The sequence below is a fragment of the Saccostrea echinata genome, unplaced genomic scaffold, assembly GCF_033153115.1.
Source record: "Saccostrea echinata isolate AGI-Se365-2 ecotype Australia unplaced genomic scaffold, CSIRO_AGI_Sech_v1 ptg000016l, whole genome shotgun sequence".
NCBI lineage: Eukaryota > Metazoa > Mollusca > Bivalvia > Ostreida > Ostreidae > Saccostrea > Saccostrea echinata.
The window spans coordinates 29,592,780-29,722,620 of NW_026889765.1; the positions used below are offsets into that span (position 1 = coordinate 29,592,780).

General features: G+C 33.9%; 8 protein-coding genes and 1 long non-coding RNA gene across 10 annotated transcripts; 3 read left to right on the plus strand and 6 right to left on the minus strand.

Moving 5' to 3' along the window:
• Positions 1-5,043: 5,043 nt before the first annotated feature.
• Positions 5,044-21,037, plus strand: LOC133188652 (uncharacterized). Its single transcript, XM_061324158.1, has 18 exons — positions 5,044-5,139; positions 5,785-5,889; positions 6,125-6,190; positions 6,362-6,567; positions 7,328-8,611; positions 8,977-9,070; positions 9,338-9,504; positions 9,757-9,928; positions 12,516-12,965; positions 13,223-13,443; positions 15,099-15,140; positions 15,234-15,310; positions 16,988-17,162; positions 17,416-17,645; positions 18,676-18,792; positions 19,042-19,187; positions 19,580-19,723; positions 20,581-21,037. The coding sequence occupies exons 1-18, from the start codon at positions 5,052-5,054 to the stop codon at positions 20,811-20,813; spliced, it is 4,017 nt and encodes a 1,338-aa protein (XP_061180142.1). The 5' UTR covers positions 5,044-5,051; the 3' UTR covers positions 20,814-21,037.
• A 3,801-nt stretch (positions 21,038-24,838) lies between these two features.
• Positions 24,839-119,110, minus strand: LOC133189114 (uncharacterized). Its single transcript, XM_061324541.1, has 8 exons — positions 119,099-119,110; positions 35,833-35,849; positions 31,178-31,321; positions 30,834-30,937; positions 30,419-30,530; positions 29,901-30,066; positions 28,244-28,441; positions 24,839-25,636 (listed from the first exon to the last, which is right to left on the minus strand). The coding sequence occupies exons 2-8, from the start codon at positions 35,842-35,844 to the stop codon at positions 25,404-25,406; spliced, it is 969 nt and encodes a 322-aa protein (XP_061180525.1). The 5' UTR covers positions 35,845-35,849; positions 119,099-119,110; the 3' UTR covers positions 24,839-25,403.
• LOC133189110 (uncharacterized) lies at positions 42,530-51,608 on the plus strand. The gene is made up of 9 exons (XM_061324539.1): positions 42,530-42,733; positions 44,782-44,876; positions 45,007-45,079; positions 48,684-48,814; positions 49,256-49,319; positions 49,402-49,499; positions 49,634-49,738; positions 51,044-51,190; positions 51,321-51,608. Exons 1-9 carry the CDS (start codon positions 42,646-42,648, stop codon positions 51,393-51,395), a joined length of 876 nt encoding a protein of 291 aa, XP_061180523.1. The 5' UTR covers positions 42,530-42,645; the 3' UTR covers positions 51,396-51,608.
• LOC133188653 (calpain-5-like) lies at positions 56,682-76,040 on the minus strand. The gene is made up of 13 exons (XM_061324159.1): positions 75,967-76,040; positions 73,179-73,353; positions 72,028-72,159; positions 70,922-71,130; positions 65,705-65,897; positions 64,987-65,183; positions 64,513-64,590; positions 62,799-62,979; positions 62,476-62,589; positions 61,123-61,325; positions 59,713-59,849; positions 59,448-59,584; positions 56,682-59,125 (listed from the first exon to the last, which is right to left on the minus strand). Exons 2-13 carry the CDS (start codon positions 73,347-73,349, stop codon positions 58,946-58,948), a joined length of 1,932 nt encoding a protein of 643 aa, XP_061180143.1. The 5' UTR covers positions 73,350-73,353; positions 75,967-76,040; the 3' UTR covers positions 56,682-58,945.
• Positions 79,421-92,506, minus strand: LOC133189111 (solute carrier family 23 member 2-like). Its single transcript, XM_061324540.1, has 11 exons — positions 92,369-92,506; positions 90,208-90,365; positions 89,745-89,845; positions 86,451-86,503; positions 86,129-86,310; positions 83,980-84,100; positions 83,584-83,740; positions 83,179-83,432; positions 82,623-82,896; positions 81,911-82,006; positions 79,421-79,800 (listed from the first exon to the last, which is right to left on the minus strand). The coding sequence occupies exons 1-11, from the start codon at positions 92,477-92,479 to the stop codon at positions 79,556-79,558; spliced, it is 1,752 nt and encodes a 583-aa protein (XP_061180524.1). The 5' UTR covers positions 92,480-92,506; the 3' UTR covers positions 79,421-79,555.
• Positions 99,402-111,738, plus strand: LOC133188654 (solute carrier family 23 member 2-like). 2 transcript variants are annotated; one of them, XM_061324161.1, is made up of 12 exons: positions 99,402-99,417; positions 102,268-102,400; positions 104,347-104,504; positions 106,059-106,162; positions 106,483-106,544; positions 107,143-107,324; positions 107,615-107,735; positions 107,909-108,077; positions 108,305-108,558; positions 109,060-109,333; positions 110,691-110,786; positions 110,894-111,738. In XM_061324161.1, the coding sequence occupies exons 2-12, from the start codon at positions 102,275-102,277 to the stop codon at positions 111,169-111,171; spliced, it is 1,824 nt and encodes a 607-aa protein (XP_061180145.1). In that variant the 5' UTR covers positions 99,402-99,417; positions 102,268-102,274; the 3' UTR covers positions 111,172-111,738. The 2 variants fall into 2 exon arrangements, with proteins under 2 accessions (XP_061180145.1, XP_061180144.1); XM_061324160.1 differs by lacking the exon at positions 99,402-99,417 and adding an exon at positions 100,775-100,842.
• Positions 113,274-113,779, minus strand: LOC133189112 (uncharacterized). The gene is made up of 3 exons (XR_009721408.1): positions 113,704-113,779; positions 113,438-113,542; positions 113,274-113,320 (listed from the first exon to the last, which is right to left on the minus strand). It is a non-coding gene; the product is annotated as an uncharacterized LOC133189112 (long non-coding RNA).
• Positions 113,814-118,327, minus strand: LOC133188309 (spindle assembly abnormal protein 6 homolog). The gene is made up of 9 exons (XM_061323680.1): positions 118,277-118,327; positions 117,823-117,897; positions 117,505-117,593; positions 117,323-117,368; positions 117,105-117,182; positions 116,794-116,882; positions 115,666-115,744; positions 113,974-115,482; positions 113,814-113,867 (listed from the first exon to the last, which is right to left on the minus strand). The coding sequence occupies exons 1-9, from the start codon at positions 118,325-118,327 to the stop codon at positions 113,814-113,816; spliced, it is 2,070 nt and encodes a 689-aa protein (XP_061179664.1).
• A 5,206-nt stretch (positions 119,111-124,316) lies between the features above and the next one.
• On the minus strand, positions 124,317-127,165 carry LOC133188310 (transmembrane protein 128-like; the record flags this gene model as incomplete). The annotated part of the gene is made up of 3 exons (XM_061323681.1): positions 124,317-125,322; positions 126,359-126,526; positions 126,949-127,165. Coding segments are annotated over 3 exons (491 nt in total), but the record flags the coding sequence as incomplete, so codon positions are not given.
• Between the last annotated feature and the right edge of the window lie 2,676 nt (positions 127,166-129,841).

Genomic DNA, 129,841 nt, shown 5'->3' on the forward strand with positions numbered 1-129,841 from the left:
ATTAAACCTCATTATCATTAGTGGTAATTTACTTCTTAGAAGGTACTAGTGTACCAAATTTGATGTCTGTATTAAAACCAATGGATCTCAAGATACTGAACTGACAATATCTTCTGTGGTCTAGTACGTATCAATGTTGTGTGACCTTTAACCTTGTGACCAAAATTTAACAAGGGTCATCTGCTCCCCAGGGGGAGCCAGTGTACCCCCTAAAAAACTTCAGTTTATATTGTAATATCATATATACACAATGATGACATCCACTTACCTATCAATTCAAAAATCATTTTAAAAGAAAATGATCTTTTTAATTTATTTTTTTCACTTTTGTTAAGTTTGAAAAATGCATATTACAACAATTAATTTAGGAATGTCAAAACACTGTTTTCACTAAATTGTGTAAATTATTGCTATGAAAATCCAAGTCAGCCACCTTAAATTTGTTAAACAAATGATGTGTCCATTCTTAGTCTTGCATCACTTTTACTTGGCTTAAGACCAAAAAATGCAAAAGTAACACTTAAATTGTTTAAATTTATTCATTTTCAATAAATGAGGAAGGTTTTGTATGCATATGGAAGCAAATGATAGTTTAAAAGATAATGGACTGGCAATAATTTAACTGTGGAGTAATCATACTTTTCCATGCATCATCACACATATTTATAAACTTTGTAAAGCATCACAAGGACCTAGATTATGTAATGTTATGACAGCATACATCAATATAAAGTTTGGTGTTGTAAATGCATGAAAAGAATGGCTTCCAAATGTTGTACACATTTAGAACCTGATCTTGTTAATGAAGCATTTGGTCAATTAAGAGTCTTTGGTGGCATTAACAGGTTGGGCACTTATCACCAAATGTGATTGAACCCCTGTTTGGTGGTCAATCGCCCATATCGGAGTCAGATTTTACTGATCAAGTGGTCTTTTTTATTCTAATCCAATTTTTATTAAAATAACGCAAAGGCGCATTGACATAGTGTAACATCTTTTCTTTATTTTCTTTTAGGATGAAGGTACAATTTCTGTGCAAACCTTAGTGGATTATTATGCATATTTACGATGAATCTATTCTATTTATTCAATGGCTTTGAATAAAGATTTACAAAGTGATAGTTGCAATTATTTTTCTTTTTATTCCAATAACATCATTTTGAAGCAATAATTTTATCATGATCTCGCTGTATATCCTATTTTTATAAAGAATAAAGCCATTGCATACAATATAAAATGAAATAAAAGTGACCTCTCATCTTTCCTTTTACCGGTATTTCCCAATTGAAAATTGACACTATTATGTGCCTCCGTAGCCTTAAATCAGTCTTTTGAGAGGTTCAGAAGAGATCATCATTTTTTATTGCTGGAAATAATTTAATTGGTTGCCCGGATTATAGAAATGGAAAGTAAGAAACATGATCAAGAGTTACAACAAAGTTTGGGAAGGAGGGATTTTTTTTTAAGTAAAAACACAGAAACATAGGTGACCATTTTGTCAAATATTTGAAAGACACTGCTCCCCCCCACCCCACCCCCCCAAAAAAAACACTGTGTTGAATTTCCAATTTTATTTCGTTCAGAGCATTGATAAATATCTATATTTTATTCCCCACAAATTAAAATTATGCGTCATTAGGAATTTCATGCCATTCCACAGAAATGAACGATTTTTCTTCTCCCAAATGGTCAGTAAATACTGACTCCGATATTAGGGCTGTGCATTGAGCAAAATATTTCGATATGATACAATACAGGTAACACTCATTCAATACCTCGAAGTCCACGGAACCGAGGAAAAACTTTGAGAGATCAAGAGTTAGAGTTTTCAAGAGTCCGGATTTTCCGGGTTGGTTGACAGGTTTTTAAAATTAGTTTTACCGGATGTAATGATTTTCCTTCATTTCCATGCAGTGCTAACCTTTTACACGTGTTATTTTTATAAAACAACGATGTTATTTCGCATTTTTTGGTGAATATTTTATTAAACTGAGTAAAGCAAAAAATGTATATCGTCATTTCACGTATATTTAGACTATGTAATACGAACATCATACTACACATTTGCTAAATGAAAACAACATTTTACAGCTTCGTACATAGCATTGACTTTTTGTACATGTTGATACCAAACATGATCTATAAGTATTTGTCCAGCAATAGTCGTAATATTGAGATTGAGGCTGTTATGCAGTTTCCAACTTTTCATTTTTTCAATAAAAATAAAATTAGTGTCTCATTTTGTAATCTATTTTTCGCTGCGTCTCTAAATTATCGTAAGACATTTGATGTTAATTATCTTTATAGCAGATAGGCAAAATATGATTAATTATTTAAATCAATTATCACCTTGCAGTATAAGCGTCACCTGAAAAAAACATCCCGTTCCTTGAGTACCGCGTCTTCTGCCTGGGGCCACTTAAATGTCCAGGTTAAGGTGTTAATTATGTAACCTTGTGTACACATAGCCACTTCAAGGTATTGAGGGTAAATTCCAATAGAAAATACATAGAGGGACTGCATTTTGACTTAGAGGGATCAAGGGTTTCGAGAGATCAAGAGTTCGAGAAATCAAGAGTAAATTTGCTTACATGTAGTTATACAGGGGAAAAATTTGGGACCTGAGACTCACTTCGAGCGATCAAGAACTTCGAGAGATCGATGTTCGAGCCATCAAGAGTTACCTGTATTTTATACAGCGATATGCAATATATTGGATTCTTTAACAAGTCTATCAAAAAAGTCTTGTAAATCACTAGGTGTTTTATTAATTACCAAACTGGAAGTTCATGTCTCACTGTCTTTACAAAGTACACTTCAAATTCAAACTTTTAAAGACTGTAAAACTAACATGTTAAAATATAGTTGTCTTTGTATTTTTTTTGATAAGGTAGTTATTTAAGATGTGCTATCTCCTTAATCATGTTAATGTGTATTTCATTACTGATCAGTTTTAATTCAAAACAGTTAAAAATAACCTTTGGTGACTGAAATTATCAATTTTTTCACAAAATTAAAACAAAAACTTCCTGCCCAATACGTATTGGAAGTTATTCTCTCGATACGATACATTCCAGAGTATCGATACGTATTGATTAATCAATATATTGACACAGCCCTATCCTGTATGGGTGATTGACCACCAAACGGGGGTTAAATCACCCTTTGGTGTAGCTAGAATGTTCTATCATTAAAATGATATTTTCCTACGGACCGGGTTTAAAGATAACTCAAACTCAGTGCATTTACAGCGTGTAAATTTGAAGCGAGAAAAAACGTTGAGAAAATGAGTTGAATTTTCATCTTTATATGGATTATTTTTTAGGTTAAAAGGCAAATACAATCTCAAAAAGGTTTGTTATGAATAATTTGGTAGTTATTTTCAGTGCAACTCCTTTTGTATACTTCAAAATCATTTCAGAGCGGATCCACTTCAATTTGCTACATTGCAAGTATATGGGACATATTTTAACTGTGATCAGGGCTTGTCCCGAGACACAGATAGATTATTCTAACTACCTTTGGAGGTGTGTGCCCAACCTGATTAAGAGCAACTTTTGAAAAGGTTAAGTACGTTTTAATCAGGGACATATATACTAACAGGATAGACAAATCCTTCAGTACCATGTTTATTTGCCTCAAATGGCACACACAAAACTCCAACTCATTTTCAACTACATTTATCCCCAGTAAACAGGTCTGGTACAATGGTTACTCAAACAAGGGAAATAATCTTTTCCTTAAAAGTGTTCAAACGCAGAAATTTTAAAACTATCTCTGCTTTAGATTGCTTTTAAAATAATCCCTAGTATAAAGTAGTAGTCATTTACTTGCAATTTTTTAAATAAAAATCTAAATTAAAAATTTTTTAAATAAAAAGCAAAATTGTGAATAGTTGCCTTGAAATAGCTAAATAAAGCTACCTGAGATAGGTAAATAAAGCTACGGTAGGTAATTTTAGCTACGTAGCTAAATGTACTGATTGTACTGGACCTGGTAAACAGTAAATGTAATTTGTTCTTTTGTTTACTGGAATGGATTTTTACTAAATTTTAAGCACACACTGTAAAATAATTAAAATTTATAGCAAACAACCATCAAATTTGGCATTTTCCTGTCTTCAAATATGACAGATAACTAACGAACCTACCTTTATGATCTATGGTTTTTGCGTTTTACTTCGCTGACTCAGCTGAGCTGTGACTGTTGACGAAAATATCACTTCCGGTTGGATATCGGTAATATCGAGTCCGAGCAGTGACATATATCAACCAAGTCAAAGGGCTAGTTTTAAAATTTTAAAATGTTTTAACTTAACTTGTTTTACGTGTTCAGTAAAGTATACAGATAGCATGTACCTTGGAATACAGGATTAGTTCTTTACTTCAAATATGCTTTTGAACCCGAGATCGGAGATAGGCTGGAAACACTGAAGGAGTCACGTGATTTATATTTCCGGTGTCAAGACTTCGAAAAGGAAGGTAAACCTTTAGACAATACGTCGTCAGAAACGAACTGCAATATAATTATTGTCATTAAAACGGTTAATTGTAATTATTCTCGTGCATTTCTCTAACGTAAATGTGTTTTCAGCGATTTCAACTCGAATTTCCTCTGTCGCATAATTTCACTTTCATTATATGCCAACATATTGAAAGTTTCCGAGAAAAATGTTATAGATAGTGATATTTTCTCAAAACTGAAATGTAAAATTGTCCTGATTGCATTGTTTTAACATGGTATAAATAGCCCAGAGGGATAGCTAAAATTAGGCCTTCAACCACCTTGCATGAAAACAAAAGCTGCATTTCTTTCTGGCATTCTTACAGAGACATTAAGTCCAGGTGCTTTAACATCTTAGAGAAACATCCTGGGTCTCATGACCTGTAATTTCCTATGATGAAACAGGATTGTATTGTTGAATTCATGGAAATATGTTGATTTTTTCATAATGCTGATGAAGAAACAGGCCAGAATATTAATAAATATTTTGTACATTTGAGTATCAACCACTGTAGCACCATTGTTTTCTAGGAACCTGAAGACTATACATGTGCATATGTGAACCAAAGAGAAAGCTGAAAAGAAACTATTCAGCAATGGAAAATTCCGAGTCTGCTACTATAGCCCACACTGAAGGTTTGGGTCTATTTATATCACATACTCATACTTAAAACAAAAAGAGAGTTTTACAGAGATTTATTAAAAAGATTCCACTATTTGGAAAAAAAATGTCTGATTCTCATGATCAGATGATGAAAGAAATACAGTTGAACTTCAGTATATTTTAAACATTGATATCTTGAATACATTGGATATTTCAAAGTGAGCTGGAAGTCCCAATCACTTTTTCTTTATGTGTTTTAGCCTAAATTGATATCTCGAATCCTTTTAAGTCTAGATGTTTTTTCTTGGCTCCATTGACTGTATCTAGAATATTTAGATATTATAATCACATTTTACTAATTTACACAATCCCTATTTTTTCATATATCTTAAGAATCATTTATTTGTAATGCTGCTTGTCATCTGTATTAAGTTGAATGTTTGTTTGTCATGCTAAGCAAATGATCCTTATGAATTTTTATCAAAAGTCAAAGGTCAAAGGTTTGTTTTATTGAACTATTTATTATACGTGTGGTCAGTATCTCGGGAGTCTTGTTGACCTCATCAAAAAATTCATACGGAAATGGATAATTTACAGAACACAGTAATATAGATATATGTTTAAAAAACTTTCCTAACGTTGTTAGATTGACCTACATTTTCATTTGATTTTGCTAGAAATGGAGGATTCGGGGGAGAGTGCGGCCGCGGCAGCTGGATCTTCAATGGAGGTGGCACCCAGCTCTATCATTGTACCCTCCTACTATTCTAAAGATGTCACCGGTTAGTTAATGTACATCAAAACAATGTAAAATGATAAAAAAATTATATAATTCCCAATTTTCAGATTCATTTGTTAAGATCAAGTCCTAAAATATAACATTTTGGGCCATATAATTGTTGGGACTAGTTTCCATTTAAATCTGTTTTGCTGTTATGTGTAGTGAAGAAATAACTTGATCTTTATTTGTTAGTCATTCTTTCCTTATTCAATCACGTTGCATGTTTTCATTTTTAGATCCCTATGCTATCCCAGGACAATGTGGACTGTACAACCTAGGAAACACCTGTTTCATGAATGCAGGTACAAGACAGTGCTGAGTCTCATACAATTCTTAACCATTGTTTCTGGCACTCTGGTTATAAAACTTTTCAATATATTATTAGGGACATTGTTGAATCTCTCAAATTGTACTTAACCAGTACTCTGATGTTTGTATGTTTTTAAAAGATGTCTGGCATTTCTTCGATTAAGGCTTACAAAGTCTGCTGTCCACCACACCACTCCTGAAGTTTTTCCTGGAGCAGTTTACACTTGAAGATTGTTCTCAGGACACACTGATCACTAATTTTCATCAACTGGTCTGCAAAATCTGGAGTGGGCGTTATACTATAGTATATCCTAGGGACTTCAAGAATGCCCTTGCCCTTTTTCATGTCCAGTTTCAGGATTACAGACAGGTATGTTGTGTGGAGCATACCAACATTTGGGTACTAGAAATAATCCTGTTACATTGTTACATAATCATAGAATAAAGTAAGCAGAATCTATAATTGGACAGTTCTTGGGTGTTCATTTTTATTATAACCCCCCCCCCCCTTGAAGTTTTTGGGGGTGTATATAGAAATCACCTTGACTGCCTGTCTTTAATTCTTTATGTGCATCCATCTGTCAATGCTATCATGTCTAGATAATAAATTTTCAATGGAGACAAACTGGAAGCTCATACTTTACACACATACATGTACTGCTAATGACCTTATGGTGCAATAAGACCTTAAACCAAGGTCATTTTTGCAAGTGTAAGACCACTGGCAGAAAAAATACTATGTGTCCAGTCCATAAGTTTTAGGCCACTTTTTCATTTATTATCAGCATAATGCCATGGAAAGCAGTACCTTATTTAAAATTGTATATCAAGTGTAAGTTGTCACTTGCTATTTTTTGAAAGACAATCATATCATGTAAGTCAGAGGGGGGAAAATTTACACTTTTTAGTTTACTTAGATACATGTATTTGAGGATTTTGCTGATAATTCTTTAATCCATACCAAAATCAAAAAGAATATGTGCATATTTGGGATTTTGCAATAATGCAATTTGAAAATACCAGTATTTCCATTTATTGATTTAGAAAAATGCTTTGTTGATATCAAGCCCACTGCTTCATCTAATATCAGTTTTGTACATGTAAATGTTGTTTAATGAATGTTGTTTCAGCATGACTGTCAGGAGTTTTTGGCCCTGTTTTTGGACACACTGCACCAGCAGCTAAAGAGTAAAGAAGAGGCAGCTCAAAACAATCTTCAGAATGTGTCTGCATTGGCAGAAAAAGACCAGCTCAATAACTCTGTCAGTGCCAAGAGTGTGAGTGATGATGAAAGTATGGTTACCCAAGATGCATCATCAGGATCCCTTCCTGTTCCTTTGTATGAGGACAGTGCCAATGTCAGCTACGTCATCCAGTCAGAACTTCCCTCACTTTTAAGGTCTGTTGTCAGAACAGATTCTAGTGGTGACTTAGAAAAATCTCAGTCAGATATGAATGAACTAGAACCAATTTTAAACAATGCCTCAAATCTGAAGCAACGAATTCCCAAAATTGAGGAGTTTTATGCCAAAGATACAAAAACTTTAAACACTAATGTTTTATCTGAGGATTTTGAAAAAGAAGACCTAGCAACAGATTCAGAAAAGTTTCCCAAACAGGAGCTAAATAACCATGCCGATAATGAGCTAGTCATGCATGCCCCTGTCGAGGCAGTGGCGATATCACCCAACAAGGAGGAAGCCACAAGAAAGGGACCCAAAAATACAAACATCCAAGCTGAGAAAATCAACAAGATGCAAAAAACTTGTGAAATGGATGCCGAAGGGGATGGTATTATAAAGAAAATGAAGTTTGAATGTACTGAGAAAAATTTTCAGTACAAAGCTTTGAGTAAGATTAACAAAGACTTTGAAATTAATGAACAGAACTTGAAACTGGCTAGTTTTGGAAAGGAGGGGGTAAATCTTATAAAAGACTTAGGAATTCTGGGTAGTTTGGACAAAGACATGTGTGACAGTATTATGAGGAGGACTCACCTGCTTGTAGAAGACACCTGTCCACCATGTGCTGCTCCAGATGGGGACCATCTCAGAACAGCTGGAGAAATGAAGCAGAAAAACAGTGAGGACTTTGTGCAGAGTATGGATGTACAAGTCTCCAAAAATGTGAAGACAAAGAAAACTCAGCTGTCTGAAAACAGCTGTAAAAAAATTAAATGTGAAATTAAACATGAAGGTAGCCCAGCTGATTCCATTTTATCAACTGATAACGAAGAAGATAAAGAGGAGGGAGGATTTCAGAATAGTGAGGCTACAGAGGTGGATCTACTGGAGCGTGATGAGGAAGTACAAGTTGATCCTGAGGAAGAAGCAGCAGAGAAAGCTTGGGAGAATTATATCAGGGACAATCACAGTATCATTGTCAGCACATTCCAAGGGCAGTTCAAGTCCACAGTAAGTACAGTCACAGTATCATTGTCAGCACATTCCAAGGGCAGTTCAAGTCCACAGTAAGTACAATCACAGTATCATTGTCAGCACATTCCAAGGGCAGTTCAAGTCCACAGTAAGTACAATCACAGTTATATTGTCAGAGCATGTAAGTCCACATGCAAGTCAACAGTAAGTACATCTATAATCAGAGTATTATTGCCGGAACTTTCCAAGGACAATTCAAGTCCACAATAATTTTGTTAAATGTAAAAGATAATAGAATTTACAATGACAGTAGCATCCACCAGCAAGCATTCTTATTAGAGTTCCTGTCATAATATTTAATTTTTTTCTTTGATATTAGTGATTTTTTTTTTTAATTACAGGTGGTTTGCTCTGAGTGTAACCATGTATCAGTGACCTTTGAACCCTTCATGTATCTCTCTGTACCATTGCCACATGCATCTGACAGGCAGTTATGTATGTACAAAATTTTGAACATTGCACATATACAAATTGATTCTAAGATTTACAAGCAAACCTTCAATTATGTTTATATGATCATAAGCATAGATCACAAAATTTGTCAGCACATGTTAAAGCTGTGAAGAAGTATCACCGATTCACTGTGCAAAACACCATAAGACAATGCTGGTTATTTTGCCTTTAACACAACCTACCACAAATGCTGGCTCACAGTACATTTTGATTTAATTTTCATTGAACATTTTAAATTAATTTTGACAGGTGTTCTTTATGTCCCTCTGGAAGGATCTCCAATGCGATACCTTATAACTCTACAAAAGTCTGACAAAATAAACAAAGTGAAGGAAGAACTGAAGACACTGATTGGTCGTCCTACTAGTGACATCATCATGGCGGAGACACTGGATCATCACATCTCAAGAATTCTGGTACATAATAATTAAATAACTGATTTAGTTATACCTGGTGCTCCTCATACATGCATGTTTTAGTTGTTGTTGCTGTTTGATTATATGGAATACTATGTTTGATATGTCCGAGGACAATGTATATATTTTTGTTTTCCTGTCTGATTATAATAGAAGATTATGTTTGCTAACCAGGAGGACAGTTTTATGATACAGTAACTGTATGTTGTTTTTGCTGTTTGATTATAATGGAAGTGTATGTTTCCTATGCAGGAGGACAGTGTTATGATACAGTATGTAAATGATGCCTCCCGAGTGGTGTATGCCTATGAAATGCCTCCCTGCCCCGTCATCACAACTGATGTACAGGATCCATCCCAATGTCTGGATTTCTCCTCTTTACAAGACCAACCTAAAGAATACAGTGTTACACACACTGTTACAGGTGATATGTAGTCACTGATTCTACATCAATTCAGAGTTCATGTACTGTAGACATATCTTATTTCATTGGGAAAAAAATTCTTTCTTTTTTTTTATTCAAAGCAATTTCATGTGGATCAATTTTCTTTGTTTTTTATCACTTAAAAAATAATAATTATTTCAGATTTTGCATATCAAGTCAGATAATAGTGCAGTAGTTTAAGGATGCCTGTTGGTATTAATATCTGTTTACCAACAAATCCACATTTGGTGAAACTAATTTGGCTTGGGTCTTCATTAAATCGTAAATTCTCTCTGTTGTTCAAAACTCAATTATATAAAGTTATAGAATTTCTCCAACAATTAGCATTGATTACTCTCTTTATAACATCCCAAATAAAGCCTTCAGTAGTCAAATGTAGGGTAACTTGTATGTTTATGAGGCAAACATTAAATTGTTACATAATCAAGCAGACAAGTTGTACAAAACAATTTGAGCAGATTAGTGTTTTATACAGTTAGAAATATTCTCAGGTGTCGTATTTAATGGAGCTTAAAGGACTTATCGCATGATTTTTCAAAAATCTTAATTTTATGAAAAAGATTATCTACAACCTTGTTCATTAAAATTCTGAATACAATAAACGTTGTTGAAAGCATATTTTAAGAGATATTGAGAGTTGAAATTCAAATACGGCAATATGCATATTTCAGTCGGATTTCGGCGAAATACTGCTCTGACGTCATAGGCGACAATTCAGTAATAGAGAGATGAAAAGTTGCACACTATTTACGAAGTTATCAACGACAAATGCAGCTTAATTATGAAAAATGATGAAAAAATTAATTCCTAACGTGATTTTCAATTACTATAGAAACATTAACTAGTTCTAAGGTATAAGAATTTTGAGATATTTTCGTTTTTTATTCCAAACATTTAGAATCTGTAGGTCTGATTACCGTAATTACGGTAATGTTTCGTGATCGGAAAATTATTTTTCAAGATCGCCATCCTTTACAAAACATTGAAAGCATACTTGCATAAATTAATATTATGTTAAAAACGAAGAATAACAAAGTTATGTTATATTAAATTTGTGAATCAAATAAGTTAATGCATGTGATAAAATGACAAATCAAATTGTATAATTGTGATGGCGAGTTTCTTCGTCTTCGCCGCGTCTCCCTCGCTATCGTCGCTGCTATTTTTACAATGTTAACGCATTTTTCAGATTATTTCTTGCTGACAATTCTAAAATATAAGGTTGGATATTAAATTTCATATCGATAAAATCAGTGATTTGGTCGTCCAAAACACAGAAAATTCAGGTTGTATCGCGTATATTTTAGTAAGATTTACGTGAAGAGCTGATCAGCCATTGTCGCCTTTGACGTCACAGGGTCACGTGATCGCTATCTAATTAACTTAGATTTTTAATTCAGGGGTTTTCATTTGAGTCAATAATTGGTTAATTACCGCGGTTTATCCTCAGTAAAAACACAAAATTTATAAACTGTGGTCATAAGGAACGTTTTACGCTTTTAATTTCAAATAATTTAGAAACATGCGATAAGTCCTTTAACTAATCCTTTTGATGGTGTACTGAGGGTGTAATTCACGAGATAATCAAGCCACATTGAATATACAAGCAGTAATTTCAATTTCTACACAAGATCCAAGTTTTGTAGGGCATGGGACAGGTTAACAACTATCCTTCTAGTCTTAACGATTGGTAGACTGTCTGCATGAGTGACCATGATCCACTGATAGACATGGGTTGATATCAACATCTATATCGTAAAATGAACATTTGTTAAAAAGTGCAAATGTATTTTATTTCACCTGTGTATATTTTTCCTAATTAATGATAAAAAAATCACATGTTTAAGAACAGCTTTATATTTATATGTACAAAGTATGATGGTACATGTACTGATAAAATTTGTAATTTAAAAAGGATTACGGATAACAAAATAATATATATTTTTAACTTTATTAAATCATGAGTTTCTGAAATAAAATAATTCATTTTGGAATTAATTTCTTTTACCAGACATGACAATAATGAAATTTAATCAGAAATGAAATATTCTACAGGATATGTACTTCTGATGAAGATTCACTATAGTACTAGATACCTTAATTTTTAGCTCAGTTGATCAAATGTCAAGGTCAAAATGTCAAGTTTATTGATTATAAATTAACGTACTGAAAAAATGTCTTATATAATGACTATATTTACTGAGCAGAAATGTAATAATAGTTGAACTATCGATAGGAAAGTATACTTGTGTACATAAAATGAAAAGGTGAAATAAGCATGTATTATTATTCCTTTACACACACATACATGTACGTTAAATTGCAATTTTCACAGATTAAGTTATTATAAAAAATAAAATTAATAATCACTACAATTTTCAACTCAGTCACAAAGGGGGAAACAGAGTTTTATTGTGAGAAATTTTTCTGCATATTTAATGTCATGTTGTATCTGTTTAATATTCAAGAAATCCACTTTCACTTATAACAATTTGTAATAACTGTGATTTTAGAACTTTTTTTATAATCTCTTTTTTGATTACTTCTGATATATTTTATATCACAGAGGGTGACATCTTTAGCAGCATGGGCACATTCTCAAAGCGGGATGTCAGTGATATAAATAGATACATGCAGTCATCGGATACAACTGGAAAGTTTAAGGATGCTCCTGAAAGTGAGTCTCACCTCAGGGGGTCAGAGTCTTGGGGTGCTTCCACGGGAGGTGACTTTGAGAGTACCACAGCTCTAGGAGAGTGGACTGATTCCAAAATTTCAGACAACTGGGGCAGTAGCCAAGGAGTAAGTAAATGGACACAGTCTGATTCTGATGACCTTCGGAAGAGCCTTAATGAGGTCATGGTGGATGTGCCAGGAGCTGGAATGTGGAACCAGAATTTTTCGGCAGGTCATAGTTCCCCGGTTCACAATACCAGCTGGTTGGACGGAAGTTGTGAGGTGGATGGGACATCTAACACAGCTTCTGGTTGGGATCTCACCCACACACTGCCAGTTGGTAAGACAATATTTACTTTGAAACTGGTAATTGATTGGCAGAATTTCTAGAACACATCAAAAATTCATATAATTATGTGAGTACTTTGCAGTCAAGCCATACCATCATGAGTGATGTCTTGTTGATATCTTAACCTTAAATTTTAGTTTGGGTTTGATTCCAGATTCATTGATTATTGTATTGAATGATATCATTTTGACACAGGTGACAGAAAGAATGCATTAGATATCTTAATAAGAATGATTCTTTTCCTGAAGATGACACCTTGATGAAAAGTGACCAGTTACCAGAGAGTGTTACTTGGGATTCCGGTGAAAACATGTCAGGTGCAGGTTGGGACTCCGGTGCAATACCAGCACAAGCTACTGTGGTGGCAGACAAATGGAAGTCCTGTGCAATTTGTTTAGAGGAGCTAGAGGACAGTGAACTTCTGTCTCACACAGGCTGTGGAGGGACGTTCTGTCAAATCTGTCTAGAGGTTAGTTGTCACATGGGGGGGGGGGGGGGGCGTTCTGTCAAATCCGTTAAGAGATTAGTTGTCACATGATCTGTGGAGAACATTCTGTCAAATCTATCTAGAGATTAGTTGTCAAACGGGCTGGGGGGTAGGAGGAACACATTCTGTCAAATCTATCTGGAGGTTAGTTGTCACATGGTCTGTGGGGGACATTCTGTCAAATCTATATAGAGGTTAGTTCTTTCAGATCAAGTTTAAGAGAGTAGGAGGTGAGGTACTTTATTTGTCACCTAGAGGCAGTGTCCATAGCAACTCTGATCTGAGCTGATCTGTCTGTTGGAATACTGGAATCAGGACTATAGCTTTTCAGACTTAGGAACTACATAAACACTGATAATGTTAATTTCTCCACCATGTGCATCACACATTCAGTGTTTTAAAGTTTTCATAGCAAACTAAAACAACTCTTACAAGGATATCTCTAGGGCTACTGATGCATTAATACATGTATATACAGGTCTAAAAATAATATTTGAATTGGACATTTTGGTCACCTCAGTTCACATACTAGTCATTTTGCCATTCCAATTCATTTTAATGCCTCATTTGGGCCATCCCAATTTAATTTTACTGGTAAGTAAAGCCATCTCAATTTAATTTGACTATTAAATCAGTTAGGCCAGGTTAACTTGTAAGTTTATTTCAAGTTATCTCCATCTCATTTATGTTAACTGTTCACTTGGGCCATCCCAATTCAATTTTGAGGGTCAGTTGGGCCATCCCAATTCAATTTTATTGGTCAGTTGGGCCATCTCAATTCAATTTTATTGGTCAGTTAGGCCATCTCAATTCAGTTTGACTGATCATTTTGGATATTCAAATTTAGTTTTTCTGGTCACTGAATTTCATAAGTCCAGATGACCTGTTGATATTGAAGTTTTAACAACCATTGGTCCAAAAGACATGTATGTTTCTAGGCCAGTATTGATGAAACTTACATGTATACATGTATGAAAGGCATATTGTGCTCTACATGTTTATATACATTATGACTTCATTAGAATAAAGCCACATTCAAGGTATATATTTTAACAGATGAACATTTAAAATGCCAGAAAAAAATTAGTTAATCCAAATCATTCAGACAGATTAGAATTCTGATATATTTTTAAAGCTGGAACTTTACACTGGTTCATTTTTTGTGAACTGTTGTAAAAGAACTAATGAAATTGATGCAATCAAAATTATTGAAGTAAGACAGATACATATAGGATCTCCAATGATTTGTAGTTGGATATGATTTTTATCCAACGAGTTGTGTGTTTTTTATCCCCGAACCTTGTCAAGGGGATAAAAACACACGAGTTGGATAAAAGTCATATCCAACTACAAATCATGGGAGATTCTTTTTATCCCATGTTTAATACTTCACAAACAATGTTTTACACTGTTTTATATAGGACTCCACTTTATTTTACTTCATCACGCTAACGCAAAAACCATTGTGACGTCACAACTGCACTTAACTGTGGGATATGAAAAAAATATCCAATGAGACATATCCACGGGATAAAGGGGTAAACATGGGATAAAATCATGTACATTAAAACAGAGATATTACTAATGCTGTGAATGACATGTTATCACTGACTGACTGTGTGATTCTTTATTAACAGATGTCTATTAAGCACTATGGGGAGGAGAGTTATGTTTGTCCGGTAAGTCTCCAACTTTACTTCAGCTTACAATAATCCATTGAAATTTAAATAAAGTCCATAGTGTTTTAACGGTAGCCTTTTTATATGTACTAGGTGTGTTCTACTGCTGCTGTTCTGACTAAAGACTTCTGTCCTGTGGATGGAGGATCATCTTCAACACAAAATTTACGGTCAGTTTGAGAGTGTTTGTACTGTCAGTGGAATGTTTGTCAGTGTGAAGTATGTGTACTGTCTGTGGAATGTGTGACAGTGTGAAGTATGTGTACTGTCTGTGGAATGTGTGACAGTGTGAAGTATGTGTACTGTCAGTGGAATGTGACACAGTGTGAAGTATGTGTACTGTCAATGGAATGTGTGACATATGTGTACTGTCAGTGGATTGTGTGTGAAGTATGTGTACTGTCAGTGGAATGTGTGTCAGTGTGAAGTATGTGTTCTGTCAGTGGAATGTGTGTCAGTGTGAAGTATGTGTTCTGTCAGTGGATTGTGTGTCAGTGTGAAGTATGTGTTCTGTCAGTGGAATGTGTGTCAGTGTGAAGTATGTGTACTGTCAGTGGAATGTGTGACAGTGTGAAGTATGTGTACTCTCAATGGAATGTATGTTAGTGTGAAGTATGTGAACTGTCAGTGGAATGTGTGTCAGTGTGAAGTATGTTTACTCTCAGTGGAATGTGTGTCAGTGTGAAGTATGTGTTCTGTCAGTGGATTGTGTGTCAGTGTGAAGTATGTGTTCTGTCAGTGGATTGTGTGTCAGTGTGAAGTATGTGTTCTGTCAGTGGAATGTGTGTCAGTGTGAAGTATGTGTACTCTCAGTGGAATGTGTGTCAGTGTGAAGTATGTGTTCAGTCAGTGGAATGTGTGACAGTGTGAAGTATGTGTACTGTCAGTGGAATGTGTGACAGTGTGAAGTATGTGTATTGGCAGTGGAATGTGTGTTAGTGTGAAGTTTGTGTACTGTCAGTGAAATGTGTGTGAATTATGTGTACTGTCAGTGGAATATGTTTTAGTGTGAAGTATGTGTACTGTCAGTGGAATGTGTGTGAAGTATGTGTTCTATCAGTGGAATGTGTGTCAGTGTGAAGTATGTGGACTGTCAGTGAAATGTTTGTCTGTATGAAGTATGCATACTGTCAGTGGAATGTGTGTCAGTGAGAAGTATGTGTACTCTCAGTGTGAAGTATGTGTACTGTCAGTGGAATGTGTGTTAGTATGAAGTATGTGTACTGTCAGTGGAATGTGTGTTAGTGTGAAGTATATGTACTGTCAGTAAAGTGAGTGATGAAGGATGTGTAAATCTCAAATTGATGTCATTGTAAACTTTGTCAAGGTTCAGTGGAATTAATGTTAGTGTTAACTATGGATTGAGTATCCATGAAAGAATGTCCAGTGGAATTGACAGAGTGAGGTGTGTCTAAAGTTAGGTGAAGGAAAATCAATTTATAGTACTAGAATGTATAAGGTCAGAGGAATGGAGAAGATATCAGGTTCATTACTGCCTTTTTTATTCCCAGTGCCAATAATGCTATGGATTTTTAAGGAGTGGATTTTTTTGGTAATATTATTTAACATTTTTTTTAAAGAAAAAATGATTCATTGATTTTATGTTAGATTAACCTTGATTTAACAAGGTGCCATTGTAAGTGTTGACTGTGTTGATCTTTATGTCTAGGATCACTATTATTTGACATGGGTCCTTTCAAGCAAATGTCAACATAGAAGTTCACAATTGTATGATATTTATTAAAGTGGTATGAGGTTTAATGTTTGTCTCTACTCCTTGGAAAGTTGGAATGAAAAAAATATCTACAGTTGATCCATTCTAATTTGCTGCTGCTACTTATTTTCAGGCTGTTGGCTGTTCCCGTCTCCCTAAGAGATGAAGTTGGTTCTTGTGCTAAATTAGTAGGACATCCTAGACTTGTTTACTTATACAACACAATGAGCGGTGCTCAGTTGTATGAGTGTATACTCAACTTGTTTCCGGTGTTGGCTCAGTGTACTATTGTGTTAACAGATGGACAGGTAGGATTAAAAAATTTGACTTAAATTGTTTTTCAATTGAACTCAAAAAGAAAGCAATTTTGAAGATAGAAAAGTTTTTTTTTCATTCTAGATAAAGCAATAAGACCTTATAGAATGTAACAGTTTGAATTTGTATAGTATAGTGATTTTGTAAAAGAAGAGATTCTTATTATTACTAAGTTTCTGTTAATACAGTATGTTATACTGTGTGTAATACGGACCCCTCAAAATGGCTATTTGTCTGACTTAACAGGGATTGCGCTGTTCACGGTGCCAGTATTCTGACCAATGTCAGGGGTGCCCCATCTCCAGGGATTCCCAGATACACCTGCGCCCAGGTGATTGTCTGTCTGTGTGTCTGAGTGGACTATCACAGACCTGTATAAATGACCTGGAGGGCTTTCTGGACCATGAAACAATGGAAAACCTGCGACCAGAAAAATCTCTTTCGATTTACGATTGTCTACAAGCTTTCACTGACAGGTAAATCTCTTGTTTTTCTTAATTAGTATACTTGTGAAAGATCAGAAGTGTTATAGTGAGTCCCATGGTAACACCATCATCACTTTTTGCATTATATCTCTAAGTATTAAATACCTGAGATTTCAAACTAGATTCCATCATTAGATCTTTTTTCCCCCAAACTTTCTGCATTGGTAGGAACCCTTGAGTTCAACTAGTATACATGTACTGATACAACAGAAAATTCAAAGTCTGAAGGGATTTAAAGTTACAAGAAGGATCAGCACCTGGGAAAGGGATTCATTTCTCATTGCTTGCCATCAACAGTACCACAGTACAAATTCGAATCAAATTATGTTACACTCAGATAATCTATGGAAATAATAACTCCCTTGTATACCTGACAGCAATGGCTGAAATATATATATGTAAATTTCTGTAGACTGAAAAATTGTGTCATGCATGTTTGTATCTAATCTGTCTAAAACTCAACTGTAATGTTTAATGATATTTTCATTTGAAGCAAGTGAAAATTTATTTGATATTATAATATTTAAAATGTTTTGGAAGCACTCACATTGGACAAACTATAATCTTGTCCATTTGTCTATCTGTAAAACTTGCAGGTAAAAAACAGCCAGGCTGCAGTGTGTATTTTATATCAATCATCCATTTATATGCTGTAGATTGAATTTGTTGAAAAATTGCTTTAAGTTTATAGGAGTTTTAAAATTATTTTCCATGAACAAGAATGTGACTTAAGCACAGCTTATAAGAATTTAAAAAAAAATAGAAATAGTACAATCCCACATTAACCTTTCTTTAGCTATGTCAGGTCCAAACCAGTGGATTTCTGATTTATCAATGAATCAAGATATTTGTAAACCTTGTGTTTTAGTTTACATGCAGTGCATGATTTGAAAGTAATGATGTGGCCCACTGGACATTTATTAAATGTTTCTGTTGTAATGTCTGACTTGATCAAGGTCTGTCTATTTGTAAGAATTCATGACAAACAATGAAAATTGAAACAACTTCTTGTGTTATGCAGTGAAGATCTGGATGAACACAACCCTTGGTATTGTCCTCGATGCCAAAGGAACCAGTGTGCAAAGAAAACTATAACCGTCTGGCAGTACCCAGACACACTCATTCTACACCTTAAAAGGTAATTCTTGTATGTCATAAGTGCAATCATGGGAAAGAAATGACCAGAGACAATTTGATACAAATTTAGACAACATGTACCTCAAAATTTGTAAATCTTATTCTTATTTTTGAAAAAGTGTGGCCATGATTAAAGTTGCTGCTGTCACCAGAAATAAGGGAAAAAAGAAATGATTTTAAAAAGTTAAAGTTAACATATTTCTCAACAACTCATGGGCTTGTAAGTGATTCTGATTTTTTTTTTTTTCAGGTTTGTGTATCATGACTTATCAAGTAACAAAGTAGATGCAGAGGTTATATTCCCCCTGGAGGACCTCAATCTATCCCAGTATACATCAGGACCTGACTCAGGAAGTTTGACCTATGACCTCTACAGCATTGTCTGCCATTTTGGGGGTAAGCTGAATTTCACTAGGACAAGAGACAGATAATTTTTCTCCCATGTAAAGTTGTTTGAATTTTAACTATGTAATATGCACCAGTGATTGTCAAATCTCAGACATGGACTTAAGAATGATTCAAGATACTATATGTTAAAGTTGAAGTTGCAGATTTAAACTTCTTAATACATGTACATTCGTCTGTAGTAACACTGTAGACACACCATCTTGCTTTGGTTTTAACATTTCAGTGTTCACAAGACCAAAGTTTGTCTACAGCTCCCAGAAATTTTCATTTGACTTTAAGTTAGCATGTATAGATATTTCTAATTAACAGTAAACTATGTTGAGTTTTGTTGTATGATTAAATTAAAAATGTCACAATGACACAATTCATTGTTTTAACAGGTGCCAATGCAGGTCACTATACCACTTTTGCTAAGCATCCTTTGAATGGTCAGTGGTTTTATTACAACGACGAATCTGTATCCCACCAGACACCCAAAAAGGAGGATTATAAAAACGCCTACATATTGTTTTATAACAGACAAGGTGAGGATTATAAAAACGCCTACATATTGCTTTATAACAGACAAGATGAGGATTATAAGAATGCCTACATATTGTTTTACAATAGACAAGGTGAGGATTATATAAACGCCTACATATTGCTTTATAACAGACAAGGTGAGGATTATATAAACGCCTACATATTGCTTTATAACAGACAAGGTGAGGATTATAAAAACGCCTACATATTGCTTTATAACAGACAAGATGAGGATTATAAGAATGCCTACATATTGTTTTACAATAGACAAGGTGAGGATTATAAAAACGCCTACATATTGTTTTATAACAGACAAGGTGAGGATTATAAAAACGCCTACATATTGCTTTATAACAGACAAGATGAGGATTATAAGAATGCCTACATATTGTTTTACAATAGACAAGGTGAGGATTATAAAAACGCCTAAATATTGTTTTACAATAGACAAGGTGAGGATTATATAAACGCCTACATATTGTTTTACAATAGACAAGGTGAGGATTATAAAAACGCCTACATATTGTTTTACAATAGACAAGGTGAGGATTATAAAAACGCCTACATATTGTTTTACAATAGACAAGGTGAGGATTATAAAAATGCCTACATATTGTTTTACAACAGATAAGGTATGCTGTTCAAGCTGCTACAAATTGATATGTGGATTGTAACAAAAAATGATGTATGCTTCAAGTTCTGTAGATAATATAGGACTCATTGCAGAAAATTATTAGTGAAATGCTCTTTGTTTACAGTCAGTGCATGGAGTCTTATAATTTTAGGTAAAATTTCTACTTTAACAGTATTATCATGACATTAACTTAGATAAAGTGTAATCTGACTTACTGATTTACAGGTACAGATGTTAAGTTTGATTTGCCTAAAATTCCAATGGACCAATCAAGTTTACTGAGAGAAACTCAGAACAACAGATCTCGACCAGCAGCAACATCCATTCCATTGAATTCAGGGCAGCCATTAGTTTATGGACCGTTAAATATTGATCAAATATCTGATGATCTCAAGAACCAAACTGACTATGATGAACTGGAATACTCTTCTCCAGACGAGAAGAAAATGATGGAGTAGAGCTGTCCAGTTTTTAAATTCTTCTTTGTTATTTGTTTTGTTTATGCATGTATTGTCTATTTGTGTGCCAGCAGTTGAACACAGTTTTCCTTTAACAATTTATTTTCCTGGCAAAGCATTTGTTACATGACAGTGCTTCAGGTTAAAAAGAAAAGGCTGACTATGAACTGTGACCTCAATATTTATGTTGTTGAACAATGTAATAAAGAGATTATTGACTTGAAGATATGATAAAAAAAAAATCTGTGTACATTATTACTGTGTAATGCAGATTACAGAAACTTCATAAGCAGTTTTCTTAAGAACAGAATCATGAGTTTGGTACTATATGTCCTTCATTTTAGCAACCACACTACTTGAATAATTGTGGTAAAGGTTTTCATTTGATCAAAAAATTTTAAAACTTACATTTAAATCTGGCTATTGAGAAGGAAATTAGATGTTACCAGTCGTGCTCCCTGTGATTTTATTGTGGAAGGTTACTGGAGGAATATGTGTACTAAATAAATAAATATACACTTATAAAATGCATTCAGGTATGTAACTTAACACTTTTCAAGTACACACCTATTCAGTTTTCAAGGAGAATAAAACGAACTTATAAAAAAAACAAACTCTTAGCTCACCAGGGGCTCCTTCTTTAAATTGGTCTGAGTAAAATTTTTTTATCATCATCAGTTGTTCTTATTTAAAGCTGAATCTACCTTGTGTGAATTTTAATGATTTATTTTCAGTTTTGAAAGAGGTAACATTTTTATTTCTGTTTGGACAGTGGACGTTTTTCTGTTGATGAAATCAGTGTTGTATTTACTAACAGTGTCTTGCATAACACCAAGCTGTTTTACCGTTAGTATACAGTTAAAGTATATCATTGAGAGAGTCGGCAAGATTTCAGTTACCCAAGAGCAAGCCTATTTCCCGGGGTGAAGCCGTGGAAAGTTGGCTTCCTCAAGGGGAACTGGAATCTTGCAGACTCCCTCTATGGTATACTTTAACTGTTTTATTATATTGATACAAAAATTAGACCAGTTAACTCGTAAAGTTTTGCAATTTTATTATATACGCAGTGCGATTATAAGTTGTGCAGTGGAATTATCGGTTACCCAGAATGTAGATAAAATAAATGAATAAATTCAATAGAAAGGCATTGTATTTAAATACATGGTCTATAGAATGCATGAATCTACAAGCAAAATTCTGTTTATTAGGCCCCACCTCCTTGTAGGTAATTTTAACTGAGCAGCATTAATTTATGAATATTCATGATTTTATTTGGAGCATATTGGAACTTTTCATATGATTAAAAGAAATTTTGAGTTGTTCCAAATAGGTGTATACGAGTTCATCAAACTGATGCACCTTTTTTGCAGGGAAACATTTTTTTTTTTGGTGATTTTCAGGGAATCAGCAAATATCAATTTACTCTTATTAAGTGAAAAATCAGTAGAGGTATAATTATATTAATACTTCTCTTTACCACTCAAATAGGAAAACAAGAATATAACCTATCATCACTCATTTACCCACAGTAAATTTGTTAAGATTATTTCCTGAATGTTTTACAGTAATACAAATAATGAATGTATCAGGAAAAACAAAATTTAGCTACAGTGTATTGCCATTTGAGTTGACTCTGGTATATAAAACACATTTATCTCTTCCCGATTAAAGAATTAGAATGAGTTGTATTTAATACAATGATCAAGCTGAGCTTGAGCTTTGACTTTCTAGAATTTAATAAATGAAACATGTTTACCTATGAAGTAAGTGACATATTCTTATCAACATTCAGAACTCATTGACAACATGTAGGTGGATTGAGGATATGGTTATAGGGGCCAGGTGTTATACAAAATACCTCATAACATCTTCATATTTCTGAGTGTATTGTGGTACTGTTTCCTGTGCATAAAAACCATGGTGTGGATTACCAATGGGGGAATATTCACCAAATCATTTGTGTGCTTCAAAAATGTAGAGTATGTCCTGATTAGTTCATATTATAAGCATCCCAGCATGCATTGTGGGATATGTAATTATGAAGCATGCAGTGAGGATGTGTTATCATGAAGCAGGCAGGAGGGTAATATCAAGTTTCTACAATGTCCATACATAAACTTGCTTCTTTCATTGTCTTGCTTTTAACTGTGATATTTCTTAATATTCAAAGCTGTATTTAAATCTGGGAAATATATCCCATGAGGTAATATTTTTATCACTGTGTTTGAGATTTTATTTTCTGGGTCTATAGAATGAGTTTTTTTTTAACACATTTTAAACAATATCATGTTAAATATTTTGGTCAATAAATGTTTTTATTAGAATTTGTTTACTTTGTAACGATAAATTTTGACAAGCATATTTTTTTGTTTGAACTCCTGAAGAAAAAGGTGTTTTTTTTCCTATGTGCTCAATAGAGGTACAGCTTTACAAGCTATTGCTGTTGATGTGACTGTAGACAATTAAAAAAAATGACTTTTAGAAGTCTTCTAACTACTTTATTTTGCAATAATGTTACATACAATAACAGTACTCTTTATAAAGCAGGGTCTGAATTTCCAGGTTAAGATGATTGGAATAGATCAACTTTTACAGTAAAACAATTGTGTAGTATAAAAGTTGTCAGGGAAAATAAAACCAATACTGTTACATGAATATTGAAAATAATTAAAGATAGCAGAGTTCAGAATATACTGTTAAACAATTACATGTATGTTACCTTTATTTATTTAACATGTGGAACTATCAGATTTCAAATAAATTCCAAGAATTTATCACTTTGTGACCAGTAAATAATAGTGTAAAAGCAGAAAGTTTCTGAGGGTAAAATTTACCTGATTGTGTTCCAAAAGATTTTGTGAGCTGGAACTTAATTTCCTTGTTGTAATAATAACCTTAAAAGATTATAACATAAAAAATTTTATGATAAAATTTATCCCCAGTGAATATTTCTGATTTTACAGTATGTGACCTGATTATACTTCTATATTTGTCTGCAATCAAAGAAGTTAAGAAACTACAACCCTCACCTGAGACACATGTACATCTCTGTTATTTGCTCCAAGTGTGACACCTCAGGCCTGTTCAACAGAGCGAACTTTCGCGAGCGCTCGCGAACATTTCTGTTGGAAAAATAAGGAATTTAAGAGAGCGCTCGCGAACGTTCGCTCTGTTGAACAGGCCTCTCAACAGTACATAGGATTGACTATTGACATATTGGTATTCTTGTAATGCTAATTCACTGCAATACTATACCAAAATATTGAATTTGAAGCTACAGACATTTCCCCATGTTCTGAAGTGAAAATTTTGACCGGTAGCAACTACAAATGATTGAATTCCATTAATGGTATTATACAGTGTATTACATTTAGTGGATGCCTTACACAGAAAATTATTTCAACAAAATATTATTCCATGGTAAAAAGAAATGAGAATGCAGTGTTAATTAGTGTAGGAATTTGATAATTATCTCCTCACACAACAAACTGCAGAGGGAATATAGCTTCAGGAATGTGTACTGGGGGTGTGTGTCCATGTACAAGCTTGTGGGCAAGATTGAAACACTAGCATTTAGGATCATCCTACTTTGCATACATTTTTACAAATGTAATAGGTCAAAGCCTGTTTAATTTCAAGGATATTTGCAAACAAGTTAACATAATTATTGAATTCAGTCTTTGAGTACATTATAATTAATGTACATCAAGGTATCGCTATAACTCAAATTTGATTTGCTAGTAAAACATTGGAAGTGAGTGACATTTTATTAACATCAGTGACCAGTCATCCTTATTCTGTTCAATTTTACAAAATGACTCATTATATTCTAAAAATATTTTCTGTAGCAGTGAATGTTCCGCATGGTGGTGCTCTTGTTAAAGATTTGATACTGCCATGAAAATGAATTTTTATTTACATATAGAAATCTGAAGGTATTCTGGTACTACATTGTATAATTTTTTTTCCTTTAGAAGTATTTGTCAGATATAAAAAGTTCAAAGTATGTGAAAATAAAAAATGAATAGTAAAATAATTAGGCTTTTAAAATGTTTATTACATATAACATATTACAATAGAAAATCCCCCAAGATCATGTGTATCCACATACTGGACTTTACTCATTGTAATGTCCTGTAAAAAGTTATGAATTCTCCAGGAGAACTTGAACACAGATAATAAAACACTATTAAAAAGGTTCTTTTTGGAATGTACCTGAGTATAATTACTCGGAGAGAACATCTGGGTATGGCTTCTCAAAGAGAGCCTGTGCACACTAGTAGATAAGTAAATGTGTTAAATTCTCGGGAAGTTTGAGTTGTCCATAGTGGCATACATAAAAAAGTAAAATTAATATAACTATGGTAACACAAATTCTCCAAAGCATACACCCATATTTCCCTGGGAGATAACAATGACTAGTAAATTCACATTTATTCACAAGATCTTGTGTAGATTAAATGTTATGTGAATCCAGATGTTTCAGGAACAGCACAGACTGAATGACACTTGTACAATGTAAACTAGTTCTAAACTAGTGCTTAAAACATTTTCCAGAATGAGATCACTGAATGGTACAGTCTGTTGTCATTAATAACCTGTATAGGAATAGCTTTGTTGTGAAGAATCGTAATACCCTGCTCCATACTGACTCGGGGGTGCCTGACCATACAGAGAACTAGGGTATCGGGACCGCCCAGGCCCTGAAACAGCACCTGATCTGTGTCTTTGTTCTTGCTGTGCAATTGGTAAACCTCCTTCCTGTACAAGTTTCTTCAAAGCAGTGAAGTGCATTTTGGTCATAATCTGTAAATCTTCTAACACTGCAAAGAAATGATTGCCAAATTTAAATGATTGCATGAATTTCATTCACCATCAGCATTAAACACACTGACATATTTAAATCTTCAACTTGGCAGAACTTTAATTTTGGTTAAAAAAAAAAATTCCTTCAATAAAAAAACTTCATCCATGGGCCACATCACTCACCTGAGCACATTGGCTAGGAAAAAGCAGAAATAAGTTCAGTACTGAAAAGTTTAATACATAAGTGGTCAAAAATTAACACCCTGAAAGGGGGGGGGGGGGAGAGAGAGAGAGAGAGAGAAAGGGGACATGATTTGTATAAACTTGAATCTACATTTACTGAAGATGCTTCAATATTTCTTTGACTAATCATGGCTTTAGAAGAATTTTGAAGAATTTTCCCTATATGTTTGATCTTTTACTGTGGCCCCGCCCTACCTCCCATGGACATGATTGAACAGATTTAAATGTACACCATGGCCGTAGGAACTGGGGGGGCCCCCCCCCCAATAATTTTGCCGATATACAGATTACTATAGATTACTATAGTAAACAGTAAACTTAGATACTATATGCTTGTGCCCCCTCAATAGAAACGTCTGATGACCTTTTTTTCTGGGTTTTTTTTTTTGCTATTTTTTTTTCTTTGCTTGTCAGGAAATTTTTGGTAGTGCCCCCTCTACTGTCAACTGAAAATGTATGACTGTGCCCCCCCCCCCAAACTGAATTTGCTTCCTATGGGCCTGTACACTACCTGAGGATACATCTGAATTTATATGACTGATCATGGCTTTGCTGTTCTTGAGAAGACGACTTAGATTTTTCTATATATTCCATTGTATAACTTTGATCCCCTGTTGGGCCCCTCTCTACTCTCGAGGGTCATGATTTGAATAAATTTGAATCTACACTATCTGAGGATGCTTCAATATTAATATGACCAATCATGGCTTTGTTGTTCTTGAGAAGAATTTTTTAAAGATCTTTCCTATGTATTCTTATGTAAAACTTTAATCCCCCGTTGTGTCCCCACCCTACACCCAGGATTCATGATTTGAAAAAAAAACAACTTGAATTTACACTATCTGAGGGTGCTTCCAGTTAAGTTTAATATTTTCTGGCCCTTTGGTTCTTGAGAAGGTCTTTTAAAATACGCCATTAATTTTTCACAAATTCATAATTATCTCCCCTTTGAAGAAGGCATGGCTCTTTATTTGAAAAACTTGAATCCACTTTACCCAAGGATACTTTGTGGCAAGTTTGGTTGACATTGGCCAAGCGGTTCTTGAGAAGAAGTTGAAAATGTGAAAAGTTTACAGAGGGACGCCGGAAAAAATGTGATAAGAAAACCTCACTTGAGCCTTTGGCTCAGGTGACCTAAAAAACCTTGACATTTTCAACAAATAATGAAATTCAGCACAATAAATTTTACCAAACCATTGTCAAATTTTGAAATTTTAAAAACTTTGAACTGTTTATCATTTTTGAATTTTGTAAGTCATAACAAGGTAATTACTATTGCTGGGACATGTTCAGCCCCTAGGATCTGAGTTGTACTATGGTGCATACATACTCAAGAATAAAAGTTGGTATTACCAGAGGTTCACAGAAGATAGGGGAATCCTTACCTATCCTGTGTAAGGCCTGTCATCTGAGATACTGAGGAATATTTACTTACCGTAACCTGTATAAGGCCTGTCATCTGATTTACTGAGGAATATTTACTTACTGTAACCTGTATAAGGCCTGTCATCTGATTTACTGAGGAATATTTACTTACGGTAACCTTTATAAGGCCTGTCATCTGATTTACTGAGGAATATTTACTTCCCGTAACCTGTATAAGGCCTGTCATCTGAGGTACTGAGGAATATTTACTTACCGTAACCTGTATAAGGCCTGTCATCTGAGGTACTAACTAAAGGAATAATTACTTACTGTAACCTGTATAAGGCCTGTCATCTGAGGTGCTGAGGAATATTTACTTATCGTAACCTGTATAAGGCCTGTCATCTGAGATGCTGAGGAATATATACTTACCGTAACCTGTGTAAGGCCTGTCATCTGAGATACTGAGGAATATTTACTTACGGTAAATACCGTGACCTGTATAAGGCCTGTCATTTGAGGTACTGAGGGATATTTACTTACCGTAACCTGTATAAAGCCTATCATCTGAGGTACTAAGGAATAATTACTTACCGTAACCTGTATAAGGCCTGTCATCTGAGGTACTGAGGAATATTTACTTACCGTAACCTGTATAAGGCCTGTCATCTGAGGTACTGAGGAATATTTACTTACCGTAACCTGTATAAGGCCTGTCATCTGAGGTACTAACTAAAGGAATAATTACTTACTGTAACCTGTATAAGGCCTGTCATCTGAGGTGCTGAGGAATATTTACTTATCGTAACCTGTATAAGGCCTGTCATCTGAGGTGCTGAGGAATATTTACTTACCGTAACCTGTATAAGGCCTGTCATCTGATTTACTGAGGAATATCTACTTACGGTAAATACCGTGACCTGTATAAGGCCTGTCATTTGAGGTACTGAGGGATATTTACTTACCGTAACCTGTATAAGGCCTGTCATCTGAGGTACTAAGGAATAATTACTTACCGTAACCTGTATAAGGCCTGTCATCTGAGGTACTGAGGAATATTTTCTTAAGTGTTTGTACCATGGCCCCTGTCTCCAGCACTTGCTCTGATAAAGGTAAAGAGGAGAAATACTCCATGTCCAGTTCAAATGGATTCTGTGGAGCAGGGTAGGTATTCAGCTTGACTAGTTCTGACACAATGTCATACAGGCTAACATCTGCAGTTAAACACAACATCATTATACACTGGAATTATCAGAGGTGCCAGAAAGAGAATATGCCTGAGGGCCACAATGAGTACCTGACTTGCAAAAACATTCAGTACCTTATAAATCTTTCACATGTATCTTTCACATGAACTCAGAAATTTAATATTTCAAAGAACCAGAAGTCTATGAAAAGACAGTTGCTCTAATGGTCTGTACTTAAAACAAAGGAAAAGAAAAGAAGCACTTGGACTTGAAACTTTGCAACAGCAATAAATAGAATAATGATCCTTGGTTTAGTCTCTTTTTGAGGCAAGTTTAATATGTAATCATACTAAAACTGTAGGAGGAGTCCCTTTTGATAGAATTTCACAAATATTTCTTTATTTTAGTTATGGCAAAACCATAATCCATATGTCGAAATCAAAAAAACAATAAACAGAAATTTGTACCTTAGTGTAGTCTATCTGTGTAGAAAGATTTATTGACATCCGACAAAAACTGTAGGAGGAGTTGAAAGAAATTGAGTTTTGAAAGAAATTTTTCAGTATGATTTATTCTTAATTCAAAACATTTCCAAGTTGGATTTTTTTGTGTGGGAAATACATGCCCTCCCCAGGAGAAAAAAAAATACCTAGACCTACCTTTGATTTTATTAACTCGATTGTAGGTTTGCATCTTACAGTGTTAGGCATGTGTTACTTATACTGAGCCAATGAAAATTATTTCACTGATATACATATAAATACGTTAGCAATCACACAGCAGCACATACATGTATTGTGATGTAGCTGCTTTTCTGAGGCATGCATGGCACTGGTTGCTGGAGTCTCTTATTAAAATGATTTTATTTTTTTTAAATTAAGAAAACCTAACTTCTCTTGAACCCACAGCACACTGTTCTCTGGAATCTATCATTATTTAAAATAATTTTTTTTTTTTTATTTAAGAAAACATTAATTTCATTGGTGGATGAAAAACATTCATGGATAATTAAAATAATTGTGCTCATCATTCAGTAAATTTGATAATTAACTAAAGTTGTCTTGAATTTTGGTTGAGTCTTGGGTTGCCTTAGGGGCAAGCTTTCCTGATTCCAACCTCTCTATTAGAGTATTAGTAGTAAGAATATGTGTTTATACGTGAAATATTTAATTAAATATAATGTTAACACTCTTATAGATAAGTAGATCTTTTAATGATATTATGTTATTTTCAAATCTTTCTAATTGTAAAGGTGTCTTCCTTCTATCCCTTAATTTGAAAAAAAAAAACCTCAAAATCCCTTCACCTGAAGATACCTTAGAGCATGTTTAGTTGAAATTGTCTCAGTGTTTCTGGAGAAAAGGCAAAACAAGAACAAGTCATCCTTGATAGAAAAAAAAACCAAACAGATGGCAGAATTCACCTTGATAATCTAAGAACTGAAATGAAAGAGGGGATAACATTATTACAGGAAGTCAGCTCTTACTAGTGTCTTTCCATGAGGCAGTGGTTTTCAGACGGAGAGGACTGTCTTTCTCCGACTCGGTGTCACCCATCAGATTAATAAGTCGCTGGTGGTTGGATCGAATCCACACATAAGGACAGCTGTACCGAGCATATCCGGCTATCAGGAATAAAGTTGATGCTTCATCCTAAAAAAATAAATAATAAAAACATAAATTATAAACCAACAAAATGTGCATTTCAATCAATTTGAAGCAAGCCATGTATTCATTCTGTAAATTCCAACATCACAAGCACATTATTTAACCTCAAAAGGGATATGTTCAGGAAAGGTTTTTATTATCTTCATTACAGAAATCAAGATAGACAATGGATCTTTTGCACCAGGCAAGAAAAGGTACTCATCAGAGTTGTTTCCCGTTACTTTTTGTAACAGTAAAATTTTCATCAGAAATCACATGTAACACTCTTTAATCATTCTTTTACAGATTAATCTTTATCCAAAAAAAAGTTATTAGAAAAAAGGACATGAAAGTGTACCCCTGGTTGAGTTTCTGAGTCACTTGGTGAAGCCGGTGGTAAGCCCACACCTTTGGGGACTGCTGCTGTAGTCAAATTCATCTGTGATCGCATGGATATTAACAGGGACCTCCTACAGGTACATAAACACCCAGGTAACAATATTACAGGGATACATTGTTGTTTAAATAATAAATTGGTAGAACCAAAATCCATCCAAAAACAAAAACAGAACAGTCAAAGCAAATTTGTGTCCTCATTTCAATATTTGTTTACCGGTATATATTTATTTTGTATTTTTATGCATATTTATATACATGTATATGTAAGAAGTAAATAAATGAATCGAAAAAAGGTGAAAAATACAAAACAAATTGTAAAATAAACTTTTAAATAATACAATTTTTGTTGTTTAAATTTTTACTCCCACACTTACTTATCATAAGGCAGATTATTGGATGTTAAGCTTCCACTCCTGTTAGGATCTTTGAAACCCGGGGCCGTACTCTTGGTCTCCAGCGTGTGGCTGTAAGGTGAGGACTGAAACAAAGCAATGTTGGGTCAAACAGGAGATTTTTTATGGAGCTTGTGCAATGAATGCACCTGTACCATGAATATTTGAGCAATAAAAACAGTCATTTGACAAGCTTTGTGTCTGATGACCAAATTTCTGTATGGACATAAACTTCAAATTACAAAATTTTACATGAAGTTCCACATATAAATACATAATCAAATGAAACCAAGAAATAGCTTCTGCTTCTCTGGGAATATACATACTTTTGGTTCATTTAGAACACTAATAACCAATTCTTCTCGTCCCCTTAGGTACATGGCAAAGTTTTTGAATCCCTTGATGGTCCCAAATTTTAGCATTTCTGCAAGGAAAGCTTGTAGCCTCTTTTTCAGAATGTTTTCTTGTCTCTGAAAATAGAAACATGCATAATTTAGTTACGCAATTCCGAGTCAGTACATATATAATCATTACAAGACACTGATGTTTCATTTTTTGATGGATGATTAAAAACCCCTGTGGACTAGTAAAAGTAAAAAGCAGTACTAGTCCATCTGGACTACCGGTAATGCCCAGAAAAGTTAGTGTCAAACCCTGTATACACTGTTTGTTTATGAATCTATTACTTGTACTATGAAATTTGAAAATTGTCAATAATAATATTAATATTTTTTTTTATATAAGTTACGCAGTTAACTTAGTTATGATTACAATTGTTTTTACTGTTTAAAATGAGGTTTTAAAAGACCCACAGGTAATACTCATGGACTTCCTCTGTATAATATTACCTTATTATTAGTTACATAGTCATACAGCTAGTGTTCATGGACGGGAAGATATCAGGTTAGTAAATTTCACACCCAGCAAGGCAAAGCTTCACTGGGTATGAAATTTTCTAACCAGGTATCATCCCATCCATGAACACTATGACTATGTAACAAATTTACCCATTCAGGTGTCTATGGTTTGTATAATGAATCAGTTGTTTCTTTTTTCCTATTTTGTCACATCAGAGACTTACCCCTTTTCGCATTATTTTACCACTTCTGTTTACAAAAGAACTTTAACTTGAACTTTCGATGGTATATTAGTGTTTCAAAAGAACAAAAACTTCGTAGTGACATGTATTGATTTTCCAGTGACCACCTATAAATATTACACTCCCCTCACATGATATACAACAACCAATCACAAGCCAGGATTTCATCAAATTATTATCAGAGGTGTGGTAAGGAGATCACCTTTCTGCATAATAATAATCATCATTGCCTCGGGTAGCATATAAGAGTAAGTCCCTCTCCTTACCTGGAAAAACTCAGTTAAAAATCTCGGCCTTTAAAGTGTTTGAACCATACTTTCAAAACTCATATTTAGCTCAAGCAAACATTTAACAGGTTGGGACCAATCGCCCAAATGGGATATAATAGCCCATTTGGGATATAATATCCCATATGGGATATAAATTTACAATGCAAAAAATGAAAATGTTTATCTTGGCTATAAATATCATATATGCGCATCAAGATACTTATAAAGGAATAATTTTTGGATAACAAGTTTTTCTGTATGACCACTGTTTAAGAGATTGATCCCTCAGAAGTTTGTAAACTTCTTGGGGATCAATCTAACAAGGTTTGCAGAAAAACTTGCTTGCCAAAAATTATTCCTTTTAAAGAATTTTGATGCGGATTTATATTTATAGCCAAAATAAAAATTTTCATTTTTTTGCACTGTAAATTTATATCCCATTTGGGATATTATATCCAAGATGGGCTATTATATCCCATTTGGGTGATTGTTCCCAACCTGTTTAAAAACAATGCGAAAACCCAACAGTTTATCAGGTCTGGTACAATCACTAGATTTAGCTATGTAGCTTGAATTACCTACATAGCTTTATTTACCTACCTGAAGTAGCTTAATTTATTTAGCTACTAAATCAAACTTGCACTTTGATGCAGTGATAATTTTCAACTTTGAACTCATCTGAAAACAATTCATGAAATAAAGTGCCCCGCCACAGCATGATACGCCTGTCAAATATTGTTCAATTGTCATAAACAGTTTACCAGTAGAGTGCAAGAAAATCATGTCAACCTTGATACAAGGATTTCAAGGATTTTTCCATTCCTTATAATATTTGTTTATACATCTCCTGTGGTGTATGCATTAATTATAACAAATATTACATTATAGATCCTCAACTGGTTGTGTTAGAGCTTGACTGGTTGTGTTAGAGCTTGACAAATGCCCATCTGTAGCCCCCCCCCCCCTTTCAGATTTGTGAGACATGGTGCTCTGAATTAGTTGATATTTTCAAAAAATTAAATAAAAATATCATATTAAACAATATCAATTTAATCTTAAGAACTTAATCTATATAAAATTAATATTAAAAATAAAAGGCTGGCTATCAAATGACATATGCTATAAACTGACAAGCAGTTCTTCTGTCTAATTCCCAAAGGATACAGATAAGAGCTGCTTGATCAGAGATCCTCTAAAAGAAATGATTGAGACAGCTAGCCTTCCTACACTGAACTCATTAATTAATCTTTAACTGCATGGATGCATCTCCACTCATTACTCCCAATGGATGAATGGATCTATACATACTATCTGCTTTGTAGTGCAATAAAAATGCATATTTATGTCATTCTGAAATTAAATTTGAAAACAAAGATTTTTTTTTTTAATTTGTTACAAAGATTTATCAAAAGAAACAAAAAACTTGTGTAATCTTGATGCAACATTTTTAATAAGGTTCCTGCATTACTCTTAGATTTGTAGGGACTATCTACCATAATTAAAAGATTTTTTTTAAATACTTGATTTTTTTAGATTTAATGTCAGACTGGTTTTAAGCTGCAATTCATACGGACAATGGGCATGCTGATTCCAATATCACCCCCCCCCCCTCCCAAGTATCATTAGTTTTAATTATATTATACAATATAAAATTAGTTTATTATACAATATCAAATTAATTTATTATACAATATCAAATAAGTTTTAATTACTTTTCACCAAATTCAGTTTAAAAGGCTAGCCAACTATTTAATCCAACATGAATGATTCTTTTTGCCCAGTTCCCAAGAGATATAGATAACACCTGCTTGATCAGAGATGCTCTACCAGTTAGCTCCTCACACTAAGCTCATTAATTTCTCTCTAATTTGACATGCAATTTTCTATTATCAAATTCTCCTTGACCAGTGCTTGATAATTACACCCAAGGGAGAGGTGGAATTTCTCTTGTAACATTACATTTGTTATAGATTGTTGTAAAGTATATAATGAAAAAAATAAGTATTTTCTTGATTCAACATTTTTTTAGTAAGGATACTGTAACACTCTTGCATTTTTTGGGATTGTGTAATCTAATAGTAAAAAAAAAACCAGGTTTTTTTTAAATTTTCACTTAAATTAAAGGTCACAGTGACCTTGAAATAGGTCGCAACACACCTTCTACCTAAGATGCATAAATTGGCCAAGTTTGATGATTCAAAGTCCAATAGTTTTCTAGTTATGAGCCGGACAGGATTTTTCCATATTTGGCCATAGCATCTTAATTAAAGGTCAGAGTGACCTACTTCAAATGTGCGACACAGCTTCTACCCAAGAAGTATCAGCTGACACAGTTTGATAATCCTAGGCCTAATAGTATTAAAGTTATGAGCCGGACACGAAAAAAGCTAACAGACGGACGGACAGATGGACATGAACACCATAACATAATACATCCCGTCTAAAGACGGGCGTATAAAAATCACTCTTGGAGATGCGTCTTTTTCTGCGCAATTGCAATCAAAGTTCTAAAAGTTTTGGGGCTATATACAACAGTTAATTTGTGACCTAACAGTTACTTCTTGAGTGAAATAACAAAGAAAACCAGTTTTGGTCAACATGAGCATAATGTGAAGTAATCATACTTATCCACACCTCATTGCAAACAAGGTGGTGTACAGATACTCAAACAATGAAAATACACATTTTCCTTAAAAGTGTTCAAAGGCAGCAATGTTAAAACTATCTCTGCTTCAGATTGCTTTTTAAATAATATCTAGAATAAATATTAGTAGACATTTACAAGCGACTTTTTGTCTTTTTAAAATAAAAAGCAAAATTGTGAAAAGTTGCCTTGAAATAGCTAAATAAAGCTACCTGAGATTAGTCCGAAATATCTGACGTTTTCCTAGCTTTTTTCACGATTTTGATATTTTACGTGCCAGGAAAACATCAGAACCGGCGCCATAACCGAAACTGGAAATTTCGCCGTCTCCAACCGGAGCTGATTTTCGATACTTGTGAACTGAATTAAATGCCGAACTTACAATTTATCAATAGCACAATGCTTCTAATACTCACCAATATCGATGAAAAGAAAATATCACTCTACATTTCAATACAGGTCTTGCAAGTTTTTAAAATGCAAGAATTGAAAACAAAACTCGAAGGTCTGATAAAATGTTTTCACCGGACTGTATATTTTACAAACAAACCATAAAAACGATGTTGATGGGTACTAAAGGCATTGTTCTATTGATAAGTTGTGAATTCAGCATTTAATTCGGTTCACTAGTATCGAAAATCAACCCGAGAATTTCCAGTTTTCGTAATGGCGCCGGTTCTGACGTTTTCCTGGCACGTAAAATATCGAAATCGTGAAAAAAGCCAGGAAAACGTCAGATATTTCGGACTACCTGAGATAGGTAAATAAAGCTACGGTATGTAATTTTAGCTACGTAGCTAAATATACTGATTGTACTGGACCTGTTTATGTTCTTAAATCAGTTATCATTTAAATCCTTGATATTGTCTGAAGGAAACGAAATTCGCCTTTATCACTAGAGAAAAATATTCATTTTAATAAAATTAGAAACAGACTCTGAAGATTGGGGAAGCAACAATTCTTTCTTACCGCAGCATCCATTGTTTCTACTTTCTGTAACCGGAAATTTTTACTGAATACGTATATTAAAATTAAAACGGACCAACCTACTAAAATCCGGAAAAATGAATTGATATTCAAAATAAAGTTCCTTACTTCCATCTTTTGACAAGAATAGATATGGGTTACCCCATATCCAAGATATTCGACTTTTAATTTATTCGAATTTTCATTGTGTTCAGATGATTTCTAATAAAAAACAAGTATTTACTGACAAAACGTCAGAGATACCCAAGCTGTAGAAAGTCAACTATAAAAGTGCCATATACATAAATATCCTAAAATGACATAATATTTAGACTACTGAGTTTCAACATCTTTTGTTGAGTAAAATATGCATATAGTAGGAAACAAACTGCATGTACATATATAACGTTACATGCATGTAGTGACTTTATCACAAAGTTGCACATGCATAAAAATAGTTTTAATTTCACATAGAACATAAACTAAATATAATTAATCGTATAATTTTAAAAATGTATTTAACGCCTCACTCATTTTCAGGAATATTTAATCCAAATAGCATGTTACAGGCCTATAGCAACGTTTTCAAAGTGATGGGGGGGGGGGGGACTGCCAAAAAATCCCGCGTACTATGGGCCTGTGCTACATGTGTACCATCTAACTTTCCAATGATAGAATCTTCTGTAAAAGAAAAAATTCAAAACAAGTCCAAGCCGTTATGGATTATCAAAGATAGCCCATTTTTATAAATAGCAAAACTATAGATCTATCAAGGATAGATTTTAATTTATTTTTTAATTTTGTGCTATTAAAAAGTACTATCACTCAAAGTATAGGCAGATGTTAAAGATGGTCCAACCTCTCACCTTTTAGAGTAATCAATGAACTCGTCCAGTGATGCATTGACGGCCGTTGTTAAACGCAAAGGAAAGCGCGAGATCGGTTGCGGCTATGGAGCATCACTGAATATTCCTCCACCATATACTGATTTTGAATATACAGACGTTTTGAAGATAAACTTCATTTTTGTTTCTAGAAATGTTTTTATTTACAAAAATAGTACATTTTCGTGTAAGATCGATGACCATAACTCAGCCCCTCTAGCCCAGTATAAGGCTTCACCTTGAGTAAATAACCTGCACTTGTTATGAAACTGGTGTATAGTTCTAAACTTCTTTATGTCCGTAGCAAGTACTGATACCCAGTCTACTGATCTAAGCGTCACTAGGGAACGGTGCACACACCTATTCTTGCAAGACCAAATAGCCTAGGTCTACACACGTGCGAAGATCTTTCCGAGCTCGGAAAATCACGTTGCTTTGCCGAGAAGTGTTTAACCATAATAACCATTCCGTTATTTAAAAAAAGAGAGAAAAAAACACACACACAGTAATGATTAACATTCTTACTCAAAAGAAAATATACGGCAATTAACGAACAATAATCATGACAATCATGACATGTAATATAATTGGTGAAAAGATTTATCATTATCAATCGAAGTGTGACCTATATATTTTCGTGAAAAAGACTGAGGAGGCAGCGAGCGTAGGAATATGAAAACTTTTTATTTGCTTTTCTGGGGAAAAAGTGATTTTCTTAAAATCTTTTAACGTTAATTTTGTTTTCTTTAACGTATTAAATATACATGATTATTCTTAATATTTGTTGTAATGTTTTATCTACTGATCATGAATGGAACTATTTTCTTCGGAGCAATTGTGTGAAGAGTACCTGACTTTAGTAATATATCTTGAATAGATAATATGCACTGATCGAATATATTAAAAACAAAAACTGATTTATCGGATAAAGGGATATATAAAATAAAAGGATTCTTGTGTGGTGTTTTTTGATTTCTATTTCAATAGCCCTTGGTTTCGTAAATTATATAATACAAATATTTCTGGTATTTCAGTATGATAATTCTATATTTACATTATGTGTTCAGTTGTTACTTACGTAAAACTCCTTTATTATAGTAGTCTTTAAAACTTTTTTATAAGTTAGACCATGGGTTGACATTCCACAAATTTTACTTTAAGGTCCATTGATACTCTGAAAAGCGAGATAACTGTAATTGGGTAAATGTCTATTATTCCTTTATAAAATTTTCAAGTAGAAATATCTTTTCTGACCAATTTTTCCCCTCAAGCTATGCCAAAATTGTTTGCATTTTATTTGTAAAATACACTTCTTTTGGAATATAATAAGCATAAAACCATGATTTTATAGGAGTGAACAGAGGGATTACGAACCTAAAACACGAAGAGTCGTGGACGTATAGGTTTTCCGTAGTACTTTTGACAGATGTGTTCTGATTGGTTAAGTTAGCCATCGGATCTTTGATATTTATTGGCTTTTATTTTTGGGCCTGGCTAGGGTATTTAAGCCGTGTTCGAACATCTTTCTTCACTTGGGTTGGGAATTTAACCACGTGGTGAGTTTTTAGTTACGCGTTTTTCCCCTTTCTAGTACAATGTAATAGACTAGGATGTACTAGTTTTGAATTATAGAGTTAAGTTTTCCTTTTCTAAGTCCATCCTGGTGTAGGAATATGTAGATAACAGGTGTATATTTTAGAACCACTATTTGTCATTTATTATTCATATCCTTTACATTTTTGGTGTTCCTTATTTTCTGGGAAGGTTATTATTAAAGCCCACACATTATTTTTCATAGTTCAACTCTAGAGTGTTGCTAGTAGGGTTCATATTGGGTGATGTAGCTCATTTTCCTCATATTTTCCAGGTCACTGACATATATAGTAGTGTTTATTTATAGAGTTTTTCACATGTATGGAGGCCCAGTAGGGACATAGATATTTTTAGTCTGTCATATGTCTCATAGGCTTCCCACATTCCTACATTTTTTTTCATAAACTTCTTAATTATCAATTGAGATTTTTGTTATCCACTCACCAAATTTAATAAAATTTTTAATAAGTATTTATTCCTGTGCAAATTTGAGAGACTTTACTCTCTCGTTAAATTTTGATAATTGTTTACTATTTATTGTCATTTACAAAGGTTAATTCTCACTTCAATAATTTATAAAACTTTAAACAGTATTTTCATTTACCGTTAATCATTGTTCAGAAATCCCCTTGCTTAGGTTGATCATTGATAAATTGGCTGGTAACTTTGTTACTAGTATTTTATTTACAACAGAGTTCTATTTCCGGTTACACTTGCAAGGCAGGAGCTTTCGGGGCTTGATTTCTGTTTCCACAGACCTTAAATTGATCTTAATTTTATTAATCATAACATCGGCACTTGTTTCTGTATCTTTTTTTACCTGGTAGTATAATAACACAAGATATATAACTCCGAATTACATCTAGCATCCCCTTTCCCCCGAATCGCAGTCATTTAAATGCTTTCAGAGAAAACGCACTGGCAAACTGTTTATAACCATTCTCTTCTACGAAAATTTACAAAACCATATGTGGCATGATTGTCTTTATTTCCTTTTGTCTCCATAAACAGCATCCAAACTCTGCTTGCCGACTGGAGAATTCGTTTCATACCACGAAGTACTATGTACTCATCTCGGGCAGAGAATCTAGTTGGATTTTAATTGGCTAAAAGACTGTTTCGGAAAAATATCGTAATATATTTTTGGCAAATAAAATGAATGGATTTATTAACTGCAATATTTAAACACTGGGATTGAATTTTTAAACCCACTGATTTTTATGCCCCCGTAATCGAAGAAACCTGTTTAACCCGACATGCATTGGGCGACCAATTTTGAGATGGAATAGACATGATGTTGGATTGCACAGTGTAAAAACATGGAAAATAGTAAAATGGACATAAAAATAAAGGTCGGACTTCACAGTGAAACAGATTGTACAGGTGTCGGTTTAGACAGTTTTCACTGTAGTATTTGTTCTTCCCGTCCGTCTGTCTGTCTTTTTTCCTCTTTGACCGCAAAAACTTTAACCTTGCCCATAACTTTTAACCGGTTAGAGCTAGGGCTTTCATATTTTACATGTGTATTCCTTCGGACAAGACCTTTCTTTGGATACTGTCTTTCCACAAATTTTATTTAAAAATAAACTTTGTTGTAATGACTACTTTAAACTAGTCATAATAACAAAGTATATTTTTAAATAAAATTTGTGGAAAGAAAGTACTAACATATTTAACCTCTTGACCTTGGAGTTTGACACACTTTTGCAAAATTTTACCAAACTTTAACCTTGGCCATCACTTTTGAACGGTTGGAGCTAGGGCTTTCATACTTCACATGTGTATTCCTTGTGACAAGACCTTGGGTACAAATATTACAAATCTCTTTTCTACTTAAACTTTCAGTAAGGCGTGACATTCTCGGCGATACATAATTAGCGTCTCTCAAATAGTGACCTAGATTCTCACGCCTTACTGAAAGATTAAGCAGAAAAGAGATTTGTACTATTTTTTGATCTTTTGACCATGACCTTGGAGTTTGACTTACATTTGAAAAACTTATCCTTGGCCATAAGTCTTGAATGGTTGATGCTAGGGCTTTTATATTTCACACCACTGTGTTTTCTTTGTGACAAGAACTTTCTTTGGGTTCCAACAATTTTGACTTGACCTTGGAGTTTGACCTACTTTTGAAAATCTTTAACATTGTCCATAACTTTTAATCAGTTGGAGCTAGGGCTTTCATATTTCACCAGTGTATTCCTTTCAACAATACTTTCCCTCGGGTACCAACAATTTTGACCTTTTTATTACCTTAACCTTGGACTTTGACCTACTTCTGAAATACTTTAACCTGAGCCATAAATTTTGAATGGTTGGTTCTAGGGATTTAATACTTCGCATATGTTTTCCTTGACAAAAACTTTCTTTGGGTACAAACGATTGACCTTGACCTTGGAGTTTCACCATAATTTCTGAATGGTTGATGCAAGGGCTCTCATATTTCACATGTGTATTGTTTGTGACAGACCGTTCTTTGGATACCAACAATTTTGACTTTTTGACCTTGAACTTGGAATTTGACTTGCATTTGAAAAACTTAAACCTTCGCCATGAGCTGCCATACGGGAGCATCAGTGTTTTATAAACACATCTTGTTTAATTTTGCTTTCTGTCTTAGATTAGTAACATTCATAAAACGGGGGAAAATCTGAACCCTAACTGTAGGGTGACAATATGTCCCATGAGGGTAGGCACATATCGTCGCCGACGACAATATTGTACATGTATAATTTGACTGCAATATGTGACGATGGCCGACAATATGTGCACTGAGGTTAGGTTCATATTGTCACCAAAGACAATTTGCACAGGACGACCGTGACAGTATGTACCTTCACAGAGCGTCGTGGCTAACTGGAATCTTGTAATTTATTCGGCTTTTTTTAATGCAGGAATTTACTTCGAGAGACAATTGTTTTATAAAGAGATAAAGCTGTCTTACGGTATAGACCGTAAGCGAGACTTTTCCAGACTTTCAATCCCGTGGGTCTTCCCTTTTATACTTCTTATCATGTCCACTTTAGAATGATTGAATTATTGATTTGATCACTTGTGTTGCTAGATTTAACGCCGGAGATGATTTTCAAGATGGTTGTGTTCAAACGTTTGAATTACATGATCTACAAGTCGACGGTTCTTGTCTATAGCGGTATTGTCTTTTGGAATGGTTTCAGATATATCTAAGTAATGGCTTTGATCATTATAATATACAAATTGCTGGGAGAACAAAGTGTCCTTTATTTTTGCTGTGTAACTAGAGTTGAAGAGGTCCAATATTGAAATTGGCGTAACCACCCACCGAGTATAAAAATAACTTTAATGTTGATTTATATTTATTCAATTGCCTACATATTTTTAAAAAAAAATAGGACACGGGGGTCTCTCTAAATATTGATTGGTTTTTTTAATATAATAATTAAGTTGAATAAGAAATAGCTCTAAAATATAATTTCTTCAAACTCACTCTGTAGTTATCAATGGTGAAATGGGCAATGGGGGGGGGGGGGGGCTCTGGTCCACCTGCATCTGTAACCACGGTTGTTAGGAGCTGGCTCTATTTTGTTGCATGGAAAATGACCACCTAACGGTATGTTTTAAGATTTTGTGAACAATCCTAATTCAGTCATTTTTTTTTTAAATCTTCAAATCATCTTTTTATCATAATTTATTTTCTGTTCTTGCATCTATTTAAAAAATGAATCAGTCATGTTTTCATGTTTTTTCTACAATTCCTCATATGTAAGGAACTGTAAAACTATTGACTGTATATTCCGACTCAGTAGATATAACTTAGTGCAAAGACATTTAAAATCCTTTGATAATCATCACACTCTTATGCGAAACAATAGGGTGTTAACACGACTAAGGAATATCTTGTATCTCTTTAATATATATACGATGAACTGTTGACAGATTTGGATTTTGAAGATAATACCACAAAATCTGATAAACCAAAAGATTCAGATAGAGAAATATTTCTGTATAGTTAAGGGAATATGATGGAATGGATCTTCCATAAAAGGCCTTTATTTCATTATTTTAAAATTTGAATTTGCAATTTTGTTGCTAAATCTTAATTTCTAATCGATGCTTTTTAAATGAGCATGCTTGTTTAACCAGTCCAGGTACAGAGAATGTACGGAATCAGTCAGTGGTAACTAAGAATAAAGCCCCGTTATCGTTTTTGACAGATAACCGATCAATCTAGAGATCCCCGTGGGTCTTTAGTAACTATTCACACTACACAAACACAAACGGACACTTTGTCTCTATCTCTGGCGGCGGGTAGGCCGTGCTTTTGGGGGATGAAGAAGTGATTTAGTTCAATATCATCAACATGATGATGGAAACGAAGACTCCGGATACAGCCAGGAGTTTCACGATTACATATACCCCCCGCGTGGCCAAAACCGGAGGGATCCTGGGTATGATGCTATATTTACTATACTTCTTTAACATTGTACAGTAAGGGATTACATCTGGCGCGGAGTATACATGTACATAATTTTATTTGAGCATATGCAGTATCAGTTTTCATTTTTTTTTCTTAAAAAATAAATAAATGGTAAAGAGAAAAAACTTTCAGAAGAAAAGTTAGGAAAGGAAATTCTTAATGTGATAAATTGTAATATAAAGGAAATCAAATGGAAATGGGTCTGGGGGTGGGGGGTACAGCAAGGTATATAGATTTTAGATTTTTTAAGTTTTTTTTTTTTGTATGGTAATTATGAATCTAATGGAAGAATCAGTTTAACAGAAATTTGTCTTAGAGAGAGAGAGATAAAATGTTTCCTTTTGCTTGAATAAGAGGTGGAACATATCTTTGTCAATCAATGTTTATTCAGACATACAGATATTAGAATGTTTCTGATTGATGAAGACATTTTATGGGTTTTACAGAACTGATTACTTTTGTAAGTAAATGAAATGAAACCTAAAATAAATGTAGATCTTATCTTTAGCTAGATACTTTGTTATATATATATATTTTTAAATGTAATGAATTTAATGTTGGCTTGGTGACATATTCTCTCTCTCTCTCTCTCTCTCAATATTCATTGTAAAGACATATACACCTAGAGTTGTACAGAATTGTTCTTTGCATATAAATATAGAAAATTTAAAAAAAGTATTTGTTTACTTTGCACTCGTACTGTGCCAAGCAACTTGACTTGCTGACTTTAGGGAAGTCTCTGTACACACTTCTTCAGTTTACTGCCATGTTTCTAAGTACAATACAAAATACAAATACAGAATAAAATATTTCAGATAGTCAATTTCTGGAAGTGTTCTTGTCAACTTTCTTTTAAATGACAACCCTCGCACCCTGCGCCTTGTATTTATATTCAACATGGATATTTACGTGTATGTACATGAACGTCAAACCATTTGGAAGTAAATTAGGGGAATGTCCCAAAATTGATATATTCAAAGGCTTAGAATTATTACAATATCATGTGGATTAATATAATATCATGTGAATTACAAATTTAATACAATATTCTATGAATTAATAGTAATATCATGTAAATTTATACAATATCATACATGTACATGTAAATTAATACAATATCACGTGAATTACTAGTAAAAAAAAACCAACATAGAATAAGGATGACAAGAGGAACATTTCAGTTTCAATAATTTTCGTCATTGTCTGTATGGTGGAGTATTTTTGCTACATAAGACGTTGATTTCAGTGATATTCAGGCGCAACTGCACAAGGACACAAGAAAAAAATACTTTTAAATTAACTTAATTTGTTAGTATTGTATAGTATTTGTTAGTAGATATAAAAAAAATATCTACTAGCAAACTGGGTTTCAAAGTTAAGTTTGCTACTCGATTTTAAAAAAAATTTCTCTTTTGAGATGAATTAAATATATTCAAACTTTACATGTATACTACTAACTAGTAATCAGTTGGATAAGAGAGGGGCTGTGAACCGTCTTTTATTAGTGTAGCGAAATACGTGAGCGTATCAAACATCAACATGCAGTTGTGTCTGGTTTCTTGTATTTTGTGACTGAGAAAATAGTGAGAATATTTTCATAGAGCACCTGTCATTCTCCATGTAAGAAAAATGTTCAAAGACCATGCACAAAGTTTTGATAAACAGAAATCACTGTTGCATACCTTTGGTGTGGAAAACACACGCAAAGAAACACACGCAAAAAAAGTATTCAATTAATTCAACTTGATCTAATATAAGAATGCCTGAATTGATTAATAACTATATTTACTATAACTCCTTAGATTTCTAAATCAAAGGGCAGATCACTCAAACTGCTTAACCTTTGGAACTAGAATTCTTCAACGTGCAGGGTACAGAGGGTCCTTAACAAAAATCAGATTCTGCCCCAAAAGTAAATCCGACTCCTATAGGCTGTCTATGCTGTGGATATCTTTATATTTGTCAGAAAATTTCTTTTAATTCATGATATTTTATTAGTATTTTATTCTCCATATATAGCTCAGTTGTGCATTAGATGTGGAGGATACAGCGCATCTAACCATGACTACTGCATCCAGTGTGTAGAAAGTCTGAAAAAGACCTGTTGTCATAACGTGAGTAATACATTGTTTATACATTCACAGACTGTTTGATGTTGAAGTTTTTTAAAAATTTAATTTTACAGGAAGAATAAATTATTATTATTTTTTTATTATGACGGTACATGTATATGAACTGTTTCAGAGACACTACGACATCAAGCGGAAACCAGAAAAAAAGAAAGAAATGAAGAAAGATGACAAAAGAGAACGTAAAAGTACGGAAATTTATGAAAATTAAGGATTTTTGTGTGTAATAGTGATATCGTATGATGTTTACTTATGCTTGAGACACTTTGTACGTTGGTATGTTGTTATCTTATGATTAACGCTCCTATTGTTTTGGTATGATGTTTACATGATTTAGGCACCTTCTGTGTTGGTATGATGTTAACATGATTTAGGCACCTTCTCTGTTGGTTTGATGTTTACATGATTTAGGCACCCTCTATGTTGATATGATGTTTACATGATTTATGAACCTTCTGTGTTGGTTTGACGTTTACATGATTTAGGCACCCTCTATGTTGGTATGATGTTTACATGATTTAGGCACCTTCTGTGTTGGTTTGACGTTTACATGATTTAGGCACCCTCTATGTTGGTATGATGTTTACATGATTTAGGCACCTTCTGTGTTGGTTTGATGTTCACATGATTTAGCACCTTCTGTGTTGGTATGATGTTTACATGATTTAGGCACCTTCTGTGTTGGTATGATGTTTACATGATTTAGCACCTTCTGTGTTGGTTTGATGTTCACATGATTTAGCACCTTCTGTGTTGGTATGATGTTTACATGATTTAGGCACCTTCTGTGTTGGTATGATGTTTACATGATTTAGGCACCTTCTGTTTTGGTATGATGTTTACATGATTTAGGCACCTTGCGTGTTGGTATGATGTTTACATGATTTAGGCACCTTCTGTGTTGGTATGATGTTTACATGATTTAGGCACCTTCTCTGTTGGTATGATGTTTACATGATTTAGGCACCTTCTGTTTTGGTATGATGTTCACATGATTTAGGCACCTTCTTTGTTGGTATGATGTTTACATGATTTAGGCACCTTCTGTGTTGGTATGATGCTTACATGATTTAGGCACCTTCTGTTTTGGTATGATGATTACATGATTTTGGCACCTTCTGTTTTGGTATGATGTTTACATGATTTAGGCACCTTGCGTGTTGGTTTGATGTTCACATGATTTAGGCACCCTCTATGTTGGTATGATGTTTACATGATTTAGGCACCTTCTGTTTTGGTATGATGTTTACATGATTTAGGCACCTTGCGTGTTGGTTTGATGTTCACATGATTTAGGCACCCTCTATGTTGGTATGATGTTTACATGATTTAGGCACCTTCTGTGTTGGTATGATGTTTACATGATTTAGGCACCTTCTCTGTTGGTTTGATGTTAACATGATTTAGGCACCTTCTGTGTTGGTATGATGTTTGCATGATTTAGGCACCTTCTCTGTTGGTTTGATGTTTAGATGATTTAGGCACCTTCTGTTTTGGTATGATGTTTAAATGATTTAGGCACCTTCTGCGTTGGTATGATGTTTACATGATTTAGGCACCTTCTGTGTTGGTATGGTGTTTACGTATGGTTTGGACACCTTTTGTATGGGTAACTATGATGTTTACTTTTGATATCGACATCTTTTGTGTTGGTATGATGCTTACTTTTGATTTTGGCACCTTTTGTATTGGTATGATGACTTTTGATATAGGCAACTTCTGGGGCGCGTTTTATAAGAGAACTTACAACTAAGACCAAAAAGTTAGGTTGATTGTAAAATTTTGTAAAATGAATGATTCTGTTAAAAACTGCTTGCATATAAATATCTTTTTAAATTCTTTATATAAAAGATTAAAGCCATTTTCAAATAAATGTAAATTAGAAAGTTATTCACAAAATTACATTTTGGTCTTAGTCGTAAGTTCTTTTGTAAAACGGGGCCCTTTGTTGTACGATGTTTACATGATTTGGGCATCATCTGTGTTGGTATAAAGTTTATGCTTTTGGTACCTACTGTGTTTGTATGATGTTTATGATTTTGGCATCTTCTGTGTTGGTATGATTACCACGGTACTTCTGATTTTAAGGCATCTTTTGTATTTGTATGCTGTTTACTTATGATTTGGGTACGGTCAGCACTGGTATGTGTTTATACTTATGATCTAGACAACTTCTGTGTTTGGTATGATGTTTACTTCAGAGTAGGCACCTTAGTATGATGTTTACCAATGACTAAGGCACCTTCTGAGAGGTACTAGTATATGCTATTAATTTATGATTTAAACACATTCTGTATTGGAACTTAAGTCTTATCACTTAAGCACCTTCTGTGTTGATTTGAAGTTTACTCACTATTTAAGTACCCTCAGCGTTGATATGATGTTTTTATATGATTTAGGCAATATTAATGTTGGTATGTATGTTTACATGATATAGACACCTTCTGTAATGGTATGTTGTTTACGTATGATTTAGGCACTTTCTGTGTTGGTATGTTGTGCGCTATACATTTTAACGATGATTTAGGCACCTTATGTGTTGGTCTGAAGGTTACATGATTTTAGGCATCTTCTGTGTTGGTATGATGTTTACGAGATTTAGGCACCTTCTGTGTTGGTATGATGTTTACGTGAGTTAGACATCTTCTGTGATGGTATGATGTTTACGTGATTTAGACACCTTCTGTGTTGGTATGATGTTTACGTGATTTAGACATCTTCTATGTTGGTATGATGTTTACGTGATTTAGACACCTTCTGTGTTGGTATGATGTTTACGTGATTTATATAGGCACCTTCTGTGCTGGTATGATTTTTTTAACATCTATGTTGGTATGGTGTTTGCATGATTTAGGCACCTTCTGTGTTGGTATGATGTTTATTCAGGATTTTGGCATCTTCTATGTTGGTATGATGTTTACATGAATTAGGCACCTTCTGTGTTGATATGATGGTTACATGAATTAGGCACCTTCTGTGTTAGTATGATGTTTATATATGATTTTAGGCACCTTCTGTGTTGGTATGATGTTTATATATGATTTTAGGCACCTTCTGTGTTGGTAAGATGTTTTTATATGATTTAGGCACCTTCTGTGTTGGTATGATGTTTACGTGATTTAGGCACCTTTTGTGTTGGTATGATGTATATATATATGATTTTAGACACCTTCTGTGTTGGTATGATATTTACTTTTGATTTAGGCACCTTCTGTATTGGTTTGATGCTTTTCTCTGATTTAGGCACCTTCTGTGTTGGTATGATGATTACATGATTTAGGCACCTTCTGTATTGGTATGATGTTTACATGATTTAGGCACCTTGCGTGTTGGTATGATGATTACATGATTTAGGCACCTTCTGTATTGGTATGATGCTTTTCTCTGATTTAGGCAGTTTTGTTGGTATGATCTTTACCTATATGGATTGGACATCTTCTGTTGATATAATGTGTACTTACGATTTAGATACCTTCTGTTTTGGTACATTTACTTACGATTTAGATACCTTCTGTTTTGGTATATTTACTTACGATTTAGATACCTTCTGTATTGGTAAATTTACTTACGATTTAGATACCTTCTGTTTTGGTATATTTACTTACGATTTAGATACCTTCTGTATTGGTATATTTACTTACGAATTAGATACCTTCTGTTTTGGTATATTTACTTACGATTTAGATACCTTCTGTTTTGGTATATTTACTTACGATTTAGATACCTTCTGTTTTGGTATATTTACTTACGATTTAGATACCTTCTGTTTTGGCATATTTACTTACGATTTAGATACCTTCTGTATCGGATGTAAGATGTCTGACGTAGGGACGGCGGGAACCCTATGTCTTATCTGCGTGGCCAAGAGGCGGGAAAAGGAGAGACAAAAGAATATACATAGATATGATTACAAGGACCATTATGTAAGTTTAATTCGTTATAAATAATTTTCAGTGTAAACTTTCCAAAGGACGACAAATCTCAAAATTTGTCAAATTCAATGAAACCATTTACTTAACTAATTATAATTTTCGTTTTTCATTCTCCCTCTGTAGATTAATTCTTGAATTCGTTGAGGTCACTAGCGTAAAGATTTTTTTCTGTAAAAAGGGTACACCCAATTTTTATATGCTGGTAAAGACCATTCTACAAAATATCTAAATGAAGTAAAAGAATTTAACACTTTGTACGCAACAATCAACGAGTTACCCAATTACAAAATTTTGTTTACCTTCGAATGTTGACCCCCACGAATTAAAATGATTCTACAGTAAAAATTTATACTTTTGATTGCAATTTTATTTATGATTTTATCTTACAAAGTAATTAAGATAATATTTAAAAAAAAAAAAATTATAATTCAGTTTGGTTCAGGGGATCTCATCAAGGCCTACTCAGCACCCCCAAAGGACGATTCATGGAAGAAAGGTTAGCCATCTTTGTTTAAATCAAATAGTATGCTGAGAATGTTTAATTAAAGCGTGCCTTTTTATTGTCAAACTGTTCACAGATTGGCGATGCAGGGTGTGCCTCCAGAGGGTACGACCAGAGAAAAAACCAACTTGTTACGGCTGTGAAATCAAACAGATGCTTTTAGCCAGGAGAAAGGTTGAAATTTAACTTATCAGATATAACTTTGAATAAATTTCTAACAAAAACGAATAACCACCCCACCCCTTGATGTTTTTGTTATAATATGTTCTATGCATATTTTTTACAATTATATTTCATACTTTTCTAAGCATATAGTAGACGTGGAGAAAGACTTAGATAAGTACAAACAAGAAGCTATTGGAGTCAAAGATGAATTTTTGTCGTCAGAGCCGAAGGATGGCGTCACCAAATGGGTAAGATTGCTTTCCCGATAAAGCTGTGATATTATTTCGGGGATCGGGTGGAAGTGGAAGGCTGGTTATTCTATTCTCTTTCAAGTTTACCTTTGCCAAAGACTAAAGTGATCTATCCAGTGTCAATGTGTTCTATAATTGTCTTTCATAAACTTGTCGGTTTTTCAACTTCTTTTCGAGAACCACAGGGTCAGTTTCATCCCAATTGTTACGAAGCATCCTTAGTTAAAGGGGATTATACATATAGTCTTAGCTTTCAAATAAAGGGTGAAACATTTTTCGAGGAAGTAAGCTAGGAAATACTATTAGCTGAAATAGGGTCGGGTCAATTGAAAATCTCCTAAAAAATTTGAAAGCTTTCTTAATGAGTGAAGATCCAGTTGTTTTTTCCCAAATCAAAGCCCCCACCACCAAAGAAAGTACGAAACTGTATTTTCCCAATGTAGTATAGATGGAGTCTTGCATAAATTGTCTATAGAGGCACAATTGTTGGGTTAAAAGTTTTACATGGGAATAACTATGAAAAAATTCTTGAAGAATGTTCTTCACAAGACTGCAGATATATTTAGTATTTCGGTGTAGTATAGGTGTATAAAGTTTGTTCAAATATGGACTTAGGCGAGATCATGATAGGGAATCTCATCATTTTAAAAAAAATCTTTTAAAAAAGGGCAGGATCACAGTAAGATCAAATCAGTACTTGCCTGTAGGAAGCATTTTCAGTCTTAGTTTTGTTTTTTGTTTTGATTTGGGGGGGGGGGGGGGGTAATAGAAATTCTACACAAGCAAAAAGTTAAAAAGGGGGCAGAACTACAAATTAGCTTTGTTTTCTAATGTATAGTATATACTGGCCACGTTATATTGAAAACGTGCGGGGGCTGGAAATTAACATCGTTTTCTATAGTGAGGTATATATTGTTAAAATAATTCGGGGGGGAGGGGGGGGGGCGGTCTACGGGCCTGTCAGTAGGGAAACATCCAATGTAGTCAAGATTAAAAATTTTACATATTCTTATTTACTTGTAGTGTAGATTCAACATTGTTCAAATAATTTCAAAATCTAAATATTTTTATGTGTGGATTCACATTCAAAACATTGTCTTGAACAAATATGCAAACCTCTGCCATAAGGCCACAATCTTGAAATCGAGCCTCAATATACTGTAAATTGAAATCAGAGACTTGATGTTTTTTTTTAATATATACATTTGTCAGGCGAAAAAGGCGACTCGTATAATCTTTTTGGTCCATGAGCCTTTTGTTTACACTGGTTATCAATATTAATATTTCATATATAATTCAAAGGAAATGTCGTATGAAGTAAGAAAAAAGTCTTTGGAGGAAATAAAGAATTCAGTGGGTCGTCTAAATACCTCCAAAAAACAAGACGTAGACAAACAGAAAGAAGTAATGCAATATATTGATGGACTTATTACGGCATGTAAGATCCATGTAAGTTTCCCAAATCTGTTGCAGTTTCTATTTATTTTTCTATGTATTATTCATTACAACCTCAATATATACATTCTAAAAAGTCGTATTCAAAATTCTCTGTGCACCAATGGATGAACATGTATTACAGTTTGAGAGCAGAAAAGAAAGATCCCAGGAAGATCCACCAGCTACACAGGATGGACAAAATCATACTGAACATTGAACTCTTCACAATGGAGTCTAGTTGTGATTGTCTTTTTTACTATGTTCATACTGTAGGCCTGTATTTAATCTATATAATGATGTTTGTACAAAAATGTTATATGAGTTTTATATTTTACATGGACATTTTCCGTAAGTGCACTTTTTGAAAATGTGCATCAAATAAAACAATTGGATTTGAATTTACTCATTTGTTCTAGATATACAGAAATTAAAAAAATGAAAATTCTATATATCCTTGTTCTGTTGATTTCAAGAATGTACGGACAAACAAACAAATAAAAAGATGCAATTTATATTTTCCTCTAGGACTCCTTGGTTTTTCCCCCCTGCTTAATAAGGTTAGTAAATCAGTAATGGTCCTCTAAAATGCAAATGTTTAAGTAAAACATTTTCTTCTCCGTCTGCAGATCATGGAACTCAAATGTATGATTACAAATTACAGTCGAAGTTTTAGTTTTATTCCCCAATGTCAACTCTAGACAGGGCTGCATTCATGTCATAACGATTGTAATAACAAGTGGCTTAATTGAATTCTGCAGAAATTATCCAATAACGTATCCATTCCCGAGGAGGGGGGGGGGGGGAGGTGTTCCATACCAACTAAAAAAGCTGTCGCAGAATATTTTTGACAGCCAAAACGGGATCTAACCAATGATTGGGAGAAGAGACGTGAGGAAACTTCTCACGGACTTTTTGTGGCGGAGGTCACCTTTTGGAAGGGGGGGGGGGTACTACTTTACTATAGAAACTTGGCAAGTGAGAGGGAGTTCTGGATTTTTGACAAGAGAAATTTTTGACAAGAGAAAAAAGAAAGGAAAACTAACCAAACATGTAAATTCTATTCCGTTAATGGGGGGGGGGGGGTCAGATCAGAAAGTTCTCAAGACAATAAGAAGCTTTATTTCATTTACATGTATAATCTTGCTAACTTTACAATGGAGTCTTGTGTCCAGTGTGTGTGTGTGTGTGGGGGGGGGGGGGTGTTCAAAATCACAATCTGTATTCTACCATATAAAAGGTATAGTCTCCTTTCCCTGTATTTCGCGTACTACCATGTTGAAATGGAAAGTACCTATTTACTGTTTATAATAAACGTATATGTGTTTACAATAATATTATATCTTTGACTAATTTGGCTCAAATTTAGGAAACCAACTTATGAAATGAAATCGCGGAACTGCAAATATAAAATTTATGCTTTAAGCACACAAATTCATGGAAAAAACTTAAACGATGCATAGGAGATCCTGTTTACTTCACAACCAGTCTTTATGCATATATCATTTCATTATTTCAATTATGAATGTATTTTTAATATTTTACAGAATTATTTATCCCCTTCACTAGATACGCGGCACCTCTAGACCTAGTCTAGAGGTGTTAAACTCCTCTCATATAAGTGATAGTGAATAACAAAACAGTGGTTAAATAAAAAAATTTATTACAAAAGCAAATTAAAAAATATTAAAAATATACCCTGCATGCATAGCAACACCTCCAAATTTACACAGAAATAATAAATGCAATGCAATTACAACCGATAAAAAAAGGATTGATAAAATATAAAACTAACATTAAATAAATAAGCATATTCACCAATATACCCAATGTTTAAAATGAATTACTAGTACTCTATTCTGAAAGAAATCTATCCATTCACTAAGATCTCCAGTTTTATTCACCATTTAGCAGAAGAAAAAAACTGACATAAAAATACAGAAAAAATACCATGTTATACAGTAATTATTAATATTCCTCCAAAAAATGCTACATGTATGTCACAACCTTCAAGTTAATCCAACCATACGGTATATCTCAACTAAATTCAGGATTTTACTTGGAATTCTTTAAAAATAGTGACCAACAAATTTTTTAAAAAGTAATAAAATATTTTACACTGCTTCCATCTTCGTAAATTGATGTAAAATTAGTTAATTTTGTTGTACATTTTTTTTTTTTTTTTTTTTTTTGCACTGAGCTCAGGATCTGGAGAGAGAGGGGAGTCTTACAACACAGTTGTGGTGGTAAATTTTAACAGAAAAAATGAAAAATATCTTATAATCTGTAAATATATCTATGACTATATCAACAAAACTTAACAGAACTTTTCTATTTCTGGGCATTAAAAAGTAGGCGGCTAAGGCAGCTAAATTTGTGTTAAATTGTTATATGCACCATACACAAACATCACTAAAGACAATCAGATCTAGTACAACTCAGGAACAACAGAAACTTACATATACTGTTAGAAATAAATGGACGAAAGGTAAACTAAAATTATACATAAACTGTACATAAAAAATGAGTATTTTAAGATTCAAAGTACAAAAGAAGTACACATGAAAATATAAGATCTTTGGGGTTATCAGAAACTGGCAAATTCTAACAGAAATGAAATACATGTACATCTTAAAATTCTTTTTAAAGTAATGTCTTGCATTAACTGTTTAACAATTAATTACACTGTACTATTACTTCATATTTTTGACAAGATGTGTACATACAATCATGTACTTCATAATCAGAAACAAATGACCACAATAAAAGATTTGTGTAGGATATACATGGATGGACAATGACGCAACTCTGCAGTCAGTTTTCACCATGCTTGAGTATGCATTTGTCTTTGTCAACTGATCACAATAAAAGAATTAAAACACATTGTCTATTTCACTTGCTTCATAACTGCAACAAAAGAGCCATAGGTCATAACGCTCACCTGAGTAATTTAGCCTTGCTATTCCTCCTTAGATTTTAGAAAGATTGTTATTTTTCTATGAAAAATTCTGACCCCATTTTCTTGTCTCAAAGGACTGACTCCACAACTGGGGATGCTTCATTATAGTCCCATGTAAAACTTTGTTCCCCTATTGTGGCCAAACCCTAATCCCCAGGAGCCATGATTTGAATAATTTAGGCTCTACATAATAATAAGAAGATTTTACATGAGGTTCATCTTTTCTCATCAAGTGGTTCTTGAGAAGAAGATTTTTAAAGATTTTTTTCCCTGATGTATTTTAATGTAAAACATTGATCCCATATTGTGGCCCAACCTAGCCTCAGGGGCCACGATTTGAACAAATTTTAACTTAAACTACCTCACAAAGCTTTCAAGCAAGTTTCATATTTTCTAATCCAGTGGTTCTTGAGAGGAAGATTTTTAAAAGATTTTTTCCTATATATTTTAATGTAAACATTTGATCACTTATTGTGGCCCCACCCTACCCAAGGGTGGCTTAATTTGAAAAATTTAGAATCCACATGACCTCAGGAAGCTTTCACATAAGTTTCATCTTTTCTGGTCCAATTGGTCTTGAGAACAAGATTTTAAAAGATTTTTTTCCTATATATATTTCAAAGTAAAACTTTGATCCCCTCTTGTGGCCCCACCTTACCCCAGGGGCATGATTTGAACAATTTAAAATCTACACTACCCCAGAAAGCTTTCACATAAGTTTCACCTTTTCTGGTTGTGTGTTCTTAAAACGAGGATTTTTGAATGACCAACCCTGTTTTTACTTTCTCTTGATTATCCCCTTGGAAGGGAACTTGGTCCTTCATTTGCATAATGAAGAATCGATCCCCTAAAGGATGCTTTGTGCCAAATTTGGCCAAAATTGGCCCTGTGGTTCTTGAGAAGAAGTAAAAAATGTGAAAAGTTTACAGACGGACAAATTCCAGACAACGGGTGAAGAGAAAACCTCACAAATTTTCAGCTAAAGTGAGATAAGAACTGTGGTCATGCAAACAAATTCTATCTAGTCTGCAGTTGTTATAAACAAATGGTATTCATTAATAGAACAATACAGGTACTGGTATTAATTATTGGTTTTCAAAATACACAGTGTATGCAAAAACTATTTTATCTTGAAAAGGAAAAACTTTCTGGTCAGAAATTGTCAAAGACTACAAAATTAATTCCAATACAATAGATTCTTCAATATTTTGTAATTATCTAATTTCACTGAACTTTGAAATAAAAAAGTACAGCTCAAAAAGACAAACCTTTACTATAAACACTAGCTTTTGAGGGGGGAAAATGATACAGCATGATAATTCTGATTACCTCAAATTAAGCCATCTTGTCCAGAACACATGGAGAATCTTTGGGGTTAGGGGACAGACTTAAGTCTGCTATAAAAGGGAAAGATATTTTTCCAATTTCTGAGAAGGTTAAGAAGTTTACCTTTTCTTGATCAGTAATAGATATCATTTAGACAAAGTGACTAAATGTATTTAGTACACACGACTATTATTATAATATGATTAGAGGTTAAAAAAATCTACTATTTACAGCAAAAATCATGCAGTACTAATAAACATGGTTAGACCAAACCAATACATGGATACAATTAAACAATACCTTAGGTAGTACAACTTTACAAGAGGCCCATGGGCCACATCGCTCACCTGAGTAACTTTGGCCATGCTGTTCATTACCAGACTCCCCCCTTGTAATACCTATTGTGGCCCCACCCTCCCCCAGGGGCCATGATTTGAACAATTTAGAATCTACACTACCCCAGGATGCTTCCACATAAGTTTCAGTTTTTCTGGTCCAGTGGTTCTTGAGAGGATTTTTAAAGATTTTTCCTATATATTTCAATGTAAAACTTGGGATTCCCCCTATTGTGGCCCCGCCCTATCCCCTGGGTCATGATTTGAATAATTTAGAGTGTACACTACTTGAGGATGCTTCCACATAAGTTTCAGCTTTTCTGGCCCAGTGGTTCTTGAGAAGAAGATTTTTAAAGATTTTTCCTATATATTTCAATGTAAGACTTGTATTTCCTATTGTGGCCCCACCCTACCCCCGGGGGTCATGATTTGAACAATTTAGAATCTACACTACCCCAGGATGCTTCCACATAAGTTTCAGTTTTTCTGGCCCAGTGGTTCTTGAGAAGAAGATTTTTAAAGATTTTTCCTATATATTTCAATGTAAAACTTGTATTTCCTATTGTGGCCCCACCCTACCCCCGGGGGTCATGATTTGAACAAATTAGAATCTACACTACCCCAGGATGCTTCCACATAAGTTTCAGCTTTTCTGGCCCAGTGGTTCTTGAGAAGAAGATTTTTAAAGATTTTTCCTATATATTTCAATGTAAAACTTGTATTTCCTATTGTGGCCCCGCCCTACCCCCGGGGGTCATGATTTGAACAATTTAGAATCTACACTACCCCAGGATGCTTCCACATAAGTTTCAGCTTTTCTGGCCCAGTGGTTCTTGAGAAGAAGATTTTTAAAGATTTTTCCTATACATATTTCAATGTAAAACTTGGATTCCCTATTGTGGCCCCGCCCTACCCCCGGATGTCATGATTTAAACAATTTAGAATCTACACTACCCCAGGATGCTTCCACATAAGTTTCAGCTTTTCTGGCCCAGTGGTTCTTGAGAAGAAGTTTTTTAAAGATTTTTCCTATATATTTCAATGTAAAACTTGTATTTCCTATTGTGGCCCCGCCCTACCCCCGGGGTCATGATTTGAACAATTTAGAATCTACACTACCCCAGGATGCTTCCACATAAGTTTCAGTTTTTCTGGCCCAGTGGTTCTTGAGAAGAAGATTTTTAAAGATTTTTCCTATATATTTCAATGTAAAACTTGGATTCCCTATTGTGGCCCCGCCCTTCCCCCGGGGGTCATGATTTGAACAATTTAGAATCTACACTATCCCAGGATGCTTCCACATAAGTTTCAGCTTTTCTGGCCCAGTGGTTCTTGAGAAGAAGATTTTTAAAGATTTTTCCTATATATTTCAATGTAAAACTTGGATTCCCTATTGTGGCCCCGCCCTACCCCCGGGGGTCATGATTTTTACAATTTAGAATCTACACTACCCCAGGATGCTTCCACATAAGTTTCAGCTTTTCTGGCCCAGTGGTTCTTGAGAAGAAGATTTTTAAAGATTTTTCCTATATATTTCTATGTAAAACATTGATTCCCTATTGTGGCCCCGCCCTACCCCCGGGGGTCATGATTTGAACAATTTAGAATCTACACTACCCCAGGATGCTTCCATATAAGTTTCAGCTTTACTGGCCCTGTGGTTCTTGAGAAGAAGATTTTTTAATGACCCCACCCTATTTTTGTCTTCTCTTGATTATCTCCCCTTGTGAGGGGACTTGGCCCTTCATTTTAACAATTTAAATTCCCCTTCACCCAAGGATGCTTTGTACCAAGTTTGGTCAAAATTGGCCCAGTGGTTCTTGAGAAGAAGTCAAAAATGTGAAAAGTTTACAGACGGACGGACAGACAGACAGACAGACGGACAGACGGACGGACGGACGACGGACAAAATGTGATCAGAAAAGCTCACTTGAGCCTTCGGCTCAGGTGAGCTAATAAAAGTCTAATCGCTTGTATCAAATCATGGTTTTAGCAAAAAAACATAGTCCCTCTTATGAATTGTGCTGACTTTACCGGTATATCATAAGTGGGTATAATAGTTGTAATATATTAGATATTTACTTAAAACCTGTTCAAAGCAAATACATAATGTACTGTAAAGGTGGTTATATCAAAAAGGTTGAAAGTTTGACAATATCTGTACATCAGAAAAATGGCAATGGTCTGCTAGTATTTAACAATGTTCTTTGAAAAAGTCAGGAAATTTGCTAAGTGGAAACTAAAAAAAAATATAACCTATTGTTTAAATTTGTCAACTTTTTCTGAAGTTGATCTTATGATTTTAAAACAGCTTGGACAATTATAACTTAAAATCTAATTTTGTCAACTTTTTTAAAGTTGACCTCATGATTTCAAAACAGCTTTGAATCCATTCCATATTTGAAAAAATACTCAACAACTGCATTTCAACAACACTAATTCAAATAATATATCATTCAATTGCAAAATCCTATATACAAGCACAAGGTCCTTGTGAAATGTTTATAAAAATATAAAATCCCTTTCTTTTAAATCATACAAATGTTTCTCTTTGACTTAATTTATCTTGCTCATAAGCAAAAAAAAATATACTTTCTATTTAATTTGAAATGAGTTAAGGCAAGGTTTCCCAATGAGCATTCATATTCAATATTAGGGGTAAAATTTGAAAATCTATATTTTCACTTACTGCAAAATCATTTGGGGGGGGGGTGGGGGGGTTGTCAAATTCTTGTGATTTGGGAAAAATTATTGGTTCATAGAGTTTTAATTTTGTGGCTGAAGAAGCGTTCCCTTGATTTAAAATTTTAACATGTCCTGCATGACATGAATTTTTTCATTTCTTCATGAAAAAAAATGACATTTCAATTTTTTATTCCCATGAAAATTAGCGACTTCACAATAATTTTCCTTAAGTCATCATGGATGTTTGAATTTTGTCTAAACTGTGTAAATAATACCCCTTTGAAATATAAATTATTTTCTATGTCTTGAATTTCTGGCTTTGTAGAGATTGCAAATGTAGTGAAAAATTTACTCCTTGACCTTAATATATTTTTCCCCATACAGTACACAGCTTCCTCACCACTTCATTAAGCATAGGAGAGGTGCAAAACTAAAATGTTCTTTCATTTGACTTAACATTAGACATTACACAGCTAAAAGGTTCCTGCTTTGGGTGATCTTGATGACTAATTTTCCTGGTTTCTTCTCTCCATTTTTACCCCTCCCCACAAGTTCAAGAGACTGGATGTTGTCATTGAAATCAGCAGTACTTGTGAACACATGCTTTCCTAGGTACGAGTCTCTGATGACATTGCTATTCCAAATCTGTAAGAAGAAAACAACGTAGAGGGATGACAAAAACAAGCTATCTTCCTATTCACAATTCTTCATGAAGAATTCCACATAGGAATTATTTAAAAATTGATCCCAAATTTTAGCAATGGGTGAGCATAGTATCGGGGCTTCAAAAAGATACAGGATTTTAATTAAATATTCTATCAAATTTTTCTCCATCAAATATTGTAGCTGGTACAACCATAATTTCAGCCAGGTAAAAGTACCAGATACCAACACATTTTGAAAGGCCCGAAGTATCCTAACCATTTCAAAAGTGCAAAGAAAAATGCTGGCATATAGTGTACAGTACCTGAATCTTAATGGGTTTCCTCATATTTCTCCTGTAGAAAATAGCTGACTCATTCCACTCAGGATTTATTGTGTCATCTACAGTCCGAGTCCGAACTTTTTCTCTCTCGCATGATATAATGCAGTATGGATCAGCTCCTTGATAATAAAAATCAAAAATATATCCCCAAATAATTCATTTGATACACCCATTTCTCTTTCAACTTTCATATTATGTGTAAAAAGTCATTCATACACCTATTGACCCACATATTTCTGAAAAATACCTGAAGCCACATCCTGTCTCTCCAGCCCCTCTGCCTTTAGTATCTGGATCTGGGTCACAAGTCTCGCTCCACCTCCAAAACAGCAGCAACAGCAGTAATTCAGACATCCCTTTCCAGGCTTATCTAAAGTCAACTCCCTAAAGATTGGATAAAGCATATGTAGATTGTTTCTTCAAGTATAAAAACTTTAATTTAAAAAAAAAAAAACAAGAGATGTTTGCGAAACACATTCCCCCCCCCCCCCCCCAATAATTGGAATTTTAGTCCAAGGGGCATAACTCTGTCAAAAATTGCTCGATTGTAGCCAAAACAGAACTTGACCTAGATATTTTTATGATAAATCTGTATACCAAATTTCATTTATGTGCAACCTCTGCGAAGAAAATGAACGGAAACTGTTGGTGGACCTACATGTATAGACAGACCAACCGACAGACAGCAGCAAAGCAATATGCCCTCCTTTCTTCAAAGGGGGACATAAAAATCACCTCAAAAGGGTTCAACTAAAAAGTTGCTTGTAAACACTTCATAATTCATACAAGAGAAGCAAAGCTGTAACCTTTGTTTCATTAGAATCCATGAATATAAAATGCCTAAAATTTGATATATAGAGTTAAACAGGATATTTTTTTCATATTATGATATTATGACCAATTTTTAATGTACTGCTTTATACATGTATTTTGTTACATTCCTAATGAACCCATTTTTTTCGGATCAAAATGTCAAAGATCATCAAAGATAACATTTTTTCTGCTTTTCTGCTATAACCAAAGGTTTTGGTTGAATATCTTTTATGTTGACTCAATGAATCAATGAATCTGAAACTCGATCAGAATTAAGAGAAGTCATGTTCTGGAGTGTAAAAAGCACCCAAATGTGCAATAGACACAGAATTTGCTTACATGTTGGTAATCAACCTAGACAAACACAATGTGTCTTGTAGTGCAAACCTTATGACAAAACCTAACAGAGTCCGGTTTATTCTAGAAAATAAACTACTTTTCTTTACATCAACAATTATTTTTATCTGTAGATTTAATTGCTTACAATTTTTTTTTGTCTCGGACAACAATTTTGTGCATAAACTGACTTTGATTGCTTTATCTTTTGTTTGGAATTCATCTTGGGGTAGATTTTCATTAACTTTCATCAAGATACAATTTGAAATACAGTATGAGAGAGTTGTATTCCTTTTTACTCCTTCCAAAAGAAAATGAAAATGTGAAAAGTTTACAGATGGATAGATGAACAGACCACAAAATGTGATCAGAAAAGTTCCCGAGTTTTCGCCTCAGGTGAGCTGAACATACAATGATTGTCTATTTGGTTATTTTCTCCCCATCATTCTATGCTACTTAGAATAAAAAAAATTTGTTATACCAAGCTTTTTAAAAATGGCTTACTTACTGGAAATTATTGGCTGAACTAGAGTACATCCTAAAGAGGAACTCCCCCTCAATATTTGGGTCAAATGTGCAGACGATAGCCACATAGCGCCCTGCTTTGAGGGCTGGCTGTAGAAATATTGACCTGCTGTTTTTGAAGGCACTGGATTCCATAAAAGTCTGCTTGGTGTGATTATGAATCCTGCATCTTCTATTTTTCTCAACCTAGAATATTTAATAATGAGTTGTGAAAGTTGATTGCTACATGCACCATACAACACACAACCTGTTTTCCATAGAGAAAATTTTTCTCTTGTTTATAGCAATGGTAATTGTATAAGAACAGTACTGTAATTCTCTTAAACAGCAAGCCTCATTTGATGTACCAAAAAAGTCTTTTTTCAACAATGCCCCACCTAACAACAAAATATCAAACACAATTTTACTATGCATGACCACACAATCAAATGAGGTCACTGTAATCTACTTTTACCATCAAAACACACTAACCCCAAATTACAAATATTAACTCATGTTTGATGATTCCAGACTTAAAAACTGTGCATGATACAAACACATAAACGCTAACAGAGGGATGGACAAACACAAGGCTTGCTGTTCTTATAAGAAGAGTTTAAAAGATTTTCTTTATATATTCCTTTGTGAATCTTTAACCACAACTGTGGCTTTATCCTTGCCACAGGGAAATCATAATCTTCATTACATGCTTTTATAACAATTTGACTTATCCTGAACTCATCTTTTTCTTTCTATATTTTCTATGTAACACTTGGACATGTGTATTGAAGTCCAATTATATTTGGGGACCATATTCATGATTTAAATAGATCCGATTCTTCACTTCATGGATTGTTTGAATATAATATTATTAATGCAAGACTAATTTTGGTCTGGCTATTTCTGAGATATTTAAAGATATACTCTTATATCATCCTACGAAAATTTTGACCCCCAAGTGTGATCCAGCCTGGTCTTAAAAGCACTGATTTGAATTTGAATCAAAATTCAATAGGAAGGTTTTTTCTTAATTTAAGTCTTATCTTTTCTGGTTCTTGGTTCATGAAAGGATGATGACCCTAGGCTACTTTCACTATTTTTTATAATTTTATCTTGAGAATTGATTTTAGTCCTTCACCTGAACACCTTGAAGAACCTTTTATCCAATGATATTTTGTGCCAAACTTGGTAGAAACTGGTCCTGTGGTTCTGTGTTTACGTTGAACCCAAATTAAGAAAAATTAACAGACAGCAAAAGACAAATGCCATACAAAAGGATGTTGACAAATTCTGATCAGAAAAGCTCACTTGAGTCTTTGCCTCAGATGTCTCAGAGGAAGTTTTCAGTGCTAATGACCTTAAAAATAGAGAATCCAATAGTTTTCTCCTGATCTCCTGTAGCTGTCCGGCTAGTTTTCTGTAGCAAGTGAAACAATGGCTCATCGTCATCCTCTGTGATATCAAAACGAAACTGAAAATAAATCACAGATATATGAAATAAAAATCATAAAATAATACACTACAATATTCAATCTTTGTACTCCAAACTATCAATTTTTTTCACCTTAATATACATCTGTGGTTTAAGCAAGTTTAAGATCTTTGTTGTCAAATGAGATTTCTTTAGGAGATGACCATTCTAATTGGTTGTAATGATACATTAAAACAAAATTGCAGTACCTGTGGATTCTTGGTGAATGTTTCCTTATGATTAATGCAGCCCCCAGCTCTCCCTGGAGTTTTCCACGCCCCGTGGGCTAGTCCCTCATGCCAGGTTTTACTTAGTGAAAACATAGAGGTATTGACAACTCGACAAATGGCTGTCTGTACAAAGTACTTGCAATAGTCATCAAATGTCATCCTGGTATACAAAGAAACAAAAATCGTATGGGTCACAGTAAGAAATCAAATATACATGCAGTGCTAAAATGAGCTTAAATTTAATTCTTTTGAGGAGAACAGTTTCAAGAACTGACAATGAATTAAATTTTTTAATCAAAAAAATTCAACCAGGCTTATAAGTGATGAAATTGCAGAAATGTAAGAAATTGGAATTATAATCTAAACTGTAGTGATTTGGTAAAAAATTACAATTTGATGTTAAGAATATTAAAATGTTATGCCAGATATACATTTACAAGATACAGGCAACACCAGGCAGGTTAGTTTCTAACATAGACAGAGAACTTTTTTTTCTAAAAAAAAGCTTTGTTAATTAACAAAAGTAACTAGAAAACTGACCAGTCAGCAAGGGCCCCGCGAGGGGTAGAAATATAAGGGTGCAGCTAAAAGAATGAGAATTTTAAATGATTACAAAAATTTAAAATATATGAAGAAGAATATGCAATAACAACTGTATTTATAAAATTTCAAGATAATTCCTAAATATCCAACAACCTGTAAAGAGTATCCCTGTATTTACATAAGGCAGTAAAAAACAACACATCTATAATAACTCAATTAAATGTATATTTAAACAAGAATACAGCATGTGTTTTCAAATATCACCCAGGCTTGACCTTAACTTCAAAACAAACATCAGTTGCAGACAAAGGTTAATTTATCTTAAAGTGACAACTAAAGATAAGCCTGGAAAATCTTCTGCCCCAGACACGATAATTAATTGTACTGCTCTCTTATCCTTTTCTTCCAAGTTTACAATCAGAACTCTTTCAGTAATGATAGAATGAGATTATTATTGGACTACCCATTATAATTAATAGATTTCTTGAATTTACATATGACAGCCAAAAAAAAAATGAATAAATAAATAAAATAAATAAATAAAAACAAAAAAATTAAAAAAAAAACAACATATCATTATGTTTATCTTGTTTTTAGAATTCAATAAAATCATAACTCATTGTATATTTTACCAAAATAAAGTATGAACATTATTTAAATCCACATTTCAGAGAATGTAAACATCATTCAGAATTGACCTTAACTTCAAAACAAACTTCATTTGCAGACACAGGTGTTAATTAATCTCAATTTGACAGAAACAGATAATGCTTTGGATTTTCTTCAAGAGGAAAGTTAATTAATCCCATGGGACTAGTTGCAGCTTTCATGGTTTACATTAGGAACATTCTCAGCAGTTATCTCTCTTTGCCCTGGCATTCATTCTAATGTAAAGTTAAGGAATCTACCCCACCACCCCAGCTCCAAATTGGATGACATAGAGAACCAAACTTAGCATCAAAATATGTCTTACTGCCTCTTCAACCAACATACCAAATTTGAACTTAATTGGTCAACTACAAAAAAAGTTATTAGAAAAAAACAGAAAATTTGTGGATGGAAGAATGACAGACGGACAGACAGACAGACAGACAGACAGACAGAGTGATTACTATAGGGCACCCGCAAATCCTTGCAGGGCCCTAATTACCAAAATTCTCCATCCTCTTCAAAAGTAAGGCCAATTTTATCTCTGTCATCTTTTGAAATCTTCTGCCATTCAGGTGACCTACAAGAAAAACAAAAAAAAATTTTTTCTTATACTAGCTGATCTTCATTATAGATTCCGGGAAAGCAAGAATACCAAAAGATGCAAGTCTACATTTTGTCCCATTGCACCTTCATTTACTTTACTTTTTTCCTATATCATTAACAACCTTTTTCAGCACTGCAAATTGTTTTGTCTTTCTTCCAAAGTTTATAAAGGCCACAAGTGGAAAAGTAAGCAAAAGACAAACAGATGTAAAGATAAACTGTTTTTTAAGCTTTTCAATAAACATGTGTTCTTCAAAATACCCAATTACAATGTTTCTGATATTGAGAATATAATACATATACATTGTACATTCAGTATACCAGATGACAAATTATTTCAATAGTAACAGATCCACACCCTGTCACTCACCCATCACTGAAAGCCCCATTCCATTCTCCTTGTCCCCAAGGATTCCGCAGACGAATCATGGCAATTTTCTCTGTCTTGAAAAAGCTGAAGAGTCCAGAACCCTCCAGAGGAACATTTTTGACAGCTGTGACCCCATAGGCATGACCTTTGACCAGACCAGTTTCTGTTGCAGCCTCCATTTCTTCTGAGGACTCTGCCTACAATAAAAGAGATAAAAATGTATAAATGATTGTAAATTTCTTATTGTCTGCTTCCTAAAATTTTATTATTTAGCCATGTTGAATAATTGATCTGTAATACATTTTTGACCTTTCACATCCGCAAACAATTAATGCCTTTTAAATTAGCTCAGACTCAGTTATGTTGGCGAGATAATGCTATCTTTGAATTCTCCCCATTTTAAATTTGTCCACTTGCAACAAGGGTGAAACAGGCGAAAAGAAAAGAAGGGCAAAAAAAAATTCCCTGTATACAGTAATATCTTTAGTTTCTATTTCATTATCATGTGTACAAGGAACCATATATGGATACATATCTTGATCAACTTACGAAACAACTCCACTTCAGAGAGATAAATATTGAGAATAAGAATTGATATCAAGTTGTACTTATTTTAATTCAAAGGAATAGATACTGTAGATACATTCTGTATGCAGTTATTTTAACTTACAGGAATTTATAGTGTGGATAAATTCTTAATACATTTAATTAAACTTACAGGAATTGATGCTGCCATTAATGCTTTTCTGCCTGCTTCCTTCTGCATCCGGGCAAACAGCGTGGCTCTCTCTTGTGCGTCATTAGCTAAGTTCATTTTAACCATGTCCAGAGTGACCGACACTCCTCCCGTAAAATCCTCCAAAGCCTCATTTAACTCCCCCCCATCCAGGGCCTCATAGCATCCAAATAACCTGATCAAGATGAATTTAAGGAATTAAATTACAACTGTGTGTCATGTTTATAGCAAACATAATCTATAATAGTATTGTGTTTTAGAATTCAAAATATATTTAGTATATTGTGGAGAGGACGTATATAGGCAATGCCTGCTGTCCAATCTTTTTTATGTGTAAATCATAATAAAATATTGTTTAAAACGGACAATCAAAATTTCATTAGTTGGTGGGGACATAATTTGGTGAGTAACTTGTATACAGAAGATTCGATGAACCAATATGTTGACAAAGTTATGCATATGGAAAACTTGTGAGTTAACCTAGGGTGACCCATGAAATCAACAAACATTAGTCCCCCACAAGCAATGATGATTCCACAGTTCATGTATATACATGTTTATTTTTTTGACATCACAAAAATTATTCAAATGAATATTCATTGGAAATAAACTTTCAATCAATTTTGTAGAAATATAGGTCTGTTGATAAATATATATATTTTCAATGAATTTAAATTTCTAAGTGACAATAACCTTATTGGTTATGGAGAAAATTTGAATTTATCAACAGAACCCACAGACCTTAATGCGTTCATTTTGCGAGCCAAATTCTCTGACATACTTATTCATCTTTCAAGTGTGTACCATTACATTAACCATTGTGAAGGGAGACTGAGTTAAAAATTCTAAGAGCCAGCTTACAAATTGTGCAAAAATTGCATATCTTGTCAAATTCATTGTTCTCTTTCATGAAGGGAAACAATGAAAACTATTGCAGCTTTGCTAGGATTCTATTTCCAAGAGATGGTCCTTCGGATGAGACCGTATAAACCGAGGTCCCATGTCGCAGTAGGTGTTGGCACGAAAAAGACCCCTCACTGCTCAATGGCCGTAAGTGCCGAGTATAGGACAAAATTTGCAGCTCTCCACCGGCAAGTGGTGGCGTCTCCATATGAAAGAAAAATTCTCGAGAGGGACATTAAACAACAAACAAACAAACAAACAAAACAAAATTTCCAAGAGAAATAATCAGTCTAGTTAATTTGAGTGTCTGCTTTGGTAACTGAAGTTAAAGTTACATAATAAGTCGAAATCATGTGTTTCCCTTTAAGATGATTGTAACATAAAACAAAAGATTTATGTGAAATATGAATAAAGCGAAGTTTTGACAACTCAACTGCATTGTACAGCAAGAAAAGAAATGCAAAATGTAAGTGCTGGAAAAACAAAGGTTGTACCTATCACTAAGTTGTTATCGTCAATTTCAACAATGTCAACGTCACTTGTCTTTTATTTTTAGCGTGAAACTTGTAAACAACATTGAATTGGAGCAAGCAAAAGTGAGGAATAATTTCTGATCATCTTTATTGAAGATTGTATCAAAATCCTCGGTCATCTGACATTTATATCTATGGAATTGACACCATGGTAAATTCCTCGACTTTTCTTCGATGCGTACAATAAAGAGGAAGGAGCGAAGCAATATTTTTGTGTTGGGGCAAACTAAAAGCATTTTTACTTTTTATTTTTCTCCATAAAAGTAGATTTTTTAGGTTCTGAAACCTATAATTTTCCCAAACCTAATATCTTCAAGAATTGAAAAAAATTTGCATGTGTTAAGCAAAAATTCTACTTTGGTCAATTTTCCCTTTTTTCCGTCACGCAGGGTTCGACACGTTAGTCCATTAGTCTCAGACTAATACATTTTCATTCGGACTAATAAAATCTGTGACTTGTTAGTCCGAGCGGACAAATAAAAATTTCTGGAAAACAATATGAATAAATTACCGATGTCTGATTCTCGACAACTTTTACTAGAAAACCCCACATTTATTTTTAGGTTTCTAGCTTTTGGCGGGCAATTCAGAGTCAATTCAGAGCTTTATTTTTCGATTGATCGATATGAAGTAAAAGATTATAGCGATCATGATTTAGTATGACACTTTAAAGAAAGATGTTGGACGTTTTGAATGTAATGTAAAAAAAAAAAAAAAAAAAAAAAAAAACAAGAGGCCCATGGGCCTTGAATCGCTCTTCTGATTAACTGTACAACCTATCACTTCTATTTGAAGCCTCGAAGTATCCTGTATATTTACATAAACCCTTGAAATTCCAATTCACACTCTGAGAACCCAAGATGATTCTAAGCCAATTAGTACCTGAGAGTTGCTCATGGTGACCTACTTATCACTTGTCATTCTCTGAGGACCCATCAACTAAGTTTGATGACTCTAAGCCAATTAATACCTAAAATATTTTTTAAAATTATAATCATAAAATTTTATAAGTAGGTCAAAGTAACGTACTTTTCAATTGTTTTACTCCAAGGACCCAAGATGCATCAACTGACAAAGTTTGATGATTCTAAGCCAATTAGTACCTGTAATATTTAATTAAAGCCATAAATTTTCAAAAGTAGGTCACCGTGACCTACTTTTCAGTTGCTGTACTCCGAGGACCAAAGATACATCGACTGACAAAGTTTGATGATTCTAGCCAATAAGTACCCAAAATATTTAATTACAGCCATAAATTTTCAAAAGTAGGTCACAGTGACCTACTTTTCAGTCAACCTACTCCGAGGACCAAAGATGCATCAACTGACAAATTTTGACGATTCTAAGCCAAATAATTCCTGAAAATATTAAATACAGCCATAAAATTTCAAAAGTAGGTCACCGTGACCTACTTTTCAGTTGTTGTACTCCGAGGACCCAAGATGCATCAACTGACAAAGTTTAATGATTCTAAGCCAATTAGTACCCGAAATATTTGATTAAAGCCATAAATTTTCAAAAGTAGGTCACCGTGACCTACTTTTCAGTTGTTGTACTCCGAGGACCCATGACGCATAAACTGACAAAGTTTTATGATTCTAAGCCAATTAGTACCCGAAATATTTTATTAAAGCCATAAATTTTCCGAAAGTAGGTCACGGTGACCTACTTTTTAGTCGACCTACTCCGAAGACCCATGACGCATCAACTGACAAAGTTTGATGATTCTAAGCCAATTAGTACCCGAAATATTTAATTAAAGCCATAAATTTTCAAAAGTAGGTCATGGTGACCTATTTTTAGTCGATCTACTCTGAAGACCCAAGATGCATCAACTGACAAAGTTTGATGATTCTAAGCCAATTAGTACCCGAAATATTTAATTAACGCCATAAATTTTCAAAAGTAGGTCACTGTGACCTACTTTTTAGTCGACCTTCCCCGAAGACCCAAGATGCATCAACTGACAAAGCTTGATGATTCTAAGCCAATTAGTACCCGAAATATTTGATTAAAGCCATAAATTTTCAAAAGTAGGTCACCGTGACCTACTTTTCAGTTGTTGTACTCCGAGGACCCATGACGCATAAACTGACAAAGCTTGATGATTCTAAGCCAATTAGTACCCGAAATATTTTATTAAAGCCATAAATTTTCCGAAAGTAGGTCACGGTGACCTACTTTTCAGTCCACCTACTCCGAAGACCCATGACGCATCAACTGACAAAGTTTGATGATTCTAAGCCAATTAGTACCCGAAATATTTAATTAAAGCCATAAATTTTCAAAAGTAGGTCACTGTGACCTACTTTTTAGTCGACCTTCCCCGAAGACCCAAGATGCATCAACTGACAATGTTTGATGATTCTAAGCCAATTAGTACCTGAAATATTTAATTATAGTCATATAAATTGAAAAGTAGGTCACGGTGACCTACTTTTCAGTTGACCTTTTTTGAGGACCCAAGATGCATCAACTTACAAAGTTTTATGATCATAGGACTTAAAATGTCCAAATTATGCCTCTAAAATGCTTTGAAATCGAATGCCTGCAAAGTTCAAAAAGTAGGTCACTGTGACCTACTTTTTAATAATTATGTTTTTTGGCCCCAAGATGCATCATCTTACAAGATTTAATGATTCTAAGCCTCCCCTTATTCGAATTAATGACCTTAATTGTTTTAAAAAAGATTAGCCATTAAATTCAAAAAGTAGGTCAAGGTGACCTACTTTTTACTTGACGTACTTTGAGGACCCAAGATGCATCAACTGACAAAGTTTGATGATCATAGGCCTTAAATTGTTCAAAATATGCCTCTAAATCATTTTGAAAAAGAATGGCCGCAAAATTTAAAAAGTAGGTCACCGTGACCTACTTTTGAGTCAACATGATATGAGGTCCTTAGATGCACCAACTGACAAGATTTGATGATCCTAGTCCTTATAGTAAGCAAAATATCAACATTTTAATAAAATGTAATTTTTGGTCAACTTTGAAGTGACCTTGAGACCACGCCCTTTGCCCCAGGGTAAATCCCCGTGCAAATTTTAATCTACAACATATCCTCATCCTTTTGTGTAAGTTTGGTGATAATCTGCCCAGTGGTTCTTGAGAAGAAGATTTTTTAGCAACCAGTACTTTTGTTTCTATTTTCCTAATTATCTCCCCTTGTTAAAGGGTCACAACCCCAGTTTTAGTATAAAAGGGAGCCCTTGGGCCAAGGATACCCTGTGACAAATTTGACAATAATTGGCCAAGGGGTTCTTGAGTTATGGCCCATATTCTAAAAAGTTTACGCACACCGCACAAATGGCCATAGCATTAGCTCTTTGAGCCTTTGGCTCAGAAGAGCTAAAAAAAAAGAAAACGAGATCGGTTGATCGATTTGAATGAATCTGTGGAACAATATATTTCACGTAAATGCTTTGTTTATTTCAAAAAAAGTATAAAACGTATATTAATTGTCACGTTAAATTAATGTCTACAAACAATTTTTTTGACGGACTCATAAAATCGCGTGCGGACTAGTAAAAGTAAAGAAGCACTAGTCCGGCCGGACTAAAGCCTTAAAAAGTTAGTGTCGAACCCTGTCACGGTGTCTCTTTAATTAACGTACTAGTATAATTCACGAATCTCGCAAACAGATTAACATAAAGAATTCAATATATACACATAGTTAAATCAAATTTCTTTGCTTTCATTGTGCACAATTTTTCAAATTAAATATCAAATAAAAATTCATCTAACATGTTTAACATGTTACTTTGCATAAGCTTTCTCCAGTAAAGCACTCCAGAACTCATTTTTGGTTTGAGAGTGAATATAGATGAGTTCATCATTGATAGTGGGCAGGAAGTCGTCAATGACAACATCAGTCCACTTCCCATATCGCCAGAACCGAAAATGGAAGATTCCCTGGTAGTTGTCTGGCTTATTCTCATCCCATTCTTGCTCCTCAGCATCTGGTATCACCTGTAAGTAAGACACTGTAAGTGTATTTTATTTGGCATGTGTGCTATTTGGCGGAAATTGATTTTTCAACAAGTTTGCTTAGATTTGATTCAGTGCTTTCTGAATGCTTTATATGAATATATATACTCAAGACATTTTGTGGAAACATTTTCCATGAAAGGCACTAAATAGAATACACAGCCAAATGTAATGTTTTGCAGTAAGTTAATAAACTGAAATGATTGTTTAGAATAAAACCCTATCTTTGTGCTATATGTATGCCCCCCCTTCCACCCCTATATTCATCTACTTATGCATTGACAACCTCATCTGTCTAAGCCAACTACTCTTTTTTCAATATCAATTTAAATATAAAATGAAAAGGTTATGTAAAATTGATATGGCATTTAGTTTTCTAAATTAATTTTTAATGAAGATTCTGCACATTCACTGTAACAAGATAGGATTTAAAAAAAATTGAAATGCATGAAGGCAAGAAAACGCAAACACATATTTAAATCAATGTTGCAGCTGTTGTAGGAAAACTAACAAGCAGGTCATGTAAATTTCTTAGAGAACTGCAATAGCTGCGACGTTAATTCCTGCCCTAACAAACAAAGAAAGACATTCTATTGTTTACATTTATATCTATATAAAAAATCATATAAAGCAGGATTAAGAACTTTAAGCATGTTAAGTAAGAAATAAGGGATCATTTTAAAACTTTTATCGGGATGTAAATACAGTTTGCATGGTCATTTTATCAAATTCCATGAAGCCCAAAGGGCTTTATGGAAGATTTGATCACAAACCAACCTGTATGTGTTAAAGAAACAATATAATAGCAAATCAATCAAGTGTTTAACATCATTGAGGCTATAATAAATATTCTACCGTGAGTCAGTGACCTTGACCTACTTTATGCCAGATGTCCTTGTGAATAGCCAGACAGGATGAAGCAGCCACAAACCAACAGTTTCCTAGGCGACCCTGCTTAACATCACCAGAACTAGTTCCCTCAACAAAAAACTTTGGGTTTTCACAAATTTGCTGAAAACAAATATTAAAGGTTATGTAGCATAGTTATATTTGTCTTTAATATTTATTATTTACATTTTCTTATTTTGTAGATTTAGTTTGTTTTCAATGTTTTATTTACATTCTTTCAAATAGATTGTTTTATGGATGAGTAGACCCTAGCTGCTCTGAACTGTTAATCTGACCTTGGTTAAGTTCAGGGGGAGTTTAAGAAGGAATAAAAGGAGTCAATTGATGATATAAAAGCTAGGGCTAATTTAATAATTAGTTATTGTATTATTTATTGGTTTTGGTTTACCTTTGGAATGATTCATTATGCTATTTCTGATTTATATGAATTTTACTATAGTCTTTCTACTTCTCATTGATTACAATTTTTGGTGCTTTTGATTCATTTAATATTTTGGATTAATTGGATTATATTTAACTTTACTTTGGGATTTCAATAAACATCTTTAACCTGTTATTGCATCTTATTACAAAGAGGAGGAACTTATGGAATTATATACATACAAGGGCTACTATATGGAATTATTGACATTAGATTTTAGGCTTCCAAAATATTACATAAAATGAGTTAATAACTCAGATTTCAATTTTTTTTATGTGATGGATTGATCTTGCTTGTTGTGTTGGATTGGAATTTGTAACTTGTGATTTAAATTTCACGGTGATGGAGTCGGTCTGATTCATAAATGTTAACTTGAATAAAATTGGAATAGACATCAGTTGTATAACTCTTTTTTTAAGCCCTCAAAATCATTAAGAAATAAACTTGAAACTTAGCCATCAATGATTCATTTGAACAACATCATAGAATGGAGAAATTTAAAGAAAATGCACAACATCTGGTCTAATTCAACAGGTTTTCTGCTTCATTATTAACAAAAGTAGTCAATTTCATATCATATATTTCTATACAAATCAAATGTGACTATTTCATGGGTCTAGCATTGTTTTAAATACATGTTATAATATACCCGGTAATACATTTTTAGATTTTGATAAAGTAAAAGTGATGTAGGTATTACTTTAGGCCTCTTCCAGACCACATTAGCAAGTTTTGCCTGGGAATAGAACAGCGAGCGATCGTCTGGTGGAAACTCCAGGTCTATAAACAAAGCTCCCTTGTCCTTGGCTTCTTTCTTGAGTTTTTCATAGTTCTGTCCTTTGTAAGTTTGAACAGAACCAAAACAAGGCATTTTCCTGTATGAATAAAAATAAAAAATAAATTAGAATGGCAATACCTTACAAAATCATTATCTTTAATTAGTGAACTTAATAACTAAGGTTTCATTTGAAAAAAATTAATTTTAGAAATCAGAATTTCAAGGTAAGGCCATAATAAAAAAAATCCTAGATTCTCATCCCCGCCCTGGTAAGTAGCATTTGCTGTAGAGTCGCAGTGTAAGGAGTTGATCTTTAGGTCACCGGTACAAATCCCACTGTGGGAAGACTGGTCCTTAAAGAACTATGCACGCTAACTCTTGATTCCAGCCTACACATTACACCAATTTAATTCAATACTAATGGCAATTTGGCCATAAAATCTTTGTTGCTTGCAAAGAAGAGTTCAATGGTAATTGATTAATAATTTTAATACCAGTGTTAAATAGTTAATTACTCTTAATTCTAGCTCTTTCTATAAGGGGGTAGACCATGTTTTCCATTGAAATCAGGCTTGAAAGCACCAGCATATTTTAAAATATTCTTGGATATGGATAAACGTTCTTTAAATCTTTCCTTATGTTTAACACATATAAAATTAAACATATGTAACTGATAAAATATGTTTGAGCTGTAAACCTCTTCGACATTGGTGAAAAAATGAGCATTTTTGTCGTGTTTTGTCTGTAAACATGTCCCCCCCCCCCCCCCAGTGAAACACAGAAAGCTTTGGTGTGAATTAATTTGTGAAATAACAATCCATATTACCTGTAAAAAAGAATTTTTGTTTCATGGGGGGGGGGGGGGGGGGAGTAAGATGTTTTAATAATATTTTCCGTTTTCCACTGATTTCTAATGTGAAAAACACACGTTTTACCAAATTTATAGTTATCGCTCTTTGTTTTCCCAAATAAGTAGTGTTTTATGAAAATTCATATAAATATCTATATAGATATGAAAAATCATTCAAATATGTTAACTTTTGAAAATTGACTTGGAAGTAGGCGAGAGAACAATACTATTGTTGTTTGCAATTCTTTGGATAAGACCGTATAAACTGAGTTCCTGTGTTGCAGTAGATGCTGGCATGAAAAATAGGGCTGTCACGGTTCCAAAATTTTTCGGGTCGGGTCAGTTCTGTAAATTTTTGGTTTGCTTTCGGGTTTTTGGTTCAGTTATTTTCATCTATTTCAAACCTTAATTTCATGAATTTAACTTGAAAAATCTTTATTTGTTACGTTAAGTTCACCTTGAAAACAAGTTCTAACCATGTTAACGTTTTGATATTGGTGTTTAACACTTCTTGGCCGACTATTAGCCACAACCTGACTATTCTTGCTTGTTTTGATAATTAACTAATCCTTTTGTGACAAGTGTTTTGTTACGATCAAAATAAAGCAGATTTTAGTTGTGATGTTTACTTATCCTGTTATCGTCATCTTTCTTTGGATTTCTATGCCATTTTTTGTTTAAAACATATTCTAATATATAAACAAGATGTCCCCGAACCGAAACCGAACCAAACAACTTGGACCGCAGTTTTCGGTTATTTCGGGGAACCGTGACAGCCCTAATGAAAAAGATCCCTTGCCAGTGTGACCCCCTATTTTACATTTCATTGGGACACATATTTAGGATTTTCTTTAGTAAAACGTGGACTTCTATAATATTGGGGGTACCTATCTTTTCTCCACAACTTTTCCTAGGGATGTTTCACTTTATCAGTGTACCAGTGATTTTTTTATTGCACGATATGTATCATGATACGGAGACTAAAACCACATAATGAAAGTTCTGTCTCATTAAATTTTATTCAGTGGTAAAGGAGGAGTTGCCATTTAGAGACAGATACCCTCAATATTATAGAAAGAATGATGTGTTCATGTTTTGCTATGGGAACCCCAAATAAGAGATGAACAATACTTCTAATTAAGTAATAAAGATTTTGTGAAAGTTTCATTGAATTGCACACCCCATCACTCACCCCCTCCCCCAACTTGAAAAGTGGGGGAGGGTTATAGAAACATTTGTGAAAAACAGTATTCATTATTCTGAATAGCTTTCTCCCATCTAGCTATTTTAAGCTAGCAAAATCAAGAGATTGTGTCAGACCTCACCTGATCTCTGGACTCCATTGATCATATGCTGATCTGCCCAATATAATACAATCATGCATAGATCGCTATTACTCACAGAATATTTGGATATTTGAGAAACAAATTTAAAATTCGTGATATTCTTGCAGAAAAGCAAGTACATAAGGTGAATTAATATTGTTATATTTTTATTATTTATTTAATTTTTTGTGGCTTTTTTGATATATTTTACTGCTTTTTTTTGGATCCGCCCATCACAGTGGCATAAAAACGCCTCGCCCCTCCGCTCGTGGGCGTACACAAGAATTTGCGAAAAAGATGTTTTATTTCATGGGTTAGCCTCTCGCAAAAATACTTGTTCAAAAGAATTCTTGCTAGTAGATAAGTTGTATCCTTTATCAAATCATATTTATTTCTAAATATGAATCATGATAAAACTAAACCATGTCATGCTTTCAAATATCTATACCAATTAGTAAACAACCGGTGGAAGCTGGTATTTTGTTGCGAAACTAAAAACGCAAAATCTATACCGATAAATGTGGAATATTCTTACCTTCTATGTTGTTCGAACCTTCTTACGAATCAGTTGCTACATAGGCAGTAATTTGTTGCAATCAAAATGTTGCCACACTCGTCTGCCTGCCCACCCAATATTGAATATATTTTTTTTTTTTGACGGAAGCCGCGTTACCTGTTTTACCAGAAGGGCGACAACTCTAACTTATGCATGTAAAGGAAATGTGGTGGATCCAACAATAATTCGGGAAAATTTAAATTAAATATAACCTAATAAAAACAGAGTCAACAGTGGTCAAATGAATATATCGACTAAATCTGTTCATTAAATTATTATTTTCATGTTTCATTCTGGAAAAGGGGGTTGGGTTCAGGAGTGGGTACGGGATTTTTTTCCAAAGGGGGGGGGGGGGGTCCACGCCAGACTCGGAAATTTTTCTAAACAACTTGCCAAACCTGAAAAACGTATTTCGGGGTGGGGGTGGAAATGTAGGAGAAGAAACTTTCCTAAGTCTATTTTCTTCAAATACATGACTCTCCTTACCGTTTTAAGAGAGGTCCGTGTTTCCAAGAGGAGGGGGTTTTAAGGATTTTTTTTCTGAATTCTTTTACATAGAAATTTAATAACTCTGAAATTCCGGGGGGGGGGGTGTTCAAGAATTTTTTTTTTTTTTTTAATTTTTATTTTTTTTTTTTAATTTTTATTTTCATCACCATATTTTAAGACTATTTCTATTGCAAATTCATGTTAAGCTTCTTGAGTGGTGTAGATTGTAAATATTGTCCAGATCATGACACCAGGGTTTAGAGTGCGGCCACGAAAGGGGACGAAAGTTCAACATTGAAAAATATTGGAAAAAATCTTTTTAAAAATTCTTCTGAAAGACCACTGGGCCAGAAAAGCTGAAACTTATGTGGAAGCTTCCTAAGGTAGCGTAGATTGTAAATTGTTCAGATCATGGTTCGGGGGTGGGGGGGGGGGGGTAGGAAGGGCCACAATAGGGAATCAAATTTTTACAGTAAAATACATAAAGAAAATCTTTCAAAATCGTCTCTTTAAAAACAATTGGATCAGAAAAGATGGTGCATGAAATAGCTTAAGAGATACTTCTGTGTGATTTTCACACCAATTACATTCATAAAATTACAAAAATAACCCCTAAGCAACTCTGACTGTGGGGCGACAATATGTGCAGTGAGGGTAGGTACATAATGTCGTCGGCAACGTGTAACTTTTCAACCGACGACAATATGCACCGATGGACGACAATATGTGCAATGAGGGTAGGTACTTACCAGGGATGGGGTAATTGAAAAAAGTAATTGTAATTGACTGTAATTAATTACATTTTTTGAATTGGAAGTAATTTGTAATTGAACATTTTTTCAATTACTTGTAATTGTAATTTAATTAATTACACTGAAAAAAATACCATGTAATTTCAATTACTTTTTCAATTACATTCAATTACTTTATATAATGCACATTCATGATATAATGTTACCTCTACCTCCCCATTTTACATGTACTGTTTTTTTTTAATTGTAAAACATATCCTCAATCCATCAATTAAGCAAAATCTTAAGTTATACTGTTAATGTTTACAAACAAATAATTAAATGATTGGCTTGAGAAATAATAATCTAGTTTCTTTCTAATCATTATGTAAATTTGGAATTTTTTGATTTATGTTTATAAATCTGAATTTTGAACCACCCTTCTTAGGTCTATTCAGCTATGAAACACACATTAATTATATTTCAATCTTTGTTGTTTGATCAATAATAAAGAAAAAGAAGGTGTGTGTCATTAATTAAGTTCTCTCTTAAGCTTGTTGGGAAGAGATAATTGCCCTCCAGATCACAGCTGTAAATTGCAATCAAAACAAATCAACTCCTCTAAAGACGTATTCATTCCATGATTTAGAAGACAAAGCCATAGAGATAATTATTTCAATTTAAAATGCTTCGCTAGCTTTAGAAGAGGAAAAAAACTTTCAATTTGATAATTATTTTAACATCTAGTAAACAGATTTTTATGAATGAATTTTCTATCTGTACAAGCATTATTTATGAAGTAAAATTGTTCAACATAAATAGCAATTTAGGATGTTCAGGTTACCTTCAAAGGAAATATTTAGTTTGAGGGGTTACAGTTGCCACTCATTTTACTCTATTGAAATGCCCACTTTTAATCAAATATCAAAAGCCATGCAATTTGTGTACATGTAGGTTTTGTATGGTGGAAACTGCATTAAACTGATCTCGGATAGTACTTTAAGAGATTCTTTAATGTTTTGTAAATAAATCTTATTTAACCACAATGATATACAATGCCTATAGCATATTATTTCTTGTACTGTTTGTGCAGAGGCTGGCTTATATACAAATAAATGATGTTCTGTATATTCATTGAAAAGGATTATAAAAATTTTCAGAAAAATTAAAAATGCAATTTGTAATTTAATTAATTACTTTTGCAAAGTAATAGTAATTTAATTAATTACATGTCTTAGAAAGCCTGTAATTTAATTGTAATTTATTTGAAGAAAACGTCAAAGTAATTGTAATTTAATTAATTACTTTTTAAAGTAATTGACCCCATCCCTGGTACTTACTGTCGCCGACGACAATATGTACCGTCACAGGTGTTCATATTCCTGACATTATTATACTCTACGTAAAATTATATATATATATATATATATATATATATATATATATATATATATATATATATATATATATATATATAAGGCCAAGCATCATGATAAAATATGACATAATATATTTTTTATATTATTATATATCCCCATTTCATTTGTTAATGAACATAAGATGGAACTAGAACATACCGAGACATGCACACACACACGCGTAAATACTTTCTTGCCAATACAATTACATGTAGTAATTAATATAATGTAAACAATATTTTATTGATAAAATTGAATCTGAATGGACAGCAGTATGCAAAAGTGTAACAGCACGTTAGTAACAACGCGCCAGCGCAACGCTCTGGCTCAAAATAGCGACGCGCTAGCGCGTTATGCACAAAGCGCCGGCGCGCTGTCACTAACGCACTGTTACACTTCTGCAAGTGACAACGCGCTATCGCAAAGTGACAACGCGCTAGCGCGTTGTTTACAACACGCCGTCACGCTAACGCAACTTTACACAACACATCGTCGCGCTAACACACAACACACCGTCAAGCTAACGCAACCTTACACAACATGCCGTCGCGCAAACACTAAACATCCCGTCACGCTAACACAACTTTACACAATGTATTGTGTTAGCGCGACGGCGTATTTTGTAAAGTTGTGTTAGTGTGACGGCGTGTTATGTGTTAGCGCGACGGCTGGTTTTGTAAATTTGCGTTAACGTGACGGTGTGTTGTGTATTAGCATGACAGTGTGTTGTGAACAACGCGCTAGCGCGTTGTCACTTTGCGCTAGCGCGTTATTCCTAACGCGCCGCTACACTTTTGCAAATGGCCCTATCGGGACCCCATACAACAGGTCACTATCTTCTCCTTAAGTAAATTAAACAAAATCTGTAACTTTAGAACATTTAACAACAGAATATCATTATGCAACTCTTTTTCTCTACAACACTACAAATCAAAGATTGGTGTTTTCAGGGTCCATCTCTTCCTCTGTACCGGTGATTTGGCCACGGGTGCCACAGCACACGATAGGGATTTCTTTGAAGCTCGGAGATACAGGGAAATATGAACAACACTTTAGTTTTTCTATATATTTTGTGATGTATGGCCATTCGTACTGTACTGGCGTCAATTCTTGTGCACTCCCCGAGGAATATGTGTTCTCTCGCCATTTGACTAGTCCCCGTTCTTCCGGTGTACCTAGAACACATATGTATAATTATAATTACATCATTTCAGGTCAATATGAAATTTTTTGAAAAACATCTAAAAAAAAAAAATTACGAATATTCTGTCGGCTTTCTGCATGGTGGAACAAAGTGTGCAGAGGCAAGATCACTTGCAGTTTCTATCAGGGTATTCAGAACCTTATCTCAGCTTTCATTGTTACAACGCGAAACGTAATAACATCGCAAAATATAACAAACCGGGATTATTACACTTTGCGTTATTACATTTTCAATCGAGCTCAACGCAGAATGTCATAATGCAAAATGTAATAACAAACTGATAAGATTATTATTTGTTAAATACAGACGCGTAGTGGAAACTTTGCAGGAAGCTTTTGTAGCAACATCGTCGGAAACCCATGGCCAATCTCGCATACGCTTATATTGCAATAAGCGTATGCGAGATTGGCCGTGGGTTTCCAACGATGTGTAGCAACCGCTTATGATAAAACGCCGCTTAATGATAGAAATATCATTAAGCGTTGCACTGCAACGTTTAATGTCATAAATTATTGCATTAATAGTTGACATTCTACACTGCTTAATGATATAATTCTTTCATTAAGCGGCGATATAGCATTAGCGGTTGAGAATGTCAACTATAATGCAATAATTTATGACATTAAGGACATACGCAATGTAGTTTGAACTTTATTGTCTTTTCCCCTGGAGTTGAAGAGTTCCAATTTTTAAAGGAACTGTGTGCTACATTTTAATGTCTATATATGCTGTTGTACAATTCTTCTAAAACAAGTTTGGATAAACAAAACATCTAGAATATATGTTTAGTAATTTTTGTATATTTTTCTTTGAATTATACATGAATTTTAATTAATTGATATCTTTTCAAAACCCCTGGTAATGCATGCTGATTTTTTGTCTATGAACATCTGATGGCACTATAATCTTAAAGTAAGAATATCTTGAAAAATTATCAGTAGGTAAGGTACGTTGCGTATGTCCTTAAGCAATGCATTGCAACGCTTTATATTTCTATCACTAAGTGGCGTTTTATCATTAGCGGTTGCTACAAAGCTTATCCCAAGTTGGTAAAACTGCAGCAAATGTATACACTGTATGCCTATGACTGTTAATTTGTGGTAGACTAGTGGCTGATGTTTGCAGAAAAGCGTATAGATAAAGAATGATGTTACAATTAACGAAGTAATGTGAAAAACTCGAGTTAGTATCACCTCTAACCAACCAATCCAATACCGAATACAACATTTGAATCATGTTGCAAAAATAACTGCTTGTATCTATCATGTTACAAATTTTGCATTTACCTCCCAGGCCCGTAGAAACCGGGAGGGAGGAGGCACTGGGGCCGTACTCCCAATAATTTGCTAGTATATACATGTATTTTACTGTAGAAAAAGACTTTTTTCCAAGAATTTCTGTTAGGTTGTGCCCAGGCCCGTAGAAACCGGGAGGGAGGAGGCACTGGGGCCGTACTCCCAATAATTTGCTAGTATATACATGTATTTTACTGTAGAAAAAGACTTTTTTCCAAGAATTTCTGTTAGGTTGTGCCCCCCTCCCAACTGACAGTGTTTCCTACGGGCTTGCCTCCACCCAGTTAGTTCAAAATTTACAATATCATATTTGGTTGTCTGATTACGCAGAGTAACAGGTGAAAGTGCTTAGTACATGTATTTAATACAAAAGCTGGGAACCATTACATTGTATATACTATAGAACGAGAAAATTCTAATGAGATTTACATATACCGGTATACATGAGACCACCAATCATATTCCAAAAGATGATCTGGCTAGTGGCTACTGGGGAAGATGCAAGAGTTCTTGGAACAGGTTCTTGTAGAAAATCGTCAATATCGGTGTAAATGATTTCTTTGTTTCGCGCCCTTACAGATTTTCTTTAAAATTTTACACCCTTTTTAATCTACTATTTGTTAATTAAATGCAAAATGTTGATATACAATTGTTCTAAAAGGTGCGTTGTCACGAATTTGTGATATATTAACATTTTCAGCAATTAGCTGTTTAGGAGGAAAATCGTATAAAGTACATGTAGTATAGATGGTAGAAGACCCGATGTCTTAATATAATGTAGCATACCTGGTACTGTGTTGTCCAGTATAAATCCAAGTATTCCTCCCACAAACATAGCAGTACCTAAGAGAACCTCCAGAACCTGGTCTAAATCACGGTTCCCTGTGAATTATACAATCCATAAATTGGGTTGATTTTTTTCATTCGTTCCAAGTGTCAGAACACCATTTCGTTTAAGGTTAACGAAAGTAATTCCTGACCCCCCCCCCCCCCCGGCGATTCGGACATTCCTGTACTAGACATGGCCTGAGTATCTGCGAGTTTGTGGGTCATTGGTCTAAAATTCTTTTAGACCAGTGAGCTACAGACCTGCAGCATAAATACTACGTATATTTTTTTCTATTTCACCTGATCCATGGAAATTTTAGGCGCACTGAATTCTTGAGTGCTGTATTTGACAGAGGTTGAAGGGGGATGGGGGTCTTGATTTTAAGCGCCTGCTCCACTTCAACCGAAACAAATCTCGCATCCCCTCCGGGATGTCTACGAGTTTTTCTGTTTTTTTTGTTTTTTGTTTTTTTTTTGTACTAAAATTTATTTTAAAAAATGTTGCACAAAATCTAAAAAGGATTAGCCCAAAAAACTTTTTTGAATTTTTACTGCCTATTCAAAGTTATGCATTTCTAGTCAGAATGTATAGCAAATTATAAATATATTAAAATACTGTAATCCCAGCGTTACATATACATGTATACATACACATGTATAATATTCTTACCGGTATCAATGGCGCCAGGGTTACTCTGTAGCCACTGCGGAACCATCAATCCCAAGATAATGGACACAGCTACAATGGTGAGATTTCTTGTAGATCCCAGGTCCGTGAATTGCAGGACAGATATTCCCACGGCTGCCACCATCCCAAACACCACCGTGAGACTACCACCAATAATAGGATCCGGAATTAGTGTCAGGACCGCACCAAATTTACCGATAATGCCACATACCAGCAAGATCAAGCCCGCCACCTGGAACACTCTTCGACTGGCAACCTTCAATAATATACACGAAGAATTGATGATAATTCTTGACCACTCCTTTTAGGAATAAATAATGATAAACTGTACATGTACAATTTTTTTTCCATGTATATACTGAAAGTTTGTCTGAACGAGACCACGCAACTGCCCACTTTACAGTACAGAGACAGAGAATGCAGAATGAAAGACACTTAAGAGAAGAAAAAAAAACTACCATTAATCTCGCATCAACGTAATCATGGTTAATTGTAAATCCCAGTGGCAATCCTACAGACCCAATCTTTGGTTCTTTACCTTTGTGATGCCAATCGCCCCGATGTTGCCGGAGTAAGAGGTAGTTGCATGTCCCGCGCCAACCATCCCTGAAATAATGCTAGAGAACCCCTCTGTAGCAATTCCTCTATTGAGCGCGTGAATTGGTGGGGGTTGTGCCCCAGATAATCTGGCACACGCAAAGTAATCGCCAATAGATTCTATCACAGACGACAAAGTGGCGGCAAGCATGCCCACGTACCCAGCGGCCGAAAAAGTGGGCATCCCAAACTGAACTGAGAAAAAAAATTAGTATACTTTATAGTTTACAGTCCACTGTCATTAATTTAATGCATACTTGTGCATTGGAGCATACTTCACAAAGACCAAAATCATGAACAAATTTTAAAATAAATAATGATCGTGACTACAAAAGTTATTACATACATGGATATGGAAAATAGAACCAGGGCATGGAGTCTAAAACGTCAAGCCTGGCATCAGATCTTGCGTAGTAATTGACCGAGGTGACGTTGTTGGGGAAAACGTCAGTCACGGTCAGGACGTGGCACAGAATCCAGCTAATAATGATGCTTATTAGAACCTTTTAAAAGATTACAAAACATGTTAACAATATCAAGTGATCATCAGCCAATGTGTATTGATGTTAAAGACTGCAAATACAATGTGGCTGATTTTAGCCTAAATTACTCGTTAATTTTATCTTGAATTGAAATTGATTTTCAATTTCATCGTGTCAAAGGGAGGGGGGGGGGGGTAATAAAGAAAAGAAACGATGGGACGTGTATTTCTTTTTCTTTTTATCTTCATCGTGGAACTTACAGGCATTAGTTGAAAGAACGGATATTTTGTCACGTGACATTTCTTTTCTCTTGAGTAAGCCGGAAACGGAATCTGGAATCCACCCAAATACAGACTGCTGGCAACCATAACAACTAGTGTCCTGTCGTAAATAGATCAAAATTCTAATCAATGAGGGTAATAAGCTTTTGGCTCACCTGAGCTGAAAGCTCAGTTAAGCTCTTCTGATGATTTTGTCCGTCAACCGTCTGTCCGTCCGTCTGTAAACTTTTCACATTTTCGACTCCTTCTCCAGAACCACTTGACAAATTTCAACCAAACTTGCCACAAAGCATCCTTGGGTGAAGGGTATTTAAGGTTGTTCAAGAACCATTGGGCTGAAAAGCTGAAACTTATGTGAAAATTTCTTTACATAGTGTAGATTCAAGTTTATTGAAATCTTGACCCCTGGGGGTAGGGTGGGGCCACAATGAGGGATCAAAATTTTACTTATGAATTTACAGGAAAAATCTTTAAGAATCATCTTGTCAGAACAGCAAAACCATGATTAGTCATATGAATAGGTAAGCATCCTCAGAGAGTGTAGATTCAAGTTTGTTTAAACCATGACACCTGGTGGTAGGGTGGGTTCACAATAGGGATCAAAGTTTTACATTGGAAAACATAACAGAAAAAATCTGCTGATACAGCAGGGCCATATTAACTTAGGTGAGCGTTGTGGCCCATGGACCTTTTGTTTTTTAAATATTTGAAAGAATAGTGTGTCTTAAATAGCGTCTTTTGTAGATACATGTATATCCTCGTAAATAACATTTATTTGTACCAACTTAAATGTAATTTGAAAAGAAGGGGGGGGGGGCAAGAATAGCTTAATTGATAAAAAGACTGTGTGAGAAAAGAAAGCATCGAATAAAATTTGCACAAATGTATATTTGCTAAAAAATAAAGGTTGTTGACAAAATGTAGTATTAAATTCTAATTTAAGGTCAAGATCTAGTGAATGAAAGGTGCTCACAGATTTCACAAATTTGAGATACACATTCTTTTAATTATCCTTTACGAATATAGCTTGGTAAAATAAGGTGTATCCGGACATAATTTGGGGTAAACTCATCGGAAAAACATATTATAAACTGCCCATTTTCAATGAAAAATGAAGAACGTCTGGTATAAATATGGGAGTTTTTTTTCCATCTCAGACAAAGGAAATGTATCAATATTGCCTACAGTCTCTCAGAAAACGGTTTTTCATATCTTCTTGATCTCTACTTTAAAATGATATTAAACGGAATAAGGTTTTCGGAGTTATATTTGACATGATTTCAAATTAAATTCCATGAAAGTGCTTTATTTTCTACATAATTCTATTGAAGCCGTAAAGTACGGGAAAAATTAAGTTTAATTCAATTATGACGTCATAATGAATCTAGCACCAAGAAGAAAGTCTAAACTTATTTACTAGATCTCGACCTTAAATTAAATCCACTGTATTGCATTTGTGTCTGTGCAAATAATGAAATTCAGTTGTAACACCAGAGCGTATTCAAAGTATCCGGTGCGTGTCCATAAATATCTCTGAAGGTGTCTTTAAAATACTTTTACTGCTACTAAACTCACGCTTCAGAGAAAAGAAAGAACAATGTCAGTCAGAATTTAACAGTTGTAAATTCTTTGAAGAAGGAAAAGTTGCGTCAAGTGTTACAGCAATATTTATCTATATTTACATTTTCAAATATTTTTTTTATTTCTAAAATAGATAAGTTTTGGTTCAGTTGCACCGAGAGCGAAAACATTCTAACCTACTAAAACTTCAAATATAATTGTATTTAACTAGCTGTGGCCAGCCGTCCAAATCTTGTACATTTAAAATTATAGATATTTCGTATACATTATTCCTGCAGATCACACACCAAATAGGCTCATGTTCTTTACCACAATCGAGGACTCTCTCTCTCTCTCTCTCTCTCTCTCTCTCTCTCTCTCAGTGCAGAGTGGCGTTTCCTCTCCCACTCGTCCCTACAATAAATTGTTTTCTCCTTTCTAAGGAATTATGTAACATTTTGTTATTATGTAAACCATTATGTAACAACCAAAGTTAAATAAAGCTCAAAACGTTTCATTCAAACGGAAAATGTTACCACTTCAATGCTCATCATTAGGAGGCACTTACAGAATAGAAATACCCCAGTGTATTTTGTTGAAGTCTGCAGCTACTGCAGTCAGAGACAGACCGATTAAGGAGATGGTTGGAGCAATTGTCAGGGGACCAATGAACCGAAGGAAAAAACCCATCAACCCGGTACAACCCAACACAACCTGGGTTACTGAGGCCAACATTAAATTCCCTTGTATCTGAAATAACAGACTTATATTATAGATATATACAATTTTTCTCTGATCATCTTATACAATTGAATCGATTTACAGATGAATGCGTATATAAACATGTTTTAACTTCAATGCATAACGAGAATCCTTTATTCCTTAATTACCTCACGAAGACGAAATTGCCACACCTCATCCCGATCAGTTACAGTTGCGTTTTCTGAAAAAAAGCAAATTATCGATGGGAGTGGGATAAACTTTAAAGTATATATATATATATATATATATATATATATATATATATATATATATATATATATATATATATATATATATATATATAATATTCCACTTCTATTTTGTAAATGCATTCTTTATTCTCATCTTAGAATTCAAAAAACAATTTCTGCATCTAACTGATGTTTTGAGTAAAGTCTTTTGATATATGTTTAGTTAATATATAATATCCGTCAATGTGTTGTCATGTTGTAAATTTTAAATTTACCGGGTGGCAGTAAATACAAAATTTACAACACGACAATATCCTTCCGGTAAGTACACAAATTTAAGACACGTAGAACTGGGGGAGGGGGGGATGTTAAATACCCCCCTTTTTTGTTGCAGAATGGCCAAACTTTCTTCTCTTATTGTATCACTGAAAATGCTGTGTCATTGTAATAACAAGAGGCCTACGGACCACAACACTTACCTGAATCATTTTGGTCCTCCTATTCTTGAAGATTTTCAAATATTTTCTCCCTCTATATTCCCATAAAATTGTTGGATTTGCTTGCATATCAATAACAGTAAATATGGCCCTATTCCCATTTAAAACTTTGATCCCTTATTGTGGCCCTATTCTACTCCTGGGGGCCATGATATGAACAAACTTGAATCTGCACCCTGAAGATGATTGCAAATTAATATCAATAATCAGGTGATATCTAGATTTTTTCTAATATATTCACATGTAAAACTTTGATCCCTTATTGTGGCCCACTAACCCTATCCCCGGGATTCATGTTTTGAATAAAATTGAATCTGCACTATATAAGGTTGCTTACATATTAAAGAGACTTAAAGAGTCAAAATGATATGTTTCTTTTATGATATTTGTATCATAAATCAAAAGATTTATCAAAAAATATGAATATACCTAAGTTTTGATTAACTCAACTGCAGTGTAAAGCAAGCGAAAGCGAAAATATACGAATTTCACATTCTTAAGAGTTATCTCCCGTTGTCGGCGTAATTCTTATTTTTGTCACTATATCCTTTGTAATTACCTGTAAATGTTTTCAACATTCAAACGCCATCTAACAATTTTGATTCGTATTTGTAATGTCATAATATGGGGCAACATAAAAATCATAATGAACATTTACATACATATTTCATTTGTAAAACATTGCCCCGTAAACTTGGTAATGTTATAGAGGGAAAACAGTGCCTTACGCCGGTTGCGAACAGGAAGGAGGGAAGCAACATTTTCCTCTTGGGCCAAAAAAACAAATCTCAATAAAACTATACTTTTACGGTTCCGAAACCTGTAATTGTATGAAACCTTTCCAAAACTTCCATGGGCTATACAAAAATTTTATTTTTTGCCAATATTCCCATTTTTGCGTTACTGTGTCTCTCTAATATTACTAATCATGGACCTGCTGTTCTTTAGAAGAAGATTTTTAAAGATTGTTTTCCCAATTTATTCCCATTTACTACACTGTATGTTTTTCCTTTTGTGACGCAACCCTACCCCTAGGAGCCATGTTTTGAACAAACCTGAATCTGATCTACCTGAGGATGCTTGTATATCAAAATCACTAATCATGACCCTCCTGTTTTTGAAAAGTAAATTTTGAAGATTTTACCTTTATATTCGTATATACAACTCGATCCCCTATTGTGCCCCCACCCTTATACCGGGGACCATAAAATCTACAGTGTTTAAAGAAGCAATCACTTAAGTTTTGTCTTTTTCTGGCCCAGTAGTTCTGGAGAAGGTTGCTACCAAATTTTCACTATTTTTTAATTATCTCCCCTTGAAAGAAGGCCCTTCACTCAGTTAAGGATGATTGAAATTGGTTTTGGAGATGTTTACAATGTGAAAAATTTACAGACACATACCACAAATAAACGATACGCAACAGACGACAGACAGAAACCGGACACTCTTCGAACAAAAAAGCTAACTTGAACCTTTGGCTCAAGTGAGCTACAAAGTTTAGTTCAGAGGTTTATCGTTGCTTGCATTTCACGGAACTATAAATAAAGTGTACATACTAGTACTTGTATGTACCAATGAGGTATTGGTATGGCCAATTTTTCACTAACGATAAAAATTGAAAATCAAGTTTTCATTTTCATGAATAATGACAACTTCATTCTTATTTTTTAAGAGGTCATTCAATAGTTTACTTTCCTATTAAATTACATTAAACAATTCAAAAAAGGACTTTAATTTAATTCAGTTATTCATTTTTTTTTTTAAATTTATTTTTTTGTTGAAAACTTAAGAATTTTGAACAAACATTGGAATGATGATGAAAACACTGTTACACATTGAACATTACGCTCTCAAAACTACTGAGCCATTTTTTTTTCGGACAGAAACAAGCAAATCTGTTATCAGGAACCCTTGAAGTTGGTATTGATATATACCTTGCCTTGTTGGGTGTCATTGAGTAAAAAATCTCAAAATGATTTTTGTGTAAACCCATTTTAATCAATATTTTTAAAGCACATTGCGTATGTCTGTAACAGGGAATAATGATTTTAAATTACTATTTTGAATTTGATATATTTCGAGGCAAGTTTGGCATATTATGTGCATAATAAAAGTCTGAGATCATTTATATAGAACGGTCTCGTTTTATATAGAATTCAGGGTTCGACACTAACTTTTTTACCTTGGTGGACCGCAGGTCCACTAGTCAAAAAATATTGGTGGACCTTCTCAAATTCTGGTGGACCTTTATAAATGTTTGAATTAATGAATGAATTCATTGCAAAAGGCTTGAAACCAACTTTTGTACCCAGTCTCGTCAGACTAACAAAGTATAAGTTTAACCGGTCAACAGAAACAAATCAATTAGTCAGGAGTTTTTAGCAATATTGTGAAACATATTTTCAATATTTAAAAAAAGAACACAATCTACATCTTCAAACAATTTGTCATTTTAATATCATTTATTTACAATGGTAACAACCTGCGTTTATACTGTAACCTTTTTGTAACCTTATTGCTAAAGGATAAATAGGGGATGTACCCTAGGGTACAAAAGTATGACCTCAAAACACAGTACCAATTTCTTGCCATATATGCAATTTTTTGGTGGACTCGGGCCGCCGGTCCACCGTTAGTGTCGAACCCTGGAATTTATAATCACTGAAACACATAAAAAGAAAAGCTGTAACACTAAATGGTATCAGAAACGTCTATTTTCGAAAATATTACTCACCTTGTAAAGCACTGACATCCGGACATCTGAATTTCTGGATTGACATCATGGCGACGATTGGTGCTATAAAAGTATGAGATCCTCCCTGAATAATGCCGAGTCTACCAAAAAAGAATATCAATTTAATTCTTGTTTCCGAGAGATGATAAATCTATAGAGAAGTCACAAAACTTTAGCAGTAATTAACATATCTGCAACTTTGGTAAAGAAACAAGTATCAATAATCCAGAGATTAAGATTCTGGTTTACAAAACAATCCAGGTCTTAGTCAAAACACCTTTTGAAGAGCATACGGTATATCTTATACTGAGTAATTTTATAAGTTTATTCATGAAAATACATTATAATACACTATAGATATTACCGTGCACTCTTTCACTACATTTTTAATCAGTTCTTGTGTTGAAGATTACGCCAAGAATCTTATAGTTTACAGTTCATGTTATTCTAGTGTACATCTCACCTTATACCAGTTGTAGTTTGTAGTATGGTGGCCACTCCACACATAAACATCGTGATACAGAGAAGCTGGGCTCGGGCGTCAGCATTGTCTCGGGAACAGAGAAGTTCAGTCAGAATGAACGGTATGGACAGCGTACTTCCTAGACAAAGTAGGGCTTGCTGTAAGAACAGAGAAGTTCAACAATAATCAATCAACCAATCCTAGGCAGAGTAGGGCTTGCTACATGTATAACGAGAACAGAGAAGTTCAGTTCGAATTATTAGTATAGACAGCGTATTTCCTAGACAAAGTAGGGCTTGCTGTAAGAACAGAGAAGTTCAGTCAGAATAAATGGTGTAGACAGCGTACTTCCTAGACAGAGTAGGGCTTGCTGTAAGAACAGAGAAGTTCAGTCAGAATAAATGGTGTAGACAGCGTACTTCCTAGACAGAGTTGGGCTTTCTGTAAGAACAGAGAAGTTCAGTCAGAATAAATGGTGTAGACAGCGTACTTCCTAGACAAAGTTGGGCTTTCTGTAAGAACAGAGAAGTTCAGTCAGAATAAATGGTGTAGACAGCGTACTTCCTAGACAGAGTAGGGCTTGCTGTAAAAACAGAGACGTTCAGTCAGAATAAATGGTACCTAGACAGCGTACTTCCTAGGAAGATACCATAACGGTAGCTCAGTCGTTAGAGCGCTCGCTCCGTGATCGGGAAGTAGTCGATTCAAACCTCGGCCGCGACTGACCTAAGATGAAATAATATAGGTGGCAACTGTTCCGTTGCCAACCTCTCGGCACTTTGAAGTGAAAGTTGTGAGTCCTTAAAAACCGAGGCCCCATTTCACGACAGGCGTTGGCACGAAAAAGATTCCTCACTTCTCAATGACCCTGATGCCGAGTACACGTCAAAATTTGAAGCCCTTCACCGGTATAGGGTGACTTCTCTACATCAGTGAAACAATAATCAATCAATCCTAGGCAGAGTAGGGCATAACGAGAACAGATAAGTTCAGTCCGAATGAATGGTATAGACAAAGTTCTTCCTAAACAGAGTATGGCTTGCTTTATAGCGATAACAGAGAAGTTCCAGTCCGAATGAACTGCGTACTTCCTAGGTAGAGTATGTCTTGCTTTATAGCGAGAACAGAGAAGTTCAGTCCGATTGAACGGTATAGACAGCGTACTTCCTAGGTAGAGTAGAGCTCGCTTAATCCAATAAAAGACTTCTGTTGGAAACATCTACATGTACTTGATCTGCTTTAAAATTATACAGAAAATCTTCACCAAACATGGGATATGCAAATTATGAGAATAGTTAAATTAATGTCTTTTTTCCGTGTCAACAATTACGGATCTAAGGGTTTTGCTGAAGTGACCCTACAAGCATCAGTGCAGTGGTTACATAAAAGCAGATAATTTGATTTTATTTCCCCGAAGAATACATATTATGCGCAGTACTAGGCAGATAGCATACAATAAACAATAGAATTTCTTTCTCCTTCTAAAACTATGTATTCTAAAGACCCTCAGAAATTGTAGATTATCAATCAACAAGAAAGGGAAAGGGCCGATATCGCACGAAACTCAAACTCTGCAGCCCCTGTATATAACAACCCGTGTGATTAAGACTAGATCCTTGGTAAGGGGTGGGTGGGTGGACAGGGAGTGTAAAACCCCCTCTCAATTTTTTTTTATTATTGTTATGAAATTTGCATAGCAATTTGCTCTGCAAATGACTTAAGAATCTTAGACAGAGGAATCTTTTTTAAATCTTAAGGAAAATCATATGTATGAAGTAAAATATACGGTTTTGGTAACAATACCCCTCCCCCTTTTCCCAAAAATATCTAAAATTATATCCCATAACATTATTATCCTCCTCCCCCATCCCAATTCCGTTTTAAAAAAATCCTGACTTTACCCTTAGTACTTACTCTTAATCACTTTTATCAAATTCTCAAAGCTTGCCCTTTAAAATTGTAAAATGAGGGAGAGATTGATAGAAAGACTGATCAAAAGTCTAGTCCCTCCAGTATCACTGATTGTGTGACTAATAAATGGAAAGAAAAAAATGCTTATTTCAACAAGATTGGATTTTGGTAAAATGAATGGAAATTCCTTCAGCGATAAGATTGCATAATAGACGTAGGTTTTAAAAAGATAAATACTTTGGTTACTCACTTGAAGAGCGAACAGAAAGCAAAGGTGGGGGGAGGGGACATCTTCCACCCCGTAAACTATCCCTCCCCTATTAGCCTCTGCCTCCTGCGGTTTATCCTGCCCCTCTCTCATGACCTCTGTATACTGGGGTGCCTACTTGACTTTTCCTAACGTATGTTATTCAGTATTGGTGATATCAGGTCATTCAGTATGATAAAACACGGATGTGTAAAATCGCAAAAGAAACGAGAAAACACGGTCGTCGTTTTTTTTTTTTTTTTTTTTTTTTTTTTTTACCTATGCGATTGCCCTGGCAGGGGTTTTATCTTGTTAAATTGGTACAAACAAAGTTATTTACAATATATGCACAGAGTACCTATCATACTGTCCAAGATTTTACATCTAGTGGCTTGTTCATAAAGAAAGAAGGGGGGAGGAAGGAAGAGAGAGAGAGGACGGGAGAGAGAGAGTAAATATTAAAAAGTTCCCGGACTTTAATCTTCAAATAAGACTTCTCTTATCTCAGGGCCTAATAATCCTAACTGTTCTCTCGTATTCAACAAAAAATCGCTTCTCTTAATCTTATCGAATCAAAGCTTAAAACTGTCGCATCCTGAGCTACTCATATAAATTTTAAAACAACAACAAGAGCAAAGGGGTAAAATGTTAAGCCTAATGACCAAACCACGAGTTGATCCCATCCTTTTCGAGATGCGAAAGAAGTCTAGGAGAATATGTACAGCTCTTTTATGCTTAAGCATAAAGGACATTCTAGGTTAAAACTTGCAATCGATCTTGTAACATTTTATTTTTACCTCTTTAAAAGAAGAAAAGTTAAGGATAAATAATACAATCAATTAAAATGTTTGTTGCATGTATTGGTACATATTTTTTGACTGATTTTGAATAGAAATGACATAAATACTAGTCATAAAACCCATGTATTATAGGAGTATTTCAGATTTCTAAAGCCCGAGTACTCGAGAGAAAAAAAAAGAACAACCTGGTATAGATAATATGGGTGAATAATGCCAGGGGTTTTTATTGCCTATACAAAAGAGATGTTTGTCATATAAATCAATGCTAAGGGCCCCCTTTTTGCTTTCTGTAAAAACAAAGGGTATGGTAATAAAATTTTGCACCTAAATCATTTATGTCTTCAAATATCTGTGACAGAGACAAAATATTTGAGTAAGGCGTGTTAGTGATTTCTGATCTCCCATCGAGCCTTCCTGTTTTATAGAGCATCGAATAGTTCCCATTACCTTCAATGTTAACATTTTGGAGACACATACAACTTACAATTTTTCAAGTTTGATAGAAGAAGCTTCCTGAAGGAATTATACACGCTTCCGACTGGAACAAAGCTATTTCATATTTTCTAATGTTTGTCGGAGATTTTAATAATGGGAAGATTTCTAGTAAAAAAAAATGGTTTTCAGAAATTGATGTTTAGGCTTAAACAGTTATAAGTAAGTGTACATAAGTGTTTAGCTCTAAATGTATTCTCCTTTGTATCTGGGTAACGAGCTAAGAGGCAATAATACAGTAAAACTAGTGCTAATTGTAACGGGAACCGTTACAGATGTTCCTCAAACACTCCCCAACTCCCTTATGGGCCCCATTCCTTACAAGTTTCATTAAAGTAGGCAATTCTTAAATTTAAGAAGTATTTAATCGAAAAACAACGCCGGTATAGTCCTTTGAGTATTAACCAATCAGATTTCAGAGCACGCGCATGGCCATGTTTTCTAGATATTTCACATGTCTTCCTCGTAAAAAGACTACATATAAGAAATCTCAAACATTTTCATTTACAACTATGAGAGATACAGCCACAAGTACAGCCAATCAAAATTCAGCACACGTTCATGTATGTTCTTGCATTCAATTTTGATAGTAGTACAGTGTAAGAACCTATTATACATAGTATCTATATTCTGAATTTCACCCTGTTTTGTTCAAAACTAAGAAAGTTACAGCAATTTAAAGTTTAAGCCAATCAAATTGCAGCACACTGCATGCAAGCTTTTCATGCATATATATCATAATGTAGAACCTCGATCCTTATGTATGGCTATATTTTAAATTTCAAAGTATTTCGTCAAAAAACAAGAAGATAATAGATATTTTTTGTGCTAGCCAATCAGAGCGAAGCACACGTGCTTGCGCGTGCTTTCTCGCTACTTCAACCACTTCATCTTGTCTACACCACTAATATATTTTTATATGATAAGGTTCAAAGCATATCATCAAAAATAGGAAGGTTAAAGCTTTTTCAATTGATTAAGTCATTTAACCCCTCACACGCACGTGCACGCAAGTGCACCCAAAATAACCGTTCTGTACATCTACACAACATGCGTTTTAATCCTAAAAAAGGTTTCATCTCAATCGGACGAGTAGTTTCCGAGAACACTCGCTGACAAAACAGTACCAGAGAAGAAATTTTGAAAAAAGAAAGTAATACAATATGTTTCCAAACTTATAATGAATTCAAGCTTACAGCGACGTAATTTTTGTTCCATGTTTTATTGAACTTACATTGTATTAGATACCAGTATAATGAATTACATTTACATCGAAAATCCAATTAAAACTTTGTTTTAAGTGTGTTTTACTGAGTTTGACATATTAAATATGTATCAAATGGAGCATGCAATGCTCAAGTGAGCATATGACCCACGGTCCTCATATTAGTATTTCTTATTATAAATTCATAACCAGTTCTGAAATTAGAGTATTTAGTTAATGAAGCCCCCAAAGGTCACCTGGATGAAAATGAAAATTTGAAACCTTTTGCAGGGACCACAATCATATTCCAAAAGAGGATATGGCTACTGTCTAGAATGTAAAAGGAGTTCTTGAAACCATTTTTCTTCTCGAAAAGCGTAGGTTTCGGCCTTCAATTGGCCTCCGAATTGAAAACGAAAATTCTGAAATCTTATTGCACATTTACAGGACACAACCAATCATATTTCAAAAGATGATTTGTCTACTGTAAAATTTTAAGTCGAGTCTTGGGAAAAAATTTAAATAGAAAAACTTCGTTTTTCAACCCTCATTTAGCGCTCAGAATAAACTGAAAACTCTAAAACCTTATTGCACATCTATTAGGGTCCATCAGTCATGAATTGGGTACCGTTTAAAATGTAAAATGATTCCAAGAAAAAATACATTCCACTGATGAACGGACGGACAGACCGTGATAACAATATACCCAAACTTTCTTGGGAACTCCTTTGGGGGGGGGGGGGGGGTAATCTACACTTTCTTTTAAAAAGTTGGGATATATTGTTGCTATCCTTGTCGTTCGTTCGCCACACTATCTTCTTCCTCAGATCCTCTTAATACATCTGTTGGAATAAAATTAGTGGTACAATGTATTCTGCAGATGTCCAAAACGTTTTTCATTTCATCCTGGGGGAGAGAGCAATTTGGGGGTGAAAAACTACGTTTTTTCTTCAAAAACCTAGTTCCTAGAATTCTTTTAGCGACAGCAAAATTAACTTTTGGAATATGAATGGTGGTTTCCGGTAGATTTGCAAAAGATTTCGGATTTTAGATTTATGCCTCGTTGAATTCGTTAATTTCAGACTGTAACTAATTTTATGATATACTAGTACTTACATTAAGAGCCCATTTGCCACATGCTTACCTGAACACTTTATGCTCAATTTGATACGTGTGTATATTTATGTAAATACATGTAATAGAAAAAGTAATAACTTCTTGGATAGCTAACCTTTTAAAATGTCCTCCTTTGCTTTGTTTTAAGCAAGATTGTCTTAAAGGAGGGATCATTCATTATTTGATGTTGTAAGAAATGCAAAAAGGTAATATCACTCATTTGAAAAGGTCATATTACTAATTCAAAACGAATAACTGATATCACCCATTCGAATATGAGATATCACTATTCAAACTGGTGATATCACTTGTCCATTTCTGATGGTTGATATCACCTATTCGAATATTAGGTCATATTACCTGTTTATTTCGAGTAGGTGTATCATCCATTTGAAAAGGTGATATCAATCATTCGAATATGTGATATCACCTATTCAATTTGAACAAGTGATATCACTTGTTTGATTAATGAATAGGTGATATCACTTAATAGCAATAAATACCAAAACGGCGCCTCATATGATAGTTATCCACAATACAAATAAAGTAAGTGAATTCTTTGGAGAAATCTTGTTGTACTCATGGACTTACAAAACATGGGGTTTAATTTCTCAGGATTTTAGGAGTTTTTTGGTTCAGATAGACTCCCTACGGTACCAATATGAAAATAGAAAATGAAAGGCCTTGGGTCATTCATAAAAATTATTTTCTGTACCCGATGCTTGTTTGTAAATAATTGGATTTCTATTAATCTTAGCATTTATGTTACTTTAAACATGCGTTGGTATTTTAAAATAAGCAAAATGTACTGTATTAATCATAAAGATAGCAAAAATAGGGGAGGTCAACATTACCGCTACATTGCGAAAAATTTCAACTCATTACCGCTACTTTTCTTCGAAATTTTGGGTGATCATTACCGCTACATTTTATCAAAAAGACTATTGCCGATTACATCTCATTATCGCTACATATCGAATCAGCTAGCAATGGCACGGAATATAAGTTCTATTTCATATTAGAGATTTCCAGACAACAGTACGTCAGATGGCCTTCAAAGCTATATCAATTATTTAAAGGCTGTGTGTTTTATCCATGAACAATGCTCCGTTTTAACACTTTCTAAAATGTTATATTAAATAAAATAATTTTATATCAAATAAAATAATTTTAAATAAGAATTGAAAACAAAAACCAAGAACGTTTTGCTCAAAGTCTTACTTTCACCTCCCCGTGGTGAGCAGGGGAAACATGTCTTATGGATGTGTATGTATATGTTGTACTTTAAATCAATCTGTACATGCATCGGAAGAGGCAATGTAGAGGAAATGTATACTTTAAAATGTAGCGGTAATGTAACCTTTTTTGTAGCGGTAATGAGTAAGTAGCGGTAATGACAAATTTGAAAATGTAGCGGTAATGATAGACACCCAAAAATAGGTGAGGTAGGCACCCAAAAATTGTAATAGCAAAAATTACAACTGGACTGTGGCATTCCTTTTGTTTTACCCTTCCCTTATGAAAGGCATATCGTCCATATTTTTTGGATGTTTAACTTCAGATAGTCAGATGTACATGTATTTGATACCTAAGTTTAGTTTTTTCCTTGACTCACAGGCCTTTCGATCGCTTAAATCCGACTTGAAAAAATTGGGGTGTATAAAAAAGAATTTTTTTACACCTAATTTTTTTTTTTTAAAGCGATCTAATGGCCTGTGCCTTGACTCTTATAACCCCCTCAAGCCTAATGATCGTCTTTATTAGAATAAAAGTAGATAAGATTTTTCATTTTCAATGCTGATGTTGTTATACCCCCGCTTGAAAAGTGGGGGAGGGGTTATATTGTGATGGGGGTTTTGTCTTTCCGTCCATCTGTCCTTCCGTCTGTACGTCTAGCCGTCCGTACGTTCGTAACACTTGGGAGTACCCATCTCTTATCCGCAACTCCTCCTATACCACTGAATTTTATGAGCCTCTCACAGAATAGTATAGTCCCATTGTGACCATTTCCTATTTTACGCTTTAATCAGACAGTTATTTAGGGTTTACCATAGCAAAACATGGTCACAATCATTCTTTATATAACATTTGGGTGTACCCATCTCTTATCTGCAACTCCTTCTATACCACTAAATGAAATTTAGCGAGACTTTCACATATTCTTTTTTACGTAGTCCCATTATGCAACTTCTATTTTATGTTCTAATCAGACAAATATTTGGGGTTTTCCATAGCAAAGCACGGACACTGGCCATTCTATTATGATATTGGGTGTACCCATCTCTTATCCGCAACGCCTCCTATTCAACTAAATAAAATTAAATGAGACGTTCACAGAATCTTTATTACAGAGTGCCATTGTGCATCCCCTATTTTATGTTCTGATTGGACAGTTATTTGGACTTTCCCTGCCAAAAAATCGTCTTTGCCATTATACTCATATGGGAGAGGGGGAGGGGTATCATTTTGTGAGCTCAGTGCTCACAGTACCTCTAGTTTTTGTCTGACTTCATCAAAAACTCTAGCTCAGCCGCCTTGGTCTGGTCACTACGGGAAACAGTAACAAAGGAACATAAAAATAGACTATGGTCACTGAATATTCTTCTTATATACCCCCAGGTAGTGAGGTTCGATCCTGAGCCTTTCAGATGATTTTTCTGGAGCTCTACTTCTAAAACTCTGCATCATATTTTAGTTCTTATAAAAATTTGGATTCAACCATATCCAATTAAAAACCCACGATTAAATTTCATACAAAAAGCATTAAGTTAGGAACTATGTTTTGTGGAAGAAGTTTTTTTTAGAAGAACATTATCACTTTTTTCTATTTCGAAGTATTTATAGTACTTAAACAAACGTTAAACGTTTATATTAAATGCGCCATAGCACCAAAATAAGCATATTTACTCTTATCTTCGGTGTGTTGATACTAAAAATATACTTGCAGAAATTCTGAAAACTTTTGTTAGCAGGATCCAACCTCCTTGATAAAATTTATTCATTAACTCTTTGTATAGAGTTCAAATAGAACATGCGATATGTAAATGACAAATACCGGTATCAATTTTTTTTAAATCAGAAAATATGCTGGACGGAAGATGTTTATGTTTTATGTAATTTTACCGTATATTAAAGTAAGATAAAAATTTACAACCTGTTTTTCTATTTCATTAGTATTAAGCTTCCGGGTTCTTTCCTCAATTTTTATTTGAAACGTGTGCAAAGTAGTAGATCTCTAAAGACTGATTAATATTAGCATATTCACTGTTGTGGTATCCGGTAATTTAAAACTCACAACTCAAACTTATTCGTGTCGTTCGATTAGTTTACGACAGAATACTGCGCAGTCAACACCCATAAATCGAAAAGTATTATACGTACATCGATGACAATTAAGACAATTTTTAAGAGAAGGATTGCCGAGGGACTCTTCTGATAAGGTAGGTCTATTTTATTAAAATATTTAACTTTCTTTTAAATTATATAAAAAGCATATTACTGTTCATGGGATTTTTTAATAAAAATTTGCATGGTATGTGCAGACAGCAATTCTTTAAAAACACAACTTGTTTGAATGATGACAGAATATGAATAAAAATCAATGATGACAGAATTTTAATAAAAATCAGAAAACAACGGGAAGAAGAGCAATTTTCCCCCACTGACGCGCAAAACTATTGGAACACTGAGAGAGTGTCCAGCTAAAGTAAACTGTAAATCTCATGTTTTTATTCACCAATATATGTATGCACCGAATATGTATATTTTTATCTCAAAATTATTGTTGTCGTTTTTAAAAGTTTTATTGAAAGAAAAGTGGGGGAAACGAAAATCCCCTTCCTTTCAAATTTTCTTATAAAGATTTGACGCGTAGCAGTATGAAGATTTTCACTCATATTGAAAAAACTAAAGATGAAATATTCAGTATACCGATAAATCTATTCTATGGATAAAGGGGCCTGGACACAGATTTGATAGTTAATATCTTCAAAAATTTTCAGTATAATAATGACCTATATGTTGCTGGAGTATTTCACACAAAAATATCATAAAAGCTTGTTTTATAGAAATTTTTTTTATCTGGAAATTATTAAAACTACGAATTTCGGGACGCGTTTTATTGAAATACATCTTTGCACTTTTATGAAGTAAATTTTATCCTTAATATAAGAAAAGTGGAAAATTTGTTGCGTATTAAGGAAAAATAGGAAATTCAAATTAGAAAGATAAGAAAGGAAAACAAATTCATTAGTATTGTCAATCTGTGCTCAGTGATGTGGGAAGAGTAAACAAATTGAACACACCCGGTAAAACGTAAACATTAACAATAACATACCTCGTTCCTGTGTTTACAAACACGGGTGTCTGACGTAATGTTTTGAAGAATGGTTTTAAGAATTTTCATGTAAGTTCAATTTATGAAACTGAGGTAAGTTTTATTAATAAAAACAGAAATTTAAAATTGTAAACAAAAACGACAATGCAACTGTGTCCAGGCCCCTTTGCCTATAAAATGATAGGTATACGGGGCCCCCTCTTTAAGGACTCCCAAGAAAGGCCCTTGAATTTGACTTTTCAAAACATGAAAGTTTAGCGTTTGATGAGTCTTGTAGTGAGATTGGAGTTTGAAGGAGTCGTCCGAAAAATCCATGAATGATGAACGTCATTTGACCCGGCCAGGAATCGAATTCTCCACCTTCCACACACAAGGCTAACTCAATTTCATGCCAAACTTTTACGTAATCTTTGACTGAATTTTATGTTCGTCCATCACAGTAATTGATTTAGGACCCATATTTTTTACGGCTTTGAATGGGATCTCGAACAAAACAAACACGCGGATTCATTTCAACACAGTTGCAAAGGTAATTTGATTTTTCATGTCCCATGCATAAAATGGTATATTCTGTTTACATGTATATATATTTTGCTTGTCAAAGTTTTCTTCAGGTACATACATGTTATTGTAAGTTGTCATTTTTTTTCTGGCTGCCCCTTTTCAAAATCGATACTATGTGTCTTACTTCTTACTTACTGAATGTATTAGAAGAAAATGTGAAGATATACATGTATATACTGTGGAGTCATTTGATTTCAAAGTGACTCAATTTTCGTGGATACCTCTCATCTACGAATTAACATCCTCCCCGAATTAATTAACTATGGTTACAAAGTCATATTTCCTTTTTTAGGTATAAGAGAATAACGAAATTACGTCCCCTCAAACCTGCAAAATTTAAGCAATCCACGAAAAATGGTCCCACGAATTTTAATAATTTTACAGTATACGTATATATGTTTCAAACTGCAACCGTTTTATTCCAGACAGACAAAAGAACAATTTTTTAAACACAAAACATTGGGGGAAAACTGATTGAAGACAGTATAGGGCTTGAAAAAAAAACTATGTCTGTCAACAAACATGAAATTATTTTTCTACAAACGAAGGAAGTCAAGTCTCTTAACGAACAGTGTTGAACTTATGACTTCTATATATAAATCTGTTGTTGTTTTTACTGACTGTTTATAACAGTGCTATCTTGTCCCTTAAAAAATACCAACTTCGACCGCGGGAGTCTAGAACAGTACAGTATTATCCCCATACAGCTGGTATTAACAATCAAGTGGAAAAATTACAAATCGATGTACTTAGAGTGTTGTCCTTCCTCAATACTTAAATACATGAGGAAGAAAAACTTAATACGGTCTACTTGATTTAAAAAAAATGACGAAGAAATAAAATTCTCTAACTCTTCACCACCCATTATACTATTATTTGGTGTATGAAGTACCATGTTTCGAAATTATATATACTATAATTGACGATTAGTGAATTAATGAATTTACACGAATACCTTAATACTAGTAGTTTAAAAAAATCATAAAACTCGGAAAATTTATGTTTAGTTCGTCTTACAAATTTTCACAATTCAAATTGTTGTAAGAGAAAAAAAAGAGGTTCCATCTCTACATATGATCCCCCATTCTGAATTCATTCCAGTTCGTGTTCGTGTTTATTTTAGCTCTGTTTTACAATACATTGTATGCCTCAAAGAATTTCTTTTGATGAGATAACTTTATCAAACAATTTAACACAAAAGAGGGCAGCCGGTAAGGTGAGCAATCTCCCCCAGGACGGTAACAGTGACCACACGTATATTGTCTTAACGTCGTGTACTTGGTCATTTTTATCAAGAGCGTCAAATATTTGCTGTACATGCTAATTTGCATTTCAAAGTGTTTGATATGAGTGAGGAAATGCTTAAATCTCCACTTTGTACATATAACAGGGGGAAAATGGAGGAAGAGGAAGGACAGGGAGACAGACGAGTAACGAGGAGTAATGGGGATCGAGAGGAGCGGATCGTTTATAGTGTGGAGGACACTCCCCCTCCCCTTCTCACTTTCGTATTTGCATTGCAGGTAAATATGAAGGAAAAAAACTTACTGTGAATTTTTTCGTTTGGTGAAAGATGATTTACCTTTTTCCGTAGGATCTCTTTATGCTGCTTTTTTTTTTAATTTTCAAATGGTATAGAATGTAAGAAATGAAAATATGTAGTAAAAGTCGGGGAAAGTTCAACAGTTCAATTTGTCAATTAACATTTAGAAAAGAAAACTATAAAAACTGAAAGATTGGATTGACTAGGCATTAATTAAAAGTGAAGCTTGCAAGAAAAGAACATACATGTACATGTATACCTTTAAATTTGTATCAAGCGTCATTAACAATGCCTGGGGGTAATTTGAGGTTTTGATTGAAAGAGGCAGACAACTGCCTTGTCATAACGTATATATTTAGGTGAGATGTACCTTTTGTCTAATAAAATTTCGTACAGGTGTTCCTATTTTCCCTTAGTAAATAACAAATGATTGCAGGAAAACAAACAAACAAACAATCACAAGACTGAAAATTTACAAAGTGCCAGCACCCCAAATAGTCGAGATTTATTGTGATACATATCAGATTTCATCTTTCAGTTCAAAAAAGTATATTTCGTAAGGCAAAAAGATTTGAAACCTTTTGTAGACCCTGCTGACATTTAAATCATCTACAGCTACAATACCATGTTTTTGAAAGCTTTGTGAACCATTATAACGCAAAAACACAAGAATGTTTGTGAAACACTGCGATTCAAAATGTAAATAAGAAAAATTACACTATGTATTTTTCATGGCTAAAGCTTCACACCCACCCCACACCCCAAAATGGTTGTCAATTCCATTACTTTGTTGAGAAGTTGTTTATGTGCCTGCGTGATAACCAATGATCAATACACTTAAGAAATGAGGTCAAAATGTTTAATAATTATAGTATGAATTCACAAGGGTACATTATAATGTAAAAGGAACAAATAAGATTAACATTCAAAGTTCTGTTAAGGAAACTCAGCAACAAAAATAGGCTGTGCTCAACACTACGAGATTTTCCAGCCCGACTTCAAATTTAAACAAGCAGTCCGAGCTTCTCCACGGATACCGATGCAATATTATAAAAACCTGCTTTTGTTAGGCCAGAGCAATGGGTCCCTATGGCTATTTTTTGAAAGTAGGATGCGAAATTCGTAGGATTAAAAATATTTCCAATACACACACAAAAAAAATTGAGCGTGTAAAGTTTTGTATCCAGTGTTTTGTTCAAAAATACATGTACTGAATTTTTACTTTGCTTTGGAAAGTTTATTAAGTTATACCTCTTAAAATCTTTTACACCAGAAATTGAAAGCTTATTAATTGAATTAAGTGAAAAAATTCCATGTTGTATCCAGTGTTTTGTTCAAAAATACATGTACTGAATTTTTACTTTGCTTTGGAAAGTTTATTAAGTTATACCTCTTAAAATCTTTTACACCAGAAATTGAAAGCTTATTAATTGAATTAAGTGAAAAAATTCCATGTTATTCAAATCATTATGATCAAGGGAGGTTTATAATATTTGATATGTGCATTTGTAGTTTCTTCCATGAAAATCAGCATTTCAAGTTGAGAAGATTTGGTTTTTATCTGTCTGTCTATCTATAAACAATTTTCAAAACGCTACTCCTCCTACAGTTTTGGTCAAATTTCAATAAGACTTGGTACACACGTAAACTATACCAAGGTACTAATTCTTTTCATAGGTTTTTGATTTCGACAAACGGAAATGCCATGGTTACTAAGAATAGAAAATACTTTAAATTCTTTTAAAACGCTACTCATCCTATAGTTTTGGTCTGATTAGACTTTTTTACACAAAGAGACTATACTAAGATATTTCCTTATTATATGCATGTGCACACCAGTAGACCTCGAGTAACAGTCTCATCAAAGTTTTCTTTTTTATGATAATGTATATTATTCTGACATAATGTTCCTCTTTTTATTTGTAGCAAGCTATTCTGGCTTTAGGAAGCACACTGTCTATTCCCTTCATTTTAACCATACAACTTTGTGCCAGCACAAACTCTGACGCTCGCGCCCAGCTCCTGTGTATTTCCATGTTTATGTGTGGCGTGGCGACCCTTCTACAAACAACGTTCGGTGTCAGGTACATCTACTTCTTCTTGTGTGGCTTGCCCTTCTCTTAGCCATGACCAAAAACATACCGTATAAAGGGAGACGCTTTAAATCTTTTATTTCCATTTTCATGTACATGTAGCTAGCTTGACTAACCCAGAAGGCACCTGGCGTCATTAAAACGTTTCTCATCCCCAAACGAAGTCCATCCCGACATGAGAAAAGTAAACCAGTGTCAAATGATCCGGGAACTCTCCATATATAGCGTTGCCTTTTTTTTTCATATTATCAGATACATGTATATATGATTAGATCCGACATTTCCAACTTCAATACGTGATAAGGGGTCATATTTAAATCTGCTGAACGTGTCACAAATCACTATCTACTACTTTTGAATCTGTATCAATAAAATACTTTGCCCTTGGTTGAACTCAAAACTATAGCACCAAATTCCACTTACATGTGAATCTGTCTCTTATCAAAATTAATGCTGTTTGATATATATAGTAACGATTGGTTTACATCACTGCAAAGATAGTTTGCGTGAAATTGAAAAGATTTGCCCTGAAGTGGACTAAATTAATTACGGCATTAAGCGATACTAGACCTTCCGATCACTTCACGTCAGAGTGCCGAGCGCTTGGTGAAGGAACATTAACTTAGGTCAGTAGCGGCCGGGGTTTGAACCCATGACTTTTCGATTACGCAGCAAGAGTTCTACCGACTGAACTACAGTGACAGTGATTACATTGTAAATATGGATTTGAACAACATAAATGTATTTGGAAACTTGGCAGATATAGTTTCTGTCAGGATGGTTTTATTTCCTCTGTTGAAAATGTAATAAAAGATATTCAGCTGTAACCTAGAAAATCATAACAGAAATGTGTAAAAAAGCAAAACACACCAGATAGTTCGTGTTCAGTTTTATGTGTGCATAGTACGTAAATCGAACACACCCGGTAAAACGTATACATTATTATTTACAGCAAAAGAGCTCGTGCCCAACACAGATGTTTGATGAAATTTTATAAAGAATGCTGTTATCATTGAATTTTAAGAATTGTTCGTTAAACTGAATTTAAAACCGTTAAAAAATAGCAATGCACCTTTAACACAAGGAATGCACATAAATTTAAAAAAGCGTATCTGTGCTCCTTGAAAAGCAGTCATTCACGTAAAACTTGCACACAAATATAACACAACGCCAAGACAGCATAAAGAGAGCAATACAAAGTAGGCCATTTAGCAAAAGTTCAGTGATATGACTTGTAACTTTTTTGGACAGGAAAATGCAATGGCTAATGTTATCCTCTTCCTTTTTTGTTTGTTTTCTTTTTTTGGAATATTTGGTTTTGTTTTTGTTTGTTTATTTGACAGAACAGGTTTTTGTTTTTATTTGTTGTGTGTGTGTGTGTTTTAATTTTGGTTGTTGTTTTTTTTGTTTTGTTTTGTTATTTTTTTTGTTTGTGTTTTTTTTATTTGATGAGCAAAAACTTCGTGTTTGAAGTTTGGTAGTGTGTATGATGACAGTGAACAATATATGTTGCTTACAGCGATAATGTAATTCTTCGTTTTTCAGACTAGGGATCATACAGGGTGGATCCCACAATTTTATCGCCCCAATTATAGCTATGATGGCGCTAGACAAATGGAAGTGCACAGAGCAAGAGCTAAATGTTGACGGTAAGTTACCGAAATCAACCATAAACTTTTGGGCTTTTCTCATACCCTCAACAGTTTTGTAATGTCAGTTACATTTGCTGATGAATTCACAGACAATAATATTTTTAAACCCCTTCTCTCTAAGTATGATGATGAATTTTAAAAAAGAAATATCTAAATTAGAAAAAGTCCTAAAGATTTAGGAAAGATATATCCCAGTTTTCACAAAAAACATACAAAAACGTAATAATTACCAAACCTTTGAAGAAGTTGTGTAGTTTACAGATAAATAGTATATGAACTTTTTAAGGACCACTACACTTCATATACGTGTATTTCAGAATTGAATTACAATTCCACAATCATCGACAGAGACGAGATTTGGCAGAAAAGAATGCGCGAGGTAACATTTTTATTACTGGAAGAAATTATTATTGATTACTCAGCAGTATATCCAGGGTATGCCAGTTTGTAACTTACTGCAACTTCAGAAAGGAATTTTCTTTTTTATGGTTACTTGCCCACAAAAATCATGCAGTTTCTCAATTAAGATATCTTTTATCCAGACGTTTCAGAGACAGAACTCTTTTCAAGATATCTAAGTCTGCATTGAAACCTCTGCCCTATACAATCAGATATCTAAGTCTGCATTGAAACCTCTGCCCTATACAATCAGATATCTAAGTCTGCATTGAAACCTCTGCCCTAAACAATCAGATATCTAAGTCTGCATTGAAACATCTGCCCTATACAATTAGATATCTACGCCCCTCAGATATCTGCTGATGTTATTGAGAACGTTTTTAATCAGATATCTACTCTTCTCACTCAGATATCAGGTGATTTAAATAAGAACTTTTACTATTCATTCAGATATCAACTCTCCTCACTTAGATATCAAATGGTTTTTTTTTCTCAGTAAGATCTCTTTTCTCTTCAGTCAGATATACACCTTCTCAATGAGATATCTGTGTTACTTCAGACAAAATTTTGATTGACAGATTCAAGGCAATTTGATGTTGGCCTCTGTTATTCAGCTTGTCTTGGGATGTACCGGCCTGATGGGGTTTTTCCTTAAGTTCATTGGCCCCCTCACCATAGCTCCTACTATTTCTTTGATAGGCCTTTCTCTAACAGGTGTAGCAGCCGATATCAACAAGTACCACTGGGGAATAGCCATGCTGTAAGTGTACATGTATATCTAAATGTTTGAATACTCAAGTATAGCATCAGTCTATACATGATAGAATAATATTCTGCAAAATTGAATGCTAGGTCAAGGGTAATCAAGGTCAAAGTTCAGATAAAATCTGGTTACTTCCTATAACATTACGTGTCATTGAAATATATAATAACATAATTATAATATATTGTGCAATTTTGCGTTGAGGTTGACCCCTATAGCAAATATAAGAATTATTAATCTTTGTTAGTCATTTTCAATTGAAGCAGCTTGTTTAATTTTCTTATCAGAACGTTGGTGCTGATTGCAGTATTCAGTTTATACCTGGGCCGCCTCAAAATTCCTTTACCAAGTTTTTCAAAAGCCAAAAAATGTCACATTACAAGATACCCAATCTTCCAGCTTATGCCAGTGAGTGGTTTTTTTTTTTTTCCTGGATTATAAATATTATAGTCCATTGCATGAGTTTAAAACTTTTTAAACATTCCTTTAACCTGGGCTATGTCACCAATACATGTACTTTTTATAGCAGTGTGCTTGATCTGGTAATGATTTTTTAGCCTTTATCTCCGCTATCCTTGTAGGTGATTCTCAGTGTTGCCATCTGTTGGCTGCTTAGTTATATTCTTACAGTCACGGACGTCCTTCCTCCAAAAATTGTCATCCAAAACAAATCCAGCACCAATCTCGCGCGTACAGACGCCAGGCTAGACGTACTCAATACCATGCCGTGGTTCTATTTCCCATATCCATGTAAGTATCTAAGAAATTTGTTATTAATTTGAGCAAATAATATTTGCACATGTTGATTACATTTGTACCTTTTAAATTGTATATATTTATAATTAATTCTGCAATATATTTTATATGATCTGAGAGGATGGAATGGGTTATTCCCCTCAACAGCAACTCGATCGATTTCCACATTAATCTGCTCAAATTTCTAAATTTCCAAAGCTTTGATTATTTTGTTTCACTAGTTCAGTTTGGCATACCCACGGCTTCGGTGGCAGGATTCGCAGGAATGCTTGCCGCCACTATATCATCTGTTATCGAGTCCGTGGGAGATTATTTTGCTGCCGCTCGGCTGTCAAATGCCGAGGCACCACCACCTCATGCAGTAAACCGTGGAATAGCCACTGAAGGCTTTGCTAGCATCATTTCCGGTATGGTTGGAGCAGGGCATCCCACCACTTCATACAGTGGAAATATTGGAGCCATTGGAATAACAAAGGTATGCACTAGAAATGTAAACTGCTTTTGGCAAAATGGTCTCAAAATCATATGAAAAAAGAATATAAATGCGTAGTGCATTTATTAATCCACAAGAATTGGTGGAGAATACCTGTTTAAACGAAATACCATATTGTTCCCAGAAAATCAAAGTAATTAAAAAAATCAACTGAATGTAAAATATATCTACAACGGAATTCTAGCTATGTCTAACAGTTTCTTGTCTATATTGTTCTTGTCTTACTGAATTGTTGTGATATGATGCCGGCACCTGAATAATTGTTGCAGTAATAAATTATTTCTGACAAATATATTATTTCTCTTCACATTTACACACAGGGTACCGGTATGATGACATATACAATACATATATTCCGATATCTATTTCAGAAGCTCTTTTTCTTAAAGTTTGATATTGTCTAGCGCTGAAATGCAATCATAAATATATTGTAGGTACAAGTATTGTAAAAAAAAGTTTACATGCAATACTTTGATATCGCAGGTTGCCAGTAGGCGTGTTTTTCAAGTGGCTGGGATTATCCTTCTCCTGAGTGGCATTATCGGTAAATTTGGTGCGGTACTGACATTGATCCCAGATCCCATTATAGGTGGGACTCTGACGGTAGTGTTTGGGATGGTGGGAGCAGTTGGGATTTCCGTGCTTCAGTTTATGGACATGTCATCTACCAGAAATCTGACAATTCTAGCTTTGTCGATGATACTGGGTCTGATGATCCCGCAGTGGTTACTTCAAAACCCAAATTCTATTAATACTGGTAAGAGGAGCATAAAAAATGCATTGAAATTTACCTCATCAATCACTATAAAAAGTCCTGCTAAAGTTTGAACGTTCACATGCTGTATTTCAGAAATAACCTATTTTATTTTATTTTTATTTTGTTTTATGATGTAATCAATCAGTTTATCATGTGATAATTTCCATAAAGGCAAAGGCGTTTATGCATAGAATTATGACGTAAGCAAACTGTTTGAACATCATCAGAAGACAAAAAAAACCCAGATAATTATTCCTTATATTTACATTTCTATTTGATCCTTCATTCGATAAAAAATAATATATTTACGTTATTTTTGTTTCAAAAATTAGAAATCTAAGTCTGCAAGCTCAACTCAGTGCTAAACTAAGCCACACACATCGAAATTGCAGTTCTGTCATGTGGTGCGCAAATGGCTTTATAAAGATATAAATCTAACTGTTTCTTTTATTTGTATTTTTATCTCAGACAAAGCAATTGAAAATGTAAATATTTGGAAATTAAGGCATCTTCCTTTGAAATATTACTACAAAAATATCTTAAATAACTACAAAAATATCGTCAACTATATAGCATAACTACAAAGTATTTACATCCACTGAAACATTTTCTCCTTTATTTCTTAAGAAAACCATTGTTGTTTATCAGTTAGTAAACACCACTTATATAGATTTCGGTGCGGTGGCTCTTCCATCAATGAAACGTACAATGACGTACATATCAATAATACAATATTTAATCTACTTAATACTACTTTAGATGATTATTTGTACAGATATAAATATAAACAATAAAATTTCTTTCTTTGGTAGTTAGTATTGGAATTAACGTTGCAACTATTGCAGAAAAAAAATCTGCAACCGCTACAACATTAATTCCCATACTAACAACCAAAGAAAGCATTTTATTGTTTAAATTATCAGATTTCAAGCAAAAGAAAGATCTTTTTATTACATAAGAAACAAGCTAATAGATCAAGTCAACCTTATGTTTGTTTGTTAGAATATCAGTCTTTCTGGGAGAAACATTCTAGGCATTCCTTTGTTGTATTTAACGTGAAGCAGCAGTACTAGTTCAAATGCTATTGCTCTAAGTGTTTACACGAAAAGTGGATAGGCGTATAATGTTAATCATTGGTAATTTTTTTTTTTTTAATTTCAAAATCAGCAATTTTTTAAGACAATGTTCTGTATTTAGATAAGACGGATTTTTCTTTTTTGAAGATAGATGATCAGAATTATAATTTTAAGTTCATGCTTGACCGTCATATTATTGTTTTGTTTTGGTTTTTTGTTTGTTTGTGTTTTTTTTGTTTGTTTGTTTTATTTTGGTATCGGAATTATTTTTCTTCTTCCAGGAAGTGACGATCTTGACCAGGTTCTGAAGGTCTTGCTTACTACCGCCATGTTTGTTGGTGGAGTCATCGGCTTTATTCTGGACAATACTGTACCAGGTCAGCTTACAATCCTTCTGTATTCCGTATAAAAAATTAAAAGGTTGCTTTGAAAAAAAACATTAGCTGTTTGAATACTAGTATTACATTTTGCAAAATTGTTTCAGGGTCGAAAGAAGAACGTGGGCTAATAAAATGGCGGGAGACTTTAGACTTAAGTCTGGAGAGAAGAAAACCAGTTCAATATAACATGCCTCTAGTTACAAAGTTATTGAAACGATTGAAATGTTGTGCATATTTTCCAATATCCCCAACATTTACAAAAAGTCCACTAAACTGTTGTAAGAAAAGTAGGACTCAAAAGAAATATGAACCTGACATAGTCCTCACTGACACCAAACCAGTACAACAAAATGGCAGCAGTGACTTCTCTGAGAAACTGTAGTAATGAAAAGACACTGGTCATGTCTTCATCAAAATCAGCGATGGCTTCAATCAGCTTAGATATGTCCGAGGGAACCAGTAATGAGGTCATGTACCGTACATGAAACCGTGCATCATATTCTGTTTCATAAGGTGAATCTGTATATGAGCAACATGAACTACATTGTACTCAATTATATTAAAGACTATAAATATTTTTTTATTATTCTTTGATATTAATTATTCAGCCTTGGTTTGATTGAATTCAGAATATCTTCACTATAACTCTTCTACCTCCTCTGTCAACAAATTCCATTTCAGAATCCTACAAACATTTCAAAGAGTTATGGCGAAGTCAAAACATTATATGTAAAAGAATAATGTTCTATTTTTATTTAAGATATCCGTTACAAAGAGTGTAACTTTAGTATGTGAATTCTCCATACCTTGTGTTATACACGAGTATGGAACATAAGAGGTACTCGGTGACAGATTTGTGATATATGCATACTGTACCCAACCCAATTTGACGATTTTTAGAATTTTATCAAAAATATTTGTAATCTCTAAATAAAGAGTCACAAAGTAATGCATTTTGTTTTGTAATAATGTGTGTGTGTGTGTGTGTGCTATGAGGCCATTCCATTTTTTTCCCCATGTTTAGCGTCCACCTTGGTTTTTGACACACCTGATCAGAAAAAAAAAACAAACAAACAAAATCAGGAGTTCTGAAATTGATTCTCTAGGTCGAAATCTTTGCTTTCTGTCATTTTTTTTGGTGTACAATATGTCGTATTAGATTTATTCTAAGCATTTGATGCCTTGATTTTGCTTAAGAATAGATCTTCAAGAAAAATAGATTAAGGAAATAAAATTCTTTGAATGACGTCATTTTTATGACTGTAAAGTCCGTGTTTTATTTATTTATTTATTTATTTTTTTTTTTTTGGCTTCTGTGTTTTGTTTTTGTTTTTGTTTTTTTGTTTTTTTATTTTGTAAATAGGTAGGTTGGAAAGATAGGTGGACGCTAAACAGGAAAAAACTTGGAATGGCCTCATAAAGTGTCCCCCCCCCCGCCCCCTTTTCACTTTTTTTAGTGGAAATCCTGAATATTCTTCAAATCGTTGGCGATATCCAAGTCTCCTTACATATATAAACCTGACATTTGAAATAAATTTTTCATATACTAGTAGTGAACCACAATATAGTAAAGGAATGAAAAAATTACATTCAAACAGGTTTCGATTTAGCCAGATTTCATCAGTTTTATGAATTACTCCTATCTCTGAATGATTTTAAAATGAAATGATCAAGCGAGTTACAAATCCTAAATTATGAGATCCCAAAATCAAATATTTGTTGTTTCAATAAATATTTAATAACGATTATATGTAGAAAAACTCAAAATACATGTATGAAAAGAACACAGGGACAACAATTTGCCTGTGAATGAAGTGTTAGGTCAGACGACACGTTCATATATAATTTGCCTCAAGGATCTGTACTCAAGTATTTATTTACTTTTTTTAACGAGTTTACCCACAAAAAATTGAGGTACCTAACCAGACATCTGTGCAAAATATGAGAGGATGGTGTTAATTAGAAATCACTTGAATTGACAATTAATATAATGTTGAAGGTATTCCTTTTTTCAAGACATTTTAAAAATTAGACAGTTTAGAAATCACAATATGATGATGATTATTAATATTTTTTTATATTTATACGAAGAATTTGAGGAACGTCTGCCCTTAAGAATACACAAAAAAATCGTTTACAATGGAGTTCACAAAATCTGGCTGATACTTGGAGACTATGAACAGAGGATATTTGGCTTCACTTTGGCTTTAGATCGAAAAAAATTTCGTCAGTAAATTGAATTCTCTCTGAATAATTGTATTTTTCTACATTTATTCATTATCCAATTACCATCCTGTTTCATTAGATCTTTATGAATAAACAAAGTTTTCTTTTAAACAAATAATTTTTAATACTGTATTACAATGTAAATAATTTATTTTGATTCCATAAATCATCAAGACTTGATTCAATAAATAATTAATATTTATTTCATTTCATCAGACACATTTTTTCTTATTTTCTCTTTAAACAATTTTTCTTTCTCTTCCTCAAGCTCTTGTTTCTTCTTACCAAACAAATTTTTCGTCACCCTAAAACAAATCAAATGTATAAAGTTTAGAAAATAATGGATTAAATCTTTTTATCCACACAATTAAGAAAACAAAATATAAAACTGGGTGTAAAAATTAATAAGCATAACTTTTTACCTTAAAATAATCAACACCAAACAGGAACAGTTTTCTAGGCCCAAACAGGCCATCGTCATCATCATCATCATTTTTGTCTCCACTGGCATTGTCTTCCTTCAGAAGCTGGGGAAGAAATGAAGAGTTGCTACATGTAACCATTTATCTTTTTAAATCAGATAAATAAAGTTACATGTATCTATTTTGAAAAAGAGAGCAAGTTTGCCTTTGTTCTACCTATTACAGCTGATAATTATGTAAGGATTGTAACTTAATAATCCTAATACCTCTTGTATAACTGTCATCTTCCTGATGTCTGGAGTCTCCTGTTTCCTTCCTCCTTCATAACTCTCTGGTTCTGTTTCCTTCTGATTTTCTATAACTTTCTGCTTAATTGCTACCTTATTATTCTCTGCTTCATGTATGGATAGAGTCTCATTTTCTGGGTGATCTTGTTTAAATAATTCATTACTCTCTAAGTATGCTATCCTCTTCTTCTCTGTAGGTTGTTTCAGTGCTATCCCTGAATTTGTGATATCTGAGGGACTTTGCTCTACTGTTAACTCAAGCTCTTCTGAATGTTTTTCCTTTATGACAACTTGTGCATCTGCTAACTCCAGCTCTTCTGAATGTTTTTCCTCTGTGACAACTTGTGCATGTGCTACCTTCAGCTCTTCTGAATGTTTTTCCTCCCTGACAACTTGTGCAGGTACTAACTCCAGCTCTTCTGAATGTTTTTCCTCTGTGACAACTTGTGCATGTGCTAACTCCAGCTCTTCTGAATGTCTTTCCTCCATGAAAATTTGTGCAGGTGCTAACGCCAGCTCTTTTGAATGTCTTTTCTCCGTGACAACTTGTGCATGTGCTAACTTCAGCTCTTCTGAATGTTTTTCCTCCCTGACAATTTGTGCATGTGCTATCTCCAGCTCTTCTGATTGTCTTTCCTCTGTGACAACTTGTGCATGTGCTAACTTCAGCTCTTCTGAATGTTTTTCCTCCATGAAAACTTGTGCATGTCCTACCTCCTTCTCTTCTGAATGTTTTTCCTCCCTGACAACTTTTGCAGGTGCTAACTCCAGCTCTTCTGAATGTTTTTCCTCTGTGTCAACTTGTGCTAACTCCAGCTCTTCTGAATGTCTTTCCTCCATGAAAATTTGTGCAGGTGCTAACTCCAGCTCTTCTGAATGTTTTTCCTCCATTAAAATTTGTGCAGGTGCTAAGGCCAGCTCTTTTGAATGTCTTTCCTCCGTGACAACTTGTGCATGTGCTAACTTTGGCTCTTCTGAATGTTTTTCCTCCCTGACAATTTGTGCATGTGCTAACTCCAGCTCTTCTGATTGTCTTTCCTCTGTGACAACTTGTGCATGTGCTAACTCCAGCTCTTCTGAATGTTTTTCCTCCATGAAAACTTGTGCAGGTGCTAACTCCAGCTCTTCTGAATGTTTTTCCTCTGTGACAACTTGTGCAGGTACTAACTCCAGCTCTTCTGAATGATTTTCCTCCATGACAACTTCTGCAGGTGCTAACTCCAGCTCTTCTGAATGTTTTTCCTCCATGACAACTTCTGCAGGTGCTAACTCCAGCTCTTCTGAATGTTTTTCCTCCATGAAAACTTGTGCAGGTGATAACTTCAGCTCTTCTGAATGTTTTTCCTCAATGACAGTTGGTGCAGGTGCTAACTCCAGCTCTTCTAAATGTCTTTTCTTCGTGAAAACTTGTGCATGTGCTAGCTGAAGCTTTTCTGAATGTCTTTCCTCCATGACAATTTGAGCATGTGGTAACTGCAGCTCTACTGAATGTTTTTCCTCCGTGACAACTTGTGCATGTGCTATCTCCAACTTTTCTGAATTCTCTCCTCTGGTGACAACTTGTACATGTGCTATCTCCAGCTCTTCTGAATTCTTGTTCTTTGTAACAACCTGTACATGTGCTAACTCCAGTTCTTCTGAATTCTTGTCCTTCGTGACAATTTCAGGTTTTATATTCTGTTGGCCCTCATTAGGAAGTTCTTTCTTGTTATATTTTTGCACATTATTTTTTTGTTCTTTTGATGTTGGTTTGACAGCCTATAAACATAAGTGTAATTGTACACTGTATACGTACTCAGTATTTCTATATTCTTTTTCATTGATAACATTTTATCATTTAATTTTGTAATATCTGTTCCCATACCAGCTTTGATTAAAAACAAAATTCATGAAATAAAAAGAAAATATCTGAGAAATTTACATATATGGCGTTTACGTTACCTCTTGTTTTATTTTCCGAGGATAGTTTCTTCTTTTTGCTGCAGTGTTTGCAAGCCTCTTTGTTTCGTGTCTTCTTTCACTAAAATATTAAAATAGCTCTTTGTATTACATCCAAACAGGGTTAGGATTTTTATTCTTCATTATTAGTCCCCTTCTGGTGTAACCGGAGGGGACTATAGGTTTCCTCTGAGTTTGTCTGTCCGTCTGTCTATCTGTCTGTCTGTCCCTCTGTCTGTCTGTCAGTCTGTTCCACTTGGTTTTCCGCACTTTTTTCCTAAACGCTTTCAGATATTGAGCTGATTTTTGGTATGTGAGTGTATCTTGATGAGTTACAGAACAAGTTTGCGTTTCGTTCCGCTTCGTTGATTTTGACGGAATTAAGGCCTTTTCAATTTTTAGGGTTTTTCCGCAATTTTCTTCTTAACGCTTTCAGATATCGAGCTGATTTTTGGTATGTGACTTTACCTTGACTAGTAATAGATCAAGTTTGCGTTTCGCCCCGCTTCATTGATTTTTGACGGAATTATGGCATTTTCAATTCTTAACGGGAACCAGATTACACTTGCCGGTAGGGGACTAGTATTGCTAATGCAATACTTTCAGAATGCTTGTTATAATTAAACCTTATAAGGATTAGGTTTATCTTTTGGATCCTTTTATTACAATTCTGAAGATTCACAAAACAATGGGGGAAAAACGGTTTTTGGATTATTTTGAGATATATTTCATATCAGAGAAAGAGAATCGTCTGATCTTCTGTAAAACGAAAACTAGAGCTGAAAATTTAAGGACGTAGGAGACTCAAAAAGCATGTTATAGAAATTTGTAAAACAGCTTGTATGGGTTTTATTTAAGGTAAAAACATTTTTTCGCGAAATTTACCTATCAAACAAGCTTATCCTTTTTTTTTAAATTCTCTTCAAATTTTTACTTTTGTGTCTATATATAATAAAAAAAATGAAATTCCTTAAATTAGAATAAATGAAAATTTATTGCAATTTTACCAGGAACAAAATTGATTTGAATCTAAAAACAACAAAATACAAGATGCTATGATAAAATCATACTTTCACAAGATTTTGGGCAGCATAGACTTCAAAGAATGTTACACAAAATTGAGTCCCTTACCTGAAGTTATTTATCTGCTTTCTACTTCTACGAGTCTGATCAAGTCGGTTTTTCTCCAAGTTAAAACTCTGCTCTACAACATTTGCTCCCTATAAACAAATTGAATGCATAAAAAATATGATAGAAGACTAAAAGTGTATAATTTTGTTTTTATTTCAATGTTTTCATTTAAAACCTGTTCTGATTAGGTAAGACAGATACAACATGGTTCATTTTATCTAGATGCTGATTAATAATGGAGACTACCAAAATTACACATGGACATCAATAAAATACCTGTCAACTGTATAAATCTGAATAGACTGAAATACCTCATTTCTTTTCTTCTCCTCCTCTTCTACCCTCTCTGCCCAGGAGTAGTCGAATTTTAAAATCTGGAGCTTTGTTCTCTGAAGGTAAAGATGAACACATGTACATAGGAAAATGTGTAGAATATGTGATATATGTACATACCGATGAAGTGTTGTGGATTTTATTAATTAAAGTAAAATCGCGTTTAATTTCACGGTGCAACTCAAACTGCACTTACCCAATCTCTAACCGGTTCATCTCCAAAATTGAGAACTGTTTCTTCTCTGCGAAGAGAAATACAACGTTATAGGAAGTCTTAGAACTTCATATAAGAAAGCGGAAAATATGTCAGAATAACTATAAGTGCTGAGATACAGATTTTTATCAATCTATAAAAAAGTGACAACATTACATCTGTACCTGCTCTTGTCAATGTTTTTGTTTCCAGTTTCTTCTCCTGTAATCTCTTTATTTAGCATTCTTTCCATTTCTTCTTTCTGCTTTTGCGCCTGAAATATCAAAGTTTAAATAACCATATTTGCAACATACTTAACTGGACAACTATTTTCTTTTCTATTTTCCCCCGTAGAACGCTAATTATAAATTTGATTAAAAAGTATGTAACAAGTATCCTAATACTGAAAACATTCGTATTTCAAATTAAAAAATCATTGAATTTTTTTCCCTTATCAAAAATTTTGCAATTAAACTACTATGCATTTTACTCCGTATATTTACCTCCATTAGTCTCTCATGCTCTTCAACGGCATCAGCCCAACTATATTCAAATTTCAAGATCTTCAGCTTTGAGTCCTGAAAAAATTATTTAATGGGTAAACTATATATAGATAGATAGATAGATAGATAGATAGATAGATAGATATAAAATTTAAAACGCAGAGGGGTGATTAAATGGATACAAAATAAAGACATATTCTGAAAACCTGTATTAATTAAAACTGAATACCTTCCCCCCTTTCAATAAAAAGCTTGCAGAAATGAAGATCGTTCGATCTGCGATAAAGCATAGTATTTTATGCGTACATGTGCATTTTTGGAACTTAGCTTTTCATGTAAATCAAATATATAATTTAAGTTGACTTAAAAACGTTCTACAACTATGCTTAGATCTAAATTTTACAAGAAGAAATCTAAATCAGTTTAGTAACTATTTGTCTGAATGCCCACTTACAACATCTGTGACAGCATCCTCCCCAAAATCTAAAATCTCATCCATATCCATGATTGCTTGCTACAGAAAGAAGAAACAAATATATTTATCAGAAATATGAAATTACATGATGTAGATAGTAATGAAATACATGTATATCATCTAAAAAGAATATTGACAAGAAGACTAATAGCTACGCTCTGGATTAAAATTACCTTCTACTTCTAAGCTCAACACTGTTTGTTTTGTTGTAGTGATGATTGTTACGTCATACTGTTTGTGACGTTTGATCTCGTGATAATGTAATTATGACGTCAGAATTAAAGAAAAAGTTATGAACATTTTTCTAAATACATCCAACATGAAATATGATAGGAAGGTTTTTTAAGACTGATTCGTGTAATAATGGTAATAATGGAATTAGGACAATAAAGATTTTTTTGTTTTAATTATTCTGGGGGAGGGGGAGGGATTCTTGGGGTGAAATTTTTCAATTCTTTCAGTCATTAAATTCTGGTAACGTCAATGAATTCTCATCGTCACAAGCCACGGGTTTTGTGTCCATTCTATTTCCACAATTTTGTGGAAATTGAAAGTACACAAAACCCGTGGCTTGCGACGGTGATGAATTCTAAGTTCTATGTAACAATGCTGCATTAATATCAATTAAATCCTTGATTTACAAATAAAGGTAACTTTAAAAATTACAATGTTGAATATTAAATAACCCTTTTTATGAGTTGATATTCAAACATAATGTACTAAATGGATATATAATGGCAAATACAGAGAATTTTTTTTAAATATGCAGATGCGTACCAGAAGATCAACTCTGCGAATTCAATTGCTTTTTTCAAGATTTCCATTTTTTTTTTAAATTGTCGAATGCTGGATAATTATTTACGTATCTATTACTGTCTATTTCCAACACCGAACTCTTATATTTAACAACAAAAACAACAGCAGCAACAACAAAAAGTTTTAAGATACGGAGGAACAATAATCTACTCACTTTCTTCGCTCGATCCTATGTTTGGTTGTGAAGTCAGTATAATTGTGACGTCAAAAATAATAAGCAAACACCCTCCAACGTCACAATTAGCCATAGCAAAAATTAATGTTGTCCTCCATGTTCCTCAGAGTAGTCATAAAATAAAAACATATGAAGGGTCCAGAAAAGACACAACAAATCCTATTCCATTCACGACAGTCCAAGCATCACCAGAATGAACTTTACATTGTAATGATCTCCTAAAGTTAGTAAACAGTGCTTAAAATTAGATCATCAAAGTAGAACAAAAGTAAAATCCCAAATCCTTATTTATTAGGAGAAAGAGTTAAGCAGTAGGTAAAACTTAGGAATTTTTTTATGAATATCGAGGAATTGGGAACTTAATTTTTTTCTTCTGTCCAAAGTTCAATTTCCACCTCAATCTGCGTTCGGGAGAACAGAAAGTCTAGAACTTTTGACTGTAACAGCAAAGTATTTAATATTCATAAATTAAAAAAAAAAGGTTACAAAAAATTAATCGGATTAATTCATACTATTAAAACATATTTTCTTGATGTGGATTTCATCGTTTCTTTTTCAAGAAATCAGATTCAACTATTAGTTTTTAGAAACTTATAATAAAAAATCCTAGATGATTATTATGCATCAAATATTCTGTGATAGGAAGCGTATGTCACCTTCTGTGAACTACAATTTCCACAGACTAGGAGAGGCTTTAAATTATATCTGTTTAGTACTGCGGCAATAACATTGACTAATTTACATGGATGAACAAAGATTATGTCAAATGAAGCAGACCCATAGGAAGCAATTTCAGTTGGGGGGGGGGGGGACAAGCAAACATTTTCAGTTGGGGGGGGGGCACTACCCAAAAAAGCATATGGAAGCTATGTTTTCTGTAGTACTCTATATATCAGCAAAATACTGGGGGCCACCGTGCCCCCCCCCCCCGTTTCCTACGACCATGTGAAGATTATTAATTAAGCCAAGTGAACATTTATTAGAAGTGAAAACTGTATTTAGAAATACACGTCACGTGTTTCTGCAGTACAATATTGTATATGCAGGAATAGTACGCAACATAGATCTCTCTCGCACTAAATCCCCCCCCCCCCCGGTCAATTCTTCAAACTAAGGATAATTATAACATTTTTCCTTCTTAGTTGCCATAAAATCAACATTTTTCTCTTCATCAAACTTGATCAATATTAATAAACTTTAATTCTATTAGATTAGTACAATTTTAGGTAATTAAGATAATGCATTTTTTTTTTAAATAAAAACTAATTATTAAATTTCATAAAGTAGCAAGAAATTATTACTGTAACCAGTGCTATGATGTCTCCATGGTTACTATTAGACAGCAATAACTTAAAGGGGCATAGACACAGACTTGAAGTTAATGTTTTCTCACATTTTCTGTATCGTATCATGACTTATATGTTGCTATACGGAAATATAATCAAAAACTTATTTTATCTGGAAATTATTGAAACTAAGTTTTTTTTTATGATATTTCCGTATGAAATGCTATAGCAACATATAAGTCTAGATATTATACAGTAAATTTTAGAAAATACTAATTTCAAATCTGTGTCTATGTCCCTTTAAGGCTGTGTTACAATGTCTTACAGATATATATTTAGCAGTAATGATTCTCAGTGACTTTCCTAATTGAAATTTATGTCTAGCTATGCTGTTACAATCGCAACCATACTTATTTTTACAATGCACATTGTGATAACCTATTACGAAAAATCAAATATTGCTGTTTTTTCTCTGCCGTTGGTAATCGAGATTTCTCATGAAATACCTAGCATTTGTCAATATAGAGCATTTTTTAGCATATACAGGGCTCGAAATAATTGATGGCCCACTGGTCTGGGGCCAGTAAATTTTCAATCTGGGCTAGTACATTGCAGAGGGCATATGCCCTTTGGGTCAGCATTTTTTATGCATATTAAAATTCATTCACAGTCGGGCTAGTTAACTTGACAGGGTTGTGCGTCCCAACTTCTGCTGTTTCTTGTTTTTCTAAGTATCACAATATAAAAATTATTACTATTATTATTATGGTTTTTGGGCCAGTTTTTTTTTTTAATCTACTGGCCCAGTGGGAAGTGAAAGTACTAAGCTGACCAGTAAAAAATTAAGGTGATAGCCCGAGTGACCAGTAAACAAAAATAATTATTTCTAGCCCTGATATAAATAGTATACTAAATAGAACCATGTTTACGACTTATTTAAAAATTGATTTACACGTCATCAAGGTACATGGCTGTATTACATTTTCTGAAGTGGTCAATTTGGTTTTCCCAATATTTGTAAGGCTCTATTAAGATTAAAATTTGTTAAAAATCTCAATTTTCAAATTGGTTACCATGGAAACCATGACACAGAGCAACCAAATTTTGTTTGTCCTATGTTTCTTGTGTCAAGTCCTAATAACAAGCAAAATTTCATCAAAATCTGCATAAATGCACCACGCATATCAAAAATAGTTCAAGTAATTACAGAGGCTGATTCTTGTAAATATGAATGTAGCTTCAGGTAGTAATTATGAAAAGACTGACCTTTGCTAATTAACTAACGACAACAACGATTTTCAATGACTTCACAAATAATTTATTAAAATAAAGATCATACATGTAGAAAGAATTTATTAAAATAATTTATGACAAAGTACAAAAAAATAGTACACAAAAAATATAGTTTGTCTACACTACTTGACAACACAAGCTTTTTTTTTGTTCTAAGCAGAGGATATCACAGACATTAAACTACTGCTACAATTCACTGTTAATGGAAACACTCAGATATAAGCTTCAGTGTTGAAATTTCAGATAAGTTTATCACATTCTAAAATCTAGCTGTATTTGGGTTTTCCAAGTAAAAGCACCATGTCCACATTTACCTGCCTAAAGAAATACTTTGTATGTACATATAAGAAGTTTTATTATATCAAGGCAGGTTAAGTCAATTACTGCTACAATATAGTTCTTGAGTTAATCTCTTTGGTATGTTAAAATAATGTAAACCTGAATGATGCATAAAACGTGCTGAATTAATTAACTTAAGAAAAGTTTTACGTTAAGCTGGAAAATTCTATGTTAAGCCTGAAATAGAGGATTGTGCATGATTGTCAGAGATAATATAGCTATTTCCTTACCCAAACCATACATTCACTAACAGAAACTTCTACAGACATTTAGTACATTACTTATATCTGAATTACAGTATTATGGGAACATGGCTTTTTTGGTAAATAAGGGCGGAGGGATAAACACATGTAACAATTTACATAAAATATGACATCAAGACATTGACGTTAAAAAATCAAACAAACAAAAAAAAAAACTGAGGAATTTCTGAAAAAAAGAATAGATAGTTGGGACTTCATTTTGAAACACAAACTTATTGTTAATGTATGCAAGTTGTACCTGAAGTATTGAAAAAAGAAAATAATTCTATTATTTCTCAATATCATAAAACTTCGGTTTTCTGAAATCCAAATGTATCTTTTACACCAATATCAGTGAAAGTTGTGAATATTTCTGGCATTTCAATGCTGAAAGGATCCAAAAATTAGAGAAAATACAGTGTAACAAACTGCAATAATACATTGACAGAAAAAACACTATCTGGGACTGATGTGTAAACCTGATAAAACATAAATATTAACTGTTCATAGTTCCCTGTTTGTATGGCAACATATAAGCCTTGTTCAGACAAATTGTTTAAAGTGTCAAAAAATTTGACAGAAAATAAGGAAAGTATGCTATTACTACTTTTGCATTATGAAGCAACAATTATGATAAAAGGCTAGCAATGACTTGATGCTTTTGAGCTAACAGAACCTGGTGTAAACTCCTATGTCCTCTCTGAACAAAAATCAGATGTTAGGTCTGGATGTAGGAGTACAAACTTAAATAATGATAATAAACTTTTCATTTTTTTTTTGTGGTAAATATTATTCAATGTTGAAGAAGTACCAAAGGCCATTAGTTATATCTAAAAAGTAAGTAGTATATTATAAAAAATAAAAGAGGACCTTACCTATAGATAAGCCTCAACTTTAAGAATTTCACATTAAAATATATACATATTTCATATCTTATAATTAAATATATAATCCTGGGAACATGAGATAAGAGATGCTTAAAATAAATGAGAAAATTCCTACTTCCTAGCCCTAACAAAAATCTACTATAATTGTCTATAGTGTACTCTAGTGCATACTTCGACATTTTTGCTTTGATACTTTGAATTTTACTTTGATACTTCAAAACTTTACTTTGATACTTTGAAACTTTACTTGTTACTTTGAAACTTTACAACTAGTATACGTTGAAACTTTACTATGATTCAATCTTTACAATAATTTTGAATTTCATTTGAGACTTACAGCTTTAACATCTTTTAAATTAAATCAATGGAGTAATTTGGGGGGGGGGGGGGGGCAAATGTATGTGATTTACAAGAAACATTTCTTTTTAAAAACAGAATATTGTATAGAAGAAATGGAGAAAAAAAATGAAATAAACAATCTGAAATTCAAAGTAAAAATATTTTTTTTTTACAATAGTAATAACTGTGATACTTTGATTGACTAAAGAAAAACTTTGATACAAAAGTAGACCATAATTAACTATAGTAAGCTATTGTTGACTATAGTACTTTTTTGTTAGGGCTAATTTTGTAGGAGACATTCTCATAACATCATCAGCATACTTTTCAAATACTGAATTATATTAAAATATTTACAATTTTAAAAAAATATTTAGCAAAATATAACATTTTATGCTTTAAGTAGTTTACCAAGTCTCAATTGGAATCCAGATTAGAAGAAAATAAATTTTGCTGGCAGAATTACATGTATTTGATTATAATTCAAATCAGAGCCATCATATTTACTGATACTGATTTACTCCAATATAAAATTATTTACATATATTATGGATTTAAATGTGGTTTATGAAAATTTTAATGCATATTCATTATTTTTAAAACCAATTCCAGAGACCTGTGTGTACATTAAAACTATAGATGTGTCTGCACAAGATGAATTTATTGTTTGAAGCTGAAGTCAAAAACTGTTCTTAAAAATTCTAGACCCTAATTAATTCCGTTTCATGGGACCATAGGAAAAAAATTATATCTACAATTCACTTTCATACACACATACAGTAAATCACAAGTTCAATACCATGTATATGGGGGGAAAATTTGTACAAGTTTTTTTTTTTTTTAAATTTAAATGCATGGTCACCTTTAACACTCTTCAAAATAAATCATTAATTGGTTCAATGTAACTAAATGGTTCAAAGTTAAAGCATTAGTGTGGAAAATATAATTTGATTTGTAATACAACCTTTCATTAAAATTCAACTCAATATCTGCAAGCATATATAAAGGGAAAACTTTTTTCACAATTTCCAGGAATTTCTCACATTTAAAATGATCATAACTCTATTAGAATTGAGCAATAAGTGTTAGAACTCAAACTAGAACTGCAACTCAACCATCATAAAACCTAATACAAAATTTAGCTAAAGGCCTGCAGGAAAAGAAGGAAAAAAAGAAGGAGGGGGATTTCTTGTTACATTCCAGGGGGGCAAAAGAACAAACATGGATAATACTTTATGTTCCTAACACATACTTTGAGGATGAGATATAAAAATAAACATTTAACATAAAATAGAAAAAGGGAAGTTAAATACATGTCCATTGTCATACATGGAAACGTAATGCCTTTGCTTGGTACATATTTATATAAATAAAAATAAACATTATATGTGTCATCTTATTTCAAAAATAAATAACATTTATAACAAACAACAACTTTTTTCTTCAGCATCAAGTACAGAGCAAGATATAAAAACAGAAACATTGTACAGTTACTGACAAGTTTCTCTTCTGAAGTCCACAGATTTCTTCTTTCTGGGTATCTTAGAAGTTTGGTAACATTGCTATTGTTACAATCATACCCATAAATAAGGTAAACAGGATAACTGGGGTGAATATACTCCATATCGGCCACAGACCCACTGTCACACTGCAAAATAAGAATCTAACTTAATTAAGGAATGCATTTAATAGCTACCCAATTTATATGGTATAAACTGGGTTTGGGCAGTTTATGCTTTATAAACCATGAAGCAGTTTATAAAAAAAGCATAAACTGTTCCAACCCAGTTTATACCATATAAATTGGGTAGCTATTAATTTCATACCTTATAATTTAATTTTCTTTCATTTAGTGTAAGAAAATAAGATGGTTGCCCTTAAAAATTACCTCAAATTGTGCAAAATTTAAATGTAACGTCAGGTGGATCGATACATTTTTGACGCAAGTCTTTGTGACATAGGCAACCCATTTTATACAAAATAAAGTAATTTTTTTCCCAATCAAATGGCATGTTACAACCAGAATTAAATTATTGATATGGAAACAAATATATTGCATAACTGCCACAGATAACTATTCAAACTACAAAATAGTAACAACATTTAAGTAAAATCATCTTTTCCTTCAACTGTTCAAGACAGGCCAAAACATCAATATTATTTAATATCTATACAATCAATTCAGTGTCACTGGGTTGGATGGATAAAATTCCTCAACATTTGATTAAGCATGATTTTGACTCTCCATTGTTTCCTCATTTCAAAGTTAGAACAATAATGAGCTGGACTTTTCCAATATGAGCTAGGGTCAAGAGACAAAGCTTTGTTCACAAGCTACCTTTGTATCAAATGTGAACCACTTAAGTTTCATAATTCCAAAGTTATGTCCAGAAAAGAATTTCACTCTTTTTTAGTTACAGAATTCCTAAAAATAAGTATTCAATATAATCTTTAAAGATCTACACATTTTTAAAAACTTGATGAATCAGTCTGAAAATATTAGATGCACATGTTGAATGGTATTTTTTATATTTCTACAAAGTTCAAGCATGAAAAAGTTTCAAAGACTATCTCTTGCTAAAAAAAATGTCCATGAACAGACAGACAAAGTAATTTTCCAGCATACCCCCCTTCCCCCAACTTTGTGTGTGGTATAAAAGATCTTCTTGAATTTCAGGACTTACCAAATCCCTCCGATTATAAATGATCCAGTGGCTATGGGGATAGCGGCTGGGTAAAGGGTCTCCCAGTTATCAGTGCTGACCTTCTTGATGTAAGTTATGTACACAATGAGGAAAGCGGCAATGGAGAGATTAACCAGCATGAGGATAGCTCCAACATTGAACCACACCCTGAGCAAAAAGGAAACCATCAACTATTTGTACTGGTACATAAATTTTTGACACTTTATTATCTATTTTATGCTAAAAAGATAATGTTCCATTTCAGAAACATTCCTACAATACTTAATGTATCAAAAATCTTTCATAAAAAGAAAATCATGTACAGGCTCCAGGATCATGAAGCTGTCTTAAATTTAAGTTAGAACTTTTTGTGATCCACTTTAAGACCAATCATAAATTCTAAGTCAAATTTATGGACTTATGTCTGACTTAAAACTTAATGAGCCCCTGCAAAGATTTCTTAAGTTAAACTACTCAAAGTACTTGTGCACTTTTGGAAAATTTCAACATGTACAAACAATAAAAAGACTTTTTAGGTATTCTTACTTGATTTTACATCATTTTTCTAATCATCTATAACTTTAACTTACCTGTTTACTCTTTGATCATATCGACACGCAATGTAGAAGTCTGTGTAATAGAAGACAGCTATAGAGGATATCAACCAGAGAATGTTCTGAATACTGTACGGCGAGTCCTTGCTCCTGTATTTACCAAACTTTTTCTCAAATTCTTTTCTTGTTTCTTCATCCATGTTTTGACTCAGTAAGGATTTCTCTGTCTTATTCTCCTCAGAGGCATCAGATTCTAATAAAACATGAACAGAATAAGGACTGCTCCACAGAAAGGGGGTGCACACAAGACTTTAAACTGTTGTTTTTTTCATATGTTAGGAATAAAATGTCTTTTAAAACTTTTTAATTGGTTGAGTGGAATTTTTGAGGGTTGAAATAATCAACTAATAAATAAGGTAGAAAAAGTATAGAATTAAGATGTCACTGTCAAAGCCCTAACACCTACCTTTGAAAAGTTATGGTGAAGGTTAAAGTTTTTCAAAAGTAAGTAAAACATCAAGGTCAAGGTCAAATGGTGCTCAAGGGAAGGCCTTATCACAAGTGATACACATGTACATGAAATATGAAAACCCTAGAACCAAATGTTCAAATGTTATGGCCAAGGTTGAAGTTTTTTTTTTAAAGTAGGTCAAACACCAAAGTCAAGGTCAATGGGCCAAAATTGTTGGTATCCAAAGGAAGGTCTTGTCACAAGGAATACACTTGTGAGGTATGAAAACCCTAGCAACAATTGTTCAAAAGTTATGACCAAGGTTAAAGTTTTTTAAAAGTAGGTCAAACTCCAAAGTCAAGGTCAAAGGGCTAAAATTGTTGGTATCCAAAGGAAGGTCTTGTCACAAGAAATATACATGTGAAGAATGAAAGCCTTAGCATCAACTGTTCAAAGGTTAAGGCCAAGGTTATAGTTTCTCAAAAGTAGGTCAAGGGTCAAAATTGTTGGTATCCATAAGAAGGTCTTATCACAAGGAATACACATGTGAAGTATGAAAGCCTTAGCACCAAATGTTCAAAAGTTATGGCCAAGGTTAAAGATTTCAAAAGTAGGTTAATCTCCAAGGTCAAGGGTCAAAGTTGTTGGTATCCATAAGAAGGTCTTGTCACAAGAAATACACATGTGAAGTGTGAAAGCCCTAGCACCAACTGTTCAAAGTTATGGCCAAGGTTAAATTTTTTTTTAAAGTAGGTCAAACTCTAAGGTCAAGGGTCAAATGGTCAAAGTTGTTGGAATCTGACGGAAGGTCTTGTCACAAGGTATACACATGTACACATGTGAAGTTTGAAAGTCCTAGTGCCAACTCAAAAGTTAAGACCAAGGTTAAAGTCTGATAAAATAAAGCAAAAATGGGTCAAACTTCAAGGTCAAAAGGTCAAATTTGATGGTACCCAAAGAAAGGTCTTGTCATAAGGAATTTAAACATGTGAAAATATGAAAGCCATAGCTGCAACCAATCAAAAATTATGGGCAAGGTTAAAGTTTTTGCAGACAAACAGACAGATAGACAGATGGACAGACAGGGGAAAAACTATATGCCCCCGAATCTTCGATTACGGGGGCATAATAATATTAGATCTTTGCTCTAAATACTTATTTCAGAAATAGGCCTATACATTTCAAGCTATCTATACATTTTGCAAGCATTGTTCGCCCATCTGCTTAATAACGTTTGGCGAAGTTCTTGTTCACTGTAGGAAAGCCGATGACCGTAATATAGTTTACGGTCATCAAAACATGTCGGCTGAGATGATCGGTTGAAAATTTTCGACGGCGGTTATAAACATTATTCAGTAAAACTGAATAATTTAAGGTAATGGTTAAACGAACATCGATGTTATCTCTACACCAGTAGTTATTGTTTACCCAAACAAAAGAAAATGAAATGATAAAAGGCCTTCGAAATTTTGCAGTATGATGACCGTAACAAACACATTCCAGCGAGAAGATGATGACCGTAAAACAGTTATTTAGATGACCGTAATCTTTGTACAAAATCATGTTAGATGTTTTATATCTTATTTAACATCAATTCTACATGTTCTATTACACCCCTGTAAACAATTCTGATGCGATCGGCAACACGGATAAAATCATTGAAGTAGAAAGTATCGTAGAGAAGAAGTTAAAGCAGTTTTGTATGCGCTGGAGTATAACCAGATGTAAGTAATACTAGAAAAGATTTAATTCGGGCAAATATCACCTAGATTAAATTTGTAAAATAATTTCTGTGCAAATGATCAAATCGACAATGCTCCAAACATCGAATTTTCATGCTTTGAGATAGTTTAGATTGTTATCATCTATCAGCATTGAAAGTCATTCTTAGAGGTATGAACTAAACATTTTAAAATTAAAACTGTATACATTAGCATCAAAACAACTTTTAATTGGAAATTTTGACAACTGCGAGGCGATCGTCAACGACATGTATCGTTTATTAAGCGATCGTATAACTGGGAAATAGCGATCGTAAATTAAACGCATGAAAAAAAAAAGCACAAATCAGAGTAAATTCTGTTTAGGAAGTGTTATTTCGATGTATAATATATATTATTAAATTCAAATAAGGCAGTTGGTCATTGTGAGATATCGTTTTTAACCATCAAAATTGACCTACATAAATATTAGAAATTAAACTTAACTATGTTAATCAAGGAGATACTACGAAAACGAACTGGAGGGCTCGCAAAATTTTACCTCAAAGGTATAGCAGTTATAATATCTCATATAATATATTTCAACAGAATAGAATTTATTTGCAGGCACGCAGTATCGTTTTTTTTAAAGGGGGGGGGGGTTATAATGTAAAATTACCTTAGAAAGTTTGACAAGCAAAATAAAAAAGGAAAATTGTCCAAATTCGAAAAATCCTATATTGAATATGTGTGTGTTCGGGGGGGGGGGGGGGGGGGG

Coding starts and splice junctions, on each gene's coding strand:
- LOC133188654 (XM_061324160.1), top strand. CDS start 100,790: ATGGGATCTCGAACAAAACAAACACGCGGATTCATTTCAACACAGTTG. Junction 106,163..106,482: donor GCAAGAGCTAAATGTTGACG/GTAAGTTACCGA, acceptor CGTGTATTTCAG/AATTGAATTACAATTCCACA. Junction 110,787..110,893: donor TCTGGACAATACTGTACCAG/GTCAGCTTACAA, acceptor AAATTGTTTCAG/GGTCGAAAGAAGAACGTGGG.
- LOC133188309 (XM_061323680.1), bottom strand. CDS start 118,327: ATGGATATGGATGAGATTTTAGATTTTGGGGAGGATGCTGTCACAGAT. Junction 117,898..118,276: donor AGGATGCTGTCACAGATGTT/GTAAGTGGGCAT, acceptor TAATTTTTTCAG/GACTCAAAGCTGAAGATCTT. Junction 117,369..117,504: donor AAAAACATTGACAAGAGCAG/GTACAGATGTAA, acceptor TTCTCTTCGCAG/AGAAGAAACAGTTCTCAATT.
- LOC133189111 (XM_061324540.1), bottom strand. CDS start 92,479: ATGAGAGAGGGGCAGGATAAACCGCAGGAGGCAGAGGCTAATAGGGGA. Junction 86,504..89,744: donor GGATGTCAGTGCTTTACAAG/GTGAGTAATATT, acceptor GCTTTTTTTCAG/AAAACGCAACTGTAACTGAT. Junction 83,741..83,979: donor CGTTCTTTCAACTAATGCCT/GTAAGTTCCACG, acceptor ATCTTTTAAAAG/GTTCTAATAAGCATCATTAT.
- LOC133188653 (XM_061324159.1), bottom strand. CDS start 73,349: ATGCCTTGTTTTGGTTCTGTTCAAACTTACAAAGGACAGAACTATGAA. Junction 65,184..65,704: donor TAATGGCAGCATCAATTCCT/GTAAGTTTAATT, acceptor CTTTTATTGTAG/GCAGAGTCCTCAGAAGAAAT. Junction 59,850..61,122: donor AGTTCAGCCAATAATTTCCA/GTAAGTAAGCCA, acceptor TCCAATCTTTAG/GGAGTTGACTTTAGATAAGC.
- LOC133189114 (XM_061324541.1), bottom strand. Junction 30,531..30,833: donor AATAATCTGCCTTATGATAA/GTAAGTGTGGGA, acceptor ATGTACCTGTAG/GAGGTCCCTGTTAATATCCA. Junction 28,442..29,900: donor TGCCTCATGGAAAGACACTA/GTAAGAGCTGAC, acceptor GTTTAACTGCAG/ATGTTAGCCTGTATGACATT.
- LOC133189110 (XM_061324539.1), top strand. CDS start 42,646: ATGATGATGGAAACGAAGACTCCGGATACAGCCAGGAGTTTCACGATT. Junction 48,815..49,255: donor ATGATTACAAGGACCATTAT/GTAAGTTTAATT, acceptor ATTATAATTCAG/TTTGGTTCAGGGGATCTCAT. Junction 49,500..49,633: donor TGCTTTTAGCCAGGAGAAAG/GTTGAAATTTAA, acceptor TACTTTTCTAAG/CATATAGTAGACGTGGAGAA.
- LOC133188652 (XM_061324158.1), top strand. CDS start 5,052: ATGTGCATATGTGAACCAAAGAGAAAGCTGAAAAGAAACTATTCAGCA. Junction 13,444..15,098: donor TCTGTCAAATCTGTCTAGAG/GTTAGTTGTCAC, acceptor CTTTATTAACAG/ATGTCTATTAAGCACTATGG. Junction 18,793..19,041: donor CTCATTCTACACCTTAAAAG/GTAATTCTTGTA, acceptor TTTTTTTTTCAG/GTTTGTGTATCATGACTTAT.